Raw genomic sequence first — 102500 nt, 5'->3', positions numbered from 1 at the left:
TCATTATAATCTAGAGGTATCAGGAACAATGGGATGACCCAGTGACATTGCGCTGTATGTGCGTCCTCTGGTGGTTAAGCAATGAGTGTTTGCGCTCCTGTATGCTGATTTGCTAAATGGAAATCTTTTAACCTTAGGCCGCTCCCCCAATTTTACTAATTGTTTTGGTTGTTGTGTTAGGAGATCTGGTAAATGTCTCTGATTATCTTGATTTACAATTTTGTTTGAAAAGTAGAATTTAGACAGGTAAGAAAAAAATTTACAAAAAAAGTGAAAAAGATGTTTGATAAGTATTATTCCTGGTCTGTATGGCCACACAAGGGCTGCCTCACTGAGTCTGACTTATGTGTGACTCTCAGTTTCACTTCAGCAGTCATCCTTGGCCTACGTTTCATAAGCTCAGTGTCTCAGGCCAAAACCACAGAGCTACCTGTGCAGCTGCGCTCCAACATTACACAGCAAACAGAGGAGGATAATACATAAGTGAGGCTGGAGAGAGATCAGAGTATCCCGGGGGGGGAGAGAGGACAGAGAGTATATTGGGAGAGAGAGATCAGAGTATCCTGGGGGAGAGAGAGATCAGAGTATCCTGGGGGAGAGAGAGATCAGAGTATCCTGGGGGGGAGAGAGATCAGAGTATCCTGGGGGGAGAGAGAGACCAGAGTATCCTGGGGGAGAGAGAGATCAGAGTATCCTGGGGGGAGAGAGAGATCAGAGTATCCTGGGGGGAGAGAGATCAGAGTATCCTGGGGGGAGAGAGAGGACAGAGAGATCAGAGTATCCTGGGGGGAGAGAGAGGACAGAGAGATCAGAGTATCCTGGGGGGGGAGGGAGATCAGAGTATCCTGGGGGCGGAGGGAGATCAGAGTATCCTGGAGGGAGGGAGATCAGAGTATCCTGGGGGGAGAGAGATCAGAGTATCCTGGGGGGAGAGAGATCAGAGTATCCTGGGGGAGAGAGATCAGAGTATCCTGGGGGGATAGAGATCAGAGTATCCTGGGGGAGAGAGAGATCAGAGTATCCTGGGGGAGAGAGAGATCAGAGTATCCTGGGGGGGAGGGAGATCAGAGTATCCTGGGGGGGAGGGAGATCAGAGTATCCTGGGGGGGGAGGGAGATCAGAGTATCCTGGGGGGAGAGAGATCCACAGGAAGAGAGAGGACAGAATACCCCAGGAGAGAGAGAGCGAGTAAGGATAGAATTTCCCGGGGGAAAGAGAGGAGAGAATATCCTGGGAGAGAGACCCTGTAGAGCTCACCGATGCCCCATATCCTGCAGATCTCCCCGATCCCCTGTACCCTTAACCTGTAGATCTCCCCGATGCCCATATCCTGTAGATGTCCCTGATCCTTCAGAACTCGCAATTCTCTCCGATCCCCCATGTCCTGCAGATCTCCCTGACCCTTAGTATCCTGCAGATCTCCCCATCCCTCGTAACCTGCAGATCTCTCCGATCCCCAGCAAGCTGCAGATCTCCTCAATCCCTTTTAAACTTCAGATCTCCCTGATCCCCTGTATCCTGCAGATCTCCCTGATCCTCTGCGATATACACTAAAAGATAATCCAGCCAATCCAGACTATCTGCTCCCTTTCTGAGTGACTGTTGCTCAGTGTATGTACAGTAACAATAATTGGCATAAGCTCAAAAAGCATTTCTAATCTCACGGTCTGATTTTCAGGCACGTTCTGTCAGACCCTTCTTCTATAGACATGGCTATATCTCACCCGCGTATGGTAATGACTAACGATCTGGGGACATTCTCTATATAGATTGCCCATTAAATGTGACATTTGGTGGTCGTACGCACAGCTTCTCTGTGACTGTACGAGATGAGCGATCACTGGTACTGTAAAGAGTAACGATAAATTGCTAAGTGAACAGCGTCACTTCAAGATTATCGCTCAGACTGTCGCACCGTCTGCCGGATCCTCTCATGTGTATGAGCAGCTTAAGCCTTAACTGTACTGAACAAGATGTGATTGTTCCTCTTTAATTAGCAGATAAGCAGAAGATCACAATAACAGTGACCGGGCAGAGCTGGGGGATGGGAAAATACCGGGAACCATCAGAGATGAAAATATAACACAATGAAAACACCAAAAAACAACTGCAGATTAAAAGTTACGCCAAGAGAAAACAAAGGTAAATCAGGGAGTATACTGCAATACATAGTCTGTCAGTTATCAGCCGACTCTGAGCAACCAGAAACTTCCAGACAGATATTTATATTACAGAACATTCTACTCAGAAATCACATTATAGAACATTCTACTCAGAAATCACATTATAGAACATTCCACTCAGAAATCACATTATAGAACATTCTACTCAGAAATCACATTATGGAACATTTTACTCAGAAATCACATTATAGAACATTCTACTCAGAAATCACATTATGGAACATTCTACTCAGAAATCACATTATGGAACATTCTACTCAGAAATCACATTATGGAACATTCCACTCAGAAATCACATTATAAAACATTCTACTAAGAAATCACATTACAGAACATTCTACTCAAATCACATTATGGAACCTTCTACTCAGAAATCACATTATGGAACATTCTACTCAGAAATCACATTATAGAACATTCTACTCAGAAATCACATTATAGAACATTCTACTCAGAAATCACATTATGGAACATTCTACTCAGAAATCACATTATGGAACATTCTACTCAGAAATCACATTATGGAACATTCCACTCAGAAATCACATTATAAAACATTCTACTAAGAAATCACATTACAGAACATTCTACTCAAATCACATTATGGAACCTTCTACTCAGAAATCACATTATGGAACATTCTACTCAGAAATCACATTATAGAACATTCTACTCAGAAATCACATTACGGAACATTCCACTCAGAAATCACATTATAGAACATTCTACTCAAATCACATTATGGAGCATTCTGCTCAGAAATCACATTTTGGAACATTCTACTCAGAAATCACATTGTGGAACATTCTACTCAGAAATCACATTATGGAACATTCTACTCAGAAATCACATTATAAAACATTCTACTCAGAAATCACATTATGGAACATTCCACTCAGAAATCACATTATGGAACATTCCACTCAGAAATCACATTATGGAACATTCCACTCAGAAATCACATTATAGAACATTCCACTCAGAAATCACATTATGGAACATTCCACTCAGAAATCACATTATGGAACATTCTACTCAGAAATCACATTATGGAACACTCTACTCAGAAATCACATTATAGAACATTCTACTCAGAAATCACATTATGGAAAATTCCACTCAGAAATCACATTATGGAACATTCTACTCAGAAATCACATTATAGAACATTCTACTCAGAAATCACATTATGGAACATTCTACTCAGAAATCACATTATAGAACATTCTCCCCATAAATCACATTATGGAACATTCTCGGTACATTACGGAACATTATGGATAGTAGATAACGTTTCTATGACATGATACATTATAGATAGACTTGTGGAAGACTCCCGCAGAGATTCCAATCCAGACACATTAGCTGGAGCCAAGCGCTATGAGCCGGAAATCTCCTAAGAATGTTCTGACTACAGTACATTGTCTTTCTACAGAACATTAACCCTTCTGATAGGTCTTCCATATGGGACCCTCACCCAGTGCCCTAATAGGGTACCCTCATCTATTGCCCTAATACGGGACCCTCGTCCAGTGCCCTAATACAGGACCCTCATCCTGTGCCCTGATATGGGACCCTCATCCAGTGCCCTGCTACAGGACCCTCATCCAGTGCCCTAATACGGAACCCTCATCCAGTGCCCTAATTCGGGACCCTCATCCTGTGCCCTGATATGGGACCCTCATCCAGTGCCCTAATACGGGACCCTAATCCAGTGCCCTGATACGGGACCCTCATCCAGTGCCCTGATACGGGACCCTGATCCTGTGCCCTGATATGGGACCCTCATCCAGTGCCCTGATATGGGACCCTCATCCAGTGCCCTGATATGGGACCCTCATCCTGTGCCCTGATATGGGACCCTCATCCTGTGCCCTGATATGGGACCCTCATCCAGTGCCCTGATATGGGACCCTCATCCAGTGCCCTGATATGGGACCCTCATCCAGTGCCCTGATATGGGACCCTCATCCAGTGCCCTGATATGGGACCCTCATCCAGTGCCCTGTTATGGGACCCTCATCCTGTGCCCTGATATGGGACCCTCATCCAGTGCCCTGATATGGGACCCTCATCCAGTGGCCTAATACGAGACCCTCATCCAATGCCCCAGGGAATATCCCTGCCCCCTCCCACCATTCTCTCCATCCATCCAGCAATGTGCAGCCACCCTTTGGCACTTACTCAGGACCAGGAGCGCCCCAATAACCCTGCTGTGATGCATCCTCGTCGCCTTCTCCTCTTTCCAGCTCTCCTCTGGCGTTTGCTAGAAGTGAGAGGCGATCCCACTGCCTGTGGCTTTATGACTAAGTCACCTGTGAGCAGGTGGATCTATCCCCCACCCCCAGCCCAGAGACCAGTGTGATAGGCTCAGCCCCTGTGTCATTCAGGAGAGGAACAGACTAGTGAGGTCACAAAGCAAATTTACTCAGTTCTATTCTTAGAAACCAGATACCTGTCAGAACTTCACCTTAACCCCTTGCTCACCCTGCAGGTCCCGGGCATAGATCCCAGAGGGGCACAGATCTGCTGAGACCAGAGTTGGGGGCTCCAAGCTGGACCCCAAATGGTGGCTACTCCCAGCTTCTGCCAAACTTTATATCCCTGCAGGATTGGTGCAGTAGTATCGGTGCTGGCTGTGTAACTGGCAGCTAATCCCACATTTCCTCTACGCAGGACAGAGAGATCAGGCTCCGCACTCAGGCCTGATGCAGATGTGGTGGGATTGCAGAGCCGCAGGGAAGCGGCTCTGCAATACCGTCCAACTCGTATGCTAATGCGGCAAGAGGCGTCGGTAGGAAATAGACACTTCCATACTGCATCTGCGATCTGACAGCAGCGTCGGTAGGAAATAGACACCTCCGTACTGCATCTGCGATCTGACAGCAGCGTCGGTAGGAAATAGACACCTCCATACTGCATCTGCGATCTGACAGCAGCGTCGGTAGGAAATAGACACCTCCATACTGCATCTGCGATCTGACAGCAGCGTCGGTAGGAAATAGACACCTCTGTACTGCATCTGCGATCTAACAGCAGCGTCGGTAGGAAATAGACACCTCCATACTGCATCTGCGATCTGACAGCAGCGTCGGTAGGAAATAGACAGCTCCGTACTGCATCTGCGATCTGACAGCAGCGTCGGTAGGAAATAGACACCTCCATACTGCATCTGCGATCTAACAGCAGCGTCGGTAGAAAATAGACACTTCCATACTGCATCTGCGATCTGACAGCAGCGTCGGTAGGAAATAGACACCTCCGTACTGCATCTGCGATCTGACAGCAGCGTCGGTAGGAAATAGACACCTCCATACTGCATCTGCGATCTGACAGCAGCGTCGGTAGGAAATAGACACTTCCATACTGCATCTGCGATCTGACAGCAGCGTCGGTAGGAAATAGACACCTCTGTACTGCATCTGCGATCTGACAGCAGAGTTGGTAGGAAATAGACACCTCCATACTGCATCTGCGATCTGACAGCAGCGTCGGTAGGAAATAGACACTTCCATACTGCATCTGCGATCTGACAGCAGCGTCGGTAGGAAATAGACACTTCCATACTGCATCTGCGATCTGACAGCAGCGTCGGTAGGAAATAGACACCTCCGTACTGCATCTGCGATCTGACAGCAGCGTCGGTAGGAAATAGACACCTCCATACTGCATCTGCGATCTGACAGCAGCGTCGGTAGGAAATAGACACCTCCATACTGCATCTGCGATCTGACAGCAGCGTCGGTAGGAAATAGACACCTCTGTACTGCATCTGCGATCTAACAGCAGCGTCGGTAGGAAATAGACACCTCCATACTGCATCTGCGATCTGACAGCAGCGTCGGTAGGAAATAGACAGCTCCGTACTGCATCTGCGATCTGACAGCAGCGTCGGTAGGAAATAGACACCTCCATACTGCATCTGCGATCTAACAGCAGCGTCGGTAGAAAATAGACACTTCCATACTGCATCTGCGATCTGACAGCAGCGTCGGTAGGAAATAGACACCTCCGTACTGCATCTGCGATCTGACAGCAGCGTCGGTAGGAAATAGACACCTCCATACTGCATCTGCGATCTGACAGCAGCGTCGGTAGGAAATAGACACTTCCATACTGCATCTGCGATCTGACAGCAGCGTCGGTAGGAAATAGACACCTCTGTACTGCATCTGCGATCTGACAGCAGAGTTGGTAGGAAATAGACACCTCCATACTGCATCTGCGATCTGACAGCAGCGTCGGTAGGAAATAGACACTTCCATACTGCATCTGCGATCTGACAGCAGCGTCGGTAGGAAATAGACACTTCCATACTGCATCTGCGATCTGACAGCAGAGTTGGTAGGAAATAGACACCTCCATACTGCATCTGCGATCTGACAGCAGCGTCGGTAGGAAATAGACACCTCCATACTGCATATGCGATCTGACAGCAGCGTCGGTAGTAAATAGACACCTCCATACTGCATCTACGATCTGACAGCAGCGTTGGTAGGAAAAAGACACTTCGATACTGCATCTGCGATCTGACAGCAGCGTCGGTAGGAAATAGACACCTCCATACTGCATCTGCGATCTGACAGCAGCGTCGGTAGGAAAAAGACACTTCGATACTGCATCTGCGATCTGACAGCAGCGTCGGTAGGAAATAGACACTTCCATACTGCATCTGCGATCTGACAGCAGCGTCGGTAGGAAATAGACACTTCCATACTGCATCTGCGATCTAACAGCAGCGTCGGTAGGAAATAGACACCTCCGTACTGCATCTGCGATCTGACAGCAGCGTCGGTAGGAAATAGACACTTCCATACTGCATCTGCGATCTGACAGCAGCGTCGGTAGGAAATAGACACCTCCATACTGCATCTGCGATCTGACAGCAGCGTCGGTAGGAAATAGACACCTCCGTACTGCATCTGCGATCTGACAGCAGCGTCGGTAGGAAATAGACTCCTCCGTACTGCATCTGCGATGTAACAGCAGCGTCGGTAGGAAATAGACACCTCCGTACTGCATCTGCGATCCAACAGCAGCGTCGGTAGGAAATAGACACCACCATACTGCATCTGCGATCTAACAGCAGCGTCGGTAGGAAATAGACACCTCCGTACTGCATCTGCGATCTAACAGCAGCGTCGGTAGGAAATAGACACCTCCGTACTGCATCTGCGATCTAACAGCAGCATCGGTAGGAAATAGACACCTCCGTACTGCATCTGCGATCTAACAGCAGCGTCGGTACGAAATAGATCGCAGATGCAGTATGGAAGTGTCTATTTCCTACCGACGCTGCTGTTAGATCGCAGATGCAGTATGGAAGTGTCTAACAGCAGCGTCAGTAGGAAATAGACACCTCCATACTGCATCTGCGATCTAACAGCAGCGTCGGTAGGAAATAGACACTTCCATACTGCATCTGCGATCTGACAGCAGCGTTGGTTGGAAATCGGCACTTCCATACTGCATCTGTGATCTGACAGCAGCACTGGCCTCAGTATCAGTGTGTGTCAGCAATGACAGTACAGCACCGGTTGCAGTAATAGTACAGCGCTGGCCTCAGTATCAGTGTGTGGAAGCAATGACAGTACAGCACCGGCTGCAGTAATAGTACAGTGCCATCCTCAGTATCAGTGTGTGGCAGCAATGACAGTACAGCACCGGCTGCAGTAATAGTACAGCGCCGGCCTCAGTATCAGTGTGTGTCTGCAATGACAGTACAGCACTGGCTGCAGTAATAGTACAGTGCCGGCCTCAGTATCAGTGTGTGGCAGTAATGACAGTACAGCACCGGTTGCAGTAATAGTACAGTGCCGGCCTTAGTATTAGTGTGTGGCAGCAATGACAGTACAGCACCGGTGGCAGTAATAGTACAGCGCTGGCCTCAGTATCAGTGTGTGGCAGTAATGACAGTACAGCACCGGTTACAGTAATAGTACAGCGCCGGCCTCAGTATCAGTGTGTGGCAGCAATGACAGTACAGCACCGGTTGCAGTAATAGTACAGTGCCGGCCTCAGTATCAGTGTGTGGCAGCAATGACAGTACAGCACCGGCTGCAGTAATAGTACAGTGCCATCCTCAGTATCAGTGTGTGGCAGCAATGACAGTACAGCACCGGCTGCAGTAATAGTACAGTGTCGGCCTCAGTATCCGTGTGTGTCAGCAATGACAGTACAGCACCGGTTGCAGTAATAGTACAGTGCCGGCCTCAGTATCAGTGTGTGGCAGCAATGACAGTACAGCACCGGCTGCAGTAATAGTACAGTGCTGGCCTCAGTGTCAGTGTGTGGCAGTAATGACAGTACAGCACCGGCTGCAGTAATAGTACAGTGCTGGCCTCAGTATCAGTGTGTGGCAGCAATGACAGTACAGCACCGGCTGCAGTAATAGTACAGTGCCGGCCTCAGTATCAGTGTGTGGCAGCAATGACAGTACAGCACTGGCTGCAGTAATAGTACAGTGCCGGCCTCAGTGTCAGTGTGTGGCAGTAATGACAGTACAGCACCGGCTGCAGTAATAGTACAGTGCCGTCCTCAGTATCAGTGTGTGGCAGCAATGACAGTACAGCACCGGCTGCAGTAATAGTACAGTGCCGTCCTCAGTATCAGTGTGTGGCAGCAATGACAGTACAGCACCGGCTGCAGTAGTAGTACAGTGCCGGCCTCAGTATCAGTGTGTGGCAGTAATGACAGTACAGCACCGGCTGCAGTAATAGTACAGTGCCGTCCTCAGTATCAGTGTGTGGCAGCAATGACAGTACAGCACCGGCTGCAGTAATAGTACAGTGCTGGCCTCAGTGTCAGTGTGTGGCAGCAATGACAGTACAGCACCGGCTGCAGTAATAGTACAGTGCTGGCCTCAGTATCAGTGTGTGGCAGCAATGACAGTACAGCACCGGCTGCAGTAATAGTACAGTGCTGGCCTCAGTGTCAGTGTGTGGCAGTAATGACAGTACAGCACCGGCTGCAGTAATAGTACAGTGCTGGCCTCAGTGTCAGTGTGTGGCAGCAATGACAGTACAGCACCGGCTGCAGTAATAGTACAGTGCCGGCCTCAGTATCAGTGTGTGGCAGTAATGACAGTACAGCACTGGTTGCAGTAACGGTAGAGGGGGCCGAGCCAATCACCATTGATGTGGATTAAACATTGAAAAATCACCACTGAAGGTAAAAACATCAGACATGAGCAGTAAGACGTGGCTGGTTCTGATGGAGACACTGCTTCCCAGCAGCCACAGGCAGGATGGGGAGCACATGACAGAGAGATGTTCCCATGTGGATATGGGCACCTACTGGAGGAGTGGGTACATTATGCCAATGCTCGTGACCCCAGCGTTGAGAATCCCAATGCTGGCATCCTGACAGGGTTAGGATACTGACACCTGTCGATAGGTGTCCCCCTCTCCCAACCCTCCCACGCTGGTAACCTAACCTCCCCCTCCCCGCACTCTAAACCTAACCCTCCCCATAGTGCCTAACCCTAATGTGTTCTGAGCGCCGGAATCACTGCAGTCGGAATATTGACCGAATCCCCCTACTGGGCACCCTGGTGGTGATCGCATACATTGTAGCTGGTGGCTGCGGTTCAGCATGGCGCCTTAGCGATGCCACAAGGATTTATCGTGTGTGACCCTCACTCGGGAGCTTTCTGCATGGTCCCCTCCCTGCAGGGTGAAATATTTTGGGCTACGATTAGTCCCTAAAAGCGTTGAGGTTAGATGTATAAAGGGTAAGTATAAGGTGCCCTGTATGTCTGGTGGCAGCATTGCCTCTGCCGCGCAGTAATAAGAGGTAATGTAGTTCTGGGTCAGTTCTCCTTTAAGAGATTCCTCCCTGGTGAGCGGCCCTGGTGCATCTGTTTGCACGGTACACGGTAACCTGATCACTTTTTTCCAGACCAAACAATCCCATTAGAAGTAGCGACTCCTCATAACTCATCTCCCCGGTCACAATATGCATTTCCCCTATGTCCTCACCTGTAACCTGCTCTCTAGCTGCATCTGATGGCTGGAAGGGACCTTACAGAGCCCAGATTATATCAGGGATCAGATGAGGCTGAACTTGCCCCTATACAAGGACTATCTCACACTCAGCCAGACAGACATGGCCAATGGGCTCGCCTGCCAGGGCGTAATATTATCATTATTGCTGTTATTTACATGGCACAGAAGAGCAGACGGCCCTCTTGCATCATTGCCATAGGAAACGGGGCAGCGCAGGGCTTGGCAATGTGATTAGCTGTGAAACGCGTCAGTGGCCCCACCGCACCTGCTGCGATGACGTGGCGGGAATTGCCCTGTCCCATACACTGCTCTTCCCCTCTAGGATCTCGGGAGGTCGGAAATGTAATAATAGCAGGAAAGCGAGGGTAATAGGTAATAGGCAAGAGGTACTGAGACAACATAAAGCACAGTACAGAGCATACAGGAGGCACTATACCAGGAAACATATATAGGCGAGGTGGGGGAGACGAGAAGAGAGGAGGAGTTAGGACCCTGCTCATAGGAGCTTGCACTCTAAAGAGCATAGAAGCCAAGTTCATTGCCTATAACACCTTTAGAGAGCTTGTGACAGGAAGAGAGAAGGCTGTAACAGCAATAGCCCTGTACCGGTGGCAGGTTGTGCCCCTCAGGGGAGGTAACATATCAATCAAGAAACTGTAAGAAGAGGGCATAACCCTCAGGGTGGGCCTCAGGAATGAGGGGGGTGATACATCACTGGGGGGTCATAGGTCACCCCCCTATTCCTATAGGCACCCTTACATTGCCAGCTGTGAGAAAGACGCTTCCTAACGTTCCTGGAAAATCGGGAAAAGGAAAGAGATGGGAAGATTATAACGGCTCTTTAAGCTGCTGATAGAGAATGAGAATGATAAGCTTATAGCCAGACTGCGGATCATGTGATCAGCAGTATACAGAGGCACAGGGAAGGCTGCGGACCATGTGATCAGCAGTATACAGAGGCACAGGACAGGCTGCGGACCATGTGATCAGCAGTATACAGAGGCACAGGACAGGCTGCGGACCATGTGATCAGCAGCGTACAGAGGCACTGATCCTGTATACAGTATGTCTGATGCATGTGCAATGGCAAACAATCGCTTGATCTGTGTAAATATCGGCATTGCATAAATGTCATAATCCCACCCTATATCAACAGCCTCTTTCCTCACAAACTCACCACTGCTGTTACTCTCAGCATTGATTTACACAAAGTCTCTGTGCCTGTTTTGGACTTCCATTCACGCCAGTCAGCTCTTGATTTGCTTCCCGGATATTTAGAGCTTCAATGGGGTGATTGATTTGTTTTCATCCTGGCACTTTCCTATTGGGTGCCCAACAGAGCAATTCAATTGTTGCGCCATTCGGACATGAATAGCCGCGGCTGCACACGTTTCTGCTCGCACCCATCTTTGATATCTCTGGCTTTAGTTATGAAGCTAGTAGTGACTGTTCCAACTTTTGTAGCTGTAAGCACTTTATTTACAATTCATTTGATTGTTATAGGATCATACATGGTTAATGTAAAAAACTACTCTTCATTGCAGCTGAAATGCCTGGTAACTCCTGAGTCAAAATACCAGCATTCTTTTCTGCAGCTGTCTGTGACACTCAAAGCGAACTCATCTTTGCCATTGTACTTCTTATTCTGCATAGCATTTACATTATTATGTTTACATTCAAATGCTTTGTGACTTATTGTTTTGACATATATAACACTTGTACTTGAATTTTCTGAGCTTCTCTGCCTTACTGTGTAATGCAATATTTTCAGCATTCGATTCAACTGGCACATGTTCCTGGACTAGCAGTTTTGCTCTAACAATGTCTGTAGTTAACTTGGCTGTGTTTGCTTCCAATGTCACCACTAGAAAGTCATACTCAGAAGTGAAATTTTGCAGCATCGCCGTAACGATCTCCACATCATCTATTTGGACTCCTACAGACATTAGCTGCTGTGGTATTGACAACATTCTGTCAATATAGGGCCTGATTCAGACCCACTCGCGAGCGGCTGTCCGCTCGCAAGTGGGTCGATGTTCTGGACTGAGCATGCGCACGACGGAGGGAGCTCCGTTGTGCGCATGCGCCAGACGCGACGAGCGAAGGAAAGTCCTTCGCTCGTTGTGTCCGATCAAAGGGGGCGTGCTGTCAATGTTGATTGACAGCACGCCCCCTTTGGTAGGCGTGCCTTCCTGACGGGGGTGTTCCCACGGGAACGCCTCCCGTCAAAAGCCGGCCCACTGACATCACTAGTGATGTCAGTGGGAGTGATTTTGGCTCTGATAGAGCCAAAATCACTCCGGAGCTTGCGGTTGAAAACCTCAACCGCAGGCTCCGGCTCGCAATTTCGATGGTCGCGATGGTCTCGACCATCGCGGCCATCAAAATGCACGCTCGTATAGCCTGTGGGTGGTGACCCACAGCTATACGAGCGTCCAGAAGGAAGCTCCATTTTCATGGAACGGAAGCCGGCCCTCATTCAGATCGTGCGCTCTGCTCAGAGCGTACGGCTCTGAATGAGGGCCATAGTCTCTACTGCATTTACATAACTTGGTGTTATATAATACTTAGATCAGTTCTTCTTATTAGACCCCCATCTTTATATGCTGCCTGCAGTGCTGCCCACATGTGTTTTGCCGACATTTTCCCATGTATGATAGAGTACACGTGTTGCTCTGCACTCAAGCCAATTACCACCCATTTATTCTATTGTATCCAATTACCACCCATCTATTCTACTCAGTTATACCCCTTTACACAGTACACACAAAGGCCCTCATTCAGAGCCGTACGCTCTGAGCAGAGCGCACGCTCTGAATGAGGGCCGCCCTCCATGAAAATGGAGCGTCCTCCTGGACGCTCGTATAGCTGTGGGTCACCACCCACAGCCTATACGAGCGTGCATTTTGATGGCCGCGATGGTCGCGACCATCGCGACCATCGAAACTGCGAGCCGGAGCCTGCGGTTGAGGTTTTCAACCGCAAGCTCCGGAGTGATTTTGGCTCTATCAGAGCCAAAATCACTCCCACTGACATCACTAGTGATGTCAGTGGGCCGGCTTCTGACGGGAGGCGTTCCCATGGGAACGCTCCCGTCAGGGAGGCACGCCCACCAAAGGGGGCGTGCTGTCAATCAACATCGACAGCACGCCCCCTTTGATCAGACACCACGAGCGAAGGACTTTCCTTCGCTCGTCGCGTCTGGCGCATGCGCACGACGGAGCTCCCTCCGTCGTGCGCATGCTCAGTGCAGAACATCGACCCACTTGCGAGCGGACAGACGCTCGCGAGTGGGTCTGAATCAGGCCCAAAGTGTGTTCTCTTTGTACACTCGCGCAACCCCCTGACCGTAGATCACCATTGTTGTGTGATTATATCATGTAACGCCACTTTGCAGACTGGCTGCACCAATACACAATATATAGCACTTACCCTTATGTATCTAACTCCTGTATTCCTACAGAGTATAAGCTTGCGAGCAGCGCTCTCTAACCTCTCTGTCTGTTATTATTACCCCTTCTTGGCACAGTGGTTAGCATTGCTGCCTCACGACACTGAGGGCATGAGTTTGATTCTAACCAAAGCCCCATATGTGTGGAATTTGTATGTTCTCTCCATGTTTGTATGGGTTTCCTTACGGTACTTCAGTTTCCGCCCACACTCATACCTGTAGGTTACTTGACTGCCCTATTCTCTGTAACGCACTGTGATGTGTGCTGTATATGTGTTATATCACTTCCTCTCATTCTTTTCCAAGGGAGTTCACAATAACCTTGTATTTCTTTTTATCAGAGGATAAAATAACACAATGGCTATCTATTACATTGAATATAGATTATCATTACAATGTATTTAGATTCCATACACATAATAACACACTGTTTTAGTTTTCAGGAACTCTTCGCTCATCCACAGCGATGCTGGATCCAGATCCTGTAACCCTCAAACTGGTGTCTTTTTATGTAACAATACATTTAGGTATATGAACAATATAACTTTCTTTCCAGCACAGTATCACCCACAACAATACCTTACGCCATGTACCCTATTGTATCCTAATATCTAAGGTATTAGCCCAGTATCTAACCATTCTCTATTTTGAGTCCCTCTTACTGCTACGAATTACTTGTTTCTAAGATGGACAGTTCAGCGCTGAATAAGTTAGCAAAGTGCACTATTCGTTGCCCGGGACATGTAGAATGGGTTTTAGTTATATAATGTACACTATTTATTCGATATCCTTTCTTGCTGCTCCTACCCTTTTCCAGCTTATGGCTGAGGCGACCATACTATAAATTACACTGAAATCTCTTTCATGGCAGTCTGACTGGATATAAATTATTGTGCAACACCGACAACTTGGAGGAAAGATTCACTGTATTAGATAAGTATCTATAAGGAGGATGGATAAATGTAGCTATTAAGTTTTAGCCTCTCCTGGCTGCTATTCCTGAGGGGACTCTGGACCTCATTCAGAGTCGGTCGTACCGGCCGCACAGTCGTACGCCACCGATGTTCGCTAAACTGCACATGTGTAAAGTTCGCAATGCGTGTGTGCAAACTAGCCGCTACGATCAGAAATGTCTCTCTCCTTGAACACAGCCAGGTCGGTAGTTTGAGTGACAGAATGAGGCGTTTGTGGGTGGTAACAGGGGAAGGTGCTTGAAAACAGGGGAGTGGAGATCCGAACGCAGGCATGCCTAATTATGCGAACGCCGTTTTATGGGAGTGCATAATTAACAAAGTAGCGTCATGGCACACGTGACATGGGAGGTTTTTACACTGACATGATCGTAGAGCTTAAGAGAGGGTATGGTCAACCTTAAGCTCTACGACCAGTCCCGATGGTCTCGATTAATCCTTATATGCCCGGAGATGACGTGTAATGCGTACGAACAGGGGGCGTGTTTTTTTGTCTTCCGGCCGCTTCCTCCCCTTGGTCGGCCAGCTACCGATCCGATCTTAAGGTCGCAACTTGCGAGTGCATCATTTGCATATCCGGCCCCTTTTCCCGTGCGACCGTGCGACCGTGCGGCCGCAACAACCGACTCTGAATGAGGTCCTCTGAGCTTATAGATACTTTAGTAAATACATCCACTTGTTCAATTACCGTGCTTAATCGGTAGCAGAGTCAATGAAGACTATTTCTCTGAGCTCAAGGTTGCCAGCTACTATTATCCTCAGTGCTTGCCCTGTAAAGGACAGACCTGGTGATTATCAACTGTATAATGGACTAATTCCAGGACTCCTGGTAATTACTGCAACCTATGGATCGTTATATGCTGCAGGAGAATAGTCCAATGTGTCTGCGACTGACAGGGTTCATACACTGTGGGGCAGATGTACTAAGCTCTGGGAAGGGATAAAGGGGGTCATTCAGACCCGCTCGTGAGCGTCAGGACGCTCGCAAGCGGGTCGATGTTCCCCACTGCGCATGCGCACGACGGAGGGAGCTCCGTCGTGCGCATGCGCGAGACCCGGGGAGCAACGGGCTTTCCATCACTCCGGGTCTCGCACCAAAGGGGGCGTGCTGTCGATGTTGATTGACAGCACGCCCCCTTTGGTGGGCGTGCTGGGGGCGTGCCTGCCAGACGGAGGCGTTCCAATGGGAACACCTACCGTCTGAGGCCGGCCCCACTGACATCACTAGTGATGTCAGTGGGAGTGATTTTGGCTCTGATAGAGCCAAAATCACTCCAGGGCTTGTGGCTGGGAAACCCTACCACAGGGTCTCCGTCGCAAGTCCGATGGTCGCAATGGTCAAGACCATCGCGACCATCTTTTTGGCCGCTCGCATATGCTGTGGGTCACCCACAGCTATACGAGCATCCAGGTGGCTGCTCCATTTTCATGGAGGAGGGCCCTGATTCAGAGCGAGCGTTCAGCTCTGAATCTGGCCCAAAGTGCAGAGTGATAAACTACCAGCCACTCGGCTCCTAACTGTCATGTTACAGGCTGTGTTTGAAAAATGACAGTTGGGAGCTGAGTTTCTGTTCGTTTATCACTCTGCACTTTATCACTTCCCAGAGCTTAGTACATCTGCCCCTGTGTGTCTCTACTATCGGAAATAGGAGCGCGTCTGACTACATAGTGAGCAGGGAGTCTGTGTGGTGATCATGGTGATTGCACTGTAGGGTGAGTAGTAGAAACCGTGGTTAAGAAGCTCTTGTTGGTGGCTTGTGTCAAACTCTCCTTAACCCCCCCCCTGCACAGATCTGTAGTCCGCCACCTGTGGTAATAGTTAGTGGGACTCTGTTTCCCAGTTGCAGCCCTGACTGAGCCGCACCCCCAGATAGGCCTCAGGATATTGAGGATACCCCTCGTCCTCGCTCACCCACCGGGAGCCCTGAGGTGAGAGTCAGTTAGCGCAGGGAACCATTACTCTCCAACTGCCTCGGGCACACTACTCTCTACTGTCCATTGCCGGACATTATATATCCTTCCCCAGGGCTGAGCCGGCTTTGCCCCCGATACACACTCACGCGCTGCCCTCTGTCCTTCCCGGCACCTTAAATCCTTCTATGTCACCAGGGCTCCCCTGTAACAGCCAGTAGCTGAGTCCCGGTCTCAAGGACTCCCTGTATCTTAGGCTGGGGGTGGTGTAATAGAGTCTATTAGGTCCCTCTGGAGGGAAACTAGCTAGGAATTATAGTAACACCGGGGCGATAGTGCCAATACATCACACTAAACAGTCCAACATTCACTAAATGAATGACCAGTTTTAACTATTTATTACAGTGTAAATACATAAATTATTATTAAATCCAAGATACGGATATATATCTCTTTGGTGTACATATATGACATTTTCTCATATCATTTAATCGCATATATACATAACAATCAATCAATTAATTACTGTTTTATTACCAAATGTAAATTGCAATGAAATGTCCTGGCACCATACAATAAATGGTAATAATTATAATTATATTACACCTTGGCCTGAAACAGATCAGTGCAGGAGGTGATCGGGGTCACTGCTACACACGGCGCAGTGGCGTAACTAGGGGGGGTCGGGCAGGGTGCGTGCCCTGGGCGCCGTGGGGCCGGCGGGGGGGGGAGGCGCCGCCGGCCACGGTCTGGCCCGCCCTAGTAAGCCACCAGTGTACCGCCGACCGCAATGAGTGCGGTCAGCGCTACACATTTGCACAGGACCGGCGCTAGGCTTCCAGCGCCGGTCCTGTGCTGCACAGCTTGCCCAATAGCGCCAGGAGGTGGGCTCAGGCTGTGCATAACACACGCATCGCCACCAGCGCTGGCAGCGATGCGTGTGTTAAACGGCAGCCAATGAGAGTCAGATAGACTCTCATTAACTGCGGCAGCACCCACTGCAAGAGCCGGACTTCCGTCCGGCTCCTGCAGTGAGTAATGGGACAGACGTCATGACGTCTGTCCCATTATGCTGAGCGCGCCAGCCCGGGGTCACTGCTGCACACAGCGTCAGAGTCCTGTAACACAGCGCAGTGCAGGAGGTGATCAGGGTCACTGCTACACACAGCGTCAGAGTCATGTAACACAGCGCAGTGCAGGAGGTGATCGGGGTCACTTCTACACACAGCGTCAGAGTCCTGTAACACAGCGCAGTGCAGGAGGTGATCGGGGTCAATGCTAAACACAGCGTCAGAGTCCTGTAACATAGTGCAGCGCAGGAGGTGATCGGGGTCAATGCTAAACACAGCGTCAGAGTCCTGTAACACAGCGCAGTGCAGGAGGTGATCGGGATCACTGCTACACACAGCGTCAGAGTCCTGTAACATAGCGCAGCGCAGGAGGTGATCGGGGTCAATGCTAAACACAGCGTCAGAGTCCTGTAACACAGCGCAGTGCAGGAGGTGATCGGGGTCACTGCTGCACACAGCGTCAGAGTTCTGTAACACAGCGCAGCGCAGGAGGTGATCGGGGTCAATGCTAAACACAGCGTCAGAGTCCTGTAACACAGCGCAGTGCAGGAGGTGATCGGGTCACTGCTACACACAGCATCAGAGTCCTGTAACACAGCGCAGTGCAGGAGGTGATCGGGGTCACTGCTACACACAGCGTCAGAGTCCTGTAACATAGCGCAGCGCAGGAGGTGATCGGGGTCAATGCTAAACACAGCGTCAGAGTCCTGTAACACAGCGCAGTGCAGGAGGTGATCGGGGTCACTGCTGCACACAGCGTCAGAGTTCTGTAACACAGCGCAGCGCAGGAGGTGATCGGGGTCAATGCTAAACACAGCGTCAGAGTCCTGTAACACAGCGCAGTGCAGGAGGTGATCGGGTCACTGCTACACACAGCATCAGAGTCCTGTAACACAGCGCAGTGCAGGAGGTGATCGGGGTCACTGCTACACACAGCGTCAGAGTCCTGTAACATAGCGCAGTGCAGGAGGTGATCGGGGTCACTGCTACACACAGCGTCAGAGTCCTGTAACACAGCGCAGTGCAGGAGGTGATCCGGGTCACTGCTACACACAGCGTCAGAGTCCTGTAACACAGCGCAGTGCAGGAGGTGATCGGGGTCACTGCTACACACAGCGTCAGAGTCCTGTACCATAGCGCAGTGCAGGAGGTGATCGGGGTCACTGCTACACACAGCGTCAGAGTCCTGTAACATAGCGCAGTGCAGGAGGTGATCCGGGTCACTGCTACACACAGCGTCAGAGTCCTGTAACATAACGCAGTGCAGGAGGTGATCGGGGTCACTGCTACACACAGCGTCAGAGTCCTGTAACATAGCGCAGTGCAGGAGGTGATCCGGGTCACTGCTACACACAGCGTCAGAGTCCTGTAACACAGCGCAGTGCAGGAGGTGATCGGGGTCACTTCTACACACAGCGTCAGAGTCCTGTAACATAGCGCAGTGCAGGAGGTGATCCGGGTCACTGCTGCACACGGCGTCAGAGTCCTGTAACACAGGGCAGAGCTGGAGGTGATCGGGGTCACTGCTACACACAGCGTCAGAGTCCTGTAACATAGCGCAGTGCAGGAGGTGATCCGGGTCACTGCTACACACAGCGTCAGAGTCCTGTAACACAGCGCAGTGCAGGAGGTGATCGGGGTCACTGCTACACACAGCGTCAGAGTCCTGTAATACAGCGCAGTGCAGGAGGTGATCGGGGTCACTGCTACACACAGCGTCAGAGTCCTGTAACATAGCGCAGTGCATGAGGTGATCCGGGTCACTGCTACACACAGCGTCAGAGTCCTGTAACATAGCGTAGTGCAGGAGGTGATCCGGGTCACTGCTACACTAAGCGTCAGAGTCCTGTAACATAACGCAGTGGTGGAGGTGATCGGGGTCACTGCTACACACAGCGTCAGAGTCCTGTAACATAACGCAGTGCAGGAGGTGATCGGGGTCACTGCTACACACAGCGTCAGAGTCCTGTAACAGCGCAGTGCAGGAGGTGATCGGGGTCACTGCTACACACGGCGTCAGAGTCCTGTAGCATAGCGCAGTGCAGGAGGTGATCGGGGTCACTGCTACACACAGCTTCAGAGTCCTGTAACACAGCGCAGTGCAGGAGGTGATCGGGGTCACTGCTACACACAGCGTCAGAGTCCTGTAACACAGCGCAGTGCAGGAGGTGATCGGGGTCACTGCTACACACAGCGTCAGAGTCCTGTAACATAGCGCAGTGCAGGAGGTGATCCGGGTCACTGCTACACACAGCGCAGTGCAGGAGGTGATCGGGGTCACTGCTGCACACGGCGTCAGAGTCCTGTAACACAGCGCAGTGCTGGAGGTGATCGGGGTCACTGCTACACACGGCGTCAGAGTCCTGTAACACAGCGCAGTGCCGGAGGTGATCGGGGTCACTGCTACACACAGCGTCAGAGTCCTGTAACATAGCGCAGTGCATGAGGTGATCGGGGTCACTGCTACACACAGCGTCAGAGTCCTGTAACATAACGCAGTGCTGGAGGTGATCGGGGTCACTGCTACACACAGCGTCAGAGTCCTGTAACACAGCGCAGTGCAGGAGGTGATCGGGGTCACTGCTACACATGGCGTCAGAGTCCTGAAACAGCGCAGTGCAGGAGGTGATCGGGGTCACTGCTACACACAGCGTCAGAGTCCTGTAACACAGCATAGTGCAGGAGGTGATCGGGGTCACTGCTACACACAGCGTCAGAGTCCTGTAACATAGCGCAGTGCATGAGGTGATCCGGGTCACTGCTACACACAGCGTCAGAGTCCTGTAACATAGCGCAGTGGTGGAGGTGATCCGGGTCACTGCTACACACAGCGTCAGAGTCCTGTAACATAACGCAGTGCAGGAGGTGATCCGGGTCACTGCTACACACAGCGTCAGAGTCCTGTAACACAGCGCAGTGCAGGAGGTGATCGGGGTCACTGCTACACACAGCGTCAGAGTCCTGTAACATAGCGCAGTGCATGAGGTGATCCGGGTCACTGCTACACACAGCGTCAGAGTCCTGTAACATAGCGCAGTGGTGGAGGTGATCCGGGTCACTGCTACACACAGCGTCAGAGTCCTGTAACATAACGCAGTGCAGGAGGTGATCCGGGTCACTGCTACACACAGCGTCAGAGTCCTGTAACACAGCGTAGTGCAGGAGGTGATCGGGGTCACTGCTACACACAGCGTCAGAGTCCTGTAACATAGCGCAGTGCAGGAGGTGATCGGGGTCACTGCTACACACAGCGTCAGAGTCCTGTAACATAGCGCAGTGCAGGAGGTGATCCGGGTCACTGCTACACACAGCGCAGTGCAGGAGGTGATCGGGGTCACTTCTACACACAGCGTCAGAGTCCTGTAACACAGCGCAGTGCAGGAGGTGATCGGGGTCACTACTACACACGGCGTCAGAGTCCTGTAACAGAGCGCAGTGCAGGAGGTGATCGGGGTCACTGCTACACACAGTGTCAGAGTCCTGTAACATAACGCAGTGCTGGAGGTGATCGGGGTCACTGCTACACACAGCGTCAGAGTCCTGTAACACAGCGCAGTGCAGGAGGTGATCCGGGTCACTGCTGCACACGGCGTCAGAGTCCTGTAACACAGCGCAGTGCAGGAAGTGATCGGGGTCACTGCTACACACAGCGTCAGAGTCCTGTAACATAACGCAGTGCTGGAGGTGATCGGGGTCACTGCTACACACAGCGTCAGAGTCCTGTAACATAACGCAGTGCTGGAGGTGATCGGGGTCACTGCTACACACAGCGTCAGAGTCCTGTAACACAGCGCAGTGCAGGAGGTGATCGGGGTCACTGCTACACACAGCGTCAGAGTCCTGTAACATAACGCAGTGCTGGAGGTGATCGGGGTCACTGCTACACACAGCGTCAGAGTCCTGTAACACAGCGCAGTGCAGGAAGTGATCGGGGTCACTGCTACACACAGTGTCAGAGTCCTGTAACATAACGCAGTGCTGGAGGTGATCGGGGTCACTGCTACACACAGCGTCAGAGTCCTGTAACACAGTGCAGTGCAGGAGGTGATCGGGGTCACTGCTACACACAGCGTCAGAGTCCTGTAACACAGAGCAGTGCAGGAGGTGATCGGGGTCACTGCTACACACAGCGTCAGAGTCCTGTAACACAGAGCAGTGCAGGAGGTGATCGGGGTCACTGCTACACACAGCGTCAGAGTCCTGTAACACAGCGTAGTGCAGGAGGTGATCGGGGTCACTGCTACACACAGCGTCAGAGTCCTGTAACATAGCGCAGTGCATGAGGTGATCCGGGTCACTGCTACACACAGCGTCAGAGTCCTGTAACATAGCGCAGTGGTGGAGGTGATCCGGGTCACTGATACACACAGCGTCAGAGTCCTGTAACATAACGCAGTGCAGGAGGTGATCCGGGTCACTGCTACACACAGCGTCAGAGTCCTGTAACACAGCGCAGTGCAGGAGGTGATCGGGGTCACTGCTACACACAGCGTCAGAGTCCTGTAACACAGCGCAGTGCAGGTGGTGATCGGGGTCACTGCTACACACAGCATCAGAGTCCTGTAACACAGCGCAGTGCAGGAGGTGATCGGGGTCACTGCTACACACAGCGTCAGAGTCCTGTAACATAGCGCAGTGCAGGAGGTGATCCGGGTCACTGCTACACACAGCGTCAGAGTCCTGTAACAGCGCAGTGCAGGAGGTGATCGGGGTCACTGCTACACACAGCGTCAGAGTCCTGTAACATAGCGCAGTGCAGGAGGTGATCCGGGTCACTGCTACACACAGCGTCAGAGTCCTGTAACACAGCGCAGTGCAGGAAGTGATCGGGGTCACTGCTACACACAGCGTCAGAGTCCTGTAACATAACGCAGTGCTGGAGGTGATCGGGGTCACTGCTACACACAGCGTCAGAGTCCTGTAACACAGCGCAGTGCTGGAGGTGATTGGGGTCACTGCTACACACAGCGTCAGAGTCCTGTAACACAGCGCAGTGCTGGAGGTGATTGGGGTCACTGCTACACACGGCGTCAGAGTCCTGTAACACAGCGCAGTGCTGGAGGTGATCGGGGTCACTGCTACACACGGCGTCAGAGTCCTGTAACACAGCGCAGTGCCGTAGGTGATCGGGGTCACTGCTACACACAGCGTCAGAGTCCTGTAACAGCGCAGTGCAGGAGGTGATCGGGGTCACTGCTACACACAGCGTCAGAGTCCTGTAACATAGCGCAGTGCAGGAGGTGATCCGGGTCACTGCTACACACAGCGTCAGAGTCCTGTAACACAGCGCAGTGCAGGAAGTGATCGGGGTCACTGCTACACACAGCGTCAGAGTCCTGTAACATAACGCAGTGCTGGAGGTGATCGGGGTCACTGCTACACACAGCGTCAGAGTCCTGTAACACAGCGCAGTGCAGGAGGTGATCGGGGTCACTGCTACACACGGCGTCAGAGTCCTGTAACACATCGAAGTGCAGGAGGTGATCGGGGTCACTGCTACACACAGCGTCAGAGTCCTGTAACACAGTGCAGTGCCGTAGGTGATCGGGGTCACTGCTACACACAGCGTCAGAGTCCTGTAACATAACGCAGTGCTGGAGGTGATCGGGGTCACTGCTACACACAGTGTCAGAGTCCTGTCACAGCGCAGTGCAGGAGGTGATCAAGGTCACTGCTACACACAGCGTCAGAGTCCTGTAACATAACGCAGTGCTGGAGGTGATCGGGGTCACTGCTACACACAGCATCAGAGTCCTGTAACACAGCGCAGTGCAGGAGGTGATCGGGGTCACTGCTACACACAGCGTCAGAGTCCTGTAACACAGCGTAGTGCAGGAGGTGATCGGGGTCACTGCTACACACTAGTGTGTGATACATGGGGGGACATATCCGGCGATGCGCTTACTATCTGTGTATATGTGCATGCACTGGTGTGTGATACATGGGGGTTACACATCTGGTGATGCCCTTACTATCTGTGTATATGTGCATGCACTGGTGTGTGATACATGGGGGTTACACATCTGGTGATGCCCTTACTATCTGTGTATATGTGCATGCACTGGTGTGTGATACATGGGAGGACACATACGGCGATGCCCTTACTGTCTGTGTATATGTGCATGCACTGGTCTGTGATACATGGGGGGACACATCCGGCGATGCCCTTACTATCTGTGTATATGTGCATGCACTGGTGTGTGATACATGGGGGGGCACATCCAGCGATGCCCTTACTATCTGTGTATATATACATGCACTTGTGTGTGATACATGGGAGGACACATCCGGCGATACCCTTACTATCTGTGTATATGTGCATGCACTGGTGTGTGATACATGGGAAGACATATCCGGCGATGCCCTTACTATCTGTGTATATGTGCATGCACTGGTGTATGATATATGGGAGTACACATCCGGCGATGCTCTTACTATCTGTGTATATGTACAAGCACTGGTGTGTGATACATGGGAGGACACATCCGGCAATGCCCTTACTATCTGTGTATATGTGCATGCACTGGTGTGTGATACATGGGAGGACACATCTGGCGATGCACTTACTATCTGTGTATATGTTCATGCACTGGTGTGTGATACATGGTGGGACACATCCGGCAATGCCCTTACTATCTGTTTATTTGTGCATGCAGTGGTGTGTGATACATGGGGGGACACATCCGGCGATGCCCTTACTATCTGTGTATATGTACATGCACTGGTGTGTGATACATGGGGGGACACATCCGGCGATGCCCTTACTATCTGTGTATATGTGCATGCACTGGTGTGTGCTACATGGGAGGACATATCCGGCGATGCCCTTACTATCTGTGTATATGTGCATGCACTGTTGTGTGATACATGGGGGGACACATCCGGCGATGCCCTTACTATCTGTGTATATGTGCATGCACTGGTGTGTGATACATGGGAGGACACATCCGGCAATGCCCTTACTATCTGTGTATATGTGCATGCACTGGTGTGTGATACATGGGGGGACACATCCGGCGATTCCATTACTATCTGTGTATATGTGCATGCACTGGTGTGTGATACATGGGAGGACACATCCGGCGATGCCCTTACTATCTGTGTATATGTGCATGCACTGGTGTGTGATACATGGGAGTACACATCCGGCGATGCCCTTACTATCTGTGTATATGTGCATGCACTGGTGTGTGATACATGGGAGGATACATCCGGCGATGCCCTTACTATCTGTCTATATGTGCATGCACTGGTGTGTGATACTTTGGAGGACACATCCGGCGATGCCCTTACTGTCTGTGTATATGTGCATGCACTGGTGTATGATTTATGGGAGTACACATCCGGCGATGCCCTTACTATCTGTGTATATGTACAAGCACTGGTGTGTGATACATGGGGGGCACATCCGGCGATGCCCTTACTATCTGTGTATATGTGCATGCACTGGTGTGTGATACATGGGAGGACACATCCGGCGATGCCCTTACTGTCTGTGTATATGTGCATGCACTGGTGTATGATATATGGGAGTACACATCCGGTGATGCCCTTACTATCTGTGTATATGTACAAGCACTGGTGTGTGATACATGGGGGGACACATCCGGCGATGCCCTTACTATCTGTGTATATGTGCATGCACTGGTGTGTGATACATGGGAGGACACATCCGGCGATGCCCTTACTGTCTGTGTATATGTGCATGCACTGGTGTGTGATACATGGGAGGACACATCCGGCGATGCCCTTACTATCTGTGTATATGTGCATGCACTGGTGTGTGATACATGAGAGGACATATCCGGCGATGCCATTACTATCTGTGTATATGTGCATGCACTGGTGTGTGATACATGGGAGGACACATCCGGCGATGCCCTTACTGTCTGTGTATATGTGCATGCACTGGTGTGTGATACTTGGGAGGACACATCCGGCGATGCCCTTACTGTCTGTGTATATGTGCATGCACTGTAGTGTGATACATAGGGGGACATATCCGGCGATGCCCTTACTGTCTGTGTATATGTGCATGCCCTGGTGTGTGATACATGGGGGGACACATCCGGCGATGCCCTTACTGTCTGTGTATATGTGCATGCACTGGTGTGTGATACATGGGAGGACACATCCGGCGATGCCCTTACTATCTGTGTATATGTGCATGCACTGTAGTGTGATACATAGGGGGACATGTCCGGCGATGCCCTTACTGTCTGTGTATATGTGCATGCCCTGGTGTGTGATACATGGGGCGATGCCCTTACTGTCTGTCTATATGTGCATGCCCTGGTGTGTGATACATCCGGCGATGCCCTTACTGTCTGTGTATATGTGCATGCACTGGTGTGTGATACATGGGAGGACATATCCGGCGATGCCATTACTGTCTGTGAATATGTGCATGCACTGGTGTGTGATACATGGGAGGACACATCCGGCGATGCCCTTACTGTCTGTGTATATGTGCATGCACTGGTGTGTGATACATGGGAGGACACATCCGGCGATGCCCTTACTATCTGTGTATATGTGCATGCACTGTAGTGTGATACATAGGGGGACATATTCGGCGATGCCCTTACTGTCTGTGTATATGTGCATGCCCTGGTGTGTGATACATGGGGGGACACATCCGGCGATGCCCTTACTGTCTGTGTATATGTGCATGCACTGTAGTGTGATACATAGGGGGACATATCCGGCGATGCCCTTACTGTCTGTGTATATGTGCATGCCCTGGTGTGTGATACATGGGAGGACACATCCGGCGATACCCTTACTATCTGTGTATATGTGCATGCACTGGTGTGTGATACATGGGAGGACACATCCGGCGATGCCCTTACTATCTGTGTATATGTGCATGCACTGGTGTGTGATACATGGGAGGACACATCCGGCGATGCCCTTACTGTCTGTGTATATGTGCATGCCCTGGTGTGTGATACATCCGGCGATGCCCTTACTGTCTGTGTATATGTGCATGCACTGGTGTGTGATACATGGGAGGACATATCCGGCGATGCCATTACTATCTGTGAATATGTGCATGCACTGGTGTGTGATACATGGGAGGACACATCCGGCGATGCCCTTACTGTCTGTGTATATGTGCATGCACTGGTGTGTGATACATGGGAGGACACATCCGGCGATGCCCTTACTATCTGTGTATATGTGCATGCACTGTAGTGTGATACATAGGGGGACATATTCGGCGATGCTCTTACTGTCTGTGTATATGTGCATGCCCTGGTGTGTGATACATGGGGGGACACATCCGGCGATGCCCTTACTGTCTGTGTATATGTGCATGCACTGTAGTGTGATACATAGGGGGACATATCCGGCGATGCCCTTACTGTCTGTGTATATGTGCATGCCCTGGTGTGTGATACATGGGAGGACACATCCGGCGATGCCCTTACTATCTGTGTATATGTGCATGCACTGGTGTGTGATACATGGGAGGACACATCCGGCGATGCCCTTACTGTCTGTGTATATGTGCATGCACTGGTGTGTGATACATGGGAGGACACATCCGGCGATGCCCTTACTATCTGTGTATATGTGCATGCACTGGTGTGTGATACATGGGAGGACACATCCGGCGATGCCCTTACTGTCTGTGTATATGTGCATGCACTGGTGTGTGATATATGGGGGGGAGACATCGTTGATGCGTTTCTTGTTTGTATGTGTGCGCGGTTTGCGTTTCTCCGTGTTTGATGCATCCATCGCTGCACTTTGGAGTACCCTCAGGGACGTAGCTCGTGGCATCGGAATTGCATTATTTGCTACAATATGTTATGTTTCATTTGTTTAAATATGTTCATCAGAAGTTGTATATGAGCTGGTTTGGTGTTAAGCTGGACACACATCTAAAGATTATCTGTCCAACCATCCATCTAGCTGATTGGTTGGAATGAGAATCTGGTAATGTATGGGAGTAACTGATGATCAGCAATTTGCTCCCAAACGCCGGAAAATGGACAAAAACTGTTGTTAGAACAAATTGTTTTTGGATCAAACTTTTAACGTCTGACGTCCATTCATCTGTTTTCTGGCATTTAGGAGCAAATTGCTGATCATCAGTTACTCCCATACATTACCAGACATTCATTCCAACCAATCACCTAGTTGGATGGTTGGATGGAATTTGGTCTAGTGCACAGGTTCTCAAATTCGGTCCTCAGGACCCCAAACAGTGCATGTTTTCCAGGTCTCCACACTGAATCAAGTGTAATAATTAGCTCCACCTGTGGACCTTTGAGAATGTGTCAGTGAGTAATGATTACACCTGTGCACCTGCTGGTTGACCTGCAAAACGTGACCTGTGTGGGGTCCTGAGGACTGAGTTTGAGAACCACTGGTCTAGTGTGTGGCCAGCTTTACTGTGTCTGTGCTGGGACTGATTATAATGTACTGCACCTGTGCTCTGCTGCTGGTTATGTCTGTGCTACTGCACCTGTGCTAATTGCTAGGCTGGGGGTGTGGCTACATGTGCTGGGGGTGTGGCTACATGTGCTGGGGGTGTGGCTACATGTGCTGGGGTGGTGGCTACATGTGCTGGTGGGGTATGGATCCTGGACATGTGTCTCGTGTACTGTAGTAACATCCTGACATAGGTCCCTGTTAGGACTGAATGTTGATGCTTATATCGTGAATGCTGGGACTTGCTGAATGATACATCGCTGCGTCCTGGGCTGGTGAGTGCTGATGTTTTCTGCTGCTTTGGGTCTATTTGGGTTGTTACCCCAGAAATGTATTTGGCCTAAGTAGTTGTTAGTGTGTCCTGTACCTTACTATGTCTATCTATACTCACTAGTCTGTATAATAGAGCTCCATATACTGTGTATATATCACATGTCTCTATCTTTGGGGAGGGGTCAGTGTATTATCACCTCATTTATATAAAAGCACATGGAAAAGAACATTCTCAGCTTTTATAGAAAACAAGTTTTGGGTCCATTTATCAAAAAGGTAAGACAGGAGCTATCACCGATACCTTCCACCCCCGGTGTGGTCTCTGTCCCCATACACTAGTATGGGGACCTGAATTCATCAAGCTCCGAAATACAATACTCTCATAGTATGACTGTGGGAGCATTCACCGTCTTCATGTTCCTCCCGCACACAGCGCTCACCCCGCGCCTTCCCTATGGGCAGGGACACCAGTGCTTTGTGTATCTGTGTGAGCTCTAGGTCACACAAGTGCTCTCTGCCGGTGCCCGGTCTGTCTCTGCCGGGCCCCCCCTTCATGGGGGTTGTGTCAACCTTGAGGGCTGTGTCACACGAAGCCCCCCCCCATGAGCGCTGTGCTTTACGATAAACTTGGAATTCCCTCCAACACCTAACACAGTCCTTCTGTCCATGTCGCGGGAGATGTGACGGATCCGATTGGATTCCTCTCAGGGGGCGTCCCATTAAGAAGCCCCGAGGCTTCTTTTGGGTAACGGCGTCTGAAGGTGGCATTACCCACCGGGACGAATTCCGGTGCTTAGTACATAGAAAAAGTTATTCCAGCATGAAGCTTTCTGGATTCTTCATCTTGATGTGATTTCCGCTGAGGGGGGCTAAGTGAAGTTATACCCCCTACCTGCTTTCATTCATTTTGTACTTTTTGTGGGTTGCTCTAGTATATGTGTGTGTATATATATATATATATATATATATATATATATATATCTCTATATCTATATCCTTGTGCCTCTCCCTACTTTATACTCATCTACTTCTTATGCTGCATACACACGTAAAGATTATCTGTCCAACCATACAACTAGGTGATTGGTTGGAATGAATGTCTGGTTATGTATGGGAGTAACTGATGATCAGCAATTTGCTCCTAAATGCCAGAAAACAGAGGAAAATGACGTCAGACAAGTTTGTTAAATGTTTGATCTAAACAATTTGTTCCAACATCAGTTTTTGTCCATTTTCCGGCATTTGGGAGCAAATTGCTGATTGTCATTTGTTTTCATACGTTACCAGATTTTCATTCCAACCCATCAACTAATTGGATGGTTGGACAGAAAATCTTTACGTGTGTATGCAGCTTTAGGACTAGGACACGTAGCACTTGGTTGCTTTGCTGTGTAGGTGTTATGGCCACCAATGCACGTTATCCTTGTCCTGCACTGTATAGTACTGTAAGTCACTTATTTGGTTATGTACTATGTAAGGCGCTGTGGAACACTTGTGGCGCCATATAAATAAATGATAATAATAATATATTTAGCCTCCTTTGCGTTGTCGGTGAATGCTGAGGCTGTGCCGTATTGTTGTTACCATCGTGTGTGTAGTATTGCTCGATATTGAGATAAAATATTTCTCTGTGATTGTTTGATTCTCATGTGCTATATGTTACGGTTACACCTATTGATTGCCGGTATTGGTGGTTTTTCCGTGCATTTATAGTAACCGTGCTGACGTCACCACGGCGCGCTCTCCTGGCTCTGGATTCCGGGGGGACGCTCTCACGCTGTCTGAGGGGTATAAGGTAAGAGGTGTTGTTACATTCTTTGTGCTTCCTGAGGAGAATGAAAGAGATTGATACATTGGAGAACGTTACTTTGTGCCTCTGTCCTGCTTTGGGTTATGCTGTGAATACTGCACCTTTGGACATATATTTTTCAGTTTAGTACATCCCGCCCTTGCACTAAAATAGTGAAAATAAAATACACTGGGGGTGTTAGATTACAGGGGCCTCTTCTACCACTAAGTGTGTGGGGGTAATGTTAATGGGATCTATTGCCACTGGGGGGGGGGTCTATTGTCAATGGGGGACTATGGATATGGGAGGGAGCCAGGGGCAGAACTATGGGAGACAGCTCTGAAGGGGCACCTCCTCCATTGTCCACAACATATTCAACCCACTTAGGGCTGTAACTATGAACCTGCCCAATACGTGACACCCGTTCCCGGCACCTGAGAAGCCCCCATACACCAGTGGAGAGCTCAGTGTCAGCCCATCAGCTGCTGCCTTCATCTATCTATAGCCCGTCTACATGTGAAATGCTACATTAGTGTCAGGGGGGCACCAAATTATAACTTTCATCTGGGATGAACTTACGCCACTGGAGGGAGCCAAACCCCCCCCCCCCCCTTTAGGTGTGTGTGTGTGTGTGTATATATATATATATATATATATATATATATATTATATATAATATTTGAATATTAAATATATATTTTATACTTCATTACATTGTAGCGAAAATCAACAATTTTGAGTCAAATGTAAAAAAAATATATCTCCTTAGGTAAGTGACTATAAGTATGATGGCGTACCTACCTTGTGCCTCACACCTCCACTATCCCCTTGATAGCTGCATGTCACGTATTCACCTCATAACCATAAGACATAAATACAGCACACACACAACAGCTGGCAGGAGGAAGTATCATACCCGGGTATTGTGTACTGGGGGACCCTGTGGCATACTGTGTACTGGGGGACCCTGTGGCGTACTGGGGGACCCTGTGGCATACTGTGTACTGGGGGACCCTGTGGCATACTGTTGTACTGGGGGACCCTGCGGCATACTGTATTGTGTACTGGGGGACCCTGCGGCATACTGTATTGTGTACTGGGGGACCCTGCGGCATACTGTATTGTGTACTGGGGGACCCTGCGGCATACTGTATTGTGTACTGGGGGACCCTGCGGCATACTGTATTGTGTACTGGGGGACCCTGCGGCATACTGTATTGTGTACTGGGGGACCCTGCGGCATACTGTATTGTGTACTGGGGGACCCTGCGGCATACTGTATTGTGTACTGGGGGACCCTGCGGCATACTGTATTGTGTACTGGGGGACCCTGCGGCATACTGTATTGTGTACTGGGGGACCCTGCGGCATACTGTATTGTGTACTGGGGGACCCTGCGGCATACTGTATTGTGTACTGGGGGACCCTGCGGCATACTGTATTGTGTACTGGGGGACCCTGCGGCATACTGTATTGTGTACTGGGGGACCCTGCGGCATACTGTATTGTGTACTGGGGGACCCTGCGGCATACTGTATTGTGTACTGGGGGACCCTGCGGCATACTGTATTGTGTACTGGGGGACCCTGCGGCATACTGTATTGTGTACTGGGGGACCCTGCGGCATACTGTATTGTGTACTGGGGGACCCTGCGGCATACTGTATTGTGTACTGGGGGACCCTGCGGCATACTGTATTGTGTACTGGGGGACCCTGCGGCATACTGTATTGTGTACTGGGGGACCCTGCGGCATACTGTATTGTGTACTGGGGGACCCTGCGGCATACTGTATTGTGTACTGGGGGACCCTGCGGCATACTGTATTGTGTACTGGGGGACCCTGCGGCATACTGTATTGTGTACTGGGGGACCCTGCGGCATACTGTATTGTGTACTGGGGGACCCTGCGGCATACTGTATTGTGTACTGGGGGACCCTGCGGCATACTGTATTGTGTACTGGGGGACCCTGCGGCATACTGTATTGTGTACTGGGGGACCCTGCGGCATACTGTATTGTGTACTGGGGGACCCTGCGGCATACTGTATTGTGTACTGGGGGACCCTGCGGCATACTGTATTGTGTACTGGGGGACCCTGCGGCATACTGTATTGTGTACTGGGGGACCCTGCGGCATACTGTATTGTGTACTGGGGGACCCTGCGGCATACTGTATTGTGTACTGGGGGACCCTGCGGCATACTGTATTGTGTACTGGGGGACCCTGCGGCATACTGTATTGTGTACTGGGGGCTCAGCTCAACAGACTGTAACATAACAATAGGAATGATGGGGGCCAGATGCTGCAGATCACAATTAATTTTAACACATGAAATTAGATCACCAGCTATTTGAAGCTGGACTAAGACCTGTACTAAGGGTATGGTTTGCTTTACTTATCAGCCATAATCTAATTGTCAGCCAAGTCTGGGAGTCCAAGCTGGACTGTAGCTGCCCTGGTCATGTATTCTGCACGCCTGTGTGTGTACCCAATGTGCCATACTTACCTACTTTTGAAAAAGTATTGCAAGCAGCGGTTGAAAGAAAGACCTATGAGCGTGGCAGTAAAGTGGGCATGTACTGTAACCCGAAGGAAGACGTAATAATGCCCCTGTGTAGGTCACTGGTACGGCCTGATCTAGAATACTGTACTCAGTTCTGGAGGCCACATCTCATAGGAAGAGATGTACTAGGACACGAGGACATGTACTGACACTGGGGGACATGATAGACACTGTCACATATATCAGGGGATAAAACAAGGTACAGGAGGAGACATTCCTCATAGGAAGAGATGTACTAGGACACGAGGACATGTACTGACACTGGGGGGACATGATAGACACTGTCACATATATCAGGGGATATAACAAGGTACAGGAGGAGACATTCCTCATAGGAAGAGATACACGAGGACATGTACTGACACTGGGGGGACATGATAGACACTGTCACATATATCAGGGGATATAACAAGGTACAGGAGGAGACATTCCTCATAGGAAGAGATGTACTAGGACACGAGGACATGCACTGACACTGGGGGGACATGATAGACACTGTCACATATATCAGGGGATATAACAAGGTACAGGAGGAGATATTCCTCATAGGAAGAGATGTACGAGGACATGTACTGACACTGGGAGGACATGATAGACACTGTCACATATATCAGGGGATATAACAAGGTACAGGAGGGAGACATTCCCCATAGGAAGAGATGTACTAGGACACGAGGACATGCACTGACACTGGGGGGACATGATAGACACTGTCACATATATCAGGGGATATAACAAGGTACAGGAGGAGACATTCCTCATAGGAAGAGATGTACTAGGACACGAGGACATGCACTGACACTGGGGGGACATGATAGACACTGTCACATATATCAGGGGATATAACAAGGTACAGGAGGAGATATTCCTCATAGGAAGAGATGTACGAGGACATGTACTGACACTGGGAGGACATGATAGACACTGTCACATATATCAGGGGATATAACAAGGTACAGGAGGAGACATTCCTCATAGGAAGAGATGTACTAGGACACGAGGACATGTACTGACACTGGGGGGACATGATAGACACTGTCACATATATCAGGGGATATAACAAGGTACAGGAGGAGACATTCCCCATAGGAAGAGATACACGAGGACATGTACTGACACTGGGAGGACATGATAGACACTGTCACATATATCAGGGGATATAACAAGGTACAGGAGGAGACATTCCTCATAGGAAGAGATGTACTAGGACACGAGGACATGTACTGACACTGGGAGGACATGATAGACACTGTCACATATATCAGGGGATATAACAAGGTACAGGAGGAGACATTCCTCATAGGAAGAGATGTACTAGGACACGAGGACATGCACTGACACTGGGGGGACATGATAGACACTGTCACATATATCAGGGGATATAACAAGGTACAGGAGGAGACATTCCTCATAGTAAGAGATGTACTAGGACACGAGGACATGTACTGACACTGGGGGGACATGATAGACACTGTCACATATATCAGGGGATATAACAAGGTACAGGAGGAGATATTCCTCATAGGAAGAGATGTACTAGGACACGAGGACATGTACTGACACTGGGGGGACATGATAGACACTGTCACATATATCAGGGGATATAACAAGGTATAGGAGGAGACATTCCCCATAGGAAGAGATGTACTAGGACACGAGGACATGCACTGACACTGGGGGGACATGATAGACACTGTCACATATATCAGGGGATATAACAAGGTACAGGAGGAGATATTCCTCATAGGAAGAGATGTACGAGGACATGTACTGACACTGGGAGGACATGATAGACACTGTCACATATATCAGGGGATATAACAAGGTACAGGAGGAGACATTCCTCATAGGAAGAGATGTACGAGGACATGTACTGACACTGGGGGGACATGATAGACACTGTCACATATATCAGGGGATATAACAAGGTACAGGAGGAGACATTCCTCATAGGAAGAGATGTACTAGGACACGAGGACATGTACTGACACTGGGGGGACATGATAGACACTGTCACATATATCAGGGGATATAACAAGGTACAGGAGGAGACATTCCTCATAGGAAGAGAAGCACTAGGACACGAGGACATGCACTGACACTGGGAGGACATGATAGACACTGTCACATATATCAGGGGATATAACAAGGTACAGGAGGAGACATTCCTCATAGGAAGAGATGTACTAGGACACGAGGACATGTACTGACACTGGGGGGACATGATAGACACTGTCACATATATCAGGGGATATAACAAGGTACAGGAGGAGACATTCCCCATAGGAAGAGATGTACTAGGACACGAGGAAATGTACTGACACTGGGGGGACATGATAGACACTGTCACATATATCAGGGGATATAACAAGGTACAGGAGGAGACATTCCCCATAGGAAGAGATGTACTAGGACACGAGGAAATGTACTGACACTGGGGGGACATGATAGACACTGTCACATATATCAGGGGATATAACAAGGTATAGGAGGAGACATTCCCCATAGGAAGAGATGTACTAGGACACGAGGACATGTACTGACACTGGGGGGACATGATAGACACTGTCACATATATCAGGGGATATAACAAGGTACAGGAGGAGACATTCCTCATAGGAAGAGATGTACTAGGACACGAGGACATGTACTGACACTGGGGGGACATGATAGACACTGTCACATATATCAGGGGATATAACAAGGTACAGGAGGAGACATTCCTCATAGGAAGAGATGTACTAGGACACGAGGACATGTACTGACACTGGGGGGACATGATAGACACTGTCACATATATCAGGGGATATAACAAGGTACAGGAGGAGACATTCCTCATAGGAAGAGATGTACTAGGACACGAGGACATGCACTGACACTGGGGGGACATGATAGACACTGTCACATATATCAGGGGATATAACAAGGTACAGGAGGAGACATTCCTCATAGGAAGAGATGTACTAGGACACGAGGACATGTACTGACACTGGGGGGACATGATAGACACTGTCACATATATCAGGGGATATAACAAGGTACAGGAGGAGACATTCCTCATAGGAAGAGATGTACGAGGACACGAGGACATGTACTGACACTGGGGGGACATGATAGACACTGTCACATATATCAGGGGATATAACAAGGTACAGGAGGAGACATTCCCCATAGGAAGAGATGTACTAGGACACGAGGACATGTACTGACACTGGGGGACATGATAGACACTGTCACATGTATCAGGGGATATAACAAGGTACAGGAGGAGACATTCCCCATAGGAAGAGATGTACTAGGACACGAGGACATGTACTGACACTGGGGGGACATGATAGACACTGTCACATATATCAGGGGATATAACAAGGTACAGGAGGAGACATTCCTCATAGGAAGAGATGTACTAGGACACGAGGACATGTACTGACACTGGGGGACATGATAGACACTGTCACATATATCAGGGGATATAACAAGGTACAGGAGGAGACATTCCTCATAGGAAGAGATGTACGAGGACACGAGGACATGTACTGACACTGGGGGACATGATAGACACTGTCACATATATCAGGGGATATAACAAGGTACAGGAGGAGACATTCCCCATAGGAAGAGATGTACTAGGACACGAGGACAGGTACTGACACTGGGGGGACATGATAGACACTGTCACATATATCAGGGGATATAACAAGGTACAGAGGGAAAGGGTAATGGATTAGGGGAATTGCCCCCATGCGAGGTGTTAGAGGCTAAGGCTGGGTACATTCGGTGGATCAGACGACTTATTGTCCCCAACAGGCAGTGTGTACCCACTATGTCACTGATGATGAGCGGTCCTGCGCGTCGTCAGCGTCCTCACGCGTCGGACGATCTCATTAGCAGGGACAATGCTGCCGAAAGCAACATGGCCCCTGCCGTCATTCCCGGCATCGGGAAGTGTGTATGCACTTGCCGATGCTGGTACCCGCCATGGACGTCATCGACTGGCACATATGGTTTCTTGTGTACCCAGCTTAGGGCAGTAAAGCAATGTACCCGTGCCTGGGATAGGCATAAGAACATCCTTACATAGAACTAAGGATCACATGGGATTGGGATGAGGTTATCAAAGGGTAAATAAGGGGCCGAGTGGTTCTTATCTTCTGTCACATTCTATGTATGAGTTATGTGCCTCAGAGGAGGTGTGAGCCACCACAGTGCTCAGATAAGTGTACCGTACATTTCCATGGTTTATTCTGTACAAATAATTGTCTTTTTGTCAAATTGCTGAATTTATCCAGGTACCTGTCAGTGTTTCGTGTGTGATGTGCGCTGGACTGTGTGTGATGTGCCGTGTACTATGTACGGTGTGTGATGTGCGGTGTGTGTGTGTGATGTAGTATGTACGGTGTGTAATGTGCGTTGTATTCCTATATCCTGCGCTGACAGATTGTCCATGAGGAGCTGCAGTGGTTCTGAGTGTGGAAATATTAACATTCCACTTATATTTAGCGTAGTATAAAGTTGTTTTTTTTGTCCCATGAGGTCTTGAAACGTTGATTACTTTTGGAATAAATCACTATTTGCTGTTTGACGTCCTCTGACTGCCGCCTGATCCCTTCAACAGAGGGGATCCCTGTATTGTATATTTCCTATGGATGGCACCCCGGCATCAATGTATTTATCACGAGTGCCCCTCTACAAGATAGATAGATAGATACGGTATCATATCAGATTAAAACCTTAGAAGAGCAGAGCTCTAGCCCAGCTTGGTTATCGTATAGTAATTCCCAGGAGGAAGTATCGGCTGATTACTACTGATACGGTTATTAATTATTACATCATTACCAGATAACAATACCAGTTACAGATATATAAATACCTGAGAGCTGATGGACACCACAGATAAGCGCTGGAACACGATGAACAATGTAAGTGACGTTTGTGGTGATCTCTGGGTGACACATTGTAACTGAGGAATGTGACCGCACACAGCAACATTCTGTACTATGCCCAGGCTCCCCTTTCAGTACGCAGCCTCTGTTACATCCGGCCTCTGTACTGTATGCAGCCTCTGTTACATCCGGCCTCTGTACTGTACGCAGCCTCTGTTACATCCGGCCTCTGTACTGTACGCAGCCTCTGTTACATCCGGCCTCTGTACTGTACGCAGCCTCTGTTACATCCGGCCTCTGTTACATCCGGCCTCTGTTACATCCGGCCTCTGTACTGTACGCGGCCTCTGTACTGTACGCGGCCTCTGTTACATGCGGCCTCTGTACTGTACGCGGCCTCTGTACTGTACGCGGCCCCTGTTACATCCTGCCTCTGTACTGTACGCAGCCTCTGTTACATCCGGCCTCTGTACCGTACGCAGCTTCTGTTACATCCGGCCTCTGTTACATCCGGCCTCTGTTACATCCGGCCTCTGTTACATCCGGCCTCTGTTACATCCGGCCTCTGTTACATCCGGCCTCTGTACTGTACGCAGCCTCTGTTACATCCAGCCTCTGTTACATCCGGCCTCTGTACTGTACGCGGCCTCTGTTACATCCGGCCTCTGTTACATCCGGCCTCTGTACTGTACGCGGCCTCTGTTACATCCGGCCTCTGTACTGTACGCGGCCCCTGTTACATCCGGCCTCTGTACTGTACGCGGCCCCTGTTACATCCGGCCTCTGTACTGTACGCGGCCTCTGTTACATCCGGCCTCTGTACTGTACGCAGCTTCTGTTACATCCGGCCTCTGTTACATCCGGCCTCTGTTACATCCGGCCTCTGTTACATCCGGCCTCTGTACTGTACGCGGCCTCTGTTACATCCGGCCTCTGTACTGTACGCGGCCTCTGTTACATCCGGCCTCTGTACTGTACGCGGCCTCTGTTACATCCGGCCTCTGTACTGTACGCGGCCTCTGTTACATCCGGCCTCTGTACTGTACGCGGCCTCTGTTACATCCGGCCTCTGTACTGTACGCGGCCTCTGTTACATCCGGCCTCTGTACTGTACGCGGCCTCTGTTACATCCGGCCTCTGTTACATGCGGCCTCTGTTACATCCGGCCTCTGTACTGTACGCGGCCTCTGTTACATGCGGCCTCTGTTACATGCGGCCTCTGTTACATGCGGCCTCTGTTACATGCGGCCTCTGTTACATGCGGCCTCTGTACTGTACGCGGCCTCTGTTACATGCGGCCTCTGTTACATCCGGCCTCTGTACTGTACGCGGCCTCTGTTACATCCAGTCTCTGTACTGTACGCGGCCTCTGTTACATCCGGCCTCTGTACTGTACGCGGCCTCTGTTACATGCGGCCTCTGTTACATCCGGCCTCTGTACTGTACGCGGCCTCTGTTACATGCGGCCTCTGTTACATCCGGCCTCTGTACTGTACGCGGCCTCTGTTACATGCGGCCTCTGTTACATGCGGCCTCTGTACTGTACGCGGCCTCTGTTACATGCGGCCTCTGTTACATGCGGCCTCTGTTACATCCGGCCTCTGTACTGTACGCGGCCTCTGTTACATGCGGCCTCTGTTACATCCGGCCTCTGTTACATCCGGCCTCTGTTACATCCGGCCTCTGTACTGTATGCAGCCTCTGTTACATCCGGCCTCTGTTACATCCGGCCTCTTTATGCACAGCGCCCATGTCTGAGGAAGGTACGGGGAAGATTCTGCGCTGGCTGTACCTGCGACGTGTAGCCCATGAGGTGCCATTATCTGCAGATGGCGTTGGCTGTGAGGGACTATTGGGTGGAGAGATTACAGCAGGTATTGGAGGGATTTGCTGTGGTCCCTCTGTCATACGTCTGGGGGAAACAATATTTGCTATTAACCCCTGAAAACACCCAATTAGGCTGCAAATATACAATGATAGATGGTGGGTATAGCCTGAGCCCCTTCCCCAGTGTCATCCTGATGTGCCCTGAGTGACTGTCCCGGTAGAAGTCCTACTCTCTCTGCCTTAGCCGGTGACACTGAGCGATGTCCCGGTGTTATCCCGATGTGCCCTGAGTGACTGTCCCGGTAGAAGTCCTACTCTCTCTGCCTTAGCCGGTGACACTGAGCGATGTCCCGGTGTTATCCCGATGTGCCCTGAGTGACTGTCCCGGTAGAAGTCCTACTCTCTCTGCCTTAGCCGGTGACACTGAGCGATGTCCCGGTGTTATCCCGATGTGCCCTGAGTGACTGTCCCGGTAGAAGTCCTACTCTCTCTGCCTTAGCCGGTGACACTGAGCGATGTCCCGGTGTTATCCCGATGTGCCCAGAGTGACTGTCCCGGTAGAAGTCCTACTCTCTGTGCCTTAGCCGGTGACACTGAGCGATGTCCTGGTTTTTTTGCCATCTGAGCTTCATGTAACAGATAATAGATATAAGTGCACTCTGTAACCATGCTGAGCCTAATAATAATAATAATAATAATAATAATACATAGCATCAGAGGTTTAGCATAATCATGGCCGTAATTATGGGCCTGCCCACCGCGTCCAGGAGACCTCTATCAGACAGGTCCCTAACACTCCTATGGTACAAATACAGGGCACGGGACCCCCCAGGCAAACCCAGCAGCCGCCTTTCATGTAACAGATTAGGGGTAATGTGTAGCCATTTAGAAGGTTAGAGGGCCGCCCAGTGCGGCCTCGGTAGTGTAAGGTTACCTATAACTGGTCTCTAAAGGGTTTGGCAAAAGCCGCCTTCTTCACCAATGCCCCATTGTCAAATCGGGTGCGGTTAATACCTGGTACTAGTCACCTTAACAGGTGAATTACAGAAGTAAGTGGTGGCCTAGACCACTCACATGCGGACTCCTCCATCACATCCATCTCCCCAATCTCCTCCATCATTGCTGCTGTATTATAGTGTCATGGTCAGGAGCAGAGGGAATCCCTATTCCTGCATGCCATGTTTTTTTGTTTCACCTCTTTGACCTGGGGGCTGTAATACCTCCTAGGGCCCTTCCAGTGACCAGAAACCTTGCTGTCCTGCACAATTGTTATATCACGCCAACACTGTCACCCGGGTAGGAGCATAAATCTGACGCTGCCTTTCCTATGCGATGCACTCCAGAGGTTACACTACCTATCACATCTTGTATGCGGTCTACAAACTGCTCCAGGTAGGTTTGGTCTCTGTCTGTTGGTCTTATACCTATACCGACGCTCCTCTTGGCTGTCTCCCATTCTGCAGTTCTGAAGGGTTGAAGCTTGTAGGAGATCCAGGTACCTTCTGTGCCACAAACACGTCTGTCCTGATAGCCAGGTGTCACCCCCGTGACTTCCTGCCCGTGAGTCTGACACCACTCAAATCCCCCAGCTAAAGCTGTTCACAACAGGTCTGTACGATCTAAGTCCAGGCCAACCGGGAATGTGCCATTGATAGACACGCTGTGTAATATACCCCCCTCCTCATCCCCTATTAAAGACACATTTTCAAATTCTTAGATATGAATGAAGGAAGTAAAATGCGCTGTTTAGGGTTACCCTGACTTAGCTCTGCAGCTATGCTAAACTGTAATAAGTACATGGGAATAATTTAGTTATTTTACAATACAATTGTCATCCACTTACACTTTCTGTAGAAACAGGAAACTTGAATTACTGTGTGCGCTGTGCAACGCGTTTCGGAGAGTGTACCTTCATACTTGTGTAGGACAGCCCTGTGCGATCATAACCTGCAGTGGTTCCCAAACGCTGTGCCTCGGGACACTTCCAGGGGTGCCTCAGGTTGGTGGTCTAGCACAAAATAAACTTATTTATGGTCAATGTAATGTAAATATGTGGACTCTAGGGCAGTGGTCGGGGAACAGGGGTAAATTACCCCACATGGGGTAAAAATGAAATTCCTGGGGGTAATGGACGGACAGCCGGGCATGCATATGAATCCATATATTATATAGGATGATTCATATACATGCCTGGCTGTGCAGCAGGGAGGCTCTAAGCTGGACGCCCGCTGAGATGTTATTCCCAGTGGGCACCCGGCTCCTCCCCTGCAGCGCCGCATTAGCCGGAGGCTGGAGTTCTCTTCTGACCTCCTCATCACCAGTATCCCAGCTCCAGTCCATGTCCTCAGTATGAGACACTAGACAGATCAGTGCTGTATCTAGTGATGAAGATACAATATATACTACAGTCACCTGATCACCAGTATCCCAGCTCCAGTCCATGTCCTCAGTATGAGACACTAGACAGATCAGTGCAAGATCCTATATATACTACAGTCACCTCATCACCAGTATCCCAGCTCCAGTCCATGTCCTCAGTATGAGACACTAGACAGATCAGTGCTGTACCTAGTGATGAAGCTCCTATATATACTACAGTCACCTCATCACCTGTATCCCAGCTCCAGTCCATGTCCTCAGTATGAGACACTAGACAGATCAGTGCTGTATCTAGTGATGAAGATCCTATATATATACTACAGTCACCTCATCACCAGTATCCCAGCTCCAGTCCATGTCCTCAGTATGAGACACTAGACAGATCAGTGCAAGATCCTATATATACTACAGTCACCTCATCACCAGTATCCCAGCTCCAGTCCATGTCCTCAGTATGAGACACTAGACAGATCAGTGCTGTACCTAGTGATGAAGCTCCTATATATACTACAGTCACCTCATCACCTGTATCCCAGCTCCAGTCCATGTCCTCAGTATGAGACACTAGACAGATCAGTGCTGTATCTAGTGATGAAGATCCTATATATACTACAGTCACCTCATCACCAGTATCCCAGCTCCAGTCCATGTCCTCAGTATGAGACACTAGACAGATCAGTGCTGTATCTAGTGATGAAGATCCTATATATTACAGTCACCTCATCACCAGTATCCCAGCTCCAGTCCATGTCCTCAGTATGAGACACTAGACAGATCAGTGCTGTACCTCGTGATGAAGATCCTATATATACTAGTCACCTCATCACCAGTATCCCAGCTCCAGTCCATGTCCTCAGTATGAGACACTAGACAGATCAGTGCTGTACCTAGTGATGAAGATCCAATATACCACAGTCACCTCATCACCAGTATCCCAGCTCCAGTCCATGTCCTCAGTATGAGACACTAGACAGATCAGTGCTGTACCTAGTGATGAAGATCCAATATACTACAGTCACCTCATCACCAGTATCCCAGCTCCAGTCCATGTCCTCAGTATGAGACACTAGACAGATCAGTGCTGTATCTAGTGATGAAGCTCCTATATATACTACAGTCACCTCATCACCAGTATCCCAGCTCCAGTCCATGTCCTCAGTATGAGACACTAGACAGATCAGTGCTGTATCTAGTGATGAAGATCCTATATACTACAGTCACCTCATCACCAGTATCCCAGCTCCAGTCCATGTCCTCAGTATGAGACACTAGACAGATCAGTGCTGTATCTAGTGATGAAGCTCCTATATATACTACAGTCACCTCATCACCAGTATCCCAGCTCCAGTCCATGTCCTCAGTATGAGACACTAGACAGATCAGTGCTGTACCTAGTGATGAAGCTCCTATATATACTACAGTCACCTCATCACCAGTATCCCAGCTCCAGTCCATGTCCTCAGTATGAGACACTAGACAGATCAGTGCTGTATCTAGTGATGAAGATCCTATATACTACAGTCACCTCATCACCAGTATCCCAGCTCCAGTCCATGTCCTCAGTATGAGACACTAGACAGATCAGTGCTGTATCTAGTGATGAAGCTCCTATATATACTACAGTCACCTCATCACCTGTATCCCAGCTCCAGTCCATGTCCTCAGTATGAGACAGTAGACAGATCAGTGCTGTACCTAGTGATGAAGATCCTATATATACTACAGTCACCTCATCACCAGTATCCCAGCTCCAGTCCATGTCCTCAGTAGGAGACACTAGACAGATCAGTGCTGTACCTAGTGATGAAGATCCTATATATACTACAGTCACCTCATCACCAGTATCCCAGCTCCAGTCCATGTCCTCAGTATGAGACACTAGACAGATCAGTGCAAGATCCTATATATACTACAGTCACCTCATCACCAGTATCCCAGCTCCAGTCCATGTCCTCAGTATGAGACACTAGACAGATCAGTGCTGTATCTAGTGATGAAGCTCCTATATATACTACAGTCACCTCATCACCAGTATCCCAGCTCCAGTCCATGTCCTCAGTATGAGACACTAGACAGATCAGTGCTGTATCTAGTGATGAAGATCCTATATATACTACAGTCACCTCATCACCAGTATCCCAGCTCCAGTCCATGTCCTCAGTATGAGACACTAGACAGATCAGTGCTGTACCTAGTGATGAAGATCCTATATATACTACAGTCACCTCATCACCAGTATCCCAGCTCCAGTCCATGTCCTCAGTATGAGACACTACACAGATCAGTGCAAGATCCTATATATACTACAGTCACCTCATCACCAGTATCCCAGCTCCAGTCCATGTCCTCAGTATGAGACACTAGACAGATCAGTGCTGTATCTAGTGATGAAGCTCCTATATATACTACAGTCACCTCATCACCAGTATCCCAGCTCCAGTCCATGTCCTCAGTATGAGACACTAGACAGATCAGTGCTGGTACCTAGTGATAAAGCTCCTATATATACTACAGTCACCTCATCACCAGTATCCCAGCTCCAGTCCATGTCCTCAGTATGAGACACTAGACAGATCAGTGCAAGATCCTATATATACTACAGTCACCTCATCACCAGTATCCCAGCTCCCGTCCATGTCCTCAGTATGAGTTACTAGACAGATCAGTGCTGTATCTAGTGATGAAGCTCCTATATATACTACAGTCACCTCATCACCAGTATCCCAGCTCCAGTCCATGTCCTCCGTATGAGACACTAGACAGATCAGTGCTGTATCTAGTGATGAAGATCCTATATATACTACAGTCACCTCATCACCAGTATCCCAGCTCCAGTCCATGTCCTCAGTATGAGACACTAGACAGATCAGTGCTGTATCTAGTGATGAAGCTCCTATATATACTACAGTCACCTCATCACCAGTATCCCAGCTCCAGTCCATGTCCTCCGTATGAGACACTAGACAGATCAGTGCTGTATCTAGTGATGAAGATCCTATATATACTACAGTCACCTCATCACCAGTATCCCAGCTCCAGTCCATGTCCTCAGTATGAGACACTAGACAGATCAGTGCTGTACCTAGTGATGAAGATCCTATATATACTACAGTCACCTCATCACCTGTATCCCAGCTCCAGTCCATGTCCTCCGTATGAGACACTAGACAGATCAGTGCTGTATCTAGTGATGAAGCTCCTATATATACTACAGTCACCTCATCACCAGTATCCCAGCTCCAGTCCATGTCCTCAGTATGAGACACTAGACAGATCAGTGCTGGTACCTAGTGATGAAGCTCCTATATATACTACAGTCACCTCATCACCAGTATCCCAGCTCCAGTCCATGTCCTCAGTATGAGACACTAGACAGATCAGTGCAAGATCCTATATATACTACAGTCACCTCATCACCAGTATCCCAGCTCCAGTCCATGTCCTCAGTATGAGACACTAGACAGATCAGTGCTGTACCTAGTGATGAAGATCCTATATATACTACAGTCACCTCATCACCTGTATCCCAGCTCCCGTCCATGTCCTCAGTATGAGTTACTAGACAGATCAGTGCTGTATCTAGTGATGAAGCTCCTATATATACTACAGTCACCTCATCACCAGTATCCCAGCTCCAGTCCATGTCCTCCGTATGAGACACTAGACAGATCAGTGCTGTATCTAGTGATGAAGATCCTATATATACTACAGTCACCTCATCACCAGTATCCCAGCTCCAGTCCATGTCCTCAGTATGAGACACTAGACAGATCAGTGCTGTATCTAGTGATGAAGCTCCTATATATACTACAGTCACCTCATCACCAGTATCCCAGCTCCAGTCCATGTCCTCCGTATGAGACACTAGACAGATCAGTGCTGTATCTAGTGATGAAGATCCTATATATACTACAGTCACCTCATCACCAGTATCCCAGCTCCAGTCCATGTCCTCAGTATGAGACACTAGACAGATCAGTGCTGTACCTAGTGATGAAGATCCTATATATACTACAGTCACCTCATCACCTGTATCCCAGCTCCAGTCCATGTCCTCCGTATGAGACACTAGACAGATCAGTGCTGTATCTAGTGATGAAGCTCCTATATATACTACAGTCACCTCATCACCAGTATCCCAGCTCCAGTCCATGTCCTCAGTATGAGACACTAGACAGATCAGTGCTGGTACCTAGTGATGAAGCTCCTATATATACTACAGTCACCTCATCACCAGTATCCCAGCTCCAGTCCATGTCCTCAGTATGAGACACTAGACAGATCAGTGCAAGATCCTATATATACTACAGTCACCTCATCACCAGTATCCCAGCTCCAGTCCATGTCCTCAGTATGAGACACTAGACAGATCAGTGCTGTACCTAGTGATGAAGATCCTATATATACTACAGTCACCTCATCACCAGTATCCCAGCTCCAGTCCATGTCCTCAGTATGAGACACTAGACAGATCAGTGCTGGTACCTAGTGATGAAGATCCTATATATACTACAGTCACCTCATCACCAGTATCCCAGCTCCAGTCCATGTCCTCAGTATGAGACACTAGACAGATCGGGGCATTGATGTCCCCATAGGCGCTGATTATTTTGGGCCACTTAAGAAAGAAATATACAACCTTATTGGGTGAATAAAACAATAAGTGAACATCACAATATATTAATAGACAGATGGGACTGAATGAATACATCCAGGATAGGAATGATACATTTCTGGCTGAGGGGCCTATTCATTAAACATTAAAATTCTCTGGAGATAATTAGCTTTAGAACTCGCATGGAGTTCTAGCTAATTATAGGTGGAATTCATCATTCCTCCTCTCCATCAGTATCTATTCCGGTACCTGTCATTTTTGCGATGACAGCTTTTCGGGAAATAGATACTTTTCCTGCCTACACTACCTTATCGCAACTGGAAACAGCGCTGCGCATACGCTGTTACATCTGTAATACCAGCGCATGCGCAGCACTGCCTACAGATGCGTTAAGTTTCGTAATTTGATGAATACCATCATTTCCACATCCCCATACTAATGTACTAATGTACCCATACTAATGTACTAATGTATGGGGAGTGTGGAAATTAACGCAGGGGAACTTAGCAAGGAGATATCTGTGATGTCTCCTGTGCTTAGTGGCTACATGAATACCAAAATAACGTTATTTTAGTGTTGATGAATAGGCCCCTGAGAGAGTGATGATAATCACCTGTATACACTATGACCCTGTAACAAATGTACTGAGCATGAAATAACAGATATATATTTGGGGACACACAGGGGACAGACTACGTTATATTTATGAATAATGACAGCACACAGTTAAGTTTTTATTATCTCTTCACATAATTTTCTCTATCACTTTATCTCTATATAATTATATTATATTTAGCTTAAGTGACCTTATTTAAGGACATACGGTTCTCATTTTATTCAATACTATATATAGAGTAGAGCATCAGTACTCATGTCACTATATATATATATATATATATATATATATATATATATATATATATATATATAAAAATATGGAGTTTTTAATCGTAGGGGGCCCAAAAGGAGGCTGCACACAGGCCCTCTCCTTTCTTAAAATGCTTCTGGGTACAGAGGAAATCCCCGGTGGGCCCCACTCATATCTACTAGATGGTCTGTTACCTGGTGGAGCAGGACCACTGATCAGCATGGGGGCTTAGTTCCCTTCTATAGAAACTACTCCAAGATTTGCCTAATAGTTAACCAAGCCACCACACCCCCCTCAGGTGGAAGACCACTCCCCTTAAACATGGGCCCCTACCACTGCATTTCCCCAGTGGACCCTTCATGTTCCAGTACGATACTGTGTGTAGCTCCCTTTCCTGTCTGCTGTCAGTAGGTTCCCCAGGGTAAGGATGCCATTGGTAGATTATCCATCGATGGTACTATTTGTTGTTGGCCTTGATGGTATGATACCATCGGCTGAGAGCCATTAATGTTTACATACACCGAAGGTCATCCCTGCTCTATTACTTGCTGGGCAGTGGGCCAATCAGGAAGTGGGGGAGGGGCTTCATGAGGTGTTTCTGGGTGGAGCCAGGCTCTGTGTGCTGGGACAGATGGAGGAAAAAAAAAAGACCTTTGTTTGGCTATGTGCCATAGATGGCGAGGAACCACTTGCCATCAACCATCCGTGGTCAATGGCCATCCCTACCCCAGGGGAGTACCTGCCTTTAAAATTATTTAGCAACGGTCATGGTAAGACTGCAGTCATGTTATATCTATCATAGGTTATGTGTATGTATGTACAGTGCATCCGGAAAGTATTCACAGCGCTTCAATATTTCCACATTTTGTTATGTTACAGCCTTATTCCAAAATGGAATAAATTCATTTTTGTCCCCCAAATTCTACACACAATACCCCATAATGACAACGTGTAAAAAAGTTTTTTTTAGTTTTTTTTTTAAACAAATTTTATTGAAGTACAGTGAAACATTTTTCAACAATGAGTCACAATCGCTGAAATATCTTCAATACAATTTCAAAGAAACATTGTCACAACATAACAATAGATCTCGATTACAATGTATTACATTGTCACAACATAACAATAGATCTCGATTACAATGTATTACATTGTCACAACATAACAATAGATCTCGATTACAATGTATTACATTGTCACAACATAACAATAGATCTCGATTACAATGTATTACATTGTCACAACATAACAATAGATCTCGATTACAATGTATTACATTGTCACAACATAACAATAGATCTCGATTACAATGTATTACATTGTCACAACATAACAATAGATCTCGATTACAATGTATTACATTGTCACAACATAACAATAGATCTCGATTACAATGTATTACATTGTCTTACAACATAACAATAGATCTCGATTACAATGTATTACATTGTCTTACAACATAACAATAGATCTCGATTACAATGTATTACATTGTCACAACATAACAATAGATCTCGATTACAATGTATTACATTGTCACAACATAACAATAGATCTCGATTACAATGTATTACATTGTCACAACATAACAATAGATCTCGATTACAATGTATTACATTGTCTTACAATATAACAATAGATCTCGATTACAATGTATTACATTGTCTTACAATATAACAATAGATCTCGATTACAATGTATTACATTGTCACAACATAACAATAGATCTCGATTACAATGTATTACATTGTCTTACAACATAACAATAGATCTCGATTACAATGTATTACATTGTCACAACATAACAATAGATCTCGATTACAATGTATTACATTGTCTTACAACATAACAATAGATCTCGATTACAATGTATTACATTGTCTTACAACATAACAATAGATCTCGATTACAATGTATTACATTGTCTTACAACATAACAATAGATCTCGATTACAATGTATTACATTGTCACAACATAACAATAGATCTCGATTACAATGTATTACATTGTCTTACAATATAACAATAGATCTCGATTACAATGTATTACATTGTCTTACAATATAACAATAGATCTCGATTACAATGTATTACATTGTCACAACATAACAATAGATCTCGATTACAATGTATTACATTGTCTTACAATAAAACACATTATCAGTGAATTGTGAAATCAATACTTGTATAGTCATAACTATTAATAATAAAAATAATAGTAATCATGGCCGCGATTCCATAGACCAAATTAAAATATCGACACGGAACCCCAGGTGTAAGACCCACAATTACCCCATTAGTTAATCTAATGAAATTGGTTGGTCCTGCGCTGCAAGTCTGGTTAAATACCATATTGAATTTTTAAGGCTATGGTGGACTTGTGGTCTTACTGCTAATGGCAGGGTGTTTACACAGGACTCTCATATCCCTGAGCAAAAGTATTTCTATCCAATCCATCCTAAATAGAAAAACGTAAGTTTGAGAAATAAAGGTATTAGAGGGGGATCTACAGCAATCCACCCGTGTAAGATAGTCTTCCACCAAGCGCTAGAAAAAGTTTCTTCCCCCGCTTTTGTAATTCTTCGATCTGGATCAATAATCCCTAATATTGCCCATTCCGGGGTGAACGGTACATAATTAATTAGTTTCGCCTCAGAGTATCTTCGGTCAAGATGCCAAAAATATTGAGCAATTGGGCATGCCCATAAACAATGATGGGTATCGGCTACGTCTTGATGACATTTTGGGCATGCAGTAGTAGCTGAAGTTCCCTTGCGGAAACGTTGAATTGGAGATAGATAAGTATTATGGAAGGTATTTAGGAAGAGCTCTGTGTATGTGCTTGCCGTCAAAGTATTCCTGGAAAACCAAAGGGCCTTGTCAGGTTGTTCCATACTCAAAGTAGGGAATTGTATGAGCCATCCTGCCATACCCCCTGAAATCGTGGAGTGATCTATAAGCGCTCTTAGAGTATAATGTATCGATATGGCTTTGAGCAAGTGCTGGCCGGTTCAGTAGCTGATCCAAATTATTCTCCCAATCCGAGAAATAACCCAATAAATGTGATAATGTAAAAATGTTCTGGTAGAAAAGCCAAAGGGTCGGGGCTTACCACTGCATATGTTGTTGAAATGTCAGAATCAGAGAGGATACTGTACGTTTATCATTCCGGGAAAGCAAAGACTCAACATTGACCTATTCCCGCCAACCTCCACCAAGTAAAAGGGTGAGCAGCCATGCCGTCCAAGAAATTAGGGTTTCCTATGAAAGGTAGATATAGGGAATGAAAGGTAGATATAGGGAATGAAAGGGAGATATAGGGAATGCCTTATAATATGCCAGATTTTCCTGGTTGTACAGAGAGGCGGGTTCGAACTCTGTGTATCAGGAATTTCCTGGTCATGTTGGTGGAGAAAACAAATTGAAACAATATTATCTAAAAATTCTTGGTCTAATAGTGTATCAGTACTATAAACGGAAGTTTTATGGAGCCAATCCCTTAAGTGTCTCGAGCGCTGCGTGATTATGCGTTTCAGTGTTTGGGAAATGAATACCTCCATTGCTTTTGGGTTGGTTCAGTTTCCTCCATAGCAATTTGGCTTCGGACCCCTTTCCAAATAAACTTCTGAAACAGAGCATTAATCTCTTGTACGTCTATTTTTGTTACTAACCATGGAAGAGATTGGAGTGGGTACAGCAATCGTGGTATGGCAACCATTTTTAATAAATTGGCCCTCCCCAAAAAAGAAAGTGGCAACCGTTCCCATTCTTTAATATTTCTATTCAATACTTGTATAGCTCGGTTGACGTTAAGACTGTATAGGTTAGCGTGATGTCGAGGTAAAACGATTCCTGGATATGGAATTTGGGACGTGGCCCATTGAAAAGAAAATCTGTTTGCCCAAGGGGGCCGTATTTGTCTATTATAGAGTAACATTGCTGACGATTTGTCCATATTTATACTAAAGCCCGAAATGGAGCCAAATAGATCAATTTGGTCAAGAATTTGGGGGAGAGAGTGTTCAGGGTCATGAATATATAAAGGAATGTCAGCAGCAAAAGCTGGTATATTTTAATTTCCTTACGGCCAATCTGAATACCTTTTATAAAGGTTGCCCAATTTTGAAGAGTTCTCGGCAAAGGATCCAAGGCTAAGTTGAAGAAAAGAGGAGATAATGGGCACCCCTGACGGGTCCCTCTCCCCAAAGTAAACCGTGGACCTATTGTGCCATTGTGGAAGATCGCTGTAGAAATATTTGATGAAATTAATAAAGGCCGGGTCAAATCCCCGTAGTTCCAAAACCCTGAATAAATGTGGCCAAATCCCCGTAGCGAATGCCTTATTGCCATCCAGACTTAGCAGCATATTTCGTCTCGCAGGGGAGATGTTAGAAAGATCGCAGCTAGTGCACTGCGAATAGTTTTGTTGGCGCGACGGCCTAGAACAAAACCTGACGGATGTTCAGATAAAATTAAAGGTAAAAAGTTTTGACGGCATCTGGCCGTAATTTTGGCCAAAAGTTTGAAATCTGTATTTAATAAACTGATTGGCCTATAGGAAGTTACTAATCCAGGGTCCCTTTCGGGTTTAGGTATTAGTGTCATAAATGCCTCATTAAAAGAAGTGTATTGAGAACCTTTAGTATATATCTCCCTATATAATTCCAGTAATACAGGAGCTATATGGGGTTATAAAATACGGTAATAATCACCTGATGTACCCCGGTTCCCCCACCACTGGTCTGTCTGAAATTCCTGGGGGTAATGGACAGGCAGCCGGGCATGTATATGAATTATTGCATGCCCGGCTGTCCATCCATTACCCCCAGGAATGAAGGTCACTGGTGCACCTGCTGCACCCGATGTCAGTGACCTCCATCCCGGCACCGCAGGGAGGCTCTAAGCCGGACGCTCGCTGAGATGTTATTACCAGCGGGCGCCTGGCCAGGGCTGGTGCAAGGCTTCTAGGTGCCCGAGGCAAAGCGTCAAATTGCTGCCCCCAATTTCCACAAAACCACATACATGTTTACCTAAGTTAATGTTTGGTATGTACATACTGTATGTAAAAGGTATTTTATACACCTTGTTCCAGAACCAAAGCACCCAATATGCCCACTCACCTTCGCTGCCATCAACCCCGTTTACCAGTTCACTCCCCCACTCGGCATCCATAAACCTTTTCCTCTCTAAGTGCCTCATTTAATGATCCGTATTACCAGCTAGTGTGTATATACTATACTATAATTAATAAATATATATATATATATGTGCAAGGGATAGTCAGCATTACCTACCGCTCTGCAAAGTCCAGCAATGTCCCCCTTCTCGGCACCATCCTCCACGCTGTTCCTGGTAGCCAATTGCTACCAGCGATCGGTAGATGTGTCATGCATATGCGCGCAAGCCAGTCCGCACATGTGCGTTACACTTTTACCTGGCAGGGACTTGGCAATGCCCAGAAAGCTGCGTTGGGTCCCCATTGCCATCAATGGCGACCGTTTAGCTCTCGCCATCTACAGTAACGATAATGTAGGCGATACAGTGACAAATAGCAGGAAACTAAGATTACTGCTGTTTATTAAATACTGAAAGAAGGACATAACCCCCGTTACTGAGTGCTAAAGGCGTTATGTCTGGTTGTTAAATGTCCTAAGAATCCATTGATCATTTCCCCCTCACAGCACATTAAGTCTTTACATAAAAGAGCCACCAGAACCTGCGCTGTATGTATTAATCACGCCCACCTCACTTAGGGCTCTATTTACTACAATCCGCATACTGAATTCAGATGGTAGTATATTAACTAGGGGTGAGCGGGTTCGGATCTCTGAAATATCCCGAGTCAGGCTCGACTTTTCCCGCCTGACTCGGATCTGAAATCGAGGCAAAACGTCATCATCCCGCCTTCCGAATCTCGCGGGTTTTGGATCCTATATAAGGTACCCGCGTCGGCGCCATTTTCTCACTCGGCTGTGGACAGTGAAGAGGGAGGGTGGGAGTTAGGGCTGTGTAGTGTAGTGTAGTGTAGTGCTGCTGTTGTCCACTACTTCAAAGTCCATAGGGGCTGGCTGTGTTGTGCTGTGCTGCTGTTGTTAATAGGGGCTGTGTCCACTACTTCAAAGTCCATAGGGGCTGGCTGGACTGTGTTGTGCAGTCAGTTCTCCATAGGGGCTGTGTCCACTCCAAAGTCCTGTGCAGTGTCCCAGTCCTAAAGGGGTGCTGTAGTGTTGTCCAGGGGGTGCTCTGTCCATCAGGGGTGCTCCCCCCAAGTGCTAAAAAAATAATATATTTTCTGTGTTTGTGAATTGTGTGCGCAGTAGCCGCACGTGCATCAACAAAGTAGTGCCAAGCGTGCGCCTGTGTCATAAGTAAAGGGCCGGCTGGCTTGACCGTTAAAGGGTGCTGTAACCCCCAAAGTACACTCCAGTCCAAACCAAAAAAAAAATTATTTTCTGTGTTTGTGAATTGTGTGCGCAGTAGCCGCACGTGCATCAACAAAGGAGCAGCGCCAAGCGTGCGCCTGTTTCCCATAAGTAAAGAGCCGGCTGGCTCATTTCTTAAAGGGTGGTGTAACCAACAAAGTGCACTACTCTCCAGCAAAAATAAAAAAATATTTTCTGTGTTTGTGTGCGCTTTAGCCGCACGTATATATCAATATAACATAAATGGAGGACCAAACTTTCTCCGATAAAAATAAAATGGGGAAAGATCAAGAACCACTTCCTCCTAGTGCTGTTGCTGCTGCTGGGAGTTGTTCATCATCCCAGAGAGGAAGTAGGAACATCACTACTTTTACTAAACAATTGACCCTCCAACAGTCCTTAGCGATGAGGATGAAGTACGACAGCAGTCATCCTGAAGCAAAACGTATAACTGAGGCCTTGACTGCTATGTTGGTGTTAGACGTGCGTCCGGTATCCACCATTACAGCAGTGGGATTTAGACAATTGATGGAGGTAGTGTGTCCTCGGTTCCAAATCCCGTCTAGATTCCACCTGCATCCTCAAAGCAGCAGCGACAAGCGTGCGTCTGTCTGTTAAAGGGTGGTGACACCCTCAAAGTGCGCTCCACAAACAATAAAAATATTCCATCTTCTTTTTTCTGTCTTTGTGAATTGTGTGGGCTGTAGCCTCACCTGCATCCTCAAAGCAGCAGCGACAAGCGTGCGTCTGTCTGTTAAAGGATTACATCGGTGACAGCATCCAATTAGGCATGTCAGACAGTCCGTACCTGTACTGGCAGGAAAAAGAAGCAATTTGGAGGTCCCTGTACAAACTGGCTCTATTTTACCTGAGTTGCCCCCCCTCCAGTGTGTACTCCGAAAGAGTGTTTAGTGCAGCCGGGAACCTTGTCAGCGAAAGGCGTAGGAGGTTGCTTCCACAAAATGTGGAGAAGATGATGTTCATAAAATGAATTATCAACTCTTCCAGGGAGACCAGCCTCCAGAACGTACAGAGAGACCTGTGGTTCCAGCGGGGACGAATTAATACTCTGTGAGGATGAGGATGTACACACTGAAGAGGGTGAGGAATTGGTGGATGAGGAGGATGAGGATGACATCTTGCCTCCGTAGAGCCAGTTTGTGCAGGGACAGATTAATTGCCAGCTTGTTTTGTGGGGGCCCAAACGAACCAATCATTTCAGCCACAGTTATGTGGCAGACCCTGGCGCTGAAATGATTGGTTTGTTAAAGTGTGCATGTCCTGTTTATACAACATAAGGGTGGGTGGGAGGGCCCAAGGACAATTCCATCTTGCACCTCTTTTTTTTTTCTTTGCATTATGTATAGTTTGGGGCCTAGTTTTTCAGACTGCCATCCTGTCTGCCACTGCAGTATCACGCCTAGATGGGTCACGTGTTTGTGCCGCCCACTCGTGTCGCTTAGCATAGTCATCCAGCTACCTCGGTGCAACCTTTTGGACATAAAAACACTATTGTGAGGTGTGAGGTGTTCAGAATAGACTGGAAATGAGTGGAAATTAAGGTTATTGAGGTTAATAATAGCATAGGAGCAGAAAAACCTACAAATTCTGTGATTTTAGCTGTTTTTATGCTTTTTTTCAAAAAAATACAGATCCAAAACACAAAACCCAGAACCCAAAACACTGAAGGGTGGTTTTGGCAAAACCAATCCAGATCCAAAACACGAAGAAAGATCCAGATCCAAAACCAAAACACAAAACACGAAAAGTGGCCGGTGCACACCCCTAATATTAACGAGTGACTTCAGGCAATATCACAGGGACTTACTACAAATCCCTTACAGGGACAGAGCTTGCGATAAAGCTCTGTCCCTGTAAATCCCCTTCGGAGCCATATCACGGTATTTTCGCCCAAAAAAACGTGACAAAGAGCCCGCTCATGTGCCGACCGGCCGCTGCTGCTACCCCCCTCCCCCAGCGCTAACCCACACCCTCGGTGCTAAGCTCCGCCCCCGTGATCACAGATTTCCCCGCAACCCCCCTCCTCCCTTAATTACACTTACCTGTATGCTCCGGACCTCCGGTGGTGTTCTCCATGCCTCCGGTCAGGTGATCTCCCATACTTCACTGGGATCCGATCACCTGATGACCGGGCAGCAGTGCACTGTGGGAGACCAGCTGACCGGAGGGGAGCAATCACCGGAGGCCCGATCACCGGTCCCTGGAGTCAGGTAAGTAATTTTTTTTTATTACTATATTTTTTACTTTTTTTACACTGTATCAGTTTGCGGTCTGTTTAGACCACACAGCTGATTACTGGGACCAACTCCCGGCTCTACTCTGCCGGTTAGAGCGGAGCAGGAGTCCGGTAACCGGGGGAGACCCTGGATAACGCAACCTCCAGGTAACGTTATTATCACAGGGCTTTCCTCGATATTTTTCACATTTTATTTTTAGTAACTCTGGTGGGATCACATTTCCCATTACAATTATGGGAAATGCGATCTGCTTACTAAAAATAAGTGATGATTAGGGGTTGGAGTAGAATTTTACGAATTCTACTCCAATTGCCCTGTAATAACTACAGGTGATACTAACATAATGTGATAAGGGTGTGAGAACACAAAACAGCCTTTGGGCTCTATTTATTAACATTATTTTTACTAAAATAAAGTGATAAATGCTGTTTTGTGTTGTCACACCCTTTTCACATTATGTTAGTATCACCTATAGTTATTACAGGGCAATTGGAGTAGAATTAGTAAAATTCTACTCCAACCCCTAAGTATCACTTATTTTTAGTAATCAGATCACATTTCCCATAATTGTAATGGGAAATGTGATCCCACCAGAGTTACTAAAAATAAATTGTAAAAAAATACTGGGGGAAGCCCTGTGATAATAACGCCACCTGGAGGTGGCGTTATCCAGGGTCTCCCCCGGTTACCGGGCTCCCACTCTGCTCTAACGGGGAGAGCAGAGGCGGGAGCCGGTACCAGTAATCAGCTATGTGGTCTAAGCAGACCGCAAGCTGATTGCTCTACAAAAAAGAAAAAAAAATTGAAACATTTTTTTTTTTTTTTTTACTTACCTGAATCCAGGGACCGGTGATCGGGCCTCCGGTGATGGCTCCTCTCTGGTCAGCTGGTCTCCCATAGAGCCCTGCTTCCCGGTCATCAGGTGATCGGGCCCCAGTGCAGTATGGGAGATCACCTGATCGGGAAGCCTGGGGAAGATCACCAGAGGCCAGGATGATGCAGGTAAGTGTAATGAAGGGAGGGGGGGGCTTAGCGTCGGCGGTGGGTAGCGGCGCCGGTGGGTCGGCGCATGCGCGGGCTCTTAGTTGCGGTATTCTTTCCGAAAATACCGCAACTAGAGTGCGGATGGGATCCGCAGGGACAGAGCTTTATTGCAAGCTCTGTCCCTGCAAGGGATTTATAGTAAATCCCTGTGATATTGCAATGCGAATTCACTCGGTAATATCACACTACAATCCACATTCAATATGCGGATTGTAGTAAATAGAGCCCTTTATCACTTTATTTTAGTCACAATAATGATAATAAATACAGCCCTTAAGGTCCCAGGAGACCAATACTGTTTGTGATCTACAATTATAGTGACCTGCAACAGGAGCTGGGGCTTTGAACATGTTAATTAGCTGCTTCCCAATACTTGTATCCATCCAAGCCACATTAAGTCCCCCCAGAAACCAGAGAGAGATAGGGGGGAGAGAAGTAATAGTATAATTTAGATTCCGCATTTCCCCCTCTTTTCTGTTACAGAACAGTAATGTGTAAGAGATGGGAACACTGAATCTAGGTTATACACTACCCCAGCAGTAGCTGAGCTATGTAGCCTTCTCTCCCCATTCTCTTTTTTCCATGTCCGAATTAGATTTTATCTCATTTCCCCAAAGATTCTTATTTTTATTTTATTTATTCTTTTAATAACCCAAATGCTGCCGACATTGCTGATAACTGTCTGTATGATTATCCCTGGCACCATGCCCTTCCGCAAACAAGGCTTGCCGTATACTCACCGACAGCCCGTCACACTCAGCCGCTGGCCCGCTGTACTGCAGTGCCTCAGGTGCCATCAGCGTTCTCGTGTCAATGGTGTCTCCCTCCTCAGACAGACATCAGTGCGGTGCTGCTCCTCTCACTGTGTGCCCCGCCTGCCCAGATCACAGTGCTGCCCCCTGGGGGCGGACCTGCTCGGCAGCCAGCCCAGCAGGATCATTGGCTGCTCCAGTTGCCTGTCAGTCAGCTGTGCCTGCATATATGATTGTCGCGGCCACGGGCTATACATTGCAAGCGGATGTGTGTGTGGGGGGCGGTGATATTAGGCACCCCCCCCCCCCGTGTGCACGGTTAGAACATCAAGGTTTAGTGCTGGTGTGAGATGCCTCAGCAGGCCGCCCTTCAGGTCTCGGCGCCCTCAGGCAGCTGCCTAATGGAAGTGCCAGCCCTGCGCCCGGCTCCTTCCCTGCAGCACTGCATTAGCCGGAGGCTGGAGTTCTCTTCTGATCTCCAGCTTCCGGCTCTCCCCATGCGCACTATAGTCATGACGTCTCTCCCATAGTACCGAGGAGCAGCTGGGCGGACAGGACGGCGGCGGATACAGGAGCGGGGATTACGGTAAGTGGTTTTTTTTGGGGGGGGGGGGGGGTTTGTACAAGCGGCACTACATGGGTATTATATGGGGGCACTGCTACAGGGGCATAACTATGGGGGCACTACTACAGGGGCATTATATGGGGGCACTACTACAGGGGCATTATATGGGGGCACTGCTACAGGGGCATTATATGGGGGCACTGCTACAGGGGCATTATATGGGGGCACTGCTACAGGGGCATTATATGGGGGCACTGCTACAGGGGCATTATATGGGGGCACTGCTACAGGGGCATTATATGGGGGCACTGCTACAGGTGCATTATATGGGGGCACTGCTACAGGGGCATAACTACAGGAGCACTACTACAGGAGCATTATATGGGGGCACTACTACAGGTGCATTATATGGGGCACTGCTACAGGGGCATAACTACAGGGGCACTACTACAGGAGCATTATATGGGGGCACTGCTACAGGGGCATAACTATGGGGGCACTGCTACAGGGGCATAACTATGGGGGCACTGCTACAGGGGCATTATATGGGGGCACTGCTACAGGGGCATTATATGGGGGCACTACAGGTGCATTATATGGGGGCACTGCTACAGGGGCATAACTACAGGGGCACTACTATATGATTTCCTTAGTTTGAAATCAAGGGGGTAACGTTGGCATTTCTAAATATATTTTGGGGTAAAAGGTATAAAAGTTTCCTGACCCCTGTGATAACCATCTGGACCGGGTGATTTGCCATTAGGGAGACTAGAAATAGCCAGATTACCATAGTTATGTTTCCGATTAAAACCTCTTTTTGCTCCGGAGTCAAGCGCGGTAGCACTGACTCCGTCAAAAAATTACCCTGGGCCTCCTGATCCACTGGAGAAGAACAAAATATGGTCTCAAAATATGTCTGGAATTCAGCTGCTATATCTGGAGACTTAGGCCCTCATTCAGAGCCGCTCGCTATTTGCGGTCGTTCGTTTTCTAAAAAGGGGTGGCTATTCAAATGAACCGTTCGCACTTTGCGGTCTGTTCACGCCTCTAAGTCTGAACGAGCGAGCAAAACATGCGAACGTAAATTTGAAAAATACGCCCCCTGGCCGCTCGCACCATACGTCATGTCCGCTATTTATTAGATTAATCGAGTACATCGACCAGCGTATGAACTGCTCGCTGTTCTTGTGGTTGGTTTTTTCAACCACTATTTTGCGAGCAGTTCTGAGTTAAAAAAAACCAAGTGACGTGGTCAATGACGCTGCTGGATTAATTATGCACTCCCTTAAAACGCCCGTTTGGACCTTTAAGCACGCCTGCGATCGGATTTCCACTCCCCGTTTTCAAACACCTTCCCCTGTTACCACCCACAAACGCCTCATTCTGTCACTCAAATTAGCAGGCATTCGCTATTTTGCGAGCACATGAATTTCGACCGCACTGACTGCTTCGCGCATGCGTATAACAATCCGTACGCATGCGCAGTTGGGCAAACATCGCTCGGAGCGAACGAGCTGCCGCTTACGAGCGGCTCTGAATCAGGCCCTTAGTTCAAGTAAAAAGGTTTTTTGAGACTTTTGCAAATTTAATAAAAAAAAAAAAAACACACTAAGAAATCACTATATATAGTCAGGTGCATAAATATTGGGACATTGACAGAACTGTCATATTTTGGCCTCTAGTCACCACCACAATGGCTTTGAAATGAAACAAACAAGATGTGCTTTACCTGCAGACTTTTAGATTTAATTTGAGGGTAATTGCATCCAAATCAGGTGAACGGTGTAGGAATTACAATGGTTTCTATATGTGCCTCCCACTTTTTAAGGGGCCAAAAATAATGGGACAAACTAAACAATCCTAAATCTAACTTTCACTTTTTAATACTTTGTTGCAAATCCTTTGCAGGCAATTACAGCCTGAAGTCTGGAACGCATAGACATCACCAGACGCTGGGTTTCATCCCTGGTGATGCTCTGCCAGGCCTCTACTGCAAATGTCTTCAGTTCCTGCTTGTTCTTGGGGCATTTTTCCTTCAGATTTGTCTTCATCAAGTGAAATGCATGCTCAATCAGATTCAGGTCAGGGGATTGACTTGGCCATTGCATAACATTCCACTTTTTAGCCTTAAAAAACTCTTTGGTTGCTTTTGCAGTATGCTTCGGGTCATTGTCCATCTGCAATATAGTGATAATGGACATTATGTATTATATAGATATGTCCTATAGTATATTATGCTGAGTGAGTATCTCTTTATATCATCCTTTTGTACATCACACATGTCTGGATAATAGATATTATTGTGTTGTGCAGTATTGGTGGTGGTGGGGTTGTCACTATTGTTTATATGCTGACACTGTCTCCCTGGTTACAGCTGTGGTACAGCGCGGTTGGAAGTCCGGCCTGCTGGCATGTGATGTCATCGCGCACACCTCCGGAAGCAGGGGTCCGGTCTGGCGTGTCTGTCACATGGATGAAATGCTGTAAAAGGTAAGCACGGATTTATTTTTATGTATCCTTAATAAAAGCGATTCCATTTCTGAAACGTCACAGTAAAGGATGAGCCTGACTGATATTTATGAAAGCCCTGGAGTGCCTCCCGCTGAACGGAGATTTATATTGGCGGTCATTGCTGCATTGGTGAGCACCCGGGTACCACTACAGCTGTGTGGAGTGCCGGTCCTGGTTCTTAGATATTAGATATATATATATCTCTCTATCTCGCACCCCCCCCCACCTTCCACTTTCGGACTTGTACACAAACTATTGGGTTTGTGTACAAGGTTGAATCCGGCCCATCGGTCGTCTATTTGATAATTCACATCTCCTTCCCTTATCATGTATGTAATGTAACAGGGTCTCAGAAAGCGGCACACACAACAGGCAGGTTCTTGGTGGAACAGTGTCTTTTAATACAGCAGACACTGCAGTATCTCATATACACACAAAGGCCTGGCCAAACAGGCACAGTGATTAGACATGCAGGTGGGAACAAATGATACCGCCTGGCCCAAAGTGCCAATGTTCAGTCTGCTGCAATAGCATGCACCCACAGTCTGCTATGCTTCCCCAGGCCTACTGGCTGGCCGCTAGATGGCATCACTGCCCAGAGCAACGGGTGAATGAGTGATTTAAACTCTTCCTGACTTCCAGTGATGACTTGCAACTGGACCTGTGCAATCCTGAAAACCTGGAGTTCCAAACCTCCACTGCTACTGCAAAATGCACAGGTTTTACTTTAGTTTCCATTGGAGGAATCCGATCCCACCAGAATATGGGTAATTCAGGCGAGAGGCGTCCCCTCTCACCGCAGTGTGTATGTGTCCTGGTGAGTATATATGATAATGACTGTGTATTACCCTGCATCTTCTGGCCCTTCTCATATGTTCTGTCTGTACCTGCTGATATCTCTGGACACAATACAGCTGTATCTGATGTACTGTTTTTGGCACAATGGGCGGCATATACTGTATATCGAGCATCGCAGTTTGAATGTGATACATTGCGCCACTTAATAACGTTGTATGCTTGTAGATTTGCAATTAAAACCACAAAGGACAGCTCTTCCGATAGACGCTGACCTTTGCGGTGTGGGGGCTTCGTATGTCCCCGGAGTCCTTCAGCACATACGCGAGTCGTCTGGGAGGGGGATACTATTGGATCCCTCTTGGGGAATTATGTGATATGAATCCCATAGGCTTCTATTAGGCAACACCATCTATAGAGACTCATGGGGAATGCACTTTGCTGTTAGTACATCCCGCCCTTAGGGGCAAGTTTTTAGAGGTGAATTTTAAGAGATGTTGCCCATAGCAACCAATCAGATTCTAGCTATTATCATCTAGAAGGTGCTAGTTAAATGTTAAGTAGAATCTTCAAAAAACTCTTTAGCAGAGCCGTAACTAGACTTTTTGGTGCCCTGTACCATTGTGCAGCTGGCATGGGTCTGCTGAGACATCTGTATATATAATATGGGATGTAGATCACCTGTGGTCCCCGGTGTCAGTCATTGGTTACACCATCGTGCAGCTGGCATGGGTCTGATGAGACATCTGTATATATAATATGGGATGTAGATCACCAATGGTCCCAGGTGTCACATTCATTGGTTACACCATCGTGCAGCTGGCATGCGTCTGCTGAGACATCTGTACATATAATATATATAATATGGGATGTAGATCACCTGTGGTCCCCGGTGTCAGTCATTGGTTACACCATCGTGCAGCTGGCATGGGTCTGCTGAGACATCTGTATATATAATATGGGATGTAGATCACCTGTGGTCCCCGGTGTCAGTCATTGGTTACACCATCGTGCAGCTGGCATGGGTCTGATGAGACATCTGTACATATAATATATATAATATGGGATGTAGATCACCTGTGGTCCCCGGTGTCAGTCATTGGTTACACCATCGTGCAGCTGGCATGGGTCTGCTGACATATTTATACATATATATATAATATGGGATGTAGATCACCAATGGTCCCCGGTGTCAGTCATTGGTTACACCATCGTGCAGCTGGCATGGGTCTGCTGAGACATCTGTACATATAATATATATAATATGGGATGTAGATCACCAATGGTCCCCAGTGTCACAGTCATTGGTTACACCATCGTGCAGCTGGCATGGGTCTGCTGAGACATCTGTACATATAATATATATAATATGGGATGTAGATCACCAATGGTCCCCGGTGTCACATTCATTGGTTACACCATCGTGCAGCTGGCATGGGTCTGCTGAGACATCTGTACATATAATATATATAATATGGGATGTAGATCACCAATGGTCCCCAGTGTCACAGTCATTGGTTACACCATCGTGCAGCTGGCATGGGTCTGCTGAGACATCTGTACATATAATATATATAATATGGGATGTAGATCACCAATGGTCCCCGGTGTCACATTCATTGGTTACACCATCGTGCAGCTGGCATGCGTCTGCTGACATATCTATACATATAATATATATAATATGGGATGTAGATCACCAATGGTCCCCGGTGTCAGTCATTGGTTACACCTTCGTGCAGCTGGCATGGGTCTGATGAGACATCTGTAAATATAATATGGGATGTAGATCACCAATGGTCCCCGGTGTCAGTCATTGGTTACGCTATCGTGCAGCTGGCATGGGTCTGATGAGACATCTGTACATATAATATATATAATATGGGTTGTAGATCACCAATGGTCCCCGGTGTCAGTCATTGGTTACGCCATCGTGCAGCTGGCATGGGTCTGATGAGACATCTGTACATATAATATATATAATATGGGATGTAGATCACCAATGGTCCCCGGTGTCAGTCATTGGTTACACCATCGTGCAGCTGGCATGGGTCTGCTGACATATTTATACATATATATATAATATGGGATGTAGATCACCAATGGTCCCCGGTGTCACAGTCATTGGTTACACCATCGTGCAGCTGGCATGGGTCTGCTGACATATCTATGCATATAATATGGGATGTAACCTGGAGGACGAGATGCCGGTGGTCGATATACCGACACCAGGCTAAATGCCAACGGCGCTATTTCTACACGAATCAGGATACCGGTGGTGGAATCCCGATCGTAAGAGACCGGTGGCAGATAAGTATAAGCCGCTGCCGGAAGGGGGTTAGGTTTAGGCACGTCCTGGGGGGCACTTAGGGTTAGGATTTGAGGGGTAAGATGCTTCCCTTTCTTCGTCGGGATCTCCTCCTGTCGGGCTTCTGCAGTCGGGAACATCCATCCCATTCCCTATGTACTGTATATCTGTATCCAGCACGCCATCACATAGTCCAGGTGTGCTAGTATATAACTATAGGTGGCGGTAACCTGGGATTTGCATGCTGTATAGAGTCCAGTTTTACATGTATACAAAGCTGAACTATGACTGAGCATATCGTACATGCCCTTCATTCCTCACCTATATACCATTAATTCCTTATATAGCGGTAAGGGAAGATATAATGATCACCTGACTGCAGGTACAGCGGGGTATCAGGCAGCAGCTGGGGGCAACGTCCCATATTCCTGCTTCCCCTAATGATCACCTGACTGCAGGTACAGCGGGGTATCAGGCAGCAGCTGGGGGCACAGTGCCATATTCCTGCTTCCCCTAATGATCACCTGACTGCAGGTACAGCGGGTAATCAGGCAGCAGCTGGGGGCAACGTCCCATATTCCTGCTTCCCCTAATGGTCACCTGACTGCAGGTACAGCGGGGTATCAGGCAGCAGCTGGGGCAACGTCCCATATTCCTGCTTCCCCTAATGGTCACCTGACTGCAGGTACAGCGGGGTATCAGGCAGCAGCTGGGGCAACGTCCCATATTCCTGCTTCCCCTAATGATCACCTGACTGCAGGTACAGCGGGGTATCAGGCAGCAGCTGGGGGCAACGTCCCATATTCATGCTTTCCCTAATGGTCACCTGACTGTAGGTACAGCGGGTAATGAGACAGCAGCTGGGGGTAACGTCCCATATTCCTCTGTCCCCTAATGGTCACCTGACTGTAGGTACAGCGGGTAATCAGGCAGCAGCTGGGGCAACGTCCCATATTCCTGCTTCCCCTAATGGTCACCTGACTGTAGGTACAGCGGGTAATCAGGCAGCAGCTGGGGGCAACGTCCCGTATTCCTGCTTCCCCTAATGATCACCTGACTGCAGGTACAGCGGGGTATCAGGCAGCAGCTGGGGGTAACGTCCCATATTCCTGCTTCCCCTAATGATCATGTTGGTGAAAGCCGGGTGGACAGACCCATGGATGACAATTAATGGGAGGCAGGCATTAAATGTTACCGCGCCTTATTAAACATGTCTGGCATTGCGGAGAGCACTTTCTATCAGGAACCGCTGGCATGGATCTTGGAGGAGACGACTGTGTCCAATCTGCTGGCCGGATAGGCTGGGCCATTCGGTGGAAGGAGGTAGTATTTAGAGGTGGGAGGAACATCTAGATTGTAAAATCTTAATCCCAGAGTGAATTATCAGAGCGCCATGACTGTGCCACCAGCGATGTCTGAGGGCAGAGGGGCATCATACTGTATACAGTAAGGTGACCGGACCCGGGATGGAGCCACCCACCAGATAACAGCAATGTCCAGCTCTGCTTTCATCCTACAGGACAAAATGGCTCCTGAAGGTCCTCAGGACCAGGCTGGCTTGGTACTGTATATGCCACACTGATTCCAGGCATGTATAATACCTCTGGAACACATTCCACGCCATCTTGACATGATCAGCAAGCCTGACCCTAACCAGTTGCTGGTATTTCAATCCCATATATATTATTATACTGTAACTGCATTGTGGGGCCCAAGGATCACTCTGCCCACAGGAGAGCACCGGCATCACATGGCGTGGCTGAATATTGCTGATCTCTGTGCACCAGGAGAAGGGAATGGAAACTCTTGGACCATCTCAGGCACTCGGCTGTCTCTGTACATCACAGTGTATTTGTATATACTATATACTTCCAGGGGAAGAATGTGCCCGAGGCACCGTGCCCTACCCTGAGAAAATAAATCTGCTAATACCCAGAATGAGGAAGGGCAGACACCTGTGTTATCCCCGGGACGGTGCTCACACTGCATGTATGTGTCCCAACGTCACCACAGCCTGAAATTCCAGGGTGGTGCTGCCATTATAGCCGAGGCGTGGATCACAGCAGCCCCATGTGTGATAGTGCTTCAGTAGCCTGGGCCCTCAGGAAACATGGACAGGGGCCCACAGACATATAGTTACGCTCCTGGTAAAATATTCACCCTGTATTATAATAACCGGATCATATTATTTATTATTAATAATGATAATTTTATTTCTGTTTTCTCCAATGTTGTGACATTGTTCCAATGAGATTCTACCTACATGCGGTCACGGCCTGGCGGAAGCTGCCTACATGCGGTCACGGGCTGGTGGAAGCTGCCTACATGCGGTCACGGGCTGGTGGTAGCTGCCTACATGCGGTCAGGGGCTGGTGGAAGCTGCCTACATGCGGTCACGGGCTGGTGGTAGCTGCCTACATGCGGTCAGGGGCTGGTGGAAGCTGCCTACACGCGGTCAGGGGCTGGTGGAAGCTGCCTACACGCGGTCACGGGCTGGTGGAAGCTGCCTACATGCGGTCACGGGCTGGTGGAAGCTGCCTACATGCGGCCACGGGCTGGTGGAAGCTGCCTACATGCGGCCACGGGCTGGTGGAAGCTGCCTACATGCGGCCACGGGCTGGTGGAAGCTGCCTACATGCGGCCACGGGCTGGTGGAAGCTGCCTACATGCGGCCACGGGCTGGTGGAAGCTGCCTACATGCGGCCACGGGCTGGTGGAAGCTGCCTACATGCGGCCACGGGCTGGTGGAAGCTGCCTACATGCGGCCACGGGCTGGTGGAAGCTGCCTACATGCGGCCACGGGCTGGTGGAAGCTGCCTACATGCGGTCACGGGCTGGTGGAAGCTGCCTACATGCGGTCACGGGCTGGTGGAAGCTGCCTACATGCGGCCACGGGCTGGTGGAAGCTAACCAGCGGGCACCCAGCTCCCTCCCCGCAGCGGCAGCCAGAGCCGTCCGTAGGCTAGAGCTCACTCGTGAGCTCCGGCTTCTGGCTCAGGCAGTGCACTATGGGAGATACGTCATAACGTGTCTCCCATAGTGCAGAGGAGCAGCCGAGCGGACAGAAGGCAATGGGAGCGGGGCTCAAGGTAAGTATGACTTATTTCTTTTTAGCGCAAGCGGCTGTTCCACTGAGGGCATTACTACTGGGGGTCATTACTACTGGGGGTCATTACTCGGGAATGGTCTTTACTACAGGGGGCATTACTCGGGAAGGGTCGTTACTACAGGGGGCATTACTCGGGAAGGGGCATTACTGTTGGGGGCACCATTTCTGAGGGCATTACTATTGGGGACTACTTGAAGGTAGGGCATTACTACTGGGGCACTAGTACAGTGGGAGCATTACTATTAGGGGCACTAATACAGGGGCATTTATACAGAGGGTACTACTAAAGGGGGCATTACTACTGGTGCCACTACCACAGGGGGCATGACTACTGGGAGCACAACTACAAGGGTATTACTACTGAGGGCATTTATACAGGGGACATTACTATTGGGGACGCTACTACAGGGGCATAACTACTGGGGGCTCTGCATACGGGGCACTACCACAGTGGGCACTGACACTACCGGGGTCCCCATTGCGCATACCCCCAGTTCGTTACATTTAATAGGGGCCCCCACATGTTTGTTGCCCAGGGGCCCCCACAGACCTTAATCCGGCCCTGATATCTGTGGTTCTATATTGTCAATGCGCCATTAGCCCGTGAGACGCGGTGACTTAGTACTGCGCATTGTACCTGAGGAAGTGGCCGGGCCTCATTACATTGCATAGATACGTCTTCTGGGCTAATGTAGGTTAATGTGCGCCTCTCTGAGAGTTCCCTGCACCCTGGCCTGCACCCTGGAGTCACATGGAAAGGTGCAGGATGCGGTCCCTGCATTCCGGCCGGTATATTACCATGCTGACTAGGTGACACCGTGCTCTGGGTACCCGGCACGGACATACAGGGTGACGCCAAGTTTACTGATGTATTGTGAGCGACATTCTGTCCTTGTTGCCGGGGCGCTGGTCGTCATGGCAGCCATTCTGCTCCCCTTAAAGACTCAATATTCAAAGAGAATCCACAATGCAAACTTCTGGGGCCCACAAGGGGGAAACTCCCACCCCCCATCCCAGGCTGTAAGACTCTGCACTGCCCCAGTTAGACGTGAGAAGCCGGACGGCGGACGCCACACACGGTGAGGAGCTCCCTAATGTTCCATGTTATTATAATCCCGTCATGTTACAGCTATGGGGACTGTTATACCTTGTCATAGCTTTCTCATGTACCCTCAGCCTGTGTAACGTGTGCATCATGTATGTACGTGTATACAGTGCCCGCATGCGCCGTGGCGCTCTGCACGGTCACATATTGTCTGCAGATGCTTTCTCCTCAGTTAAGTATAATGTACGATGTATATCCGCCGGCTATATGATACCTGACTTACAGACGTCTGCTGATGCTGTCTGCGCAGTGCGTCCGAGCCCGTTACCATAGTTACAAGCAGCGACTCTCTACTTGTAGAGTGATTGACAGCTAGGGGAGGTTTGGAGAAGGCTGCTGGGTCTGCGACCAGAGACTCGGGCGTGTCGCTGCGTGCATGTACAATCATAGCCCGGCGTCTCCGGTCAAGCGCCCATTCTGTGCGACCATAGACTTACTCAGAGCCGCTAACAGCGAATGTTCTGCGGCCGACGTTGCACCTTTGTAGCGCAGATGTTTGTATTTGCAAAGCTGAAGGTCTGCGTCTCATTACATCTCCCGATGACAGCGACATTTCTGTATTCTCGCATCTCAGCGGCATCAGCGCACAACTCTAACACCTGTACACATGAGGCTCTCTGTGTACATACTGATCACATTGTAATGTCCATATATCCATGTACCACTACACGAATGCTGACACATGTTACATGCTACAGGCATACTAATTACAGTATTTATAGTGTGTGTGTGTGTGTGATACGTATGTTCCATTATATAGAGAATTATTCTAAGGTAGGAGCAAAACAGCCAGTAACTGTGCCCCAGGGTAACACTGTGCTGCACTGCAGGGGGCAGATGTACAATGTGCAGAGAGTTATATGTGGGAGAGACGTGTCCTAGCTCAGAGCTACATTACAGTGTAAGGATAAAGCTGCCCAGCATGTGTGATACCCTGACTCTGATACTGCCAGTAACTGTGCTCCCTGGAGCTAGGACACGTCCCTCCCACATCTAACTCTCTGTACATTGTACATCTGCCCCCTGCAGTGCAGCATGGTGTTACCCAGGGGCACAGTTACTGGCACTATCAGAGTCAGGGTATCACACATGCTGGGCAGCTTTATCCTTACACTGTAATGTAGCTCTGAGCTAGGACACGTCCCTCCCACATCTGACTCTCTGCACATTGTACATCTGCCCCCTGCAGTGCAGCATGGTGTTACCCAGGGGCACAGTTACTGGCACTATCAGAGTCAGGGTATCACACATGCTGGGCAGCTTTATCCTTACACTGTAATGTAGCTCTGAGCTAGGACACGTCCCTCCCTCATCTAACTCTCTGCACATTGTACATGTGCCCCCTGCAGTGCAGCATAGTGTTACCCAGGGGCACAGTTACTGGCAGTATCAGAGTCAGGGTATCACACATGCTGGGCAGCTTTATCCTTACACTGTAATGTAGCTCTGAGCTAGGACACGTCCCTCCCACATCTAACTCTCTGCACATTGTACATCTGCCCCCTGCAGTGCAGCACGGTGTTACCCAGGGGCACAGTTACTGGCACTATCAGAGTCAGGGTATCACACATGCTGGGCAGCTTTATCCTTACACTGTAATGTAGCTCTGAGCTAGGACACGTCCCTCCCTCATCTAACTCTCTGCACATTGTACATGTGCCCCCTGCAGTGCAGCATAGTGTTACCCAGGGGCACAGTTACTGGCAGTATCAGAGTCAGGGTATCACACATGCTGGGCAGCTTTATCCTTACACTGTAATGTAGCTCTGAGCTAGGACACGTCCCTCCCACATCTAACTCTCTGCACATTGTACATCTGCCCCCTGCAGTGCAGCACGGTGTTACCCAGGGGCACAGTTACTGGCACTATCAGAGTCAGGGTATCACACATGCTGGGCAGCTTTATCCTTACACTGTAATGTAGCTCTGAGCTAGGACACGTCCCTCCCTCATCTAACTCTCTGCACATTGTACATGTGCCCCCTGCAGTGCAGCATAGTGTTACCCAGGGGCACAGTTACTGGCAGTATCAGAGTCAGGGTATCACACATGCTGGGCAGCTTTATCCTTACACTGTAATGTAGCTCTGAGCTAGGACACGTCCCTCCCACATCTAACTCTCTGCACATTGTACATCTGCCCCCTGCAGTGCAGCATGGTGTTACCCAGGGGCACAGGTACTGGCACTATCAGAGTCAGGGTATCACACATGCTGGGCAGCTTTATCCTTACACTGTAATGTAGGTCTGAGCTAGGACACGTCCCTCCCACATCTGACTCTCTGCACATTGTACATCTGCCCCCTGCAGTACAGCACGGTGTTACCCAGGGGCACAGTTACTGGCACTATCAGAGTCAGGGTATCACACATGCTGGGCAGCTTTATCCTTACACTGTAATGTAGGTCTGAGCTAGGACACGTCCCTCCCACATCTGACTCTCTGCACATTGTACATCTGCCCCCTGCAGTGCAGCATGGTGTTACCCAGGGGCACAGGTACTGGCACTATCAGAGTCAGGGTATCACACATGCTGGGCAGCTTTATCCTTACACTGTAATGTAGGTCTGAGCTAGGACACGTCCCTCCCACATCTGACTCTCTGCACATTGTACATCTGCCCCCTGCAGTGCAGCATGGTGTTACCCAGGGGCACAGGTACTGGCACTATCAGAGTCAGGGTATCACACATGCTGGGCAGCTTTATCCTTACACTGTAATGTAGCTCTGAGCTAGGACACGTCTCTCCCACATATAACTCTCTGCACATTGTACATCTGCCCCCTGCAGTGCAGCACGGTGTTACCCAGGGGCACAGTTACTGGCACTATCAGAGTCAGGGTATCACACATGCTGGGCAGCTTTATCCTTACACTGTAATGTAGCTCTGAGCTAGGACACGTCCCTGGAGGTTACAGTGTATGTGGGGATAGTGGGGGACTGTGGGTACTGCACCAGGGGGGTACAGTGTGTGATGAAGGACTGTGGTAATAACGCAATAGTTCTGGATTACTTACTTGTAAGTAATCTTACTTGCGAGTACTGAAATAATTCACCTAAATACAGATTCTAATATTAATGATAATGCTTTTACTTAAAGACAGCTTAATCATACATTTTTTGGTTGTAAGTCTGCATTGGTAAAAAAAATGTTATACCAGCAGCATTAGGGAATACTTGTAAAATAAATTTGTGACATCCAGTACAGAATAACAGCCAGCCAATACTTCATACACACGTAACGGCACCAGCACCCCCGAACCTCGTCCTGTGCTCTCTCCTCTATTCTCTGACTGCTCCCCCAATGCCTCTTTCTCTGGTCATATTTATACTTTCATTTTGTTTTACATCCATTTAGTCCAATTAATCTAATTAATATTTGTGCCTTAGAACTCTATTTACTACAATCCGCATTGGTAATGCAGATTGTAGTGTGATATTACCGAGTGACTTCAGGCAATATCACAGGGATTTACTACAAATCCCTTACAGGGACAGAGCTTGCGATAAAGCTCTGTCCCTGTAAATCCCCTTCGGAGCCTTATCACGGTATTTTTGCCAAAAATACTGTGATTAAGTGCCGCGCATGCGCCGACCGGTTGCCGCTGCTACCCCCCCTCCGGCGCCAAGCCCTGCCCCCCGGTGCTAAGCCCCGCCCCCCGCGATCACGGTCCCCCGGCGACTACCCTTCCCCCCCTGGCAACCCCCCTCTCCCCCCGCAACCCCCCTCTCCCTTACTTACCTGCAGGCCTCCGGTGATGATCTCCATTCCTCTGGTCAGGTGATCTCCCATACTGCACTGGGACCCGATCACCTGATGACCGGGCAGCAGTGCACTGTGGGAGACCAGCTGACCGGAGGGGAGTCATCGCCGGAGGCCCGATCACCGGTCCCCTGGAGTTAGGTAAGTAATTTTTTTTTTTTTTTTTACAGTAATCAGCGTGTGGTGTGTGTAGCAATGATCGGCGTGTGGTGTGTATAGCAATGATCGGCGTGTGGTGTGTATAGCAATGATCGGCGTGTGGTCTGTTTAGCAGAGATCAGCTGATTACAGGGACCGACTCCCGGCTCTGCTTTGCCCGTTAGAGCAAGGCAGGAGGCTGGTAACCGGGGGAGACCCTGGATAACGCCTCCTCCAGGTGGCGTTATTATCACAGGGCTTTCCTCGGTATTTTTTCACATTTTATATTTAGTAACTTTGGTGGGATCACATTTCTCATTACAATTATGGGAAATACGATCTGCTTACTAAAAATAAGTGATAATTAGGGGTTGGAGTAGAATTTTACAAATTCTACTCCAATTGCCCTGTAATAACTACAGGTGATACTAACATAATGTGAAAAGGGTGTGACAACACAAAACAGCATTTATCACTTTATTTTAGTAAAAATAATGTTAATAAATAGAGCCCCTAGACATAATATTGACACTATTCTGTGTTATCTTTTTGTTCTCTTGTAGAAATCTGACCTGGTCGCCCAGTTAGCATGTACCTGCAATAAGCAGAAATGAAGACTCTATCTCAGTTACCTCATTTATTTATGTATCTGAGACTTGCTGTCATCTATTCTGCACATATTAGAACTTATACATTGTAAACCTATAATTCTTATTGCTAGAACAATATATATAGTAGTTTAACCTATACATATCTCTGCAGTTAATCACACCTACAGAGAAATAAAACACTAATCTCTACACACTTTTTGATATATCATATAACATCCTTTTACCTAAAATATCAAACAAAGTGGCTGCTACATCAGACACACACTTGCTTACTTTAGAAAGGAAAGGGAAGGCCTTATCCTCTCTAGGCCTGGGGCCATTCCACAAGTACCGCCTTCTGCAACTTGCACAACAAATATACAGTCAGGTGCATAAATATTGGGACATTGACAGAATTTTCATATTTTGGCCTCTAGTCACCACCACAATGGCTTTGAAATGAAACAAACAAGATGTGCTTTACCTGCAGACTTTCAGATTTAATTTGAGGGTAATTACATCCAAATCAGGTGAACGGTGCAGGAATTACAACGGTTTCTATATGTGCCTCCCACTTTTTAAGGGGCCAAAAGTAATGGGACTATCACCTCAAAAGCTATTTCATGGACAGGTGTGGGCTATTCCCTCGTTATTTCATTATCAATTAAGCAGGTAGAAGGTCTGGAGTTGATTCTAGGTGTGACATTTGCACTTGGAATCAGTTGCTGTCGACTCTCAATATGAGATCCAAAGAGCTGTCACTATCAGTGAAGCAAGCCATCATTAGGCTGAAAAATCAAAACAAACCCATCAGAGAGATAGCAAAAACATTAGGTGTGGCCAAATCAACTGTTTGGAACATTCTTAAAAAGAAAGAACGCACCGGAGAGCTCAGCAACACCAAAAGACCCGGAAGACCACGGAAAACAACTGTGGTGGATGACAGAAGAATTATTTCCCTGGTGAAGAGAAACCCCTTCACAACAGTTGGCCAAATCAAGAACACTCTCCAGGAGGTAGGTGTATATGTGTCAAAGTCAACAATCAAGACAAGACTTCATAAGAGTGAATATAGTGGGTTCACCACAAGATGTAAACCATTGGTGAGCCACAAAAACAGGAAGACCAGATTAGAGTTTGCCAAACAACATCTAAAAAAGCCATTACAGTTCTGGAACAACATATTATGGACAGATGAGACAAAGATCAACTTGTACCAGAGTGATGGGAAGAGAAGAGAAGAGTATGGAGAAGGAAAGGAACTGCTCATGATCCAAAACATACCACCTCATCAGTGAAGCATGGTGGTGGTAATGTCATGGCGTGGGCATGTATGGCTGCCAATGTAACTGGTTCCCTTGTATTTATTGATGATGTGACTGCTGACAAAAGCAGCAGAATGAATTCTGAAGTGTTTCGGGCAATATTATATGCTCATATTCAGTCAAATGCTTCAGAACACATTGGACGGCGCTTCACAGTACAGATGGACAATGACCCGAAGCATACTGCAAAAGCAACCAGAGAGTTATTTAAGGCTATAAAGTGGAATGTTATGCAATGGCCAAGTCAATCCCCTGACCTGAATCTGATTGAGCATGCATTTCACTTGATGAAGGCAAAACTGAAGGGAAAATGCCCCAAGAACAAGCAGGAACTGAAGACATTTGCAGTAGAGGCCTGGCAGAGCATCACCAGGGATGAAACCCAGCATCTGGTGATGTCTATGCGTTCCAGACTTCAGGCTGTAATTGCCTGCAAAGGATTTGCAACAAAGTATTAAAAAGTGAAAGTTAGATTTAGGATTGTTTAGTTTGTCCCATTATTTTTGGCCCCTTAAAAAGTGGGAGGCACATATAGAAACCGTTGTAATTCCTGCACCGTTCACCTGATTTGGATGTAATTACCCTCAAATTAAATCTGAAAGTCTGCAGGTAAATCACATCTTGTTTGTTTCATTTCAAAGCCATTGTGGTGGTGACTAGGGGCCAAAATATGACAGTTCTGTCAATGTCCCAATATTTATGCACCTGACTGTATGTGTATGTATGTATGTATGTATGTGTGTATATATATATATATATATATATATATATCACTTCTATATACTCTAAATTGCAGTACAGGAAAATAAAATTACATAAGCATGCATATATTCGTGAGATGCTGAATGAATATGTACATCCACATATTACTGTCTTATCAGTGGGTAGTGCACCAGGAGGGTACAGTGTGTGGGGGGATGTGGGTAATACATCAGGACGGTACAGTGTGTGGTAGGATAGTGGGGGGATGTGGGTAATACATCAGGACGGTACAGTGTGTGGTAGGATAGTGGGGGGATGTGGGTAATACATCAGGAGGGTACAGTGTGTGGTGGGATAGTGGGGGGATGTGGGTAATACATCAGGAGGGTACAGTGTGTGGTAGTATAGTGGGGGGATGTGGGTAATACATCAGGAGGGTACAGTGTGTGGTAGTATAGTGGGGGGATGTGGGTAATACATCAGGAGGGTACAGTGTGTGGTAGTATAGTGGGGGGATGTGGGTAATACATCAGGAGGGTACAGTGTGTGGTGGGATAGTGGGGGGATGTGGGTAATACATCAGGAGGGTACAGTGTGTGGTAGTATAGTGGGGGGATGTGGGTAATACATCAGGAGGGTACAGTGTGTGGTAGTATATTGGGGGGATGTGGGTAATACATCAGGAGGGTACAGTGTGTGGTAGGATAGTGGGGGGATGTGGGTAATACATCAGGAAGGTACAGTGTGTGGTAGTATAGTGGGGGGATGTGGGTAATACATCAGGAGGGTACAGTGTGTGTTGGTATAGTGGGGGGATGTGGGTAATACATCAGGAGGGTACAGTGTGTGGTAGGATAGTGGGGGCTGTGGATAATACATCAGGAGGGTACAGTGTGTGGTAGGATAGTGGGGGGATGTGGGTAATACATCAGGAGGGTACAGTGTGTGGTAGGATAGTGGGTGGATGTGGGTAATACATCAGGAGGGTACAGTGTGTGGTAGGATAGTGGGGGCTGTGGGTAATCAGGAGGGTACAGTGTGTGGTAGGATAGTGGGGGGGCTGTGGGTAATACAGCAGGAGGGTACAGTGTGTGGTAGGATAGTGGGGGGATGTGGGTAATACATTAGGAGGGTAGTGTGTGTGGTAGGATAGTGGGGGGCTGTGAGTTGAGCGGATAGTAGGAGATGGTGGTAATGTTCCGAAAGGGAAAGTGGACAGTGCCATGCAAGGTACAAGTTTTGGTGAGGGACTGTGGGCCATTTTCAGAAAGGGTACAGGACTCTGGGGTCAGTTAGAGACTGTGGACCATGTTCTTGCGACTCTGGGGTCAGCTAGGGACTGTAGGCAATGTCCTTGCTTGGTAAACTTAATTGATGATGGACTGCAGGAAGTATCCTGGGAGGTCCAAATGATTGCTGAGTAAATATGGGCAGTTCCCTTGGAGAAATAATGGGCTATGTCCTGGGAAGTACAGTTTGTTGGTCATATACTGTGGGGCATTTGCTTGGTGGGTGCAGGTGGTTGGTGAGAGACTGTGGGCCGCATCCTTGTACTATAAATGCTGTTGGTTATGGACTGAATGTAGTGTCCTAGGTGGGTTCAGGATGTTTGTCAGGGAATATCTGAAATATCTGGGCATTGTACATGTGGTTGGTTATGGACTGTGGTCAGTGTAGGTGGGTCCAGGTGGTTGGTTATGACCTGGCATGGTACACGTGGGACTATGGACCATGTGCAACCAGAGTCCAGGTGGTTGGTTAGTTTGTGGGGCCATATCCTGACATGGTACAGTTTGATTGTCATGGACTGTGGTCAGTGTCCTGGGTAATAATGGTGGGTCAGGGACTGTCGGCCATGTTATAGCGCATGCTACAGTCTGCATTTGTTTTATGTCACCTCTGTCTCTAGGGATGCAGAAGGATCGGGATGTTGTGCACTGTTGTCCTATCTCCTTCCAATATTGCACTCGTCCCGGCCTCCTGCGTTGCTGGGCTTCTCAGCTGAGTCATTATGTCCCCACTGCAAGAGAATGTACGGTATTAACCTACCATAAGGCACACAGGCACAGTCAGCCCTGTTCTCAATGACACATCACTCCTCTCCTGATATACTCTGTGCTGCTGAAAACACTGCTCCTCACCGACATATCACTCCTCTCCTGATATACTCTGTGCTGCTGGGGACCCTGCTCCTCCCACTATATAACTCTCAGTCTGACTTCCTGCTGCCTCCATTCCCCTCCTCACATCATGTCACTGCCCCTGTCACATGCAGCCCTGTCCTCACTAACACATCACTCATCTCCTGATATACTCTGTGCTGCTGGGGACCCTGCTCCTCCCACTATATACCTCTCAGTCTGTGGCTTCCTGCTGCCCCCATTCCCCTCCTCACATCATGTCACTGCCCCTGTCACATGCAGCCCTGTCCTCACTAATGGAGCCGAGTTTGGGAATCTGTGGCTTATAGTAACCTTTCTCGTCCATCAATTCATTTAGCCGCAATGTGCTGACAGGTGCGAGTTATCGCGGCAAAAGCAGCTGCACTTTACGGCAGCCCGAACTTGCTAAAAAGAGCTGCGAGCAAAATAGAGTGTTATCTGGGTGAGAGCGGAGTGCGAGGGGTGTGCAATAAGGTGGCGTTGCCGATGCTTTAACGTTGTGGTGTGTATATACATATATATATACATATATATATACACACACACACACACACAGTCAGGTCCATAAATATTGGGACATTGACAGAATTTTCATATTTTGGCCTCTAGTCACCACCACAATGGCTTTGAAATGAAACAAACAAGATGTGATTTACCTGCAGACTTTCAGGTTTCATTTGAGGGTAATTACATCCAAATCAGGTGAACGGTGTAGGAATTACAACGGTTTCTATATGTGCCTCCCACTTTTTAAGGGGCCAAAAGTAATGGGACAAACTAAACAATCCTAAATCTAACTTTCACTTTTTAATACTTTGTTGCAAATCCTTTGCAGGCAATTACAGCCTGAAGTCTGGAACGCATAGACATCACCAGATGCTGGGTTTCATCCCTGGTGATGCTCTGCCAGGCCTCTACTGCAAATGTCTTCAGTTCCTGCTTGTTCTTGGGGCATTTTCCCTTCAGTTTTGTCTCCATCAAGTGAAATGCATGCTCAATCGGATTCAGGTCAGGGGATTGACTTGGCCATTGCATAACATTCCACTTTATAGCCTTAAATAACTCTTTGGTTGCTTTTGCAGTATGCTTCGGGCCATTGTCCATCTACACTGTGAAGCGCCGTCCAATGAGTTCTGAAGCATTTGACTGAATATGAGCATATAATATTGCCCGAAACATTTCAGAATTCATTCTGCTGCTTTTGTCAGCAGTCACATCGTCAATAAATACAAGGGAACCAGTTCCATTGGTAGCCATACATGCCCACGCCATGACACTACCACCACCATGCTTCACTGATGAGGTGGTATGTTTTGGATCATGAGCAGTTCCTTTCCTTCTCTTCTCTTCCCATCACTCTGGTACAAGTTGATCTTTGTCTCCTCTGTCCATAGGATGTTGTTCCAGAACTGTAATGGATTTTTTATATGTTGTTTGGCAAACTCTAATCTGGTCTTCCTGTTTTTGTGGCTCACCAATGGTTTGCATCTTGTTGTGAACCCTCTATATTCACTCTTGTGAAGTCTTCTCTTGATTGTTGACTTTGACACATATACATCTACCTCCTGGAGAGTGTTCTTGATTTGGCCAACTGTTGTGAAGGGGATTTTCTTCACCAGGGAAATAATTCTTTTGTCATCCACCACAGTTGTTTTCCGTGGTCTTCCGGGTATTTTGGTGTTGCTGAGCTCTCTGGTGCGTTCTTACTTTTTAAGAATGTTCCAAACAGTTGATTTGGCCACACCTAATGTTTTTGCTATCTCTCTGATGGGTTTGTTTTGATGTTTCAGCCTAATGATGGCTTCACTGATAGTGACAGCTCTTTGGATCTCATATTGAGAGTTGACAGCAACTGATTCCAAATGCAAATGTCACACCTAGAATCAACTCCAGACCTTTTACCTGCTTAATTGATAATGAAATAACGAGGGATTAGCCCACACCTGTCCATGAAATAGCTTTTGAGTTGATAGTCCCATTACTTTTGGCCCCTTAAAAAGTGGGAGGCACATATAGAAACCGTTGTAATTCCTACACCGTTCACCCGATTTGGATGTAATTATCCTCAAATTAAATCTGAAAGTCTGCAGGTAAAGCACATCTTGTTTGTTTCATTTCAAAACCATTGTGGTGGTGAATAGAGGCCAAAATCTGAAAATTCTGTCAATGTCCCAATATTTATGGACCTGACTGTATATATATAAAATGTAATTTTCCATAAATCCGGCACTATAAACATGATGCAGCTCTGTGGCTCGTGTGATATAAAACGTGTGTTTAGCTGGTCCAGAATAAAGCACGTCCACACACAGCACTACTAATGCAAATGACTGTATTCTGTACAAGTTAGTACATACCTCCAATGCGCAGCAATGTCGGCAACGTTTCAGGATTCCTTCGGACCCCGTCGTCAGGCTGATGTGTCTGTAGTAATAATCATAGCAAATCACAAGACAAAATTGACGATACTAAAGCCCCCTTACCTTTATCCCTTGTGTCACCATGTGAATGCCAATCCCGTCCATCGGGACACTCGCCGATGACGTCAGCGCTGAGCGCAGGAATGTTGCCTAGCAACCCCTACGCTGCCTCGGCCTCCGGAAATTGGCTGAAACATGCAATGAAATGTCATAGAAGAACACTTAGTACCAATAACCATAATAACCCTAAAAGGTGCTCCTAGTGATTCTATCATTCAGTCCAGCGGGGTGCAAGGTATTGCGTCTGTAAATCCACCGCGATTCCGGCATTTCTGTCCCCTCCTCTCCTAAGAGGGGGAACCTGGGCTATAATTTGATACTTTAAGGCTGATAATTAGTGATGTTTCGCCACTGGCTGGTCCCCCTGCTATGGCTTTGTTGATGGCCATTCTATCCCTAAATGTGCGGCTAGTCATGCCGACGTAGGATAAGCCGCAGGTGAGGGGCGCTGCCTCAGTCCCTGCACTATGCTCAGGGGTGAATCACGATGTCAGCCGTGGCCCTGGAATAGTAGAGGGCAGCGCGGCGGATCCTTCCTGCTGCTCTGCCTCTGTATCGGTGTCATTGTGTGGCTGCAGCAGAAGACTGGCTGGGCGGCTGAGCTCCGGGGCCCCTGCTGGGGAATCAGGTAAGTAGAGGGGTGGGCAGAGGGGCCACAGACTGCGACACTGCACCTCCCAGTCCCAGAGCCTGGAGAAAACTAAGATTTGTCAGATGATGATGTCACCATCTCACGAGACCAGAAGCTCCGCAGCAGCAGGAAGTAAAGTGCCGGTGCTGGTGACCCGCTGTGCTGTGCTGTGTGTGGGTTTCCTGTGCTGTGTGTGTTTGTTTCCTGTGCTGTGTGTGGGTTTCCTGTGCTGTGTGTGGGTTTCCTGTGCTGTGTGTGTGTGGGTTTCCTGTGCTGTGTGTGTGGGTTTCCTGTGCTGTGTGTGTGTGGGTTTCCTGTGCTGTGTGTGTGTGGGTTTCCTGTGCTGTGTGTGTGTGGGTTTCCTGTGCTGTGTGTGTGTGGGTTTCCTGTGCTGTGTGTGTGTGGGTTTCCTGTGCTGTGTGTGTGGGTTTCCTGTGCTGTGTGTGTGTGGGTTTCCTGTGCTGTGTGTGTGTGTGTGGGTTTCCTGTGCTGTGTGTGTGTGTGTGGGTTTCCTGTGCTGTGTGTGTGTGTGTGGGTTTCCTGTGCTGTGTGTGTGTGTGTGTGGGTTTCCTGTGCTGTGTGTGTGTGTGTGGGTTTCCTGTGCTGTGTGTGTGGGTTTCCTGTGCTGTGTGTGTGTGTGTGGGTTTCCTGTGCTGTGTGTGTGTGTGTGGGTTTCCTGTGCTGTGTGTGTGTGTGGGTTTCCTGTGCTGTGTGTGTGTGTGTGGGTTTCCTGTGCTGTGTGTGTGTGTGTGTGTTTCCTGAGCTGTGTGTGTGTGTGTGGGTTTCCTGTGCTGTGTGTGTGTGTGTGGGTTTCCTGTGCTGTGTGTGTGTGTGTGGGTTTCCTGTGCTGTGTGTGTGTGTGTGGGTTTCCTGTGCTGTGTGTGTGTGTGTGTGGGTTTCCTGTGCTGTGTGTGTGTGGGTTTCCTGTGCTGTGTGTGTGGGTTTCCTGTGCTGTGTGTGTGTGTGTGGGTTTCCCGTGCTGTGTGTGTGTGTGTGTGGGTTTCCCGTGCTGTGTGTGTGTGTGTGTGGGTTTCCCGTGCTGTGTGTGTGTGTGTGTGGGTTTCCCGTGCTGTGTGTGTGTGTGTGTGGGTTTCCCGTGCTGTGTGTGTGTGTGTGTGGGTTTCCCGTGCTGTGTGTGTGTGTGTGTGGGTTTCCCGTGCTGTGTGTGTGTGTGTGTGGGTTTCCCGTGCTGTGTGTGTCTGTTTCCCGTGCTGTGTGTGTCTGTTTCCCGTGCTGTGTGTGTCTGTTTGCCACGCTGTGCGTGTCTGTTTGCCACGCTGTGCGTGTCTGTTTGCCACGCTGTGCGTGTCTGTTTGCCACGCTGTGCGTGTCTGTTTGCCACGCTGTGCGTGTCTGTTTGCCACGCTGTGCGTGTCTGTTTGCCACGCTGTGCGTGTCTGTTTGCCACGCTGTGCGTGTCTGTTTGCCACGCTGTGCGTGTCTGTTTGCCACGCTGTGCGTGTCTGTTTGCCACGCTGTGCGTGTCTGTTTGCCACGCTGTGCGTGTCTGTTTTTGTTCTTATTTGTGATTGAATTAAAACTGTTTATTTTCTATCAAGAAAATATCAGATTATTTTAAAATAGCTTTTCACTGACTATATTACTAATGTACATACAGTATAGTGCAAGTAGTGTAGCTCAAAAAATAGCTAGTTAAAAACATTCTGAAATCATTTTAGTTTTTCTTGACCTCAAATTAGATATGACTTTTTTCAGAAAAGAAACAAATTGAAAGTATTTGTTGTACAGCGTTATCGGCCATAATGCTTTAGTTGCCCGCGGAATAAATGGACTGGCAGTAGAAAAGCGGGTGGGATTAGTTTTTTGTGAAAGACTTTTTGTCTTTCCAGCTGCCATACTTTGGCTTGGGTCTCCCGTAGTGATGATAAACCGTAGCCTCTTTGAAGAAATTTGTGGACTACCACTTTCAGGGCCGCTGATAATTTCATGGGGTCACTCGTAATGCGTGCTACCCACAATGTCTGTGCGAGTGGCAGGCCATTCTTAAGTGCTTTGAGGTGGTGGCTACTTGCATCCAAAAGGGAGTTCCGATCAGTGGTTTTATAATGCACCATTGTAGAAATGTTACCATTTTGTAGCTGTATTGTGACATCTATACAATTCTTAGATGTTCTGCTGTATGTGTGTATGTAAATTTAATGGGAGATGGTAATCTATTGATGTCCTCCATCATGGATTCGACGAGATCTGGCCACCTTTCCACAGCATAAATAGTCTATAAAACGGGTGTACCAAATTCTCAGCCGCCTCCCGATTAATATGCAAATCATTACATTTTGCCGCGAGGGGATGGGGCTCAAGAAGATGATCCCTGCTCTCCAGTCTGTCAGGGGAGGTTTCTGGGTACTCAGAACCCCCCCCCCTGCGTGCGCTAGTGGCCCCAGACCTTCACAGAAACATAGGCCCATCATCATGATGGCGTAATGAGGACCAGCCACCAGCTGGCCACACGGTCACCATAACTCAAAAGTATTACAATTCTATTTCTAGCTTCCTCACGAAATGATCCAATTTTTCCCTATACATATCTAGGGCTCCATTTACAAACGAGTTTCTGCTGCAGTGTTATTTACCGTTTTCACTCACCACATTTGTTTTTTTTACTTGTATTTAACAATGAAGTGCTTGCCGGTGAGCGCCAGTGTAAATAAACCAGGCAGCGCTGTAGTTTCATGCTGGTAGCGCTGATGAATGAAGGTTTTTTTTTTTTGTCCTCTGAAATCGGCGCATGCACTGTGTGTCTTACTGTCCTTGCACATGAGCAGTCTCTCTGCCCCGCCCCTGTGTCCACCATTACAGCTAAGGGGAGGATTTTTCTGCGTTTATTTATTTTTTTAACGCTTTTTTTGAATGTTTTGTTTGTTAGATAGCAGGTGTTGTGGTGTGTTGTGTTATGGTGTGATGTTGTGGTGTTCTCCTTTCTTCTCTTGGGATGTGCTTGTGCACCCTACTGCAGAACGTACTCTGAGGGAGTCTGCAGGGAGGAGGCGGACAGCCATTCGCAGGAACCGCAGGCATCCAACAGGTAGGCTGCGTGCTTGTCGTGTGTCACTGGGTGTGTCCTGTGCTGGCAGTCAATGAGAGCAGTGCCACATTGCTGCTAGCCAAAAAATTATCAGCGCAGGACCCTGGCCAGTTTTAAAGCTGTCCAGGAAGTAACCACTCACTTCTTGAGATGATTTGAACTTACTAATTGTTAAGTCCATTTCTCTCTCATCGGTCGACTGATAGAAGTCATCAAGGCAGAAATTCTTAAGCTTGGCAGCTGAACAAATGACCCTAGCATCTGGGGGCTCGTCCGGGCTCCAGCTCCTCCACATGCACTGATCAGACACCACTCTGACTCTTAGGAACAGCAGAATCAAACCCCAGGATGAGTACCAAGTCAATGCATATATCTATGCTGCTGGCTGCTCTAAATCTGCTCTTCTTAAGAAGTAATTGTGGGATCAGTGGGTGTGAGGTAACTGATTTCTTGAACCCTAAGCAAATTCTGCCTTCCTTTAGAAGTATAAGTTGTTGTCAATAGCATTTGTATGGTGAAAGGTGTGTGCTTGTACATGTACAGAACTGAGCTGTATATAAATTAGTCTTTAAAAGTACAGTCAAAGACTGTAGTTTCCATCTGCTACTAAAAGGCTTGTCCTGTATTTTGGAACCTGCGACCAATGGGCTGACTCTTCATTGACTTCATAGCTCTCAGTTCTTGCTTGAAGTGACATGGAGTGCTTTACTCACGAGGGAAGTGGGTAAGCACGAGAGAACCGTGCCCCTTGTGTGTTTAGATGCACCTACAGTTCTCAGTGTCTGACCCCTAGGGGCTGCCTGAGTCAGGTGTTTGTCTAATTATTTGTATATGCTACCAGGACACTTCCAATGCCATGCAGCCAGGATATAGACATAGGGCTGATAGTCTTAGCCTGCATAGCAGGACTGGCCATCTTAATAACACTACTCTGCTTATTGTGAATGTGGAAGACACTCAGCAACACATCATCATCTAATTAGGACCCAACCACACCCATATAACACTCCAATCATCAGAGAGAATCTGGCCATGATAGACGCTCCTGAGGTTATAGTAATAGTGTGTGTAGTAGCACTTACAGTAACATTGCTGTTGTACTGTTTGTGGGAACTGAGGACAGGAATTTTGGGTATAAAAAGTTTTACATGACCCAAACAGTCACGCTTACATTGAAGTGCAAGGACTGTACATGGGTTCTGTTATTACAGAATAGTAGGATGACCCTGCAACCAAGACTGACAGGAATGTTAGCCAAAGAAACCCCAGTAGGGCTATTGCATAACTGTGGGTTTTGTTCTGATCTAAATGAAATAGTACCCATGTGACCAATATGAGTGAGTTCAAATGAACACACTTTATTTACAAGTACAAACAAACAATAAACAAACAACATACAAAGTATAGAGTATACTCAACTTTTGTCTATGTATTCAGATGACACCGGTAAATCATCATCTTCAGCATAAGATGTACTTCATCTTATCTTCTTCTCTTCTGGGGAGCCCTCATGTCACAATGCCCAGGTTATTCAATTTACATTGGCAGCATCCTACTGCAGTCTCAGATCTACCACGAGCTAAAGAGTCCTTTGTGTACCTCCTGATTGTATACCCTAGTCTGGGGTGTTGGCTTTCCGGATATTAAGCCCATATCAATTACATAGTGCTAGATATCAAGCACTCATTGGTCCAACGTAGCATTGACCAAACTTATCTCTCTTGCACATGCTCCGTAAGCAGTAAGATATTACCAGACAAAGAGAATACAGTAATGATGTGTCCTAGTATGTTTGGAGATGAACTGTTTCAAAGCTCCTTTGTATAGAGTCTGGACATCACTGTTAATTAGCCATAATGCTTAGCATCTCTACACATCTTACAATGGAATGTGGCTAACTGATAAGAACATAGACGCTATGAATGGCTCATTATACTTCTAGTTGCAATAGAAATGACAGGTAGGAGCTAGGCCTCAATATTTATGTCTTCTTTGACCCCAAAAGGTCATTTGACCATTCTATGGAAAAACAGCAACTGTATTAAGACAATCGCATTTCATACCTCAAGAGGCCTAGCAAGGGGTATATGTATTAGTTAATTTCTACATAGGCATATAAGTTACAATTTAACCCACTGATTACAGGCTATACTATGAAGACTGTTTCACAGGGGCTAGTGTAGGTGTCTGTATCGTAATTGGCACACACGTAACTGATGCAGTGTATTTACAAGGGAGGGTGGGTGAAGATTGGAAGCAGTTAGTATCCACACTGCCCAGAAATATAGCAAGCAAACAAGTGCCAGTGGTCTGCCTGAAGATATCCATAAAAGACCCTCAAAGGCCACATGTTACCAAGCTTTGGCAGCTGCTTTGCCAATTACCGAGAGCACCGAGGGTGCTGCACAACACAGACGCCCTTTAGATTACATTGTGTATACTGCACAGGAACGCTAGTGTTACAGACCACTAGGTGGTGCCCGCTTCCAGAGTTATCAACTGTACTTTCTAAAGATACCCCCAAAGGAATCTTTATTGAAAAAAACAGATTGTAAACTTGAGAAAGCCTTTATCATAATAGTGGGAACACATACTAGGAATCCATCATACTTAGACTCTTCAGGGCCAAGATTGGCAGCTAATTTGTAGGAAGATTCCTATGAATGTTTGTTCAGAATCTGCACCTTTAGTCTGTCCCAGGGTAAGAATACCAGATCCAAGTAGAGAGTTTGACACGAAAATTTCACAAATTTTAAAGAGGAACACCAGTGGAGTACATTAATTAAGGAACCTTCAAGATATCTCTAGTATTGACTAGGAGCCGGCAACCCAAGCTGTAACACAGTCATGGGGGCTCAAGGTAGTAAAGGTATGGCAGAATTAGAACCACGAAGTCCTGTGGAGCTAGTCAGAGATAAAGAAGGAAGAAGTGCACTTAAAGATATACAGAGAATACTCCAGAAAGCTGGGATGCCCAAGCATGGATCGTTAGATCCAATAAGGAGGGAAACTTTTGCAAGAGAGCATAAAACTTGGATCAAGCATAAGGGATATGAACATCAGGTGAACTCATGGACAAGGGTAGCAAAGCAGGTTCAGAAAGGTGAGGAGGCATTAAATGAAGAAGCGGGAGAAATTTTAGATTGTGGACCTAATCCATCATCTGCACCACCACCTTCAGCAGGATCACACACACCTTCTGCACCCACAGTACCTCCTATCAGGCTTAACAGGAGAGGGACAATGGCGGGTAGGGCCAGCCCCACTTAAGTCTTTGTGCCCCACAATTCCAGAAGTAATGGGAACAACTCCAAGGGCAGGTAGGAAGTGCGCATACTGTGAACTTTGCGTACCAGCTGCCTACAATATTTGCCCTTATTGTCACAATCCAGTTCCAGAGAGAGGGGAACCATGTAATCCAGATCCCCCTCAAACAAACAACATCTGGAGTCTCATACAGTACCCCAACCACACCCCAAGGCCAGTCCCTTTTTCAAAGAGCATTGGGATCAATCCCTGGGAACAGTTTAACAAGTCCTTTATGGCCTCATGTGGGAAACAGAGTCTCCCATAGACATAAAGTCTGTAAGACAGCAATGAGTGGGCGGGTTACTAATCCATGTGACTGCTCCTATTGTAGAGAACCTGAATCTTATTTTGTGCAAGATGCAGAACCACCACTATACTCAAGAGACCCAGCAGGGATTTTTCCAGTGATGGTTCAGAGAGTCCTTGAACCAGACATTGCCCACCCAGGACAGAACATCGTAGTAAGAACACAGGTCCAACACAAGCCCTGAACTGCCAGGGAACTGGATGATATTGTTGCTAAAGCTCCAGACCCTAGAAAGAACCCCATGGCTTACTACAGGTTCATGGAAAGATTTGTATCTGTGTGGGGAGCTGTGTGGGTGGATCTGGAAGATATCTGCAGGCTGACTATAGGGAGAGGCAGCTTGGGAGAGATACTGGCTCTGCCAGCCAATGCCCCTGTAGTAGACCCTCCTGGAGTAGGGGACAGACAGAATCCAGAATCAGGACCACTCTTTGTTACTAGAGTACAAGTGTGGTGTGAATTGCCACAGCAACGTATGCCTGCGATGCCAGAAGCAAGGCAAAAGAGTAGGACAATCCATTAAGGAGTATTATGACCAAACCTCTCAATCACACCTAGATGGGGTTTGAGGATGCCAATGAGATGCACCAGTGGATGCTCAGAACCTCCTTTTTAGGGGGACTGTTAGAAAATCTCAGAGTAGAGCTGTACCAGAAAAGACCATTGAATCAGATAGAGGATCACCCTTCACTGGAGAGGTAATGCAACACTTAATGAAAGATATGGGCATAGAGCAAGCTTTCCATGCCCCCTATGGACCATAGACCAGTGGGCGTGTTGAGAGATTAAACAGAATGTTAAACCTAAAGATTCAGAAAATGATAGCTGTGACCCAACATAAGATGTCCCCTAGTGCTTCTGCGCTGTCCCAAATTGAGAATTTACGAGGCCAGCTTAATGCCCTTTTGTCTCGTCGTGCTGCGCTTATATTGCAGAAACTTCTTCAATGCTTTATGATAAAGCTGATAAAATTGATTCTTTGTTCGCCAATAAGTTGCGTCGCTGGCAAGCGTTAAACGCGACAGACAAGTTCTGTTCTCCGTCATCTGGTTCCCTTACCTATGATCCTGAAGTTATGGCTGAGGAATTTCAGAATTTTTATAGTTCCCTTTATAATTTGTCAGATTCTTCCCTTCCCTCTGCTGTTGGAGCCGAGGAGGTGCGCTCATACTTGTCCTCTACCTCTTTACCTAGTCTATCGGATGGGTTTACAGCGCAATATTATAAATTATTTGCTAATGAACTTGCTCCGCATCTCACTTCTTTATTTAATGATATTTTGGAGGGCGCTTCTTTTGCTCCTGATACAACCCGGGCCGATATTGTGGTGATCCCCAAACCTGACAGAGATCCCTCTCAATGCCTCAACTATAGACCGATTTCCTTATTAAACGTCGATCTGAAAATTTATGCTAAAATATTAGCTACTCAGTTAGCTCCTTTGCTTTCTTATCTGATACATCCTGATCAGGTCGGGTTTATACCAGGACGTCAGGCATCACATAATACCAGATGGGCCATTGACTTGATGCACTCTATTCATAAACGGAAACTTCCATCTCTAATCTTAGTGATAGACGCGGAGAAGGCCTTCGACTGCATCTCCTGGCCCTTTGTTTTTGCAGTCCTTAATAGAATGGGCTTCTCCGGCAAATTTTTGGATGGTGTCATGGCGCTTTACCATTCCCCCACTGTGCGAGTCTCTGCCAATAATATTTACTCCACTAGTTTTGGGATCACTAACGTACCAGACAGGGTTGTCCCTTCTCTACCCTGATATTTGCACTTGTTATGGAGCCTCTGGCGGCAAGGATTCATTGTAATAGGTGTATCTCTGGTATTACCACAGGCCCCTCTGAATATAAAATAGCGTTATATGCTGACGATGTCTTACTCTCTCTCACTGACCCAGCTCAGTCTCTAAATTCACTCCTAGAGGAAATAAATGTATATTCTCAATACTCTGGTTATAAAATTAATGTTACCAAGACCGAAGTTCTTGATTTTTATATTCCTGTCAATTTAAAACTTTCATTAGAAACCCTGCTCCATTGTACCTGGCACAAAAAGAAAATCAAATATCTCGGCGTTTTCTTAACACACCAGTATCATCAGTTGTTTCACGCGAACTTTCCTCGTCTTTTAGATTGTGTTAAGTCTGATCTACATACATGGGCTAATTATTTTATCTCATGGATAGGTAAAATACAATCGGTTAGGATGAGCGTTCTTCCTCGCCTCTTGTATTTATTTCAGACCCTTCCGATATATATCCCTCCTTATGTTTTTAAATTCCTTCAGCACCAAACTTCATATTTCATATGGAACTGAAAACGGCCGCGGATTAGATTAAAATTGCTTCAGCGTCCCTCTAGAGGGGTTGGTTTGGGTATTCCAGATTTTAAAAAATACTATTACGCTGCATAGCTCTCTCAATGTGCTCAGTGGTGTAATTTTAATGCGAGGAGGGTCTGGGTGGATATTGAAGCAGAGGAGCTGGGACTGGCCACTGCATCTTCCCTGTTATGGCTCTCTAGGATTCATCGCCCCCGGATAGTTTCTTCTCACCATGTAATTTCCCGTTCTTTAGCGGTTTGGGACTTAATCAATAGATGTTTTAAGCCTGCTCCAAGCCCGTCTCCTTTGATACCATTATTTCATAACCCCGCTTTTCCTCCAGGTTTATGTAAATCTTCCTTTATTGCTTGGTTATCCGGTGCTATTATTTAAATGATATCTCCATAGATACTGATTTTCCCCAATTCTCAGAAATTCAACAAAAAGCAGCAATTCCAACTAAAGATTTTTTTCGTTTTTTACAAATTAGGCATTTTCATTCCAAAATTAGCCCGATCCTTAACTTCTTTTGAGTCTCTATGCTGGAACCGACCCTCTACCAGGGGTCTCATCTCTACTATTTACTCTCTGTTAAGTGAGGAAGTAGGTCCTAGTCGGGACTCTCATGAATTAGCGTGGGAGCGAGATTTGGGACACTCTCTATAGATGCTGAGGATTGGAGGGAAATTCGGGATAATACCGCCTCCAGCTCTATTTGCATTAAAATCAAGGAAAATATTTATAAATTGCTATTTAGATGGTATTATGTACCTTCACGACTAAAAGTAATGTCTTCTGATGTCTTGGGTAGGTGCTGGAGGGGATGTCGGGTCGAGGGTACCTATCTGATGGTCCTGTCCGAAGATAACTAAAATATGGCAGGATATTGTCGATCTCCTTTCGCGCTTATTTGAGACAGCTATTCCTTCTGATCCTCAGCATTTTCTTCTTCCCTTGCCCCTACCCACCCTATCCCAGCACCAGAATAAGTTTCTCTGACACATCGTATCTGCTATGACTTGCCAGATAGCAGCTGATTGGAAAAGTCCAGCCCCTTCCCCTATGCAGGCTACAATCTCACATGTTTGGTATGTGTACAGGATGGAATACATGGCCGCTATATTGCGTAATACCTTGAGGTCTTTCAATAAAACATGGTCCCCCTGGTTGACGCACCAAAACATTCCATCTCCATTCAACCATTAAAAGTTCTTTCTTTATCATATTTAGTCTGAAGGAATTTTCTCTTGACTAGAGGCCACCCCACGTCCTCCCCCTCCCCCCTTCCCCCTTTTTTTTTGTTTTGTCTACTAATTTTCTAATTTTACATTTTTTACTATTTTTTCTATTCCTTGATGGCTGGCCACACCGTTACTTCTAGATATTGTCTAGTTTTCTATGACTTCTTTTTTTGTATTTGAAATTGAATCACTATGTATTGTTATGTGACTCATTACAGTTTTTTCTCATTATAAGTATGTTTTAAACTTTTAATACTGTGAAATTTGTCTGTATCTTTATATTGTTATTCGCTTAATAAAAAAAAAAAGAAAAAAGGAAAATGATAGCTGAAACAGGCAAAACATGGGTAGATTGTCTACCGGTGGCATTGTATTCAGTTAGGACAACACCCAGTAAGAAGCACAAACTGTCACCATATGAAATATTGTTTCTCAGTGCACCAAGGACAGGGTGTTATTTTCCACAGCAGCTCCAGCATAATCCTGCAGACTTAACTGAATATGTAGTTGCTCTATGTAAACAGGTGGCTAACACCCATTCTCTAGTTTTCGCCTCCCATCCAGTTCCAGGTTCACACACTCTTGAACCAGGCGATTGGGTCTATACAAAGAAACACGTGAGAAGACCGCTAGAACCGAGGTGCGATGGTCCATTCCAGGTCCTATTAACCACACCTACCTCCATAAAGCTTGAAGGACGACCTACGTGGATCCACGCTTCTCATTGCGAGAAACTCAGTCAAGCTGGAACCAGCACAAGTAATCCTTTTATCTGGTTGTCAGTGTTTGTAAAAGTGATTATGATGAGTACATGGTCCCAAAGTAAGGGTAATCTCACAGGAGAATACCATAGAACGCTAAATGAGCCTTGGTCCAATTCACTTGTCCAAATGCATTACACAGCAGCTCAATATAACAGATTGTTGGATATGCACACATTCACCTCTTTCCTCAAAGACCATGAATTGGGTGGCAGAGCCCTTGACACTGGAAGAAGTTATAAATGTCAACTTCTTTTCCTTACTACCAGTCACAAAAGCAAATTATGTTACTAGATCTGTACCCTTACTGACTGGTTTGCTAGGCAGGAATGTAAGTTTTTGTTTTTCAGTGCCCCCTACCACCTATATGCAAGAAATGCATGGATGGAATCATCAGATAAAATTGACGGATGGATCCGTGGTAAAACCAAAAAGAAGGTCCCTTGGCCAGGTTAAGTGTAAAGAGGCCACATTCAGGTTTAAGGACCTAACTGAGAGATATAGGCCTCCCACTTCTCCTGACTTACCCTATGCAGATAAACCCCTCCTGGCAATAGATGGCTGCAATGAAAAAGGCATACCAACTATAGGAGCATGGGTGCAGGGCGAGATACCTGAGTATTGGAATACATCCACCTGTAAGGGGAATCCCACCAGCTTGACCCCAAATATGACGATGGTGAGACCTTTCCTCTATTTCCTCACTCAAACAATGGTGGGACATGCCCTTAGTACTCTCCCTGACAATATATATTATTTGTGTGGAAGATAGGCATATAAATGGTTACCATATGGGGGTTTTGGAAATTGTACACTGTTGTCTATTACCTCCTACTTATTATGTAGAACAGATACACCCCATCCACTTAAAACAATGGGATTTCAAGGAACATTCAGTTATAATGATGAATGTCCATGATAGTGAAGGAGGCTTACTGCAATTACATAAATAAGATCTAAGAAATTGAGGAAAGCATTGAGCAACATTTAGACAAGGTCCAAGAGTCCAAGACAGTTTGCCAAGGACCACACAGAGGAGCCATTGTTTGGTGCATCATGGTTCTCCTGGCTAAACCCAGCTAATTGGTTCAAAGGAGTAGGTGGTTGGTTCATGGGAATAATTGAGCTAATAGGCAAAGCACTCCTGGCATGCATTGCTCTGTATGCCACGTATAGAATAGCTAATTGCCTATTTGAGAGATGCAAGAAGAAACCTGTAACAGTAGCTTTAACAGCAGTGGAGAAGGTGCCCTTGCATGCCACGGTGACTTGGTGTCCTAGATGTAGGAAAAAGAGCCCAGTCACAGCAAGGAACAGCTGTGTTTATGTAGTCATGTGCTGTATGTCTAAAGAAGTGTTAATGCAGTTATAGTAATTAGAACCCCTCTAGATAGACTTGTGATAGGGGGGCAATAACGTGGTATCGAATGATTATTATCTATCTGCATGCAATCCTTAAGATTGTCATGTACGGTAAAGTAGGTACCATCAAGACTACCTATTGCGATCATATCACAAGTATAGGGACAAGTGTTAGTGTTAAAAAGAGGGGAAATATTAGCGTATTGATTAACACGTGCTGATTTAAATGAATGTATTTGCTTTTTATGCCTTAAATAAGAAAAAATCAGATATGTTCTCTGCAAGACTGACACAGGAAAAGCTGGCTCACAGGATAAGAGAAGAAACTGTTACTTTTGTACAAAAAGAGGAACATGCTGACACACCACAGCCTTTATCTGGTTCTAACTAAAAACTGCTCTTTGCATATAACCATATAAATCAACTAATTAATTTACTAATATGTACGCCGTTAGGGTAAGAATTGATTGGATGTTACCTTGCTACAGGAAATATGGTCAATTGGTTGTTTGTAAAAGTTTACACCTTTCGCTTAAAGTATTAATAAAGCTGTCCAGGAAGTAACCACTCACTTCTTGAGCTGATTTGAACTTACTAATTGTTAAGTCCATCTCTCTCTCTCGTCGGCCAACTGATAGAAGTCATCAAGGCAGAATTTCCTAAGCTTGGCAGCTGAGCAAATGACCCTAGCAGTTCAAATGAAGCCAGCGAGCTGTAAGTAACAAATACCGCTCGTTCTTAAGTACCAACATATTTCTTAGGCACATATACAAATTAAATAGAACTGCATTACAGCAGCACTATTATCGATTCCTGCCTGTCTATACCTTCTAAAATTGTCGCTATTTAGCGTTATGAGTCGCACAAAAAAGAAATGCTTTCAGACTTTGAGTGTGGTTCCAAAGCAAAAAAAGTTATTATTCAATATAAAAACATGGTTACACGCTGTGATGTAAATACAATTAATGCAAATAAATTATACAGACCCAAGGTACAGTTGTTAGATATGCACGCGCTCTGGACCCAGATACCGGCATCAAAGTAGAAACCTCCGTCAACAGCAAAGCAAGAAGACTGGCATCCAGGTTTAGAGAGCCCACATATATACTCTTACAGGGATAGGCAATACAATAGAACAGTTTAGCATGATTCCATTGGTTCTTCTTCCTGGTTCTTTTGTTACAGTACAGTTCATAGGTCAATTCGTATGGACACAATCCAGCCTACAATAGACCTTTGTGTCCTTTTTCCCGCTGCATACTAAATTTAAGCTGGTTACATTACAGAGTACATTTTAATGTTAACTCTCTATGTTCCATAGTTTGCAGACGTCTGTTCCGATCTTCTCACCGATGGTACCGGAAATCTGCAAAGACTCAGTGGATCAGTACAAAACCAAACACGGTCTGCTTACCATGTACTAAACCTTAGATATCAAATTACATTTATTTCACAACATTAATAATTACTGAATAAAACTTGAATATTACACTTTAATGCTAGGGAACCTTTTATGTAAGTGTGCAGTGTGTAAGTATTGGGGAATTGGGAAAAGATGCTAGTTAGTGTTGTGCGACTACGTGTTTGTGGAGTACACCATGGTACATGTTTTGCTCGGATAATCAATTTATATGCATTAGTGACTGTCTGTATTTATATGGTGGGGACTTTTAACTTCTTTCTATTGCGTGGGAATCGCACGACGCTAAAAAATAGCATCGCCGTATGTACTTATAATGGGCGAGATTCACTAAAATGGCGCTGGGCAGCCAGTCGCAAAATGGCATCATGCAGATTTAATTTTAAACCGATCCTGTATCAGACAATTATCCGGCTTCGACACTATCTGCAATGATAAATAGCAGCAGCTGCAAATAACATTCACAATGAGTTTAGAACGGCTTAGACTCGTTAGTAAAAGGAGCCCTTACTGAGATATTGGGGCTGATAGTGTAGGGCAGTGGTGCCAAACTCGGGCCCTTCAGCTTTTGTGGGAATACATATCCCAGCATGCCCTGCCACAGTTTTAGCATGCCCTAATAGCAAAACTGTGGCAATGCATGCTGGGATGTGTAGTTCCACTGCAGCTCGAGGGCCCAAGTTTGACACCACTGGTACTGGTACTTCCTGACCTCCCTACTGGCAATGCTGGCGGATGCCCTGTCCCAGAGCTCCTGGTGGGGGATGGTCCTTACACGATCTGATTGTGTTTTATGCACATCAGAGCCTACTGGGAGCATCCTCCATCATGTGATTCGATATACCTTCTATATACATATATTATATCTCATCATGTGTTTCTATACCTTCTATATACATATATTATATCTCATCATGTGATTCTATACCTTCTATATACATATATTATATCTCATCATGTGATTCTATACCTTCTATATACATATATTATATCTCATCATGTGTTTCTATACCTCCTATATACATATATTATATCTCATCATGTGATTCTATACCTTCTATATACATATATTATATCTCATCATGTGATTCTATACCTCCTATATACATATATTATATCTCATCATGTGTTTCTATACTTCCTATATACATATATTATATATCATCATGTGTTTCTATACCTCCTATATACATATATCTCATCATGTGATTCTATACCTCCTATATACATATATTATATCTCATCATGTGTTTCTATACCTTCTATATACATATATTATATCTCATCATGTGATTCTATACCTCCTATATACATATATCTCATCATGTGTTTCTATACCTCATATATACATATATTATATCTCATCATGTGATTCTATATCTCCTATATACAGATATTATATATCATCATGTGATTCTATACCTCCTATATACATATATTATATCTCATCATGTGATTCTATACCTTCTATATACATATATTATATCTCATCATGTGATTCTATACCTCCTATATACATATATTATATCTCATCATGTGATTCTATACCTTCTATATACATATATTATATCTCATCATGTGATTCTATACCTTCTATATACATATATTATATCTCATCATGTGATTCTATACCTTCTATATACATATATTATATCTCATCATGTGTTTCTATACTTCCTATATACATATATTATATCTCATCATGTGTTTCTATACCTCCTATATACATATATCTCATCATGTGTTTCTATACCTCATATATACATATATTATATCTCATCATGTGATTCTATATCTCCTATATACAGATATTATATATCATCATGTGATTCTATACCTCCTATATACATATATTATATCTCATCATGTGATTCTATACCTTCTATATACATATATTATATCTCATCATGTGTTTCTATACTTCCTATATACATATATTATATATCATCATGTGTTTCTATACTTCCTATATACATATATTATATCTCATCATGTGTTTCTATACCTCCTATATACATATATTATATCTCATCATGTGATTCTATACCTCCTATATACATATATTATATCTCATCATGTGATTCTATACCTCCTATATACATATATTATATCTCATCATGTGTTTCTATACCTCCCATATACATATATTATATCTCATCATGTGATTCTATACCTCCTATATACATATATTATATCTCATCATGTGTTTCTATACCTCCTATATACATATATTATATCTCATCATGTGTTTCTATACCTCCTATATACATATATTATATCTCATCATGTGTTTCTATACCTCCTATATACATATATTATATCCCATCATGTGTTTCTATACCTCCTATATACATATATTATATCTCATCATGTGTTTCTATACCTCCTATATACATATATTATATCTCATCATGTGATTCTATACCTCCTATATACATATATTATATCTCATCATGTGATTCTATACCTCCTATATACATATATCTCATCATGTGTTTCTATACCTCCTATATACATATATTATATCTCATCATGTGATTCTATACCTCCTATATACATATATTATATCTCATCATGTGTTTCTATACCTCCTATATACATATATTATATCTCATCATGTGATTCTATACCTCCTATATACATATATCTCATCATGTGTTTCTATACCTCCTATATACATATATTATATCTCATCATGTGTTTCTATACCTCCTATATACATATATTATATCTCATCATGTGATTCTATACCTCCTATATACATATATTATATCTCATCATGTGATTCTATACCTCCTATATACATATATTATATCTCATCATGTGATTCTATACCTCCTATATACATATATTATATCTCATCATGTGTTTCTATACCTCCTATATACATATATTATATCTCATCATGTGTTTCTATACCTCCTATATACATATATTATATCTCATCATGTGTTTCTATACTTCCTATATACAGATATTATATCTCATCATGTGTTTCTATACCTCCTATATACATATATGATATCTCATCATGTGTTTCTATACCTCCTATATACATATATCTCATCATGTGTTTCTATACCTCCTATATACATATATTATATCTCATCATGTGTTTCTATACCTCCTATATACATATATTATATCTCATCATGTGATTCTATACCTCCTATATACATATATCTCATCATGTGTTTCTATACCTTCTATATACATATATTATATCTCATCATGTGATTCTATACCTCATATATACATATATTATATCTCATCATGTGTTTCTATACCTCCTATATACATATATTATATCTCATCATGTGTTTCTATACCTCCTATATACATATATTATATCTCATCATGTGTTTCTATACCTCCTATATACATATATTATATCTCATCATGTGATTCTATACCTCCTATATACATATATTATATCTCATCATGTGATTCTATACCTCCTATATACATATATTATATCTCATCATGTGATTCTATACCTCCTATATACATATATTATATCTCATCATGTGATTCTATACCTCCTATATACATATATCTCATCATGTGATTCTATACCTCCTATATACATATATCTCATCATGTGATTCTATACCTCCTATATACATATATCTCATCTCATCATGTGTTTCTATACCTCCTATATACAGATATTATATCTCATCATGTGATTCTATACCTCCTATATACATATATTATATCTCATCATGTGATTCTATACCTCCTATATACATATATTATATCTCATCATGTGATTCTATACCTCCTATATACATATATTATATCCCATCATGTGTTTCTATACCTCCTATATACATATATTATATCTCATCATGTGATTCTATACCTTCTATATACATATATTATATCCCATCATGTGTTTCTATACCTCCTATATACATATATTATATTCCATCATGTGTTTCTATACCTCCTATATACATATATTATATCTCATCATGTGATTCTATACCTCCTATATACAGATATTATATCTCATCATGTGTTTCCCTATATACATATATTATATCCCATCATGTGTTTCTATACCTTCTATATACATATATTATATTCCATCATGTGATTCTATACCTTCTATATACATATATTATATCTCATCATGTGATTCTATACCTCCTATATACATATATTATATCTCATCATGTGATTCTATACCTCCTATATACAGATATTATATCTCATCATGTGTTTCCCTATATACATATATTATATCCCATCATGTGATTCTATACCTCCTATATACATATATTATATTCCATCATGTGTTTCTATACCTCCTATATACATATATTATATCTCATCATGTGATTCTATACCTCCTATATACATATATTATATCTCATCATGTGATTCTATACCTCCTATATACATATATTATATCTCATCATGTGATTCTATACCTCCTATATACATATATTATATCTCATCATGTGTTTCTATACCTCCCATATACAGATATTATATCTCATCATGTGTTTCCCTATATACATATATTATATCCCATCATGTGTTTCTATACCTTCTATATACATATATTATATCTCATCATGTGTTTCTATACCTCCTATATACATATATTATATTCCATCATGTGTTTCTATACCTTCTATATACATATATTATATCTCATCATGTGATTCTATACCTCCTATATACATATATTATATCTCATCATGTGATTCTATACCTCCTATATACATATATTATATTCCATCATGTGTTTCTATACCTTCTATATACATATATTATATCTCATCATGTGATTCTATACCTCCTATATACATATATTATATCTCATCATGTGATTCTATACCTCCTATATACATATATTATATCTCATCATGTGATTCTATACCTCCTATATACAGATATTATATCTCATCATGTGATTCTATACCTCCTATAAATAAAATATATGTATATAGAAAACGTAAGGTTTTTTGTCTATGGAATTTCATAGCTTTTTTTAAAATGTATTAACTATTAGGGTTTGGAGCAGCAAACCGGGCCACCTGCAGGGGAGGAAGGCAATACAATGGTACATTAGTGCAGGGGTAGGAAGGCAATACAATGGTACATTAGTGCAGGTGGAGGAAGGGCAATACAATGGTACATTAGTGCAGGTGGAGGAAGGCAATACAATGGTACATTAGTGCAGGTGGAAGAAGGCAATACAATGGTACATTAGTGCAGGTGGAGGAAGGGCAATACAATGGTGCATTAGTGCAGGGGAGAAGGGCAATACAATGGTACATTAGTGCAGGTGGAGGAAGGCAATACAATGGTACATTAGTGCAGGTGGAGGAAGGGCAATACAATGGTACATTAGTGCAGGTGGAGGAAGGCAATACAATGGTACATTAGTGCAGGGGTAGGAAGGCAATACAATGGTACATTAGTGCAGGTGGAGGAAGGGCAATACAATGGTACATTAGTGCAGGTGGAGGAAGGCAATACAATGGTACATTAGTGCAGGTGGAAGAAGGCAATACAATGGTACATTAGTGCAGGTGGAGGAAGGGCAATACAATGGTGCATTAGTGCAGGGGAGAAGGGCAATACAATGGTACATTAGTGCAGGTGGAGGAAGGCAATACAATGGTACATTAGTGCAGGTGGAGGAAGGGCAATACAATGGTACATTAGTGCAGGTGGAGGAAGGCAATACAATGGTACATTAGTGCAGGTGGAAGAAGGCAATACAATGGTACATTAGTGCAGGTGGAGGAAGGGCAATACAATGGTGCATTAGTGCAGGGGAGAAGGGCAATACAATGGTACATTAGTGCAGGTGGAGGAAGGCAATACAATGGTACATTAGTGCAGGTGGAGGAAGGGCAATACAATGGTACATTAGTGCAGGTGGAGGAAGGCAATACAATGGTACATTAGTGCAGGTGGAAGAAGGCAATACAATGGTACATTAGTGCAGGTGGAGGAAGGGCAATACAATGGTGCATTAGTGCAGGGGAGAAGGGCAATACAATGGTACATTAGTGCAGGTGGAGGAAGGCAATACAATGGTACATTAGTGCAGGTGGAGGAAGGCAATACAATGGTACATTAGTGCAGGTGGAGGAAGGCAATACAATGGTACATTAGTGCAGGTGGAAGAAGGCAATACAATGGTACATTAGTGCAGGTGGAGGAAGGGCAATACAATGGTGCATTAGTGCAGGGGAGAAGGGCAATACAATGGTACATTAGTGCAGGTGGAGGAAGGCAATACAATGGTACATTAGTGCAGGTGGAGGAAGGCAATACAATGGTACATTAGTGCAGGTGGAGGAAGGCAATACAATGGTACATTAGTGCAGGTGGAGGAAGGGCAATACAATGGTGCATTAGTGCAGGTGGAGGAAGGCAATACAATGGTGCATTAGTGCAGGGGAGAAGGGCAATACAATGGTGCATTAGTGCAGGGGAGAAGGGCAATACAATGGTACATTAGTGCAGGGGTAGGAAGGCAATACAATGGTACATTAGTGCAGGTGGAGGAAGGGCAATACAATGGTACATTAGTGCAGGTGGAGGAAGGCAATACAATGGTACATTAGTGCAGGTGGAAGAAGGCAATACAATGGTACATTAGTGCAGGTGGAGGAAGGGCAATACAATGGTGCATTAGTGCAGGGGAGAAGGGCAATACAATGGTACATTAGTGCAGGTGGAGGAAGGCAATACAATGGTACATTAGTGCAGGTGGAGGAAGGGCAATACAATGGTACATTAGTGCAGGTGGAGGAAGGCAATACAATGGTACATTAGTGCAGGTGGAAGAAGGCAATACAATGGTACATTAGTGCAGGTGGAGGAAGGGCAATACAATGGTGCATTAGTGCAGGGGAGAAGGGCAATACAATGGTACATTAGTGCAGGTGGAGGAAGGCAATACAATGGTACATTAGTGCAGGTGGAGGAAGGGCAATACAATGGTACATTAGTGCAGGTGGAGGAAGGCAATACAATGGTACATTAGTGCAGGTGGAAGAAGGCAATACAATGGTACATTAGTGCAGGTGGAGGAAGGGCAATACAATGGTGCATTAGTGCAGGGGAGAAGGGCAATACAATGGTACATTAGTGCAGGTGGAGGAAGGCAATACAATGGTACATTAGTGCAGGTGGAGGAAGGCAATACAATGGTACATTAGTGCAGGTGGAGGAAGGCAATACAATGGTACATTAGTGCAGGTGGAAGAAGGCAATACAATGGTACATTAGTGCAGGTGGAGGAAGGGCAATACAATGGTGCATTAGTGCAGGGGAGAAGGGCAATACAATGGTACATTAGTGCAGGTGGAGGAAGGCAATACAATGGTACATTAGTGCAGGTGGAGGAAGGCAATACAATGGTACATTAGTGCAGGTGGAGGAAGGCAATACAATGGTACATTAGTGCAGGTGGAGGAAGGGCAATACAATGGTGCATTAGTGCAGGTGGAGGAAGGCAATACAATGGTGCATTAGTGCAGGGGAGAAGGGCAATACAATGGTGCATTAGTGCAGGGGAGAAGGGCAATACAATGGTACATTAGTGCAGGGGTAGGAAGGCAATACAATGGTACATTAGTGCAGGTGGAGGAAGGGCAATACAATGGTACATTAGTGCAGGTGGAGGAAGGCAATACAATGGTACATTAGTGCAGGTGGAAGAAGGCAATACAATGGTACATTAGTGCAGGTGGAGGAAGGGCAATACAATGGTGCATTAGTGCAGGGGAGAAGGGCAATACAATGGTACATTAGTGCAGGTGGAGGAAGGCAATACAATGGTACATTAGTGCAGGTGGAGGAAGGCAATACAATGGTACATTAGTGCAGGTGGAGGAAGGCAATACAATGGTACATTAGTGCAGGTGGAAGAAGGCAATACAATGGTACATTAGTGCAGGTGGAGGAAGGGCAATACAATGGTGCATTAGTGCAGGGGAGAAGGGCAATACAATGGTACATTAGTGCAGGTGGAGGAAGGCAATACAATGGTACATTAGTGCAGGTGGAGGAAGGCAATACAATGGTACATTAGTGCAGGTGGAGGAAGGCAATACAATGGTACATTAGTGCAGGTGGAGGAAGGGCAATACAATGGTCATTAGTGCAGGTGGAGGAAGGCAATACAATGGTACATTAGTGCAGGTGGAGAAGGGCAATACAATGGTGCATTAGTGCAGGGGAGAAGGGCAATACAATGGTACATTAGTGCAGGTGGAGGAAGGCAATACAATGGTACATTAGTGCAGGTGGAGGAAGGGCAATACAATGGTACATTAGTGCAGGTGGAGGAAGGCAATACAATGGTACATTAGTGCAGGTGGAAGAAGGCAATACAATGGTACATTAGTGCAGGTGGAGGAAGGGCAATACAATGGTGCATTAGTGCAGGGGAGAAGGGCAATACAATGGTACATTAGTGCAGGTGGAGGAAGGCAATACAATGGTACATTAGTGCAGGGGTAGGAAGGCAATACAATGGTACATTAGTGCAGGTGGAGGAAGGCAATACAATGGTACATTAGTGCAGGTGGAGGAAGGCAATACAATGGTACATTAGTGCAGGTGGAAGAAGGCAATACAATGGTACATTAGTGCAGGTGGAGGAAGGGCAATACAATGGTGCATTAGTGCAGGGGAGAAGGGCAATACAATGGTACATTAGTGCAGGTGGAGGAAGGCAATACAATGGTACATTAGTGCAGGTGGAGGAAGGGCAAATACAATGGTACATTAGTGCAGGTGGAGGAAGGCAATACAATGGTACATTAGTGCCAGGGGGTAGGAAGG

General features: G+C 46.5%; 2 protein-coding genes across 2 annotated transcripts in view; one reads left to right on the top strand and one right to left on the bottom strand.

Annotated features, from left to right (window-relative positions):
* LOC148508560 (uncharacterized) overlaps positions 1 to 4470 on the bottom strand; it is a 25993-nt gene extending 21523 nt beyond the window's left edge. The window contains exon 1 of the mRNA XM_088444364.1: positions 4368 to 4470. Within this exon, the coding sequence (XP_088300490.1) occupies positions 4368 to 4407 (40 nt within the window). The 5' untranslated portion in view covers positions 4408 to 4470. The remainder of the gene's footprint in view (positions 1 to 4367) is intronic.
* Positions 4471 to 28243: 23773 nt separating this feature from the next.
* Positions 28244 to 93681, top strand: LOC148508559 (uncharacterized). Its single transcript, XM_088444361.1, has 4 exons — positions 28244 to 28310; positions 30022 to 30103; positions 60651 to 60766; positions 93579 to 93681. Exons 1-4 carry the CDS (start codon positions 28285 to 28287, stop codon positions 93679 to 93681), a joined length of 327 nt encoding a protein of 108 aa, XP_088300487.1. The 5' UTR covers positions 28244 to 28284.
* Positions 93682 to 102500: the final 8819 nt, after the last annotated feature.

Source organism: Taudactylus pleione, unplaced genomic scaffold (assembly GCF_031769625.1).
Source record: "Taudactylus pleione unplaced genomic scaffold, aTauple2 ptg000357l, whole genome shotgun sequence".
Lineage (NCBI taxonomy): Eukaryota > Metazoa > Chordata > Amphibia > Anura > Myobatrachidae > Taudactylus > Taudactylus pleione.
The sequence above is the reverse complement of the archived record's forward strand: the minus strand, read 5'-3'. Positions and strand labels throughout refer to the sequence as shown.

Excerpts from the sequence above, each read along its gene's own strand:
- LOC148508559 (XM_088444361.1), top strand. The coding sequence starts at position 28,285 with ATGATACATCGCTGCGTCCTGGGCTG. Across the intron at positions 28,311-30,021 it reads CATCGCTGCGTCCTGGGCTG|TAACCGTGCTGACGTCACCA; the intron begins GTGAGTGCTGAT and ends GTGCATTTATAG. Across the intron at positions 60,767-93,578 it reads TGGATGAAATGCTGTAAAAG|TTTGCAGACGTCTGTTCCGA; the intron begins GTAAGCACGGAT and ends TATGTTCCATAG.